The sequence below is a fragment of the Drosophila santomea genome, chromosome 3R (genome assembly GCF_016746245.2).
Source record: "Drosophila santomea strain STO CAGO 1482 chromosome 3R, Prin_Dsan_1.1, whole genome shotgun sequence".
Classification (NCBI taxonomy): domain Eukaryota; kingdom Metazoa; phylum Arthropoda; class Insecta; order Diptera; family Drosophilidae; genus Drosophila; species Drosophila santomea.
The window spans coordinates 2,064,625-2,186,520 of NC_053019.2; the positions used below are offsets into that span (position 1 = coordinate 2,064,625).

At 41.9% G+C, this 121,896-nt stretch overlaps 11 protein-coding genes across 22 annotated transcripts in view; 2 read left to right on the plus strand and 9 right to left on the minus strand.

Annotated features, from left to right (window-relative positions):
* The window catches only part of LOC120454256 (glutamate [NMDA] receptor subunit 1), a 16,573-nt gene extending 11,153 nt beyond the window's left edge, over positions 1 to 5,420 (minus strand). Inside the window, exon 1 of one of the 3 annotated variants that reach the window (XM_039639386.2) lies at positions 5,302 to 5,420. The gene's annotated coding sequence lies outside the window, so the exon portion shown is untranslated. Of the gene's footprint in view, positions 1 to 679; positions 926 to 4,926; positions 5,046 to 5,301 lie in introns of those variants that run through there. The other 2 variants (XM_039639385.2, XM_039639387.2) reach the window with 2 other exon arrangements.
* Positions 4,452 to 5,070, minus strand: LOC120454258. Of its 4 annotated transcripts, none has more exons than XM_039639393.2 (2): positions 4,930 to 5,070; positions 4,452 to 4,867 (listed from the first exon to the last, which is right to left on the minus strand). In XM_039639393.2, exons 1-2 carry the CDS (start codon positions 4,940 to 4,942, stop codon positions 4,620 to 4,622), a joined length of 261 nt encoding a protein of 86 aa, XP_039495327.1. In that variant the 5' UTR covers positions 4,943 to 5,070; the 3' UTR covers positions 4,452 to 4,619. The 4 variants fall into 4 exon arrangements, with proteins under 4 accessions (XP_039495327.1, XP_039495324.1, XP_039495323.1 ...); XM_039639390.2 differs by having other exon boundaries at positions 4,927 to 5,065; XM_039639389.2 differs by having other exon boundaries at positions 4,452 to 4,870; positions 4,927 to 5,062.
* Positions 5,421 to 9,704: 4,284 nt separating the features above from the next.
* LOC120454255 (inositol 1,4,5-trisphosphate receptor) lies at positions 9,705 to 21,689 on the plus strand. Of its 3 annotated transcripts, XM_039639382.2 has the most exons (19): positions 9,705 to 9,840; positions 9,916 to 9,986; positions 10,047 to 10,162; positions 10,231 to 11,029; positions 11,091 to 12,310; positions 12,471 to 12,640; positions 12,696 to 12,851; positions 12,907 to 13,060; positions 13,121 to 13,262; positions 13,333 to 13,359; positions 13,607 to 14,253; positions 14,827 to 15,318; positions 16,130 to 18,895; positions 18,954 to 19,146; positions 19,214 to 19,336; positions 19,396 to 19,568; positions 19,629 to 19,793; positions 19,854 to 20,279; positions 20,331 to 21,689. In XM_039639382.2, exons 1-19 carry the CDS (start codon positions 9,740 to 9,742, stop codon positions 20,895 to 20,897), a joined length of 8,508 nt encoding a protein of 2,835 aa, XP_039495316.1. In that variant the 5' UTR covers positions 9,705 to 9,739; the 3' UTR covers positions 20,898 to 21,689. The 3 variants fall into 3 exon arrangements, with proteins under 3 accessions (XP_039495316.1, XP_039495317.1, XP_039495318.1); XM_039639383.2 differs by lacking the exon at positions 13,333 to 13,359; XM_039639384.2 differs by lacking the exons at positions 9,705 to 9,840; positions 9,916 to 9,986; positions 10,047 to 10,162; ... (1 more) ...; positions 11,091 to 12,310; positions 12,471 to 12,640 and having other exon boundaries at positions 12,713 to 12,851; positions 13,110 to 13,262.
* A 201-nt stretch (positions 21,690 to 21,890) lies between these two features.
* Positions 21,891 to 30,126, minus strand: LOC120451544. Of its 2 annotated transcripts, XM_039635326.2 has the most exons (13): positions 29,978 to 30,126; positions 28,623 to 28,934; positions 28,360 to 28,567; positions 27,847 to 27,918; positions 26,945 to 27,266; positions 25,575 to 26,784; positions 25,154 to 25,513; positions 24,639 to 25,096; positions 24,489 to 24,587; positions 24,118 to 24,428; positions 23,781 to 24,063; positions 23,553 to 23,717; positions 21,891 to 23,464 (listed from the first exon to the last, which is right to left on the minus strand). In XM_039635326.2, the coding sequence occupies exons 2-13, from the start codon at positions 28,858 to 28,860 to the stop codon at positions 23,258 to 23,260; spliced, it is 3,933 nt and encodes a 1,310-aa protein (XP_039491260.2). In that variant the 5' UTR covers positions 28,861 to 28,934; positions 29,978 to 30,126; the 3' UTR covers positions 21,891 to 23,257. The 2 variants fall into 2 exon arrangements, with proteins under 2 accessions (XP_039491260.2, XP_043862246.1); XM_044006311.1 differs by lacking the exon at positions 27,847 to 27,918.
* A 453-nt stretch (positions 30,127 to 30,579) lies between these two features.
* LOC120452337 lies at positions 30,580 to 31,315 on the minus strand. Its single transcript, XM_039636501.2, has 2 exons — positions 31,212 to 31,315; positions 30,580 to 31,148 (listed from the first exon to the last, which is right to left on the minus strand). The coding sequence occupies exon 2, from the start codon at positions 31,053 to 31,055 to the stop codon at positions 30,681 to 30,683; it is 375 nt and encodes a 124-aa protein (XP_039492435.1). The 5' UTR covers positions 31,056 to 31,148; positions 31,212 to 31,315; the 3' UTR covers positions 30,580 to 30,680.
* A 9,299-nt stretch (positions 31,316 to 40,614) lies between these two features.
* LOC120453365 (peroxidase) lies at positions 40,615 to 61,604 on the plus strand. Its single transcript, XM_039638039.1, has 10 exons — positions 40,615 to 41,054; positions 50,848 to 51,006; positions 55,929 to 56,011; positions 56,303 to 56,393; positions 58,908 to 59,296; positions 59,443 to 59,616; positions 59,722 to 60,652; positions 60,707 to 60,985; positions 61,055 to 61,151; positions 61,223 to 61,604. The coding sequence occupies exons 1-10, from the start codon at positions 41,044 to 41,046 to the stop codon at positions 61,268 to 61,270; spliced, it is 2,262 nt and encodes a 753-aa protein (XP_039493973.1). The 5' UTR covers positions 40,615 to 41,043; the 3' UTR covers positions 61,271 to 61,604.
* Positions 48,964 to 49,324, minus strand: LOC120453310. Its single transcript, XM_039637966.1, has 2 exons — positions 49,111 to 49,324; positions 48,964 to 49,043 (listed from the first exon to the last, which is right to left on the minus strand). Exons 1-2 carry the CDS (start codon positions 49,322 to 49,324, stop codon positions 48,964 to 48,966), a joined length of 294 nt encoding a protein of 97 aa, XP_039493900.1.
* On the minus strand, positions 53,826 to 55,907 carry LOC120453366. The gene is made up of 5 exons (XM_039638040.2): positions 55,482 to 55,907; positions 55,196 to 55,387; positions 54,823 to 55,134; positions 54,264 to 54,393; positions 53,826 to 54,203 (listed from the first exon to the last, which is right to left on the minus strand). Exons 1-5 carry the CDS (start codon positions 55,698 to 55,700, stop codon positions 54,118 to 54,120), a joined length of 939 nt encoding a protein of 312 aa, XP_039493974.1. The 5' UTR covers positions 55,701 to 55,907; the 3' UTR covers positions 53,826 to 54,117.
* Positions 61,605 to 61,845: 241 nt separating the features above from the next.
* LOC120451874 (eclosion hormone) lies at positions 61,846 to 63,992 on the minus strand. Its single transcript, XM_039635881.1, has 4 exons — positions 63,918 to 63,992; positions 62,493 to 62,672; positions 62,388 to 62,416; positions 61,846 to 62,227 (listed from the first exon to the last, which is right to left on the minus strand). Exons 2-4 carry the CDS (start codon positions 62,599 to 62,601, stop codon positions 62,072 to 62,074), a joined length of 294 nt encoding a protein of 97 aa, XP_039491815.1. The 5' UTR covers positions 62,602 to 62,672; positions 63,918 to 63,992; the 3' UTR covers positions 61,846 to 62,071.
* Positions 63,993 to 71,015: 7,023 nt separating this feature from the next.
* On the minus strand, positions 71,016 to 71,932 carry LOC120451875. The gene is made up of 2 exons (XM_039635882.2): positions 71,371 to 71,932; positions 71,016 to 71,304 (listed from the first exon to the last, which is right to left on the minus strand). Exon 1 carries the CDS (start codon positions 71,856 to 71,858, stop codon positions 71,571 to 71,573), a length of 288 nt encoding a protein of 95 aa, XP_039491816.1. The 5' UTR covers positions 71,859 to 71,932; the 3' UTR covers positions 71,016 to 71,304; positions 71,371 to 71,570.
* A 17,468-nt stretch (positions 71,933 to 89,400) lies between these two features.
* Positions 89,401 to 121,579, minus strand: LOC120452852 (Down syndrome cell adhesion molecule-like protein Dscam2). 4 transcript variants are annotated; one of them, XM_039637292.2, is made up of 35 exons: positions 121,518 to 121,579; positions 119,989 to 120,140; positions 114,282 to 114,566; positions 113,410 to 113,629; positions 110,106 to 110,248; positions 108,405 to 108,566; positions 107,992 to 108,141; positions 107,674 to 107,794; positions 106,035 to 106,152; positions 105,309 to 105,532; positions 103,605 to 103,732; positions 103,403 to 103,503; positions 102,833 to 103,037; positions 100,797 to 100,928; positions 100,575 to 100,724; positions 100,335 to 100,480; positions 99,775 to 99,910; positions 99,333 to 99,452; positions 98,787 to 98,939; positions 98,199 to 98,721; positions 97,639 to 97,849; positions 97,229 to 97,484; positions 96,996 to 97,139; positions 95,981 to 96,289; positions 95,749 to 95,904; positions 95,230 to 95,409; positions 94,570 to 94,944; positions 94,114 to 94,239; positions 93,107 to 93,422; positions 92,469 to 92,632; positions 92,005 to 92,253; positions 91,594 to 91,821; positions 91,194 to 91,461; positions 90,618 to 90,881; positions 89,401 to 90,460 (listed from the first exon to the last, which is right to left on the minus strand). In XM_039637292.2, the coding sequence occupies exons 3-35, from the start codon at positions 114,319 to 114,321 to the stop codon at positions 90,409 to 90,411; spliced, it is 6,270 nt and encodes a 2,089-aa protein (XP_039493226.2). In that variant the 5' UTR covers positions 114,322 to 114,566; positions 119,989 to 120,140; positions 121,518 to 121,579; the 3' UTR covers positions 89,401 to 90,408. The 4 variants fall into 4 exon arrangements, with proteins under 4 accessions (XP_039493226.2, XP_043862298.1, XP_043862299.1 ...); XM_044006363.1 differs by having other exon boundaries at positions 89,401 to 90,543; XM_044006364.1 differs by lacking the exon at positions 89,401 to 90,460 and having other exon boundaries at positions 90,749 to 90,881; positions 91,185 to 91,461; positions 100,575 to 100,928.
* Between the last annotated feature and the right edge of the window lie 317 nt (positions 121,580 to 121,896).

The window sequence follows — 121,896 nt, forward strand, 5'->3', positions numbered from 1 at the left end:
TAATCCATCGTTGTTTTATTGCAATTTAAAGTTCTATACCTCTAAAAAAAACACCCTATATTAATTTTCGGCAGAAAAAGTGGTAAATTTTCCCACAGTGCACTGGATATGCTTTTCAAAATAGCATACTTACAGAACTGTATTTTGGGATTCACATTTGTACATGTTACTTAGCCAAGCTAAATAAATCCCTAACTAAATCCGTCATAACTACCCAAGTTCCAATGTTGATTTCAACTAAAACATTTCTATATACCTAATGCTTAAAAAATTGTTTTGTGGTGATTAGGGTTGCTTGTTGTTATACGAAAACTGTTTAAATGAATTTATTTAAGAAATATATAGACAATGACTAAGCAATATAGTCATACTTTTAATTTGCATTTGTTCATAGTAATATCACTGTTTTATACCCGTCACTCGGTGGTAAAGAGTGGTATACCGGAGTCGTTGCAAAATATGTAACAGGCAGAAGGAAACGTTTTATATAGGGTTTTGAAGGTTTTTTTTAGTTTGGTTTGGCAATACACGATCAATAGGTCAACAGCTGAGCAGCGATACCAAATAGTTGAATTTTATTTCGAAAATCAGAAGTAATCAGAAGTAGAATCGCAAATATTTGGGTCTCAAGCCATACAAAATTCAGCTTTATGCTTGAAAAAGTGGTCGAAAAACTCACGTGGTGGTCGTTTGCCCGAAGTTATATTCAAACATTAATGCCATCGAATTATCTTTGTAACAAAAAAATCTGCTCTCTACCGTAACCTGTGAATTTTTTTTTCAATTTTAAAACATAAAGCTCCGAAAAAAAAAGAGAGAATGCGACTAGAGCATTACGCTATGAGTAACGGGTATAAACACCCTGTATATTCTTGATCAAGCCGTTAACGTGTTCGTTCCTCTGGACGTCCATATGAATGTCAAGATTTCAGGAATTATAAAAGCTAGAAAGTTACGATTCTAGTGACTGATTATGATGTGCGTGTTTGATTCATAAACACTTAGATTTTAGATTTTTTTTTTAATTACTCAATTTTTATACCCGCAGATTAAAAGGGTATACTAGATTCGTTGACAGGTATGTAACAGACAGAAAGAAGCGTTTCCGACCATATAATGTATATTCTTGATCAGGATCAAAGCTGAGTCGATCTGGCCATGTCCGTCAGTCCGTCCGGCCAAAACTGCCGCGCCCACACTTTTGAAAATTATTTGATATTTTTCACTTTTTGCCACGCCTACTTTAACGCCCATAAACCGCCAAAAACTGTAAGGGCTGAATTCTCTCCTACGCACTTCCACTAGCTTAGTAACGGGTATCAGATAGTCGGGGAACAACAGCGTTCTCTCTTGTTTTCAGTTTCTATAGATATGCGAACAACATTTTAAAATTTCTCTCTCTTAGTCCACTAGCTGAGTGTATCTGCATTAGAGGAATCGACCTAGCGTCGATATTTCCTCTCAGTGCACACATCATGCTTGCAGCCAGAGAAAGATAGAGAGGGAGAGAACAAAAGATGCTGACTGGACGGCGAGTGTTTCATTAAGCGCCACATTGTTGTTTGTGTTGACTGGACATGTGCCGGTCGATAGAGTGAGACGCAAGACGGGGGTTCCAAGTGGAGGGTCAACAAATTGGACATGTTGAGCATGCTGCATAGGTTGATTTTCATTTAACTGCCTGGGTTAAAAATATTGCCTTATATGGCAAAAGTGCTATTTGGCCACATATTTTTTTTGGAATTGGCACTTGGGTTCTTCTGGGTTTTCATGTAATCATGATTGGGTTAATGGTTAAATTATTTTCACAGTATATATATATAATATATGCATTGTCCAACAAATTACTAAAAACTTTCTTATAAAAGTGGAGGGACAAATAGGTAGTAAGTTTCGTTTATTAAAGATAACTAGTCAATTAAGAAGTAATTTGCAAGTTGTTTGATCAACAGGCTAGAAAATCTACATATTCCCATTTTGAAACGCTAGTGCGCAACAGTATTTAATTATTGTTTATTTTTTTGGGCAGTTATTAAATAAGAAAGTTGGCACTTAGCTATATCCTCTTTAATAACAAGCACCTAAAATGAAATCAATCATTATTTGAAAACCTAAAAAATGTGCAGAATGATTTTGTTATTCATATGAAGTTGAAACCCCTGTTTTAACTCACTTTAAACAAAATATGCAAAGCCAACTTGGCTGCAATTAAAAAGAGTGTTTGTGTTCGGATGCAGAGGTCGGGTGTTATCAATGAAGCGGACTGAATGAGGAGCAGAGTGCTGTCATCAGCGCCAGTCGAGTGTCAGTGTGTGCCTGTGTATCTGTGTGCTGCAGGTTTTTTTCTGCCCAGGTGAGCCGAGGTCTCTTAGCTTTTCAATTGCTTTGAGCCACCAGACAGGGCCCAGACCTTTAATGAAAGGCCGAATTGCTGAAAAGGACGTTCAGCACGTGTGCCCTGCTCCTCATTACTCATGATAAATGATTCTTAAAGGATTCTTACTTTACCCCCACCCCACTTCCCCGTTCGTCTGCTCTCATATTCTATTAATCCCCATAAATAGTTTATTAGACCTCCACAGTTTCAAAGCTTCCAGCATCCATATGGCTGAACAGCGCACCAAATTTCCCAAAGGAAATGTGCTGCTCTCTGTTTTGTTGAAGCTAACACAATTCCCAAATGAAACATTTAATATATACTATCAGCTACGTGTAAAATAAATCGTATATATCTCATCAGACACGGGTTATACTTTCGACAAGGTTTCTTATGAATTTCACACTTCGATTTGCTTGCCATTCGAATTTTTGCACGTCCATTGATACAGCAGGTATAAGGGTATTTGCGATGTAACGTCGCCATTTTAAATGTAATTGAATTTAGTATTTGCTTTATAAATTAACGATTAGAATTAAAACATTAGTTGTTACATATACAAGGAACGTGAAAACTAGCGAAAGGTTCTCAACTTATGTAAATCGAAATATTTAGCAATATAACCAGGCAGATTACTGGTTCTGTGGGATTTATAGGTTAAGTATTGCATGTTTATTGCAGTTACATGCAGAAACTATAACACCTTACGATTTGAAAGGGCATTCTAACTTCTGCAGAGCCTCAGTGAGAATTTCCCTCGTGAGAATTTTCCATGTAAGATTTTCCATCGTTTGTTCAACTATTTAACATAGCGAACGTGCTACGGCCGGCATTTTATTCAATTTTCGTGTTGGTGCAGCGTGTGCGGGGATTGCAGATTGCGGGCTGGTGTGGTGCTGGTGCATAGGGATTTGTGTGAGGAGGAGGACGGAGCATTTGGGGGAACCGGGGGCGGGGGCGGTGGCTTCACCAGCTCCAGTGTAATTCGAACTGGCAAGCTCGGCGGCGGCTCGCATTTGATCATGCCTCGTTGAAATACTTGCAGTGGTTATCGAACTTGGGATCCAGCGACACGCAGGTAGCGGTTCCAAGCAGCAAAAGTTACCAATGAACATGCAACCACAATAGGGGTTCAGATTGTTTGACTCCGCCGTAAAGCGGTTAGAGCTCAATTGGGACTATATTGATCGGTTCGCCGAGCGAATGGCCGAGTAATTTCTCCCGCTGGCCAATTCAAGATAATTTAATTTGCCCTCCGTAGACGGGAATTGTTTTATGTGCGATCCGACAGGCAGAAAAACTCTCCAAGGACTCGACCGCAGACAAAAGCTTCGATAAAAAGGTCCAAAACTTTGAACCAAACTCTGTCGCCCTTAGCCCTTCGCCCGATTCGTTCGCATTCACGCCCTGTTTCTATGACCTTTATCCCTTTAGCTCCTGCCCATGCCAATTCAGTCCTGCCACTTTCCCATTTAACGGGAAACCCATCTGAGCCAATAAGCAAGTCATAGAAGTCCCTTCTCCGCCTGGCAGCTCCGACATTCGTGGCCCATTGTGTGCGATTCCCATTTTATATTTTGTGTACTTTGCAGCATTTCTTCGTAGGCAATTTTCGGGGGCATTTTTCACACACGAATTGCCAAACAGATGTACGAATTCCACCCTGCTCTACTGGGTCCCAATCCGTCGAAAAGATGACAGTCCGGAATTGGGGAGAGGTGGGGGCAAAGCGTGATTGGACCTTTCAATGCACGATTTCAAGCATTGCACATTGATGTTGCTCACTACCCCGAATTTCCCATTCGGGTAATCGTTGGTAAGGTGCCTAATGCCCAACAATTCGATGGGCTTGAAAAACTATTTCGATTTAGGACAAAGGAAAGGATTCAAGAAATATTCTTATTTGCTCAACGGACTTTCGAGTTCTTTGGGAGTATTTATATCTCGCTTATAAGGATGAGGTTTAGATGTAAGATGTATCCTATCAAATACCCCTTATATTAATAAGATACTTAAGCAATTTTTCAAGAAATAACTTTGTTCAATATACATTTACCGTATATATTATATTAGATTATCTTACGGTAACGAATTACCATACTAGGTAGGTGTCATTTATATATTTATAACTAATTGACAAAAATAGGATAATTATAATGAGTACAAAGTCAATTATTAGAGTGAATATCTTGAAATCTTTAATCAAAAATTAAACAAGTATAGGGAAAGTTTTCTCTCCACCTCAACTATAGTCGTAATCGTAAATGGGGTCCCTCTCTGTGGTGGTCACATTAGTCTCTATAAGACGGAGCTGCACCTTATCCATAAGGGGGGCAAAAGCATACACACTTAAGATGAATATGAGGAACCCCGTGATGATGAGCAGGACGCAAACGACGACGGAACACACGATACACTGGGCTGTCTGGACGGAATCCATGACAAAATGGCGCGACCACGCCTCAATTGGCAGTGCCGCCACACTAAAAACTACTTGGGGTCGTATGTTGACTTTAGGTCTTGTCCTAATACACATTGCTTTAATTTACCACCGTGGATGTTCATCCCGCATATCCATTTCTTCAGTCCTTGCCTTTGTTGAGGCAAGTAGTTAATGGGTGGCTATGGCGAGTTAAGTTATGCAAACACTTTGTGTGCCACTCCTTCGGGATGCTTTGCTTTCTCTATTCTTTTTGCGCGCACACACACTCACACAAAGAGGAAACTTTTATCACACGCACACGGTACGAACTTTTATCTCTTTCTTTCGCTCTTTTCACTGGCAATTTTCGGTTGTGTTAAACTGGGTAGAACTAGCGTTAATTCCGTTATTTCTGTTAATTTCGATTCTCTGACAATTTTCGCCCAGGCTGAGCTTTCCGTATCGGATTTCACTGGCCCAGCATCAAATTTCGCGTACGTACCGTGGCACCAGACAGCAAGAGCTGTGTTGCCTACTTTTCGACGCTCGCTCAATGCTTCGCGTGGCTTTTTCGCTTTTCCTTCCTAGCTTTTCCGGGACTGCAAAGGACAACGTGGCGCTTTGCGCGCTGCTCGACTACTGAAAAGACGCCTAGGCTCCCCCAAAAATCCTTAACTTTTGGGCTTTAAGCTCCCCGAGTGAGCTTTCCAAGCTGGTGCAAAGCTGAGCCACGCCTGCGCAGTCTCATGTAAACAAACACTCTGCCAGGAGAGCGGCTCTCTGCCTCTGTCTCCCTCTGTCTCGCAGCTGTTTGGCGCCGATTGCGGTCAGCTGACTGCCACCGCCCGCTGCGCCGCTGCTACGAAACCAGCACCGACATCGACGTCTGCATCTGTTTGCATGCCAACCACTTGTGGCTGTTTGCCGCGTTGTTTGGCTTTTCCCACGCATGTGACTGAGTCCAAGCTTTTCCTATTTGTTTGACCGTTAGACGCTGATTTACGCACCGGTTAGTCGGTTAACTGATGGCTTTTAGAGCCGTTTGCAATCGTCTGACTGGCTTAAATCGCCCAAAATGACAGGCCGATAGCGAACAATCCTCGTAAGACAATAAATGTGACTACGAAAGTGAGCTAGGTCAGTCCGTTGGCAATAAAATTATAATGGGCAAACTGAAAAAAAAACAAGAGAGAACGCTATAGTCGAGTTCCCCGACTATCTGATACCCGTTACTCAGCTAGTGGAAGTGCGAAGGAGTGTCTTCAACTCTGACAGTTTTTGGCGGTTTGTGGGCGTTGGAGTGGGCGTGGAAAAATTTTTTTTGGCAAATCGATAGAAATTTACAAGACTAATACAAAAATGAAAAAATATCAAAACATTTTTCAAAAGTGTGGGCGTGGCAGATTTGTGCGTTTTGTGGGCGTTAGAGTGGGCGTGGCAAAAAGTGTTTTTGCAAATCGATAGAAATTTACAAGACTAATACAAAAATGAAAAAATATCAAAACATTTTTCAAAAGTGTGGGCGTGGCAGATTTGTGCGTTTTGTGGGCGTTAGAGTGGGCGTGGCAAAAAGTGTTTTTGCAAATCGATAGAAATTTACAAGACCAATATAAAAATGAAAAAATATCAAAACATTTTTCAAAAGTGTGGGCGTGGCAGTTTTGGGCGGTTTGTGGGCGTTAGAGTGGGCGTGGCAACATGAATTGACAAACTTGCGCTGCGTCTATGTCTTTGGAGTCTGTATGCCTAATCTAAACTTTCTAGCTTTTGTAGTTCCTGAGATCTCAGCGTTCATACGGACGGACAGACAGACAGACGGACGGACAGACGGACAGACGGACGGACAGACGGACATGGCCAGATCGACTAGACTATTGATCCTGATCAAGAATATATATACTTTATATGGTCGGAAACGCTTCCTTCTGCCTGTTACATACTTTTTAACGAATCTAGTATACAATTTTACTCTACGAGTAACGGGTATAAAAAATTAATGTCATTACATGAGGTGTAAGGATAAGTTATTTTTACGCAGCAGCTTAGACTTATAGATAATACACGATATTTGGTCGGGCATTATACTCGTAAACTTGTGTGGTTATAAGTGGTATTTAATCTGAAGAAAACATAATAACCTAAAACTAACTTAGCAGGCTCACTTTTATTTTGTGTTAATAACCAACGCATTAGCTTTGGCAGACCGAATCCCTTTACTGCCAGGCCAAACTCATCTAAATAAAACAAATTTTAAGAAATGCTCGCATAGCTACCCAAACGATGTATTGTTGGAGCCCAGTTTTCGTTGGAGCTGAAAGCGAAAGCCGCACCGACGACCTTAACCTGGTGGAGAAATCGCAATAATGCGCTTTTCCAAAAAGGGAAATCAAATCTGCACATGCCAAAGCCAAATATGCACAACCCATGTTAAGCAGATGCACTCAAGTGGAGGCACAAAGAAGGGTTTATCAAATGTCCCACTACTAACCCAGCTAATTCGCAGCGCTGATGCGTAAAGCATGTCGAAAGGGCGCGGAAGGGGTTGGCCTAAGGAGAAGCCATAGCCATGAATGAAAAGAAAAGTTGAGCGAAAGTGAACCGGATTCCACTTGAAATGAGAGCGGAAAAGAGGAAAAGCGGAAAAGCTTCTGCAAGCTCAGGGCCAGCTTTTTGGTCTGATTGCGGCGAGCTTGGGCCAACATTTTCGCTCCAGCGCTCGGTGTTCGCAGACCGTTTTCGTTTCTCAAAGAATCGCACCCAGAATCCCCAAAATTAATCATCCCAGCTTGCTATTTATTAAAGCTCCACGTTTTCTTTTGTTTACAAGATGTCCGTCCAAACATTAAAAAGAGAGTGTAAGTGCTTGTTGGCCACTTGGTGATTGGTGAGGATGAAAATGTGCACCTGGAAAAACAAAACTCACGGAAACCTGGCTGTCCCAGCTTCCGCAAATATAAAAAGAAAACGAAAAATAGGCAAAATACCTCGCACATACTGAGGGCCCTGTGTGTGTATCCACATTTTGAGTGTGATTTTGTTTAATTTGATTAAAGCGCTTGTTGTCCTATAAGTTTCGAGTAAATTCGATTTAATTGCCGAGCACCCGTGGTCAATGGCGGGCCACGGATTTGGTTTATTGTGATTAAAACGTAATTGCTTTGTTGGCAAACAGATTATGGCGTCATCCGTAGAATGTGAAAATCCTCCGCTCCCCAAGAATCAATTCATTGAAATGGCTGACGAGGTGGCACAGCCGCCTCCCTTTCATCCGAATTCCATGGTCCTTGTCGTAAAAGGTGGAGGTTCTTGTTTCCTGCCTTCGCTCAGCTGCTTCCTTCCATCACTACTAACGAGATCATATTTGAGCAGATGGGTGTGCCACGCTGTTCTGACAGCCGGATAACGTTGAAGTTATAAATTTCTCATTTCCTCAGGATAAGTAGTGTTTTTGGCAGAATTCTCGAGGTTGTAATCCCTGTCTTAACTGAAGCTTGGGACGGAATTTCGGTAATTGTTATGTCAATCAATCTAATAACCTGGGACCACACAGCAATCAAATGGGTTCTTCCCTCAAGCATGTGTTCTGCTCATTAGTATGCTCATAAAGTTTCCACATAAACCGATCGAATCACCAGAGACCAATATATTGAAACAATAACAGCTGAGGAATAAATAACTCAGTAGTTGCAATATTCCAGAAAGAAGATAGGCGGCCCAGAAATAAACAAATAAATAAACTTCAATCGGCATTTAAATCATCTTAAATTAAAAGATTAAATAATCAGTATAACAATTTTTATTTAACATATACATATATGTCATATATATGACGAGTTTGACTATTGATCCTGATTAATAATAGCATATAGCTTTATATAGTCGAATACGGTTCCTTCTGTCTGTTACAAACTTTTCAACAAATCTAGTATACCCTTTTACTCTACGAGTAACGGGTATAAATATCTTAATTTCTCAAATGTTTTCTAAGCTCAAAGTTATATGCTTTGCTTCCATGTAACTTGTCAAACAATGAAAGCATTTTTTTCATTTAATATTCAAAAGTACATTCGTATTTGTTGCTCCCATTCGCGGTACAACCATTATAGAAAGACAGCAAAGAGGAAATAATAAATAAAATCGTCAAATGTGACAAATTTCGTGGGTACACCCAGAACCTTCAGGAGTAATGTTTATTGGAAGTATTAGGCAGTCGACTTGATATCTCGGCGAGTGAAAATATTGCCCATAGGGTGGGCAGGGTGTCCCACAATATACAGTAATCTCAGGTGATTTACCGACTTTTTATACATTTTCCCTATAAACTATTAGTTCCTGTAACTTTGTTTCACTTTTTATATTTTCATTTTCCCGTCACTTCTTTCATTTTAAATTCAAAGTAGTTAAAAATGGCTAATAATTGGTCTAATTAATGATCTACTGGAATTGGATTATTTTTGAAAATACTTATGAACTCTACTTGGATTCCTCTCTGACAGCACGGTGCGTGTCGTCAGTACGTAAACCAATAGGCATCGCTTTCTAATTCCCATATAGACCTTAAATGACTAATTGGCAAATAAATTACGTAATCTAATTTTATAAACTATAACTATTTTTACATTACATATGTTTTATCTTTAGAGCGCTCTTTATTTTCTCCCTAAATGAAAACGAACTCACGTTGATTTTTTCCTTTGCCAAACCCCGCAGGACCTAACGAGGTCGACAAATCTTTGCAATTAACTTGCGTAACCGACTACGCCCCCAAACAATAAAAACAGCTCCGAGCTCAAAACAGGTACATCAGTAGAAACAGCAACAGGCGCAGGCACGTGGAGAGCGTCGGGTTGAGGCCCTTTGTTGCGCCACCTGGCGAAGGCTACTGTACACACTTGGATCCAATTCCCTTCTCGAGCCCCAACCCACAGAGGGCTTCAGCCATGGGCGACAATATAATTGGCTCGGCGAGTTTCCTACACTTGGGGGACATTGTGTCCCTGTATGCGGAGGGCAGCGTTTGCGGTTTCTTGAGCACACTCGGGTAAGTACCATTGAAGGATCTCCTGGGGACACCTGTTGTCGAGTCCTGCACTAAACATCTGATTTCTTTTACCAGCCTGGTCGATGATCGCACAGTGGTGTGTCCCGAGGCCGGAGACCTCAGCTGTCCACCTAAAAAGTTCAGGGGTAAGTTGCAATATTTAATACTCGTAGTTGATATTCACTATCTTTGTGATACATTTTTAGACTGCCTCATTAAAATATGTCCCATGAACCGCTATTCCGCCCAAAAACAATTTTGGAAAGCAGCTAAACAATCGGCCAGCTCCAATACGGATCCCAATCTCCTCAAGCGGTTGCATGTAAGCTCGAGAATATATATAAGATAGTTAACACTTAATTTTTATATAATATATATGGTATTTCTCAGCACGCGGCGGAGATCGAAAAGAAACAAAACGAGACGGAGAACAAGAAGCTACTGGGGACCTCAATTCAATATGGCCGGGCTGTGGTGCAGCTACTTCATCTGAAATCAAACAAATATTTGACAGTAAACAAGCGTCTGCCGTCGCTGCTTGAGAAGAATGCTATGCGCGTTTATCTGGACGCCAATGGGAACGAGGGCTCATGGTTCTACATAAAGCCCTTCTATAAGCTTCGCTCCATCGGCGACTACGTGGTGGTGGGAGACAAGGTAATTTTAAGTCCGGTGAACGCCGATCAGCAGAACCTCCATGTGGCAGCCAATTACGAACTGCCCGACAATCCCGGATGTAAGGAGGTCAACGTCTTGAACTCATCGACCTCCTGGAAGATCTCACTATTCATGGAGCACAAGGAGAATCAGGAGCACATCCTCAAGGGCGGCGACGTTGTGCGTCTATTCCACGCCGAGCAAGAGAAGTTCCTCACCATGGACGAATACAAAAAGCAGTACCACGTATTTCTGCGCACCACGGGGCGCACCAGCGCCACGGCTGCCACCAGCAGCAAGGCGCTCTGGGAGATCGAGGTGGTCCAACACGACTCCTGCCGTGGCGGCGCCGGCGACTGGAATTCTCTCTACCGTTTCAAGCACCTAGCTACAGGACACTATCTGGCGGCCGAAGCGGAAATCGATGCTTCGGCGATTTCCGCCGCTTCGACATCAGGTCACGAGCTGCATTTGGGGGATTGTAGCAAAGACTCTGGCCTTAGCTGCTCCACCATGAACTCCACCATTAATGGTATGTGGTATTGAACTTTATTAACATGTTACTTTTACTATTAATTATAAATCCAATTTAGACAAACCCAAGGGAAAGCAATACCGCCTCGTGTCCGTTCCGTATTCTGCGGATATTGCCTCGGTGTTTGTTCTGGACGCCACTACAATGGCTCGCCCCGACAGCCTGGTCCCACAGTCCAGTTATGTGCGCCTACAACACATTTGCTCCAACACGTGGGTCCATGCCACTTCGGTACCCATCGATGCCGACGACGACAAACCGGTGATGTCGATGGTCTGCTGCTCACCCATCAAGGAGGACAAGGAGGCCTTTGCGCTGATTCCTGTCTCCCCGGTGGAAGTTCGCGACCTGGACTTTGCCAATGACGCCTGTAAAGTGCTGGCCACGGTTACTAGCAAGCTGGATAATGGCAGCATCTCCATTAACGAGCGACGGGCACTGATCTCGCTGCTGCAGGACATAGTGTATTTTATAGCCGGAATGGAGAATGAGCAGAACAAGACAAAGGCTCTAGAATTCACCATAAAGAATCCTATCAGGGATCGGCAGAAACTGCTGCGCGAACAGTACATCCTTAAGCAGCTGTTCAAGATCTTACAGGGTCCTTTTCAGGAGCACACAGCCGGAGACGGTCCATTTCTACGGTTGGATGAGCTCAGTGATCCGAAGAACAGTCCTTACAAGAACATCTTTCGTCTGTGCTACCGTATCCTGAGGTTGTCGCAACAGGATTACCGGAAGAATCAGGAGTATATAGCCAAGCACTTTGGCCTAATGCAAAAGCAGATTGGATACGATATTCTGGCAGAGGACACAATCACGGCCTTGTTGCATAACAATCGAAAGCTACTGGAGAAACACATAACAGCCGCAGAAATTGAAACATTCGTCGGTCTGGTGCGTAAGAACATGCACAACTGGGACTCGCGGTTTCTCGACTACCTCTCAGACTTGTGCGTGTCCAATCGCAAAGCTATCGCGGTCACCCAGGAGTTGATTTGCAAGAGCGTGTTAAGCGACAAAAACAAGGACATACTGATCGAGACACAGGTAAAGGCACTGCGGAGCGGATCCGGACCGGCGCGCTGCTACAAAGGCACCTCCGAAGACGTGTGCCTGGCCACGCTCGCCGAGGACGCCGGCGACGATGATGATCGCTCGGATGTGCAGTCCACGTCCACCACAACCACCTGGGACAGTGTCAGCCTGAACGAGGACTGTGGCAGCCCATCTACAGGGGATAAATACGAAATCCACCTCAAGTGGACGGGACAACCGGTGGGTGGCGTACTTAATCAAGTACTTTTACATGTTTCTTATCAGTTGATTTAAGTGTGTGATTTGTAAGATGAAACCCGAAGAAGATATCCTAATATATAGCGCTTTTATCGCAGGCTAAAAGTGTATAGAAATAATCATAAAAATCGTTGACTTGCAGACATCCCGGTCTATGGCTGATTTGGCCAGTTGCGATGGCGGCGAGCTGGAGGCGGCTATTCTGAACTACTATCGCCACCAGTTGAATCTGTTCTCCAACATGTGCCTCAACCGTCAGTACTTGGCTCTAAATGAGCTTTCACCTCGCCTCGATATTGATTTAATCCTGAAGTAAGTCTGGGAACAGGTGAAGCGACTGAAATTACTAACCATATCCTTTTTGCAGATGCATGTCGGATGAAACCATGCCATACGAGCTTAGAGCTTCTTTCTGCCGATTGATGTTGCACCTTCACGTGGATCGCGATCCCCAGGAACCAGTGACACCTGTGAAGTACGCCCGCCTTTGGAGCGAGATACCCTCAAAGATGTCCATAATGGAGTAAGTCAAAATGAAAGTTCGCTTGATTAGAGGTGCTATTTACTTCCTCATCCAGCTACGATGGCAAAAACCAGCAGCCAAATCAAAACAAGCAAGCCTGTCGGGCTAAGTTCAACACAACCATCGCCTTCGTGGAGAACTATTTATGCAATGTGGCCACCAAGGTGTGGCTCTTTACAGATCAAGAACAAAACAAACTCACCTTCGAGGTAAGTCTGCCCTTAGGCGTGAAGTATTAATTAGAACTGTTCATTAAAGTGAATTTTCAGGTTGTTAAACTGGCAAGGGATCTGATCTATTTCGGGTTCTACAGCTTTAGCGATCTTCTAAGACTCACAAAGACGCTTCTGTCAATTCTGGACTGCGTATCCGATAATTCATCAGGTGCTTTCGCCAGCACGGATACTGATTGTAAGTCCTGTATATTCTTAAAAAGATGATATCTTTAGAGTTTTAAGCTCCATCGTTTTCTCTTAACAAGCTGTCGAAGAAGAGACTAACACGGAGGGTAAGACGTTTTTATAGTATGAAATTTTTTAAAAAATGGTAAATTCTTTATATTTAAAGAATTTTACGAAACATTGACAATATTCTTGCTTAGAATAAGAGCAGTTTTAAAGTGTCAGCCATCTGTATTTATGACTTGCTTATGAAGATTAACTTTATAGATAATGTAATTAAAACATACTCTTATTTATATTATTTCCACTTTGATTACTTATACTTACACACTTGTTAAATTCCATAACTTGCAGCCGAAGGTGGAGTTCTACGCTCGATTGGGGATATAAACACAGTTATGACATCTTTGGCCCTGGGATCAGTTGGCCAGGCCATAGCTGCGCCCACGATCTCCCTGCAGCAGCGGAAGTCCGTCTCCCAGTTAATGAAGGAGTATCCATTGGTGATGGACACCAAACTAAAGATAATCGAAATACTGCAGTTTATTTTGGACGTTCGTCTAGACTACCGGATCAGCTGCCTGCTCTCCATATTCAAGCGGGAGTTTGACGAGTCCGAGGTGGCCGCTTCGGCTGCTAACAATGAGGCGAGTCAGCAGCAAACCCAACAGCAGGCACCGCTGACGCCTGGCAGTGCCAATGAAACTGACCCCCTGGATAATTCCGAGTCCATGGCAGCCGGCGCTGCGGCAGCCGCCGCTACTGCAGCCCGCCAGAAGAACATCGATCTGGAGTCCATCGGCGTGCAGGCGGAAGGAATCTTCGACTGCGAGCGGAGCGACGCAGCTAATCTGGATTTGGATGGCCAGGGCGGACGTACTTTTCTGCGTGTCCTACTCCACCTGATTATGCACGACTACGCGCCCTTGGTCTCGGGTGCCCTGCACCTTCTCTTCCGGCACTTCAGTCAGCGCCAGGAGGTCCTCCAGGCTTTTCGACAGGTACGTTGAATGTGATAGGAAGCAGAGTGGTTATATTCATATAATTATATCATGAAATATTTGCGGTTCTGGTTAGATTATTATCTAACTTATCTTTAAGTTATAATAATCAAAAAGTAATTCTAGGTATATACTTAATTATAACTGACATTTATTCGAATATTCATTGAAGCTCGCTTTATTTAATTATTTAGATTAGTTATACCCTTTACACGTAGGTCTCAAAAAAAAAATTTCTTTCACAAAATATTTATTACTAAAATAAGTAGAATAATTTGCTACTAACTCACTGAATGATCTAATGCTCATCTTCTCTCTTGTGTTTGCATGCGCTAACTCTCTATCTCTTTTTTAAATCGAGACTCGACCTTACTAATCCGATACCATATAATCGTATAATTACGCAATTGAACTCATGATCTAGTTTAAAAAAACACAACTAACAAAGTGGACTTACACCGCATACCGTACCGACCGATCTTTTGATTTTGTATGTACCCATGATTTTGAAAAGCTTCGATTAACCAGGCAGTTCAAGATTAACCAAGATATGTCCTCTGCCTCCGCTTTCAGGTGCAACTACTGGTCTCGGACAGTGACGTGGAGTCCTATAAGCAAATCAAGTCCGATCTGGACATCCTTCGCCAGAGCGTGGAAAAGTCGGAGCTGTGGGTGTACAAGGCGAAGGCCACGGATGAACTAGGGGCCACCGACGCCGGAGGAGATGCTGTCAGCCTGGAGTACAATGCCGCCCTGTCCCAGGAGCAGAGAAACGAGTACCGCAAGGTCAAGGAGATTCTCATCCGCATGAACAAATTTTGCGTAACTGCCTCCGGTCCAGGCTCTGTAGTCAAGCCACGCAAGCATGAGCAACGACTGCTCCGCAATGTTGGTGTCCACACCGTCGTTCTCGATCTTCTCCAGAATCCGTACGACGAGAAGGACGACGAGTTGATGAAGGAGCTCATGTGTCTGGCCCATGAGTTCCTGCAGAACTTCTGTCTGGGCAATCAGCAGAACCAGGTCTTGCTGCACAACCACCTCGATCTGTTCCTGAATCCGGGCGTAAGTTTCCTATTAATTCCCAAATATAACAAACTCGCAAAGATTTATGTATACTAGATTTGATAAAAAATATGTTACACGCAGAAGGAAGTGTTTCCTAACATACAAAGTATATATATTCTTGTCAGGATCACTAGCCGTGTCGATCTGTCCATGTCCGTTTGTCTATCCGTCTGTATGAATGTCGAAATCTCAGGATCTATAAATTAAAACCCGGTCTGGCAAGATCTTCAGGGAATAAATTCTTGCACTGGAAACTGCCATTCTGGATATTAAAGCTACAAAATGTTTAAATGAACTGAGGAGACTGTAGAGTCTAATGAAGCATTTTGATAAGTGGTCCAGCGTCTTTTATCTCGGATTCTAATACAATCATAAAAATCGGATTGTGGAACGCTCGGCGACTAGCGAGAAACTCTGATGAGATACGAGTCTTCCTAAATGTGCGTAATATATGTAGATATCATGCTTGTAACCAACGGTTACGTCATAAGAAGGTTCAATATCCGAACTCTTCATGAGCTCTCGTCGCATTCACTTTTAACATAATTGAATCGAGTCTAGTATACCCTTTTAGTCTACGAATAACGGGTATGTTAAAAACCGTTCACTGGTTCTTTTAATATTATTATATATAATATAAATATTAATATATAATTATTGGCACTTGTAAATTGATCTTTTGTGGATCTTTTACAATATTATAAGCATTTATTAATTGAAAATACAAGTGCCAATGTACCTATGCCCTCATCTAAATTGCTCGTGCTTTCTTTTATTGATGTCCAAAAAATACTTATTGGTCTTACAGATACTGGAGGCGAAGACTGTGTGCGCTATCTTCAAGGACAACTTGGCACTGTGCAACGAGGTGACGGACAAAGTGGTACAGCACTTCGTACACTGCATCGAGATTCATGGCCGTCACGTAGCCTACTTGCAATTCCTGCAGACCATAGTGCGTGCGGAGAACCAGTTCATCCGACGCTGCCAGGACATGGTGATGCAGGAGCTCATTAACTCCGGCGAGGATGTGCTGGTCTTCTACAATGACAAGGGTTCTTTCAACCACTTTGTTCAAATGATGCAGCAGCAAATGCTGCGCATGGAAAAGCTCAGCGACGACAGTGCCTTGAAATACCACGTCGAGCTGGTGAAGCTCCTGGCTTGTTGCACCATGGGCAAGAACGTCTACACGGAGATTAAGTGCAACAACTTGCTCTCTCTGGACGACATAGTGACAATCATCTGCCACCCGCTGTGCATGCCGGAGGTTAAAGAAGCCTACGTGGACTTTCTCAACCACTGCTACATCGATACGGAGGTCGAAATGAAGGAGATCTACTCCTCCGGGCACATGTGGAGCCTATTTGAGAAGAGTTTTTTGGTGGACATCAACCAGCTCATTACGAACCCCGCTGCCGCCAGCAACAAGACGCTCCAGGCGTACGTCCTAAATGGGGTAACCAATCTTTTGGGTAGCTTCTTCGCCAGTCCGTTCTCGGATCAGAGTGCTATAGTGCAGTCCCGTCAGTTGATCTTTGTACAGCTACTACAGGCTGCACACAGAATCACCCAGTGCCGTTGGATGTCGCTAGGAGATCGTTTCAACGTGGAAAACTGCATCCGCACGCTCACAGAGTCGGCCAAAATGCGTAGCATTGCCCTGCCCCCCGAGCTGGAGCAGCAGGTGGCAACAATGTCCAGCAAGACGGCTATGCTGACCCGACAGACTACAAAATGGCTGCTCGCATCCAAACAGCCCAAGTACGAGGCTCAGCAGGCAGCTAGTCTGATGCGCTGGGATCGCTCAATCATCGAGGGCTTGCAGGACATAGTGTCCCTCTTGGAGGATCAACTGAAGCCGGTGGTGGAGGCGGAACTATCGCTTCTAGTGGATATTCTGTACCGCTCAGAGCTGCTCTTTCCCGCCGGAACAGAGGCTCGAAAGCGCTGCGAAAGCGGTGGTTTCATCCGAAAGCTGATAAAGCACACCGAAAAGCTGCTAGAGGAGAAGGAGGAGCGCATGTGTGTAAAGGTTCTTCGTACGCTGCGTGAAATGATGGCCATTGATGTGAACTACGGCGAGAAGGGCGATGCACTGCGACAGACACTTTTGCTGCGCTACTTCCATAGCAAAAACACGTCAAGGGTACCGGACGATGAGGTTCCTCTGTTGGCCGCTCCTTTGATGGATCCTACAAAGCAAAACCACCTAGTGACCCACGGACCTGGGGCTAAGTACCTGCAGCGAGCGGGCAAAACGCTTCACGAGATGCAGAATCACTTGGATAAAGAAGGTGCCTCAGATCTTGTGGTCGAGCTGGTTATCAAGTCCGTACATTCCCCAAATATTTTTGTGGAAGCTGTGGAGTTGGGCATTGCACTTCTTGAAGGCGGCAACCCCATTATACAGAAGGGTATGTTTCAGAAGTTCCTCAGCGACGACCTGAACCAGGCCTTCTTTAAAGTCTTTTTTGAGAAGATGAAGGATGCACAGCAGGAGATCAAGTCTACCGTCACTGTAAACACCACCGACATTGCGGCTAAAGCCCACGAGCACAAACAGGATACCAATCTGGAACTAGACAAGATCGCTCGCAAGCATGGCCTCAAGAGCAACGGAGTGGTAATCACAGAAGAACTAAAGCGGGAACTGCACAATGCCGGACTGGCAACTGCCCGTGCCTACGGAAATGCCCGAAACATCCACTCCGGCGAGGAAAGCTCCGCTATCAGTGTTAACAGTCCGCTTGAGGATATACTGGCCGAAAAGCTGGAAAAGCACAAGGACAGTCGCGATCAGCGCAACCAATTGTCCAACAAGGTGCTGGTCATGCAACCTATATTACGGTTCCTTCAGCTGCTCTGCGAAAACCACAATCCGGACATGCAGAACCTGCTGAGGAACCAGAACAACAAGACGAACAACAACCTGGTATCGGAGACGCTTATGTTCCTGGACTGCATTTGTGGATCTACGACAGGCGGTTTGGGATTACTAGGCCTGTACATAAACGAGCACAATGTGGCCTTGATCAATCAGACGTTGGAGGCCCTCACAGAATACTGCCAAGGACCGTGTCACGAGAACCAGAATTGCATAGCCACCCACGAATCAAATGGGTTAGACATCATCACGGCGCTTATTCTGAACAATATCAATCCGCTTGGCGAGAACCGCATGGATCTGGTCTTGGAGCTGAAGAACAATGCCTCCAAGCTGCTCCTGGCCATTATGGAGAGTAGGGGGGACAGCGAAAACGCGGAACGCATTCTGTACAACATGAATCCCAAGCAACTGGTAGAGGTGGCCTGTAAGGCATACCACCAGGAAGAGCTGATCGACGAGCAGGATGATGGGGATGAGCCGGACGCAGGGTCGGACGATGACGATGCCACTGTGAGTCCGCGGGAGGTGGGCCACAACATATACATACTGTGCCACCAGCTGGCTCAGCACAATAAGGAGTTGGCCAGCCTGCTGAAAGCCTCCGAGGATCCACAGTCCGCCAGCTTCGACGCCAAAACAAGTCAGGCCTTGATGTACTACGCCACGCACACTGCCCAGATAGAGGTGAGATACGGCATGTAATAATCCCTATACTCTACGTATAAGTCCAATATGTATTCAGATTGTTAGAAACGATCGCACTCTGGAGCAGATAGTCTTTCCCATTCCCGAGATCTGTGAATACCTGACCACGGACACCAAAACTAAAATCCTCAACACCGCAGAACGGGACGACCAAGGATCTAAAGTGGCGGACTTCTTCGATAAAGCAGAGGAAATGTTTAACGAGATGAAATGGCAAAAGAAGCTAAGAAGTATGAAACCCTTTATATTGACGGAACTAATAAGTAAAATAATCGTTCATTTTTTGTAAATGCATAGGTCAACCTTTACTATTTTGGATAAGCAGTTACATGTCTCTTTGGAGCAATATCCTCTTTAACTGTGTGGTTGTTATCAATATGATTGTTGCCTTCTTCTATCCTTTTGATAATAGTGTGCCAGGTGAGACTATTGGAAAGACATCAAAACCATTTTATAACAATCTTTGTCATATGTTTCAGAGCTCAGTTCACATATCTCCTTGTTGTTCTGGATTATAACGATATTCTCACTTGTCATTGTGTTAACGCTACCCCGCGAGTCTGGAATTAGAACCTTTATAGGCTCCGTCATTCTTCGATTTATATTTTTACTGGGGCCGGAGTCTACCCTCTGCTTGCTGGGAGTCGTAACGGTATTTAAAATTTACTATATATGCCTAGGAATCTCGCTTATTTTTATACTTTCAAAATAGGTGACCCTCAAAAGCGTTCACATAGTGAGCATTATGGGCAATAAAGGCACTCTGGAAAAGCAGCTAATTAAAATTATAACTGACTTTCAGTTACTTTACCATTGCATTTATATAGCATTTTGCTTTTGCGGTCTGATATTTCATCCCTTTTTCTACTCGTTGCTGGTAAGGTGGATCTATTTTATACAGAAGGAACTTTTTTTTATTTTTTTGTTTTGTTCACAGCTCTTTGATGTGGTCTATCGGGAGGAGACCCTGGTCAATGTTATTCGATCCGTAACCCGCAATGGTCGCTCTATCGTGTTGACAGCTGTCCTGGCTCTGATTCTGGTCTACCTGTTCTCGATCATTGGGTACATGTTCTTCAAGGATGACTTTCTGGTCAGCGTGGACTTTGAGGAGCAAGACAATGGGACTCCTCCGTCAGTTCCTTTGACTCTATCTATGCCGGTATTAGGAGAAACCTGTTCTGCTTCAGATAATGTGGAAAACTGCCAGGCAGCCAAGGATGTGACACCACCGATTGTAGGGGGCGGTGAATTGAAAGAGCGCTCGTGCGACTCGCTGGTCATGTGCATAGTAACCACTCTTAACCAGGGCTTGCGAAATGGCGGCGGCATTGGTGACATACTCAGGGCACCTTCAAGCAAGGTAAATTTCATCCGTAGATCTCAAAGAATTTTACTAATTGTATATTTTTAGGAGGGCTTGTTTGTGGCACGTGTAATTTACGACCTGCTTTTTTTCTTCATTGTGATTATTATTGTCTTAAACCTGATATTTGGTGTCATCATCGATACATTCGCCGACCTGAGATCGGAAAAGCAGCAAAAAGAGGCCATCCTAAAGACAACCTGTTTTATCTGCTCACTCAATAGATCCGCCTTCGATAATAAAACCGTTAGCTTTGAAGAGCATATCAAGAGCGAGCACAACATGTGGCACTATCTGTACTTCATCGTCCTTGTAAAAGTGAAGGACCCCACTGAGTTCACAGGTCCCGAAAGCTATGTATATGCGATGGTCAAGGCCGGAATCTTGGAGTGGTTCCCTCGCCTTCGCGCCATGTCTCTAGCGGCTGTGGATGCCGATGGAGAGCAAATCGAGTTGCGCAGCATGCAGGCACAGCTTTTGGACACCCAGCTTCTCATTAAGAACCTGTCCACCCAATTACACGAACTAAAGGACCATATGACGGAGCAGCGAAAGCAGAAGCAGCGGTTGGGGTTGCTCAACACAACGGCTAACAGCCTCCTACCGTTTCAGTGAGTCTGTAAGAATTAGAACTGAATACCAGTTTCGGTACATCATTTTGATAAACATTCTTTGTGCACGCGCAAAAATGTGAACCCAAAAGTATTGGCTCCCCTCGCCACATGTATCCCATTCGAAACTCATTCTCAATATATTCAATGAGAAATGAACAAGATTGTAGGTATTCAAAAAATGAAATCTCCAAGAATAGTTGAATACCACCAATAAATACCAAAAATCGTTCTGTTTTAAATTGGAATTCCAAAACCCACACTTATATTTTCTCAAATATCCTGATCGATAGAATTCTACATTTTGAAAGGAGTACATTATTATGTAGGAAACTCACTCAGAGAATCTAGGGCTGTTAACATGTTAATAACGCATTTTTCAAAACCTTAAAATCTTAACCTTAACTCTCCTCGATGACTTCATAATACCTGAAACTAGAACCTCGACCTATGTCATTAACTTAAAAAGGTTCGCAGAGCGACCTCAATTTTAAAGCATGTTCTATCTTGTATTAAATTAAATATATTATTTAATTGTCAATACGGTATGAATAAAATTTCATAATTTCCTAATATAAGCATACTTGAAAAATCTAAATATTGTGATTACCTTATAATATTCCGTTTTTAATTTCTGAATGATTTACTTATTCGATACGAGTTGTGTTGGTTAAATTAGTTTTAAGCTAACAGTTAGAGTATACATCTTAAGCGCAACTACACTATTGTCAAGTGAATCTTAATATCTTTACATGTAAAATGGTATATATGTTTAAAATAAATACTATCAAAATAACTTTTTGTACTTACATTTATCTTGATTCTTTGATTTTCGTATATGAGTAATCATCCAAATAAATAAAAACAGTAAGCACATAATTTTTAGCCAACATTTTTATTATTACATATTATACTATTATTGTGCTTGCAACTCTATAAATGTCGCTAGAACACTTTTTGTATTCGAAATTCCCGCATCTAAACATTGCTTATAAAGTTGCGAGCACACATTCATTCATAATTTATTGATACATTTTTCATTAATATTAAGAAACATTTTACATAAAATTGTTGAATGCATTTTCATGAGATTTACCGTTTTTGGGGTTTCCATCGTTTAATTTGTATAACTACATATGTATGTAAATGTTTGTATATTTGTATGTAGAGATTCATTCCATTGCTGGTGCTTGCACTTTGACATTTAAATTATATAAAGATTACAAAATCAGTTGAATGGCTTGAACATAACACTGGAAGCGACCGAAGACATAAAATGCTGAACTGATTGTGAGCAGTGCGTGGATTGAAGAAGTAATACCTGGATTTGTGGCAGTTGAAAAAATTTTTTTCATAATTCTGTATGAGAAATACTTGGAGGGCATGTTGCTCTGGGGATGGAGTCAATTTGGTATTTAGCATGTTACGCCAGGTTAGAAAATGTTCGATACAAATGCATTAATAGTTTTATTTTACGATTATGTGATCTAAATACATGTATGTATAAATGTAAAAATGTTTTATACATGGTCTATTATATTTTTATAAAAGTTCTTTACGCTGAAATTTTTTGAATTCTGTTATCTATGCTTTCGATTGCTGTGTTCTTGCAACACTGCAGTTCTATTGCATTGCTCTACGCATTTTTATTAATATTTTGCGTTTCGTCTTTTGGAAGAATAAGTATTGGAGACTATAAATTAGTATTCTTTTAGGTTGCGTTTATATAAATAAATTAGTTATTAATCAACAATATTTGTTTAACTGCTCGTGGTACAAATCGTGGCCTTAAGTGTGTTATTGGTTAGGTACAAAGAAAAATCTCATGGCTTATGTTGTACACCTAATCAATAAGTATTTTTCTGTATTTTCTTTTATAACGATTATCGCAATAAACTAAACTCGGGTGGAAAATGGTCATGAAGCTTCGATTAGTATATGCCCATAGTTGCATAAGAAAACGAATTAGATTGCTGCATAAAATTTGCTTGCGACTAGATTGAATTTTTTGCTTTTCGACTTGCCATTCGGTGTAGATTACCGAATTAAATATGTATATCTTAAACCGTAAATATACTTAGATAAATTTGTTCTTATTACACTTTAGCTAGCGGGGCTACCCTGGATTTTATATTGAGAAGAGGATAACATTTTAAGTATTTACGATTGTTCCCTGGAATTTGTTCACAAGTGCTGAAGTTCGAATTGTGAACAATCGGATCCCTTTTTAAAACATCGCATACTAAGACCATATTCGAAATTTCATTCGATAAAACGGGTTAGCAATTTGTATCTTAACAGCGAGCAGCCACCCAAAATCGACATGGTTTATATATTCTTGTGTGCCCAAACAAATGAAGTCTGTTAGACAGTTGTGCCGTACGCGTTATTAAAAACGGCACGGGAACTATCCGTATCCAAGGATATATCTTCGGGACTGGCCAAGTCCACGCGCACATTCGAGTTGGTTCGGCGTCGTGCCGTTTGCGCAGCGCCCCAATTGCTTAGAGTCCAATGGAAACCAGAAGAGCTTGCAGCTGGTTCGTTATCTACCTTAACCTGGGTGCATACCTGCGGATCCAGTAAATACAAACCAAATAATTAATCTTTGAAGAAATATTTCGTCCACATATGCAATAAGGTTTTAAATCAAAACTACCTCACGGTTGCCGCATGGTAAAGTTTCTGTGCCGTTGCCCAATGCAGAGCCCGAAACTGAACCTGAGCCAGAGTCGCGAGTACTGCCAATGCTGCTGCTGCTATTTAGGGAATCATTGCTCGATTCAATGACCGCTCCTCGATACCGCGCCCCAACCTGGACAGCCTGAAAAGAATAAAGAAAAGAATGTATGAATCATAATAATTTTGCCAGTTAACAAAAACATACCATGGCATCGCCGCCTTGGCAGTCTTCTATGGATTTTAGGATTTCCCAAACCAACTCCGAGTCCAAGGGGATAGGCTGTTCGGTGTCGCGATTGTAAATGGCAATAGCAATGTGAACGGGATGGGGCACTGGCAACGGAATGAGCAGCTTTTCCGTAACGCTATTCTCCCCGCATTGCTGCTTCCACGGTCGCCATGACTTCTGAGCATCTTGTAAAGTCTTCGGCACATGCTGGGCACGGTGGGCACGCACCCTCGGGGTGGTCAATCCCACAGACATATCCCTGTTAAGAATTTCACTATCATCAGTTAATCTAACAAGTATATATATGTTTTACCTTTTTTCGGGCTTGCGGAAAGTGAGCGTTATGCGGGAGCGTGGATTGAATGCAGTCACTTCTAGGAAGGGCAGATGCACCTGTACATTGCCACGCGGCGCATATACATTGCCGAGCAGATCTAGGCCCTTCGAACCAATTACATCGTTTGCATTCTTCACCATCTCAGTATATCGCATCAGGTCGAGCGAGGCATGTGGTTCTAGTTTAAAATGTGTATCATGTTCAGTCAATGGCGTTAAAAAATCTAGACTAAATATATCGGTGTATATAAGACCAGCTAGTCCCGGCCAGTCGTTTACCGTGAGACCCTGGAAATTAGTAATCGAATTTATCAGTGTAGTTCAATAATTTTGTTAACATCTCCATACTTTATTATCCCAGAATTCCTCTTCGCTAATGGACAGTCTGCCGATGACATGAGACGGATAATATTTCTCTAAAATATGGGCGGCCAGTTGTATAGCAATCTTAAGGAAAACAAATTAATTAGATGTAAAAAACTAATTCTTAGCACAAACCTTCAATTCTTTGGTATTTAACTTTATGCGCGATTTGACTTGTGTAGTCAATGCGGTCTGCAACTCTCTTCGTCGCTTCTCTAATTTCTCGTGTAGCGTACTCATCAGATCTTGGGCTTCGCGATCCAGCGATAAGTATGGACCAGTTTTACTGATCTGCGCTGAAAAAGGCCCAAAGCAAGCCTCAACAAACTGGAGGAAATCCTGCTGTGGCTGCAGAACCACTCGCTCCGTGGCATGCTGGTAGGCCTGCAACTCGTCCAGTTCCATTTTAGCCTCCAGTGCGGCCAAAGCCTGCTCTGGTCTGATTATAAAATAATAGTCTAATGCCAGTCCAGGTCCAGCAATTCGTTTTACAGCAATGCTATCTGAGGCCGGTACACGTCCACACTTCTTGATAAACAGATGGTAGGTAAGAGAGTCCCACACCAATCGTAGGGAATATCGAATGACTCCAACTAAGTTATTTTGAAAGTGTTTAGACATTTAAAATTCTATATGAAAAGGCTACCCACCTATTAAAACGACTCCTGCTGCCAATGGACAGATCACCGTGGCCATTAGAACCGCCGCCACCGGCTGCAGCAACCCCTGTATGAGAAGATTCCAAACTATGGCTTCCAATAGGATGCAGTATCGATTCTTCATATTATCAGGCGCATCTAAATCATATATGAGGATCATGTAGATGTGGAGTAGTAGTACAAACAGCGGAATCCATAGAGGCGTAGTCACAGCCAGAATAATGCTCAGCAAACTAGCGGCCAAACATAGAAGGGGAAAGGCGAATAAAATGACCATCGTTCCCAAGAATCCTTTTACAAAATAGTTCCAAGTTCGATTCAGATTTCTTGTCAGTCCCTTTCCAATAAAGCCTTTAAAGAGTTATATAACATCAAGTTTTATGAAGTATGATCTAAGAAAGTGAAACCTTACCCGTGTCAGGTTCTGTCTCGAAGTGCGTTCGTGATTTTGATATATGACGCCACAATTCGATTAGACGTGACGCCAGAGTCTGAGTTATGCTCGTCTTCCTTGGGAACAGTGTGCCGTTGATCTGCGATAGCTCAAGGTCGGGCATAAAAGGCTTCACACAGCACAGGGCGCGCAATCCGAGTGGACTGCACCACGGAACTAGTATGCCAAGCAGGAACATCATATTCCAAGACCAGCACCATATACGCTGTATCATGTTTAGCAGGCGCCAGAAAGGCCAGCGTGTGCTCGTTGTGCGCAGTATCTCCTTTTCCACCAGAAACACCGGCTGGCTAGGATCCGAGCGGGGAGTAACAATGCTTGTGGCATGTTGGCTAATCACAGTGGGAATCACGTCAGACTGGCCCTGGAAATTGCGACGGATGATCCACGACTGCGGCGACCAAATGCGACACGCCCATTGAAAGCTGCGTGTGGGAGTCTTGGCGTTCTTCAGCTCTTTAAGGAGTACTGGCTCGCGTTCCTTCATGAAGATTAGGTCACGGGACAGGAAGTATGCTGTTTGGTGCAGGCTATGTTGGGTGCACATTTTCAGCGCTTCCTCGTGGGCCGACCAGGCGCTCTTGTGGAGCCGATTCTCTTCAGCGTGGCGTAGCTTGGAGCGCAACCAGGGGGCAACCCGCGACAGTACGGAATGGTCATTGGCCAGACACTTCTTATGGTCCTCACGAATACGCTTGATATTCTGTTCTACCTTGTCTACAGCCTTGTACATAATTACCACCGACTGGGCCTGTTGCACGAGAAGTTCCGGCACTCCGTCGCCCAGCTCCGCCAGCTTTGCATTGGAGACGATGGAGCTATAGACGCGTTGTAGATACTCCTTCATAACAGCTTCGTTCACCTCTTCTTCGATCTCCTTGTCGTTTAACTTCTTGGCACGCAGCTCGGCAATCAAACGCTCGCGGAAATGCAGGAACCAGCCTCGCGTCTCTCTCTCCAGAATGCCAATTAGAATTGGAAGTGCCTTGCGCATAATGTCGCGGCAGAAAAGGCGCAAGTCGATCTCCTGTCCTTTGGGCGTAAGGAATAGGTACGGCACAGGTTGGCTGACCTCGCAGCTGTTAAAGTCGAATTTTTCCATCGTAGCGCGACGCAGCATCTTCCGGACATAGGAGCACAGACCGTGTAAACAGTCCTCGTACTCGGGCTAAAAATCAATAATTCGAGAGTTTACATATTTATATTTTAATATTAAGCAAACATAAAGGATAAACGAATTCGAGAATTTCAGTGCTGCCAGTAAAATTTGTAAAAATTCCCAGGATCTTACTACAGTAAAATATCAAAACCAGTTAAAAATTTCTTACCCGACAAACCAACTCGGCTATGAGAAATCGGCAGCGCTCCTCCTTAATCTTATAGTCCAGGTTGTGGGCCAAAAGAGCCGGTACACCAATGAACATGTCTGCAAGTCTGGTGAACGCTTCCAACAAGCCGTGCATCGCCTGTTCTACGGAAAAGAAATGGGAGAAAATGCGAGCTCGGGCAGTTACCACCACGAACCGGGCAGCCAGGGCTAGATCGCTCAGAAAGGAGTCTTGTGCCCGTAACTTGCCCTTTTGAAGTAGTTGGGAAAGACGCCATTTGTGCACCTGACCAGGAAAATGAAGACTGGGCACATCGAACTCGCTGTGGAGGAGCAGGAAAACGAATTAGCTATTGATATTCGCCACGAATGGAAGATCACAACAACATAAAACACTTAAATGATATAGATTTTAGATTAATGACAAATTGTCGGCATGCACAAGCGTGTACCAGATTCAGAATTATGGTTTGCCCGATTCTAGGTGAATATGTTTAAATGTTTGCGTGCGAAAATGAGGCAAGGATGTTTGTTCTTGCAAAGAACTTGTTTTGAAGAATAGTTATAGTTATCAGCTCTTCGGAGAATTTTAAGATTTTTTTTTTTAGAAAATCCGTCTCAAATGTGCAACTATTATACTTTTCTCGGATTGTCTTCATTTCCCCTAAATATTTTGTGTATTTCTGAACATGCAGACTCGCTTATGGGCTTAAGTTTCATTTTAACGAGCATGCTAATTTTTTAGAGCGTCTTTATAATAATGATAAGATAATGGTTTAACATCTAGACAATCAACATCGATTATAAAAGAAAAATGTATGTACAAATAGAAAAACACCGACTAAACAGATTTGAATGCAATGGCAGGCTATTTTATATGCCTTCTTGACAGTGTTTATTTACCCATTTTTACGTATGGTTTCCAATTGTTCCAAAGTTAATTTCTTCGGCTTTCCATATTTATCCTTTTGCAAGCTTTACAAAAATATGTCACACAAATTTTTGTTTACCGTTTCATGTTTCATTGGCAAGTAATACACCGAAATAAAAACAATTGTAGTGGGGCATGCGTTTAGTTTGGTTAGAAAACAAATAAACAGACCACGATAGCTAGTATCGTATTAATTTTGAGATAGATTTGGAGCATGCCTTAATTTGATTTTTGCGTTTGCTGTGTGCTAAGTGTCGCGGAATGATTGGCAATAGTTATGGAATTCAAAAAAACGAAAGAAATCACTATCAGGTGCGGTTATGTGACCAAAGCGCGGTTAATCAGCAAGTTGTTAATTGCTAGCTGCACAATTGACCTTTTTGCATATTTAGCTAGCAATTTCACATCTCTCAATCCAACATCCGTCATCCATCAATCTATCCATCATCGAAATGAACGGCGCTGTCTCGTGACCGGAAACTCACCCAGTTTCCCGCAGAGTCTTCAGCTGGGCGCTCGTCAGCCGGCGGGGCTCTCCACTCCCGTCAGAAGCCACGGCGTCCAGCTCGTCAAAGGGAGGCGCTATAAAGAGGTCGCGCAGATTAAATGGACGCGTATTGCGACTGCTCACGCTATTAGTCGCGTTCTTCGCCGTCAAATTCAGACCACTGCTGGCCAGCGCCTGAGGCAAAACTGAAATAGAACTCGGTTAGTATAGTTGATCACCGCAACATTTAAGGAAACTCACCAATGGGAAAGCTCTTCCAATGGTAGAGGAACTGCTCGGCCACGCTCTTGATCTGTTCCACCAGCTGCTCCACTTCGGGAGGAGCTCCCACCAGGTTGATGTTAAACTCGATAGGCTCCCGCTCGGGGCCAGCCAGAGTCTGAGGGCGCAGCATCTGAGTGTCGGATGCACTAACCGACAAAGTGGCAGGCACAGCAGCCGTGGCTGGAACCGAGGAGGCTTGCAGTGACATGGGCATGGTAGTCGGAATCCGTCTTTCACTCTAGTATTGCTTCCATTTTTGATACTAATGAAAATAGTCTACAAAGCGGACTGGTATAGCGAAATAAATAGTTAAAATGTGATCACTAATATACGAATTACTAATATATTTGGTTACTATAATTTTGGATATACAGATGTAGGGATACACATTTATTACCATTCAGCACAAAACAAGCCTTTCTAAGAGAGACTTTTGTGTTCAAAAGAATTTAATATCCCATTTGTTACAAAATATTTCAATAGTTAAGATGTATTAAGAATTTCAATTAAAATAAAAAAAAGACTAGATGTTTAAATTCCATATTAATCCATTTATATAAGAAATGTAATTCTTTTTTTGAGATTATTTAATTATTCATTTCTTACTTTTAATTGCACCCGTTTGACAAAGTACTACTTCCAAGTCTGGTGTTAGTTTTCTTAACGCTGATTCTTTACGCTGATAAACTTTGATTCTTTTAAAGAAAAAAAAGTATTGCTAGAATCAGCTAGTACCAAGTGCGGATACTTTGATGGCTGACCAAGCTAATTGAAATCACACAAGCGCGCGCAATATTAAAATTAATGATCTAATTGAAAGTTCACTGGCGCATGTGTAATAGTGAGAATAGTTTAGATTCCAAGCAAGTCGGAGAGGACGGTCCAGATGTAAACAAAAGTACACTGCGTGGAATTCCGCAGCTTCACGCACTTAGCATCTGCCCGTACATACAACAACGAACTTTTCGAGTTACCAATTACCAATTAGCTATAGCTGCAGAGGGTCGAAACGAGTTCCGCCTGGAATCTCGAGTTTCACCTGCAGGAGAGGAACCTGCCCACCTCAGCCACCTACCACGACCTGCGCCCAGTTGCGCGCTTCGCTTGCGTTGGTGGGGTCTCCAAGTGTGCCTTTCCACGCCCATCAGTAGACACTGTACTGGAGTGCCCCTGTCAGTAAGCCAGCCCCATGCCGCTGTCCCAAAGATTCTTATTGTTTAATTGCCGCACACACACACTAGCACGAGCGACGAGACGCACACGCACACCTACAAGCATTGCGCACTCATGGCGTTCTGTGTTGTCGGTTTTGAGTTACAACTGCCTTTTACCTCGCTACTGATATCAAATTCCTGGAGCCTCGCACTCTGTATGCATCGTAGAAGCGGTTCGCTAGATCGCAGAGCGTTTTTCCGTTCCTCGACTTTATTGAGCGACCAGACAAACAATACACATACGCTCTTTTCAATGCACCCCTGGGGCACACTTTTCTGGGGATGAGAAGGCAGGCTATCGATGTCTCGTGACTATCGATGGCTCGTCCGCATCGATGGTACGATTGACCAGGGCTAAGATCGCAAGTGAATTAAAATTAAAATATACACCTTTTGTAAGAGATACGATTTTTGTAACCTATATATGTATGTCATTAGGTTAGGAGGCTATAGCGTGCTCTCATGGTTTTAACTTTAAAATGTCTGTAAATCGAATTCACATTCCTAGCTTAACTGGCTACTCGCTTTTCGGAAACTATTCAAGAAATGTTTAAATCATTAAGTGAAGCCGATTGGGTGCTTGACTTGTCGCTATAGTTTAATTGGCACATTGACCAGTTTAATTGATTAGTTTAATCTCAAGATTAAATTAATAGAATATTCCCCAATATACAACATCCTCACCATTTTAAAATAATCAAGTAAAATTTGTTTATAACATTTGTTATTACTTGCAATAAAGAAAGGTGTAAAAAAGATTAGAAATGGATTAAGAAGGATGTAGATATATGTTTGGTCAATTGCTTATGAGTGCTGTTTCCTAATAGGGCTTTTGGCTGCGATGGCCATTCTGGTAAGCATTTCCATGGGCAGCTGCACCGGCATTTGGGCGACCATTAGCGCCAGCAGACGGACGACGAACAGCTCCACCATGAGTACGAGATCCCGCCACTCCCACTGCGGCAACTTGACGGGATCCTCCAACAGAACCAGAGAGGGATCCATGTCCAGAGATGGGACGATGGGGCTGTGGAGCAGCGGAATGGCCACGGGTTATTCCACCAGCCGGAGCTCCAGATGAAATAACTCCAGAGTGATGCACTCCCACTCCAGTTTCCGGATTCACCGACGACAAATACGATCCTTGGGCGAGGACGAGCAGTACACTGATCACCAAAATATAATAGAGTGCCATTTTAATATTGGATCTTTAATTAGGTGCTTGATTGTAGAATGGGAAACAACTGTTGCTTAGCTTTCAAAAAGTGAATCCTTTTATAGCAGAAACCTGGGTAGTTAAATGAATATATTTTATAAAAAAATAAAATAATTATATGACAATTTTGATTACGATGTAATGGAGGAAGGTAAGATTTTATCTTGAATAAACTCCGATGATCCAGTTTTGTAATTCCGGTTATTACCTGATGATAAATTAGAATGATGAAGTTCAACAACCAGTCTGCTATTATTCATATAAAAACAAGAGAGAACGCTATAGTCGAGTTCCCCGACTATGTGATACCCGTTACTCAGCTAGTGGAAGAGAGAAGGAGAGTCTTAAACGCAGTTTTTGGCGGTTTGTAGGCGTTATAGTGGGCGTGGCAGAAAGTTTTTTGGCAAATCGATAGAAATTTACAAGACCAATATAAAAATGACAAAATATCAAAACATTTTTCAAAAGTGTGGGCGTAGCAGCTTTGGGCGGTTTGTGGGCGTTAGAGTGGGCGTGGCAACATGAATCGACAAACTTGCGCTGCTTCTATGTCCCTGGAGTCTGTATGCTTAATCTCAACTTTCTAGCTTTTGTAGTTCCTGAGATCTCGACGTTCATACGGACGGACAGACGGACGGACAGACGGACATGGCCCGATCGACTCTGCTATTGATCCTGATCAAGAATATATATACTTTATATGGTCGGAAACGCTTCCTTCTGCCTGTTACATACTTTTCAACGAATCTAGTAGACCCTTTTACTCTACGAGTAACGGGTATAAATATGAATTAGTAAATATGAATTTAAGTTAGGACATACGTTAGCAAGCGTTGAAAAATATAACTGAACACAGAAATTCAAAGAAATAACCAAAGATTTATCCTACATGCGCATTTTCAACTCCTAAAGAAATTTATGCATAAAACATGACTAGCATGACTCAGAAGGCTATTTTTCACAAAATTATGGACTAACTAACATTACTAGCAGCTATCGATTTAATTGGCATATAGAAGACTTGATTAAGCCGTCCATTTGGTAAGCCAAAAAAGAAAACCCCATCATTGCGGTTGCCAGGAAGTCAGGAATTAGGAAAAATAGTTTTTGAAAATTAGGCTCAAGTGCTAGGGACCCAAAATAATGGTTAACCTTGCCATATATAGCTCAGGGTCTGCTTAATATCCATAACAATGAAAGCAAATTAGGCTTACGATTGTCTAAGAAATGGCAAACCCAATTGAGGTTTGATAGGTGGGCAATAATAATGAAAAAATGGTAAAAAATTAAATGTCATGGTGGCAACATTGAATGAAGTTACGTAAAAATCATTTTGCAATTTAGAAAGTAAAGACAATGTGTGTGAACCATTTTTGTGTGTATTGCTCATATGTACAAGTATACTTTCAATAACAAATATATATTTATGTGGGGTTTTATTTATTAATATTGATGTTTTATTATTATGATAAGTATAGTTTTAATTAATAACATCTATTTTAATATTAGATAATAGTCTTCACGTCGTTTAAGTCTTCTCTCGTCGAATACTTCCGTCTTCTCTCGGCTCTCATCACAAACTGCCCCTGTCGTCTGCGTTCCCGCCGCTTATATTGGGATCAGTCGCTTCCTTCTGAGAATCGTTGATATACGTCGTAGTTTCCTTTTGGTTCAACTTCTCTTTTTCCGCGTATTGCGATCGTCGACGTTGACTTCTATTTTCCTTGAATTATTGTCTTTGCGTTTTCGTTGTCCAGAGCGTCGTCAATGTTCATATTCGAATATGTGGAAATATCTCTCCCACATTCGGCCATCCTGACAAACATTCGTCTCGAATGTTTCGTCGTCATCTTATTCGTCGTCGTTTTCATCGCTTGGTTGTCTTCTTCATAGGTTTTCTCTCTAGTATTCGTCGTCGTCGTTTTTACATCTTTATCGTCTTTATTTTTCGGCACAGGGCTCTGCCAATCGTCGTTAATTTGTTTGCCCTCATCTATACATCGTTTCGTCTTTATTTTTCGTCTTTTTTTTGGTGATTTTATCCTCTTTTTCACCGTCTTTACATCTTTCGTCTTTATTCGTTATTTCATTCTCATATTCGCCGTATTTTCTTGTCGTTTCGCCATCTTTATTCGTTATGTCGTTCTCGTCGAGTTTTTACATCGTTTCGGACTCGTTTTCATCATTTACATCATGAATGGGCCATGACTTCATATATTCAGCACAAGTTGATGAATTTTTTGGGCCGTCCGAATTTCCAATTTTTTGAACATCGTACGCATTGTTGTGCTTTACTTTGGTGATTTCATACGGGCCCAGATATTTTGGTTTTAATTTGAGTCCGCCGCCAAACTGTGTACGTTTAATGGCTACTAGGTCGCCAACGTTGTACATTCGTGCAGGTTTACGTCGTAAGTTATACGTCTTTTTGTTTTCGGCTTGCAATTTCAAAATCTGTGTTTTAGCTTTAAGGCGAAGGTCGTTGCGATTGTCGATAAACAGGCTTATTGATTCCTTGCTGATTAAGTCGTGAAGTTGCTTATCATCTTTGCTTCTCATTTTTACACCGATAAGAAGTTCAAAGGGTGTTGTGTTGATACTTCTCGCGAAAGTTGAGTTAATGGCTTGTTGAACTCGATCAACGTGTCTATACCATTTCGTTGGATCATCTACACTTAACTTGGAAAGAACTGGTATAATAATTGCGTTAATCCTTTCCACCTGTCCGTTTACACGCGGTAAACCTGTCGTTGATTTTACTACTTTTATGTCTTCTTCCTCGCAGTATTGTAAAAAATCTTGGGATGTAAATGCTGATCCTCTGTCTGAGATTATACAGACGGGGTTGCCAAAAACGTTACTTTGTCCTCGTAATTTTGCTATGACTTCAGTAGCAGTTGTTGACTTTGTTGGGTAAAGCCAGCAGAACTTCGTAAAAGCATCTACAACAGCTAGAATGTGCTTGTAATTTTTGTTTGTCGATTCTAATGGGCCTAAAAAGTCAATATGGTAAGTGTGCAATGGAAAATCTTCTTTTTGTAATGGATGTAGTAAGCCCTCCTGCTTGCCTTGTTTGCGGTTGCTTAAAATGCACGGTATGCAGCAGTCAATATATTTTTGAATTTTTTCGTCAATGTTGTCGATAAAATATTCCTTATTTATCAGCTCCTTTGTTTTCTTGACAGCAAAATGGCCTCTGTCGTGAGCTCTACTAATTATCTGCCTCTGCATGTCTTTGGGCACGACGATTAACTCTAAGTCTTTGACTAATTTGTAAAGAACTCCAGCTTTCAAAAAATAGTCCTGGTATGCAACCTTCGAGTCCTCGATGATTTTGCGGATCGCCTTCAAATGTTCGTCTTTGGATTGAGCTTGTCGAAAACTAACAGCGATTGAGTCATCAACTATTGTCATGATTGGGTATCTAGATAAAGCATCGACGTGTTTCATGCGTGAGCCTGAACGGTGCTCTACCTTGTAGTCGTACTCCTGCAGCAAAAGTACCCATCGTGCCACTCTGGTGCATAGGCTTTGCTTGTCTAATGTTTTAGAAAACGCGTCGCAATCTGTAACAATTTTGAATGAAATTCCAAGGAGATAAACTCGAAACTTGGTTATGGCTTCGATAATGGCAAGCACCTCTAACTCATAGCTAGAATATTTACGCTGCGCGTCTGTGGTTTTTCTGCTCATGTAGTAAACCGGGTGGAATTGGCCGTCATCTGGTGATTTTTGTAGGAGCACGGCTCCAAACCCATCTATAGAGGCGTCGGTGTGTACCTCAGTTTCATAATTCGGATTATAAATAGCCAAAACTGGGGTCGACGTCAAGTACTTTTTTAATGCGTCGATTGCGTTTTCTTCTTTGGGGCCAATTATGAATTTAGCGTCGTTTTTTGTGAGATCAGTTAAGGGTTTAGAAATTAGAGCATAATTAAATACAAATTTTCTGAAGTATCCTGTCAGACCTAGGAAACTTTCGAGCTGTTTTAAGTTGTTAGGAATCTTAAATTTGGCTACAGCTTCTATCTTCTGAGGCGTTGGTGATATGGTTCCATTCTCGATTATATGCCCGAGAAACTGAATACGGGTCTGCAAGAAATGACATTTCTTCATATTAAGCTCAAGTCCATATTCGCTGCAAATTCCTATAACCTCTTTGAGATTTAATACAGCCTCGCGCTCGTCCTTTGCCGGTATAATTATGTCGTCAACATAAGGAAGAGCGATTCCTCTTCGGGTCAGAGCTCGGAAAATAGCATTTATGTGTCTTTGAAACACTCCAGGCGAGTTGGACAGACCAAAAGGAACTCTACGGAATTGGTACTGGCCACTTTGTGTTACAAATGATGTATATTTCTTGCTGGCTTCGGCTACTGGCACATGGAAAAAGCCGTTCTTCAGGTCAATCGTGCTAAATACCATAGCTTCTTGCAGGCGATCGAGCTGGTCATCGATTAGCGGCAGTGGAAAATGGTCTTTTATTATTACCTTATTTATACGCCTGAAGTCTACGCAGAGTCGTTGCGAACCGTCACTTTTCTTCGCGAGCACAACAGGGCTTGTAAATTCGGAGTCTGATTCTTCAATTATTCCACTCGTTAGCCACTGTTCGATTTGTTCTTCAATAACACGAGTTTCAGCGAAAGCAAATCTTCGCGGACGCGAAAATATTGGCGATTCGTCTTTCAGAATTATATTCATTTCAATGTTTGTTGATTGCGATTTTCGTGGAATATAATTTATTAAAAGTTCACGCACTTCGTTTTTTGCATCCTCACTGGCTGATTCATTAATGTCAAATTCATCGTTGTTGATTACTGCGTCAATTTTCATCAAATTTGTTTCCGGCTGTTCATCCTCAAAACTGCACAGTTTTCGTACGCGCAACCCGTTCGGTCCAAAAGAAATTTCAGCATGCAAGCATAATTGCTCCCCGATAATCATTTGCGTGTCCATACAGTAGAGTGGAACTATAAGAAAATTTAAATCGTAATCATTGTTATCGATCCATATTCTTTGATTACACTGTCCGATCGGCTTGATTTTATTCGAATCGCGATCTTTTCCAAATCCAATCAAATAAATACTGCACTCCTCTAACTTTGGTAAACACAATTTGTTGAATAAGTCTTCCCGCAAAATATTAAATTTGCTGCCAGTATCAAACAACGCGATGCAATGTTGGTTTTTAATCGAAACGATCTTGCTCGTTAAACCACTGTTTTCTTTCAAAACTCGAGTGTTTGGTTCATGTTCTTTGACACTTTTTTCGTCTTGTGAACAATTCTTCGAAATATGTCCAAATTTGTGGCACTTGAAACACTTTCTTCCTTTCTCTTTATTGTTACAGCTATTAGCAAGATGTCCCTTTTCACCGCAGTTGTAACAAGCAATCTCTTTTTTGTCACTCTTTGCATCACTGAACATTGGCTGCCATTTCTTCCCTTTCACACTTCCGTCGGAGAATTTTGATTTGATATTTATTATTTGGTAATCTTTTAGCTTTCTTTTAAAGTCAGATAAATTTCTTGCACCATACAAAACGGATTTGTTTAGAGAAAGTTCGTCAATACCGTCGATCACGTATTGAATAAGTGCTTCTTCTTCGACTTTTCCTCGTGATGCAATGTCTTTCATCCGGTACAAATATTCTTGTGCGTTCTCGTTCGCACGTCGCTTGCTTTCTCCGAGTTGTTTGTGTATCTGCTTGCTGCTCACTGTCGACTTGAATTCACTCAAAAGGGACTTTTTCAACGCATTCCACGAATTTAGCCGTTTCTCACTTAAAACAAAGAGTTTTGCGACACCCTTTAACGACTTTTTAGCAAAAATTAATTTTTGGAGTTCGTTCCATCCCATAAGCAAGGCTTGATCTTCAAAGTCGCTTATCCACACCTCTATTGGAGTTTCATCACCGCCATCGAATTGTTTTATTGATTCCTCTATGTCCCGAAAACTAATGGCAAAACGGGGTGTCTCATCTTGTGTATTCCTCCGGTCTCTGCCTATCCCATGAGCACTGTTTCCTTCGTCGATTTGGTTTTCTTCTTCTGATTTGTTGTCTTCGTCGTTCTCGCTCTCCTCGTCTGATTCATCGTTTTGTCCATTTTCGTCGTAGGCGAGAAGGTTGCCGTATTGCAAATTCCGAAATATGTGTTCTGGTGCGTTTTCTACATCATGACTTATTCCGAGAACTACGCATATTGATGTAAGATCCCTCTCGTTTAAATGTTCATCAATGTACGTGCATTTGCGTATGTAGGCTGCGGCATTTTCGTCGTATTTGAAACCAGTAAATTCTCGCAGACGCTTGCGATTATTCCTGTCTCCCTCTTCTTCGAAAACGAACTTATGTAATGTGCAAATAGCTGCTTTCGAAGCGTTTTTTATATTATTAGCTATTAAGTCTTTTAAACACGCCATTTTTCGTTGAATTTATAAACAAAATTTTATATTTTTTCGTCGTTCACTTTTCTACACGTTTTCACTGTTTTTTGGTTTTATCCCGGACGAGCCCCCAAAAATGTGGGGTTTTATTTATTAATATTGATGTTTTATTATTATGATAAGTATAGTTTTAATTAATAACATCTATTTTAATATTAGATAATAGTCTTCACGTCGTTTAAGTCTTCTCTCGTCGAATACTTCCGTCTTCTCTCGGCTCTCATCACAAACTGCCCCTGTCGTCTGCGTTCCCGCCGCTTATATTGGGATCAGTCGCTTCCTTCTGAGAATCGTTGATATACGTCGTAGTTTCCTTTTGGTTCAACTTCTCTTTTTCCGCGTATTGCGATCGTCGACGTTGACTCTATTTTCCTTGAATTATTGTCTTTGCGTTTTCGTTGTCCAGAGCGTCGTCAATGTTCATATTCGAATATGTGGAAATATCTCTCCCACATTTATGATTATTCGGTAAATCAGTTTATTTGGTTTTATTAGTATCTAACATTGGGCACTTAATTTGCAACTAATGCAAACTCTACTCCAGTGCAACATGAGTCATTCGCACCGTTGTCACACCAGATGTGCGATCTAGGTGTTAACAATTTTTATTTACATATTTTTCGTTTGTCAATCTGACATGCAAGCGTTGGGGGTTTCCAGTTCTCGTTTTAATTTTAATTACATTTTTCGTATACAATTAGCTAACAAATCAATGAGAAACCGTTAGACAAAAAGAACAGACAGAAAAATTGTATATCAACAATTGCTCAATCGATCCGATCAAATAACAAATAACTTTGTGCCGAATATTGACATTTCGTAAGCATTTGAAAAGTGAACGCGACAACAACAAACCTAAATGCAGTGCGTTGGTAAAAATCTTGAAAACGTTAAGAATGTTGGCAAGGTTGTCTGCCACGGCAGCTGCTACTTTGTGATTTTGTGGGCCTCCATCTGAGTCTCGATCCTCCGACTGCGTCTCAATCCGAGAGTCGAACTTAATTAAATTGGATTTTATGTGCCGGATTGGATCGGCCATTTGGGGCCCCGACGACCATGACGAGGTGAGGCTAATCAAATGGCCAAATTGTAGGCGCGTTTGCCATGCAGCCACCAGTCAGCCAAAGTAATGAGCTTTTTGTCGGCTACACGACTCTATTATGATGAACATAGCAATCGTCCAGCGATAAATATCAATTAAGACACCGTCAAATGGCTCAATGGCAGCAAGAAAATTGGTAAACTAATACCGCCGAGATGCTAATGTTTTGCTCTACATTGAGGCTGTGCGTAAACAAAAATGTCACACGCCATTAAAAATTAATAGCATGTTTAAATAGCAAAAAGCCAGGTAATAAAAACAAAACATATAGTATTAAATAGAGAAAAAGCAGTCAGCCGGACTCGAGGCAGTCAAACCGGGCCGGTAATACAAAATTTCGGCATTAAATGCTCATACAACAACGTCAACCCCGAGCAAAAATTGAGTAAAATAAAAGAAAAAATCGTGGCACGAACAACTTTTCTAAAAATGCGTGGTACATTGTTAATACTGATCATGTTTTTTGCTGCTGCTCTGGTCCAAAAATGTTGCACAATTTTCGTGCGTTCATGCAAAGCAATTGTCAAACCCAACACAGCCCAAAGCCAAAGGCCAACCAAATCGATACGGACTCTACTGTTTGGCACAGCCAAAATTTATCACAGGAAAACTTCATTCGGCGGTGTTTGTGGCGAAATTAATATCAATTGCCCCCCGTTCTGACGTTTTCTGGACGACGCTCTTTATTTTCAGCCTCCTTTGCATTGCTTTATTGTACTGTGCTAACATCGAGTTCTGACTTTCGATGAAGGCTCGTCAGATTTTTATATGCGGTTTGATAAATTAAATTAATTGGCTCGTACTGATATACCGCTGATTTGACGAGGCTCGAAAAAGTTTGTCTGTCGAAGGTGCAGCTCGGTTTAGCAAATTGAATAGCTACGTGTAAAAAAAAGAAACGACTGCAAATAGAGATTTTATTTTTACATGGGCATTGAAGATCACAGATATCGGAGTAGGAGTTGTGGGGCTCAGCTGTTACTAAATAATTACCGAGTGGTTAGCTGTTGAAAGTGAAATGTGTTTTATTGTGGGGGTGTATATGGTTTCACAGGCTTTAATAGCTTTAGATTAAGATATCACTAAATTAACCAATTTCGTATTAGTTAATTTAACTTTTGTCGTTTTTTTGTAAATTCATGTACTATTTGTTTTATCACGACTCTATTTCGTAAAAAGTAATTATTAAGAAAATATACGAATGTAGATTACTTATAAGCGCAACGGGATTTTTTTGAAAAGTGGTTAGGCCTTATAAATAAATTGTATTCTAATGCAATGTAATATAATACAAGCCTTGAACTTTTTGCAAAATATTGCCGTCGGCCATAAATTGTATTTTGCTTATTTTATTGCATTTTAAGGTACTTAAATAATAATTTATTTGCCTACCAATAGCAATTTTAAATGCCATTCAATAGACTCCGGGTCAATTTTTTAAAGACAACAAAAATATTTCGTGTATGTTAATGTGCTCACTAATGATAGATTCACATTAATATTGTGTCATATTATATTGGGTTTTTATCACCGCTTAAAGATTTTAAAATGTCTATACTATACACAATATACCTTAGTTGTATAAAAAATAAAATTTCATAAAATTACTTATTTTTATAAACTGGAATTTCAATTTTCTAATATTTTTGTCATTAAAAATCTTTTTTATCTAACACTAAAATCTAAAGACTTAAGACACAAACTACGCGCCATAAAACCCACCACTGAAATATTCACCTCACAACAAAGCACACGCAGCGAGACTTGACTCCACTCAAACTTTCACTCAAAAACGAGTCGCGTTCGGGGCGTCTGAATATATTTTGCTTTTTGCCGCTGCAGCCGCCGGCACTTGGCAGCTGATAACCAAAGTTGTTGACTGCTATCGCTGCTCCGCTGACGCCAACGTCGACGGCGGGCCGGCTGCTTTTGCTAGCTTCTTTTTGGCTTTTCTGTGGCAGCATCGGCTGGCGGAGCTCAGTTAATTGTTGGACACACTCCGTGGTGGTTGTGCAGGCGGAAAAAAGAAAAAGAAATCGGGGCCCTTTCGTGTGAGTGAGTGAGCAGGCAGGAAACAAAGTGCATTGGAAATGAAGTTGAAGTTAGTGAGACAAAAGGGTGAAATTCGATAGTAAAAGTTACCCGCAGCCGCGACAAGTGTTCGTTACTTGGTAAATTCTGGCACCAAACAAAAGACTCAGGCAACGAACTCTTTCGTGAACTCCCCGCGCCTCGTCCGTTATTAATTGAGGCCAACTAAGCGTGGGTCATCGTCTGCTATAATTGGATTAATTCACAGCTTTAAGTATTCGCTAACCAAACATAAGCCACTAGCTACCCATATACCCAACGCATTTTGAGACTTCATTAACAACGGCGGCTAACGGCCAAGTGGGAACGTGCAACGTCAACAAAATGATCTTAAGGTATGTACGCTGGCTATTTTTTAATGAGCCGCATTTTCAGATTAGGAACACATTTTTCCAGTTAATTTCCTGTGTGTGGCAAGTGAGCGTTTGGGCGTCTCGGAAATGTCTGGACCAAGTCGGTGACTGGTTCTAGCCATGTTTCTGCTCATTTTTATGTAATTTCTACGTGTCTGCTGCTGGTTCTTGACAACTTTCTGTAAACATTTCTCCGGCATTCTCGTTCTGTTTTGTCTTTTTCATTCTTTCCGTGTATGTGTCAGCTGGAAAGTTCTGAGTCGTTGGCACAGAAAGCTTTCGTTCAGCTTGTGCGGGGAATTCTTGTGATTTTTGATGAGTAATTAAATGGCATTGCGCCATATATGTGTTTTGATTATTTCATTTATATTCAGGCCAACAGCTTCAGCGAGTTAACCGACTTAGTTTTTGCTTGTCTAACAACTGCCCATGCTAATGGCTTCCTGCCACTTTCTATCTGACCATCCACGAGCCATTCCTCGTAAGCCAGCTCGTAATGATGAACAAATCAGCGCCTGGAGCAACGGAATTAATGAGCGTATAGGTCACGCTCTTGGCCATCTCAGCTTCCGACGAAAACCTCCAAGTCACACCTCCAATGCGGGCTTAAAATAGAGCTTAGCGGGAGATTTCGGTTTCAATTTAAAAAGCAATTATGTTTGGGGCAAAAGATAAGGCTTTAAGCGCCAGGCAATTTTCGAATGCAACACACAACTGTTTATTTATAGATAATTATAAATAGTTTAAAATAATTAAAAAGAAACATATGCTCGGGGATATCTTTGCAGTTCAAATGAAATTTTCTGATCGCTTTCTTGTAAGGGTACGAAGGGCTGTCCTTTCAGATAATCATAAAAACAATATTAATGATAAAAACAATTATTTATTGAAAGAATTGGAGCATGTTTTTTTTGGCAACAAAATAAATATTTCTAACTGTTGCTCATTAAATTCTATTTACAAAGCAAATGTGAGATTATACGTTTTATTCTCCTAACTTAAACTATTGTGAATAATGAATGAAAGTAAACACAAAATCGACCACCTTAGTTTTATATATTAGTCTCGATTTATTGTGAAAATGTATTGAACTCGTATACAGATAGTTAATGAATTAGTTACATCATGTATTTATTTATCTCACTTGGTTACTACATTTTGGAGGATTCAACTTATTATTAAAAATCCGTAAGTAGGCTTACGAGTACGTAGCATATTTGCTTTTCTATACTTAGTACAAGGCGATCGAGCCGTAGTTTATCCGCTTTAAACCAAGGCTAAGCTGAAGCTGGCCCTCGTTTTAATCGGCCTTAGTCGAGACGGGCGTGTCCAGCTGATTTGTCATGTACCTGGGAACATGGTCATAACTTCCCGGCGAGTTCTATTGGCTAACGGTAGTTGGCCGGCAGCTGCTCACACCTCGATTACCTGGCCAACGTGGCACACTGCAATGAACATAAAATCCGGCTGGGTGGAACTTAGCGAGTGCCTGCTAATTGTCCGTTGTGTGCTGGGTCGCCTCGTTCGCTGATTTGTTTTTCCGAGTCCCCATAAAACATAGTTATGACCAAGAACCGAACAGCTTACCTCTTTTTTCCGTTTTGGTCTTTTGCTGTTAGCTGTTGTCTGTTGGCCAAACGGGGTCATTAACATTTGATGCGAAGTTCAAAGCGAGTTGCACAATGCCTCTGGATGGATGTTGAACTTCACGTCCAACCAGTTGCCAGCTGAAATCGATCAGGCAGCGATTTACTTTCTCCTTTAATGTAGAAGACCAGAAACGGATCAACCTGTTGATTTCCTGGCTTTCCCGCCTCGCAGGCCACATCTGCCTCGTGACTTGCCACCAATCCGGTCCTGAGCTCTGCGCAAACTGTTATAAAATTAATACATAATTGCGGCACAGGAGAGGTAAGAGGTGGACAAAAGGGGGCGGACGGCGGTAATTTGCGCTCTCCTGGGTAAATTTGTGTCAAGGCTGCCGGCACCTTTTGACTCGACTAAATGCACTCCAGCCATTCCATTTGCATGCTCGCATATAAATCAGACAATCGTGGCAGGGCGTTGGTGCCAATTGGGAAAGCGGCATGCGAAGTGCATTTAAAGATCCCAATCGAAATCGAACTCAAATCGAACGAAGTCGAGATCGGGACCGAACGATAAGGAGTCGCATTAATGAGGGCCAAAGTCAAAATCCGTCACAGTCAAGCTTTCCTAAGTTGAACGGCACTCAAAATTCAATACTAAGTATAGGACAAAAATGTAGCTTATGTGCCTAACGGGGAGTTGGAACTCTAAGAGACATTGTAAGGAGCTGGACGTAAAGGCATAGGTCATTAAAATTATTGTAACCAGTTCGAGATGCCAGAAATGCAACGTGGGGTGTTCACTTTATAGAAATTTTAACGTGCTCATATCGCTCAGTGTTTTTGGGCCTTTGCTCGTGGCAATATCTTTGGCGCTGGATTTGTTACATAAACCGCCTTACAAGGTTCACAAGACAAGAGGCAGCAAAAGCCATGACTTGTGGCAGCATATTGCCGTTGTTTTCCCCATATTTGGGCAAAATGTCTGTCTGATGTGTTTGCCACAATTACTCGCACAGCTCATGAAATCCCTTGCCCCAGAGAAGAGCGGTGGCAGCATTGAAACAAATCATTTGGAGGCCTTACAATGATGGATATACATATATACATATGTGTGTATCGGTGGGTACACAACATTTTGCAACTGCTCGATTTCTTAGAGTGAGCGCTGGTCAACATTCACTTTTGACTCGAAGACCTCCTTCTTTTCGGATGCTGCTGATGATGCGCCATTAATGCGCTACATTAACGGAAATTACTCAAAATCATTTCACTTTCAAATTACGAATTAACGTCATGCCTGCCCGCAACGATCACCTCTTGAATGGGTTTTCTATCTTCGGTATATTTTTGTAAATTAGACATTTTTGCGCCCTGCACGTTGATGTTGCTTTGATTTCGCGAACATTGCTGATTGATGTTATAACAAAAGAAAGTCGAACGAGCAGGGATCATGGATCATGAAGAGGACGGTGGCGATGGCTTGATTGAGTGGACGAGTGCTCAAACGTGCTGCTCTTTATGAATGGACGCCTCCGGTGGGCCGCCAACTTACGATGATTTGAAGATACAACTACGTGCCTCATCGCGATCTTTAAGCCCCTGAAAAGTGATCGAGTTCGGTCTGCTGCTCGGGTGAAAATAGTTTATTTATTTATTTATGTGCCGACTCACAGGTCGAGAAAGTGTAGCGAATGGGTACGACAAAATGGTACATTGTGGGACAACGAAGCTTTCTAAAAGATATGTTCTGTGTCTAAATGGAAAGGTTTCTTATTATTTTAAGGAATTTGTAGTATATTTTATGACAAGGGAAAACTACAAGAGGTTAATAAGCACAAATAAAAAGGTGTAAAAAAAATAAAATTAATATTTCTTATGAAAAGTTAGCTATGATTCGAAAAGGCGTTCAAAGACGCATACATTTTTCTCAGTGCTCCTTTTAATTAACCCACCCACCAGCGTGAGAACCGAAAGTGAACAGCTGCGATCGGGGCGGCGCTGTCCGCTTATCAGAGAACCCACCACAGATTGCTAATTGAAATGCAGGGGCTGTCGACGCAATTCGCAGCAGATCTCTGGTTGGATCTCGAATGGGATCGTGAGAGCCCTGGTAACCCAAATCGCGTGCTGCCTTTGATTTGTATGTGCACTCGTCAGAAATTATGTGGCAACTGGCGGCAAAGCTGCGAGGCAGCGGTGCAAATTGAACAGTAACAGATGCAACCGCCAGTTACATATTTTGTGTCTGAGCACATACATAGATATTTTTCGGAAAACTATTTAAGTAAAGCACAAGTATGCTGCATGTCGGTATGCTGGGCAACGCAACATTCAAATACAAACCGAATCCGAATATTCACTTGGCTCATTTTTTTGGCAGCCCAAGTGGAGTGCTCATGGGTTTCCATGTTTTTTGGTTTCCTATTTTCGTATATATTCTGAGCTTGCAACATTCGCACTCAAATTGATGATGATGACGATGATCAAGCTGATGTGCCAATTGGCAAGCATTGCCGAGCTATTGAATGCCTTCGCCGGCCGCACTAAAACGAAGTATGAGCTCAACATTTGGTAATTGTTGCAGCTATTTCGGGCAACCTGGTGGTGGACCCAGGCAGGTGAAAGGCGTCTGCTCACGTGGCCCACTCGCAATTCCCTGTCATTTGCTTTTGAGGATGCTCAGACGCCGCGGTGAAGTGCACTTCAGACTCGGCTAAGAAAGTCAAGGCGGTCGGGTTGTCGCCGAAAGCCAACGCACACAGCAGAGTTTACTGAGAAAAAATGATATATATAAAAGTGGGAGATTTATAAACAAATAATAGAAAGAAATACTGCTCCTTATCAAGAATAATTAGGTTATATGATTTGGTTGCACAAAATATATAGTTTGAGTTCATATGGTTATTTCAAAGTCAAATTAACTAGAAGTCAAACAGCACTTTGATCTTAATTATGTACAATTTTTCTCTGCGTGCAAAATTAATGTCAGACGCAAAAGTTGTTTTTGTTTGATTTATGCACAATCAATGGCAGGCTGCAGCCAGTTTTGCATCGAGCGTTTTCGTTTTCGGTCAATAAGCATTGGCATTGAATTTGCCGCTGACTTCGTCTAGCTGATGTGGCTTAGCCACTGCAATTTGTTTGCAATTAGCCGCGAGTTGGCCAGGTATAAATCTGCAAGGGGCGGCCGCCCAATTAATAAGCTGTTAAAGGCGTCAGATTGCCGGCTTCGGTTATCAGTCACTTGATGTGGAGATCAAAGCCGACTTTATTTGGTTTTTCGACACGCTGGCCAGCTGTAGGTCGTTTACATTCTATTCGAATCTATTCATGCAGTCCATAAACTGCACGTTAGCCGTGTCCGATGCTATCGCGATTGCGTGCCGTTTGGGTGATATATCAAAACCCTTCACATGCCAAAAATGCTGCACAGAAAATAAGTAAATTGTAGGTCTAATAATTCCAAAACTATGCCTTGCAATACATATACGTCTTATATTATTTTATATTACATATGTATATTGGTAAAGCATATTTTTTGGGCAATTAAAGCAGTGTCTAGTGAACGACTATTACCCCAGATCGTTGGAATAGTTTTCAATTAGGTTTGTAATTTATTATTAATTATTATTTTTCCCGTGTAGCTTCGCGAACCCAAATAGATTTTCTCGCAGCGATAGGATCGTGAACGTTTTGTGGGTCAGAGAGCGAATTAAGGCAGCTATGGCCCGCTTATCGTTCCGAGTACTGTTTGCCATCTAATCTGCATTGCCAATTTATGGTACAATAAAATATCGGAGGCGACACTAATGCCACATAAATGTGCGTCATGTTGCAATTGCTCTGCCGTTAATCAAGTATGCGCCATGTGTGCTCCATCGATTCGATATGTTTCGCACAGTTTTTTCCCAGCTGCCTGCGAAATGCCAGGCGGATATGAAGACATTGGACATTAACGCTACCTGTCCGGCCAGAATCAATTAGGCAATTGGCCAGAGCACAGAGTTGAGCAAAGCTAAGTGCAACAATTAAAGCAGCATGCTCTGGCATTAGCAATCTGGCCCAGAAACGAGATCCACTCAGCATGGGCTAAGAGAGTGGCTAGAAGTGCAATAGTACACAAACGCGATATTTGCACATCGTCAATTATCGGCACTCGGGCTCGTGGCGGTCGAGTGGCTTTTACTTGAATATATTTAAATGCGGTTGGTTTATAGGTTGTAGTAAGTCAAATGATAAATGATCTCTAAATAGCGGTTTGGAATTGGAGACTTGGCGCTCTTAAAAATAACAAAGGTGAAGTTGAGGCAAGCAGAAATATATATAGATAGGACAATATTCTGGAGAATAATACATTCAATGTATAAGAAGTCTTTGACAGCCATGTGTTTCTAGCTGTTTTTAAACAAATATTACTCTGAGTCATAATTCCCACATTAAATTCCACTCAGCTATCGCAATGTCATACATAATATCTGAGTTAAAGCAGAGACCTTCCCACAAACCTTTATTGGCATGTTAAAAACTCTATCAACACACTTTTGAAAAATGTATAAGCCGCAGTATGCTAACTTTCCTATTTCCACCTAAATACACATAATCACCATCAACGTCACATATTAAAACAAGTAGACAACTTTAAGATAAGCTTTAGAGATCTTTTCGGACTTCTGTCATAATTTCTTTTCACAATACTTTTTCATTTTTAACGAAAACGCAGCAAAGATAAATTATAAATTTCTCTGTGCATTACAAAAGTCATTTCCACACATTTTCATGACATTAAATACTAAGTAAGAAGTAAGACGGGGCAATTTACATACGAGCCAGACCTCAACAATATGAGTGATGTGGCAAGCTGCAAACAAAGAAAGATTTGAACAAAAAGTCCTATGCTCTTGGCACGCCCCTTTTCGGGGGCTCAGAGTTGGGCCCTGCTCCCAGCTTCAAGATGACATAAGTGGCATCAGATACCAGATACCATTGGCAGAGCTATCCACATACAAAGTCAAACAATGCACCGGGCCATTAACGTGGCGCTGCCTGTGGAAAAACATATTATTAGCAAATGTCAACTATTGGATGCGCTCTAAAATATGCACAGATATGGCAGGGATCGTCCTATATGGCGACTATAATTGGCAACTGTGCCCGTGCTTTGTTAGCGCTGTACACACTTTTCGTGTGTATTTTTATTTATGTTTTTACGAATAAATATGTGTAATACATTCGTGTTCTACATTCTTGCATAATTTTGATTCAATGTATGTGGACTTGCATTTCCCGGCATTCGAGTTGTGTGTCATCCGAAAAAAATGTGGTGGTGTGGCCAAGTGCCTTAGATAAGCCAGTGGTGCGATTTATGTAAAAGTCGTTTGGCCAGCCATCGACGAACCGAAATTAATTGACTCTTGCGGGCAGGTGTAAAGATTGCATATGCATATATGCAGTGTGCATAAATTGCAGATACGTACATATACCTGTTGTGTGGATATTGCCAGGTTGGCCAGAAGGACGTTGCGTGCTGGCCTTTCACAAAAGCTGTCGCCCCAAAGGCGAGCAACAATTAATTGACTTTACGCAGTGGCCTGCAGCTCTGATCTGCATCTGGGGCCCGGCAATTAAATCTGCAAAAAGCCCACTGCCCCTTGTGGCACGCGTGTTTGTTCGGGCGTGGCACGATGTCGGCCATCTGTGTGGGCGAGTGCGTTTTGTTTGCATTCTAATTGCCCTGTCATGATGGCTAATGAACTAGGCACTCCGAAAGCGATCATAAACACGAAATACTTTAGGGCAGCCTTGAACCAAATTCACTCTTGTGCGAAAACCGAAATGAAAGCAACTCGCTGGTAACCAGATTTAATATTCATTTAACTCAGTTAACGCGAGGAGCGTAAAGAGTTGCAAATCGTGTTAGCCGTAAACCCAAAATTATGACTGCACATTGGCCAAGAGTCAGCAAGTCTTCTGTTGACTTATTGAGCCAGTGATTAATCAAAGTCGAATGTTATATGAGCGGATAAAGGTAAGGGTTATTCCATGTAAAAATGTCTTTAAGGCATTTCAATGTTAAGCCAATCCACGCAACCTATCACAGTTGTGACGTAAAAAAGGGACTCTTCTCTCTTAACTGATGACAATCCAATCTATTTAGCTTACTTTGATATCTTCGCCATTATGTTCGGCTACATACTTTCAAAAGTACTGCATTTCAAAAAACAAGAAGCACCAGGTGATAAAAAGATGCTTTTAGATAAGCTCAGGATTAATCTTTATTGTATGAACAGATGTTTTCAAGAGATTTACTGCGACGCTTTTCGCAGCTCATCGCAATCCGTAGTTTCACTCCTGCATTTACGTCTCTCGTCGACGACAACCCATTCTATTGTTAAATGTTGTATAGTTCGTTTGTTATATAATATTAAACTATAGAAAGAAATAACACTTACTTCTATTGGTTCTGCATATTTGGTTGCTAAGAACGCATTTAGTGGGGAAAGTGCACCGACTGATTATGGGACGTACTATGCCCCTACGCCATTCGGCGCACACTGGACTATATTCCCTTGTGCAAGCCTGAGGACACCTCACTAAATCTGAATCGGCCTCAGCCAAAGCCAGAAAGCTCAAGGAAACGATCAATATTGCAGACGCAATCTTCATGTTGTACAATATTAGGTTCTGGGATTTCGAATGATTTTAGAACGTACAGAGTAACCTTTTTATAAGCGAGAACGAAACTTTAGAGCTATTATCTAAAAAACATATGTTTATTTCACTACAATAAAAATGGAAGCAGGTGAGCTGAGGAGTTCAATAAACCTTTGTAATGGGATACATTTAAAAGGTATCTCACTTGACTTGGTCAGCGAAAAGAAAACCAAACTGTCAAACGAAAAGTGAAAGGACTTAAGTGCGTTATTGTTTCCCCTGGCGATTGTATAAGCAACTGTGCCCTTCATTATAATGAAACCCTTGATAGGAAGCGGATAGCAAAATACTTTCACCATTGACTGCTGAGTGTAAAGTCATAATTTTGCCACGTTATAGAGCCTATCTCATTGTAGAAAACTTTAATTTAAAAAAATATCCAAATAATTTAGCGTGTTAAACCATACATTCTAAGCATTTTTGGAACAATCGCCACTAAAAAACATTGGGCTTAAGTGAAAGAGCATCCAGTATTAATTTCGAATTAACCGCCAATAATTCGCATTAAATATATGTATACATTTGCTTTGGGAGTATCATTTTCGGCTTACATAAAAACTTTCTCAATCTCAATCTAGCATCACTTAATTAATTCTGCGCTGTGTGGTTGAACGAGTTAGTCAGATATGTGCAATAAACAAAGTAATTAATTGTTTTCAAAAATTTCAATTAATTCCAGTTCGATGCCAATGTGTTAAAGGGTATTTGAGCTGAACCTTGTTTTCGATTACATAAGAAAAGGGGCATGGCACACCTATACTTTACTTTCACAGTTAGCCGGAGGCGGCAACAACAATGGCAATCAATATCAATACTTATCAAAAGCCGTTAACAATTGCCCGAAAATATGGGGTTTTTTGTTTTTGGCTTTCGCTTTGTGTGTGGCGACAAAAGCTAACAAGCGATTAACACGCGCTGCAAGTCATAAATCAGATCGCATTAAAGCCGCGAAATAAAAGCAAGGTTGCCAGTTGTCAGATGTCGAATTCCCCAACCGCCCCAACAGCAAAAGCTGACAGAAATAGAAACGCCCGAAACAATGGGGAGCCAAAAAGGTTACATGCAACTGGGGATATGGCATGCGGCATGAGGCATATGGGCTCCGTCGACTGCCGATCGACCGACAGCTGCCACTTACAGTTGGAATCAAAGGAGTTAAATTTGCATATAGAAAAGTGCATATATAGAATTTGACTTTATTGCGCTAGTCACTATTACTCTGGATTGGCATTAGATCCTTTAGTTCTACAATACCTCCACTATAATATTAAAATAAAATAATATATTTTCCAACTTGTTACACGGCTGACTTTTTTCTCAGTGCCTTACTATCTTACTATTCATAGTAGCTGACTGACTGATTAATGCCTTCGGCTGCAGGCGTGTTGCCATTTGTCAAAGGGGCGTGACTGTTTCCCGCATGTTTGCCTGCATAACGTGTTAATTTACCTACTTTTGCCTGCGTTTCTTTGCAGAATACTTCTACTGTCTCTGGCGGCGGTGGCGCATGCGCAGTACCATCAGTTTGGTGAGCAACTCCAGACGGCCCACGGATCCGACTGTGCACTTCTGTTGGCCGGACCAGGTCGCTCCTCCGTTTACGACTACAATGTGAATCTATTCCGCGGCACCTTGTGAGTACAAATAGAAACTAAGTGCCTTGTCTGCTGTGGCTGAAAAAGTGGCTTGGCGGCATTCTGGGTTATGTTTGAGGCTCAAATATTTGAACGTTGACACCGAAACGTTGTGCAGAGAATAAAAAACTGAAGTCATAACTACAGACCAGCTGATACAATCCTAATAAACTTACTAAACAACATGTAAGTGATTATATGTAAAGCTAAAAATGAGTAGCGAAGGCCTGAAAAGTTGCATTGCATCTTGTAATTCTGTATTACTCCCCCATTTTGTTTGCAGTTGGTCGCATTTTGTTCGCAGTGTAGGACTGCCCGAGTGACACCCATAAATCTTGGTTTCTGCTGTTTCAGCTTGTTTGAGCGGTGGAAACATGGCTCTACACCTACGACAACACGGCACACGAGCTTTGAGCCAATCATTAGTAGCACAAACAGCAGTGGAAATCATTCGGCAACCAGCTTTTGACGTTGACGTCTACAAGTTGCAATGCCTAGGGATAGATATTCCCATACTATCCTAACAAATATATATATTTCTTGGTCGGAGGCCCGCTGAGCGAACTGATTGCATCTGTTGCCGCACACGGGTAACTGAGTTAGTGGTAGCTCTTGACAGTCAACATCATCATTAAATGCGAATTTCTAACTATAAATATTTCTTAGTTTTTAGAAACGGAAATTATTTTCTTTTCTTTTTTCTTAACAGATCCTTGTTCTTCATCCGTTTCTAATTCCCCTTGTCTGCTGCGTCAGCGCTGCAATAATTGGCAGATTTACCACCGATTCGAAAGCACAAACTTTTTTCATTTCTATGTCCTCCTTAGTTGAACTCCAATCAGTGGTAGAATTACCAGAGATCTGCACTTCAATATGAGTTCCGGCAATTTTCCGCGTTATATACTCCATTGAGGGTGTCAAAAAACATACTTATGGAAAAACATATGCCTCGGAAAATGGGTTCTCAAGTGTGATGATGGCTTCTTATGTTTCACTCGCTGTCACGGCGGCTCGTTAATGGCAATCAGCAAATGGTTTTTGGCCTCGAATCGACGACGACAGCCTTTTGGCTTTTCAGAGTCATGCGATGCAGACGAACGCATCATGAAGTCACCTGACAGACCGGCGCGATTTATTAGTAAACGAAAAAAATCAAAAACCGCACGACAAAAAGCCGCAAACAAAAATAGCAAGGCAACAGCGGCAACCCAAAACAAATGGCATTGCAACACTTGCAGATGCCAAAGGAAAAATAAAATAAAAACACCTGAGCTGCCGTGGGGCTGCAGCAGCCATTGATGGCAAACTTTTGTATCGAGATGATTTCGAAAAGTGACTTTGAAACGCTGTCAGCACATGGAGCCTTCCGAACTGAACTTCAGTCTGCACAGGAAAAAAAGAAATAAACTGTGACCACGTTGCTATAATTTCTGAAGAATAATGTTATTACAACATTTTTTCGGCTCAACCTAATTTTTCCGCTTTCTGAAGATCCTCCAAATATAAAATGGTCCAGATTTTTTGCCGTGCAGCACTTATGACATCATATAGAGATACATACATATTTTAAATGTCACACGATCCAGATTGAGATTGCAAATTGTTCAATTGCCGATTGTCTTTGAGTGCTGGGGGTCACAGTGAAGTGAAGCTAATTTTTGGGGTCAATCGGGCCAAGTCGTTATCGCTGACTTTGGCCTGGCTATTGAACCTGGCTGTCCAGAGTCAGTTGAGAAAAATGCAAGCAAAAGCAACAAAATTGGTCGCTGCAACCTACTTAAAAGTTAAATACAGGTTTTGCCTGGGGCCACTTTCGTTGTGGCCTCTGCTCTGTCTGCTAAAAGTCTGCAATAGTATCTGTAACTGAATCTGCATCTGAATCTGTTTTCTGCATCACTGTCTGCGTAAGCGAAGTAGCTCCCCATAGTCTCTAGAGAAATATAACCGAAAAAAGATTGTAAAAGGCCGCATAGATAAATGATATTTGAATATTTCACTGCGAATTTACGACACGCTTTTGCAATTATTCACAATATTACGCATACGCCGCGTGTACCAGACCGCTGCAACTCAATACCGATCAGGAAGTGTTGGCGTTTCGGGGCTCGCAACGCACCTGCGATCCCCAGCCCGGGACTCATAACATTAGTTTTTACTTTACAATCAGGATAACAAGTACAAGTCCGTGTCGGGACGAGCCGCATCGAAAGGAGTGGACTGGACCCAAAGTGGCTTGCAGCAAGAGACGCAGTGCGTGCCGCATGCAAGCCACTTTCTAGTTGGCATAAAACTCTGGCTATGCGCACATTGAACTTAACCGGGTCTCGTAAATTTTGTGCGAGAGTGCCTCGACTGGCTTTTTGGTACAAAATTAACGGGCGCACCAGTTAAGTGCCAGACATTGCCATTTTCGATTTCAATTTGACAAATTTGCCCAAGAAATATGCACGAAATTTGCTACTTAGGCTAGGCGATAGCTAAATGCCCTGCTTAAACAAAAAATAAATAAAATCGCAATACGGAATATATCAGTTAGGAACAAACTTTAGTGCTAGATATCTGTTCAGATAAGTTGACACAAAAACCTTAAAAGGAAACTGAAAGGCGGAGGAAAATTACCCAGTGACAGGGTAAAATGACTGCAAGTTCGTGAAAAATGTTGCTTTTAGCCGAAATGGTTTTGGGTTGCGTGAGTTCGCAATGCTGCTGCAGATTTTGTGGGCAGATTTTCGGAATATGCTGCTGCTGCGCCTGCTGCTGCAGTTGCTGCAGTTGTTGTTGTAATTACTTAATACTTACGCATTGTTAACACGCATCGTGGTCGCCTGACACGCGTTTTACATGTCGCACCATTCGAGGAAGTGGCAGTGGCCCCCCAATTTGGTTAGATTTTCCCGGGCTGCTAAGTCGCAGCTGCTCGACATAAGAAATTTGCGTGTTTTTGGAGTTTAATTAAAACCGGCTGGCAAAAGCAGAGTAATATGGCAATGTTAAAGTTAAGTTTGTTACTGTAACAGTAACAGTTGGCCATATTTTCGTCCGACTCCGAATGGAGATGTTTGGGGCAGCCGTTTCCCGTCACGAGGAAAAACCGCATGCAGCCGGTTAACTCTAGTCGTACTCAGCTCCAATCGTCAGACTGATGGCTCCCGGCTGCACAAAGGTCTGGTGGTACCATTTGTTCGTGTCCAACACAACTGGGAAAGATGGTTATAAGTAGAGGGTGCACTTTAAGTACAATTCGAGTGGCTTCTTACTTATGTCGCCCTGCTGGACCACCACGTCGAATCTCCGGCACTGCAGGTAGCACTCGGGAGGTGGAACCAGTAGCCACCGCTTGCTGCCCGCCAGCTGAGCCTGCCACGATGGCAATCTCACGTTGTCTATCTGCAAACCACATTTGACATACATCAAAACGAAAACGATATTACACTTCTACATTTATGTAAAATAACATTATAAGTGGCGTTTCAAAATAAAAGTGTCAGAAAATACACGCAAATCTGTCGGGTATGTGATGTGGCCTGAAGGGAAATAAATTTATTTGATTGTTATTAGACTGCAGTAAAAATTTTTACGTGAATTTAAGCACGGATAACAAATTGATAGTTTTAAAATGGTGGTTAGATTTAAAAAGTTGCGTTCGCTATCCAGAAAGGAAAATATGGGGATAATAAAAATAACCCGAAAAGGGAAATTTTAATTAAATGCTATTATTAAGTCCTAATAACGAAATCCGTCTCACTAAACATCCCATACTCATTTCATCCATTTCCTTGTATAAAATGTCACCTGACGGTAATATTCGGAACTCACATGCATTTGAGCCCCCAAGCCGGATGAGCCAATGAAAAACCAATCGACTGCATTGTTTTCCGAGCCTTCGGGCAGAAAATATGGTCTCCCATAGTGCCTACGGAACTCTTCGGCGGTTTCCGCATGACAGTTGCTCCAGCCGAAGTACCAGGGCTGTTCGTCTGGTTTGAGTTTCACCCGATCCTCGGGCATATCCAAGGCGTCAAAGATATCAAAAAATCCGGTTTTATATGGCAGGAACTGGCATTCCCTGATGTGCTGCTTTTGCTTGGCCTTGGTATAAACATCGCGAAAATACCAGTAGTTAAATAACTGCAATATGCATATACTATTAATTGAAGGTGTTTTTTTATAAGACTCCATGGATAGTTACCGAAACTGCTGTCCAATTTTTGGTGGCATCACTTATTATAACTGGCGCTGCACTGTAGGCGAATCTTTTCTCAAACTCCTGGGGGCTAATATTTTGAAGACGCGGCACATTTTTAATATTCGCACAGAAATTACAATTTTCTGGCGGTCGGAAGGCGTAACGCAAGTTGCGTGGCAAAGACAGAGCGCAATTCTAACAAACGCAATGAAATTGAAAATGACCGAATTATTAGGTTGTCTTTAACACATTATATTTAGGTCAAATAATATCATTACGACTTTCATACCTTTCCCTGCACTTCCTCATAGTAGTATTTCACTACTAACGAAATAAGAGTGCCCAGTAAAACTATTTTGAACCACTTAGCAAATTTATCGCTTAACAGGGAACTTTTACAGCAATTGGGCAAAAGCTCTTGAAAAGTACAATCCAGATAGTTTGGACTGTGGATATTAAGTATTTGTCCTAGTTTTCTGCGCGTCTGTTCCACTTTTCCCTGCTTCATTCTGACGATGTTACTTGGACCAAGTTATATGGTATACTGAGCAAGAACTTGGCTGTTTCCTTCCGACGCGGCTTTTTAAACCACTGGACTGGCAATAATTTCATTATCTGTCAGTGCGCAGGCACAGTCATAGAAGGACTGAATGGGGTTTGTGTGGTTAGCATGTGATAAGCGACAAATTGCCCGTTATTGCCAATCTAAATCGCTTTCTCTTCAATTTACTTGCAGAAATCCGTACCACAATGGACCGGGCACTTGCATCACCTACGATGCCATCAACGCGGCCTACTTGGATGCACGCAAGCGTATACGTGAGTGAATCCTAAATTCAATACAGTACTTTCTTAGGAGAACAAAGTTGAAATATATTTTTTGAAAATTTAAACCGTGTTTAAAATATACACAAAATAATTAAAGCTAATAGAAAATAATTACCTACTTGATTCACATAATATACCATTGTTTTTGAATTGAAACATAGGACGATTTATTTTGGAACTACAAATTGCGGCTTAAAGCCAAACTTACCTAAGACTCTACTCATGGAGATTCGATGGTAGACTTAAATTACCGACTATAACGCACTTTGCACTTCATTGCAGATGTGGCCCAGCCAAAGTCAGACTGGAAGCCGGAGGAACTGGCCACCGTGGGCGAACTGCTGCTCGACATTTCCATTCAATTGGCCCGAACGTAAGTAATCAGCGCTAAACGCATTTGAAAGTTGCCCTGGCACGCCCACGATCTCCTACTCCCTCGGCGCTAATAACGATTGCCAAATCACGCATGACAAGGCAGTTAAGTCGTGCACCACCGCACCAGCGCACCACGGCACCACCGCACTACTGCACCACTGCTCCACCAATAATTGCACCACTGAACCACAGAAACGACCCCCTGCAGTCGTCAAATATTCATGAGTCTTTTCTTGCCTCCAAGGTTCTATGCTCGCCACGAATCGGAACCTAAACTCGAATTCGTCAGCACAGAAACAAAATAGTACAATTTGTGGGTAAAGGATTTGGTGAACCAAAAACTATTTTCAAAGCAAATGAAAATATTTTAATTTAAAATGTCTTCAATTAGTTTTATTACTTTAAATGTATTCATGAGTGCAATTTCCTGCCACAAATTTTTAATCACAAGTCCCCACTCGTTTACATAAATATTTCCACCAAATGGCGAAAAGTCTTCATATTAAACGATTTTTTCACTTAATCCGATACTTTTTTATGTGTGTGCGACAGTTCTTTTTGAAAGTTCGCCACATGCAAATGCTAATTGTCTGGCGTTTTTGACTGATGGCCAGTGGCTGACAGCCGAAGAAGTGCATTCGAGAGCCATTCGAAGCCTTCTTCCCAACTGGCGCAACCGCATTTTTGCCAAGCAAAAAGTATCTGCAGCTATTTGCGCAGCTCGCATCGCAGATGTAAACAAACGGAGATTATGCAATGGACCGCTTAGCAAACAGCCAGTGAGCAGTAAGCAGTAAGCAGTAAGCAGCGGGTAGTGAGTAGTGAGTTGTGAGTAGTGAGCCAGTAAGCCAGTGAGAGTGCGCGTGACTGTCTTGCCCCTCGAAAAGAAGCTGCGGAAGATGCCGCACTGCATTTCCAGTTTGGGTTTTCCTTTTCTGCCATGCGATCGGTTGGCCAACTATTGGCCCCTGCAGCGGATTCGACCGCTGCACAGGGGGAAATATATACAAACAAATTATATTTTTTGAACTTAATCCAGACATTTAAGGAAATACAGCTATTTGGCATTGAAATAATTGCTAATTATATTAACAATGTAATATAATAAATATCATATAAATATTAAACCCTTCAGTCAGTTTATAAGAGCACATGGTAGGGTTACAAGTTTATTTTGTACTACCTCTCAATAAGATTTAAAAAAATATTTTTCATTTCCTCAATTACCACTACTAAAAAAACATTCCCTTGTTTAGAAAAATAAAATACATATCATGTTTTATTTTAATACAAAGTATTCAAACAGTATCTTATAAGACATCGTAAATGCAATTTATTGGCAATTTAGTTTTATTTTTTGTGTGCTTTTCGGGGAGTGGAATCTGGGTAAGCGGGTTGGCGAGTCAGTTGGCCACAAATTGGGAGTCTCGCCGAGTCTGTGTGTCCTAAAGCTCAGCATCATCACCTCCCCATGTGCGACTTTCACTCAGCCCGACGTCTATGCTGATTTTCGGACCAGGGGGGGCAGCTTCTTCATCTGTTGCACCTGCAGCATCTGAATTGCCGTTGTATAATCTCTTGATTATGGCTAATAACATGTTGTAAACGGCCAGTCTGGCAGCCGCCTGGCTTTATGGCATTCTATGAAGACAATGAGACGACTTAAATCAGCAAATGGCTCATGTAAATCAATGATGGACGACTGAAAGATATCGCATTTCAAGATCTCCCTTCTTCACTTTTCTGGTACTTTCACGTGCTGCAACCCTGCAACCTCGGCGAGTAAAATGCCGACCCAATTGACTGTGAAGCCTCACAGTTTTCCACTTCCCATCTTCACACAATGGCCAGCCGGACGCAGTTTCCCTTTGGCTTTCCTCGCTTTTCGCGCTTTCTCATGCATCGAGGTAGAGTTAATTTCGGTCCCTTTGGCGATTTATGTGCCGGCACACACAACTTCCTCTGACAGCAAATACCAGTTTGCCAGCACTGAAGTCTTAGACCGAAATACAAAATTGTATTGAAAAGCAATTGAAAGTATATGAGACTGTCAACGCCAGACAACATAAATATCTGTCTGCGAACTTAGACGCGTTAATTGCGGTACTAACTAGGCTAATACGATAATTTTGCAATTTTCCAATAAAAATCTTACGAGCACATTGGCAAAAAAGCAAGACCTTAGATAATTAGATTCGGATTAATAGCAGTACTTGGCACTTTGATTATGATTTTTATTAAAAACTTACATACATAATAATTTTTATATATTTAATAAACTTAATTTCCACTAAATCTGAACTGGGTTGTTTTGTGATTACTTTGTGTTTTTATATTTATTGCCTCGTTATTTTTATTACTGTTAGTTTAACTGAGGTGTTAATTTTTTATGTGTAAATGAGTTGTTTGACTGCCCGAAAAGTTGGCGGCAGGAAATAGCCAAGTTTAGCGATATTCGCGGTTGCTATTAGATGAAGTGTCGGCTAAATTACATTCGTAATTATGTTTTCAGATATGGCTTATCGTATGAAGAAATCGAAAAAGGACTGCCTACGATCGACACCTCGAAGACCCTGATCCGTGAGGTGTGTCCACCCTTCTTCGCCGGAGTTGAGTGTCGTCCTGGAAAATACCGGCGATTCGATGGCCTCTGCAACAACATCGAGCACCCGACTTGGGGGGCAGCTAATGCTCCATTCCAGCGCCTGATCGGTCCCCTTTACTCGGACGGAATCAACGCTCCCAGAATTTCGGTGACTGGTCGGGATTTGCCCTTCTCTAGAGTGGTTTCACGCACCATGCATCCCGACGACGGTTTCCACGATCACGCAGGCACCGTTATGGTCATCGCCTGGGGTCAGTTCATGGATCACGACTTCACGTTGACGGGAACACCGTTGGGTAGGTTTAATAATAATACTTTGTAATTGGCAAGACAAATTTGATTACAAAATGTTTCAAAATTGTTCCTGCATTTCTTAAGTAAGAAGTACAATAAGTTTTTCTTAGAAATTCTAATAAAATCCTTTAATATAACTTGATTTCAGATCCCATTAACCGAAACGATCCCGAGGAGTGCTGCAAACGACCATTGCATCTGAAGCATCCGTACTGCAATGAGATTCGCATTCCCGATGACGATTACTTCTACCGCCTGTTTAATGTCAAGTGCATCGATTTCGTGCGTGGATTCCCCTCCCCTCGTCCAGGATGCAAATTAGGTAAGTAAATGTGTATTTTTAAAAAAATATTTAAAAAAAAAAACTGTTTTCCTTTTAGTAATATATATTTAATGGTTCTTAAATGCTTTTATCTCTCTTACTTAGGATCCCGTCAGCAGTTCAACACCTTGACTGGCGTCATCGATGCTAATACCGTTTACGGAGTAAAGGAATCATTCGCCCGCAAACTGAGAACCGGCTACGGAGGCCTGATGCGCATGAATCCCGTGTTCCAGGAGTACGGTCTGAAGGATCTGCTGCCCCTGAAGCTGGATATCCCCGATGAGGGATGCACGCGTCCCAACAAGAGCATGTACTGCTTCGAGGGTGGCGAGATTCGCGTTAATGAGCAGCTGGTGCTCACCTGCATGCACACCTTGATGGCGCGGGAACACAATCGATTGGCCACTGGGTTGGCGCAGATCAATAAGCACTGGGATGATGAGACCCTGTTCCAGGAGGCCAGACGCATCAATATCGCCATAGTTCAGCACGTCACCTTCAACGAATTTCTGCCCATTTTACTGGGCAAGGAAGTGATGGAGAAGTTCGGCTTGGTTCTCCAGAAAGATGGCTACTGGGATGGCTACGATTCAACAGTGAATCCCGGCATCATTGACTCATTTGCGGGAGCTGCCTTCCGATTTGGCCACTCCCTGCTGCCAACTGCCGTGGAACGTTGGTCTAAGGCCCACAAGTTTATTGCCTCAAAACGTCTGTCGGATTTGATCAGGAGACCCTATGATCTGTACCGGGCTGGAGTGCTGGATGAGTACTTCATGGGTCTGATGAACCAGGTGGCCCAGGCAATGGACGACTCGATAACCCAGGAGGTCACCAATCATCTGTTCAAGAAGGAGGGCGCCCGGTTTGGAATGGATCTGGTGTCCTTTAACATGCAGCGCGGTCGGGAGTTTGGTATTCCCGGTTACATGGAGTTCCGGAAATTCTGCGGTCTGCCCACCTCAAACACTTGGGATGAGATGTATGGATCCATGCCCAACGAGACTGTTTTGCGATATGGCAGCATATTCGAGTACGTTTCAGGAGGGGATCCTTTGACTTATTATATTAATCAAATATTTTTTAGGCACCCTGCTGATATTGATCTTTGGTCTGGAGGAGTTTCTGAAAAATCACTTCCTGGTTCCATGTTGGGACCGACTTTTGCCTGTGTAATCGCCACCCAGATGAGTTACTTGCGTCGTGGAGATCGCTTTTGGTATGAATTGCCCAACCAGCCGTCATCATTTTCTCCCGAGCAACTGCAGGAGATTCGCAAGGCGAAGCTATCCCGATTGATCTGCGACAACACCGACTTGATTGATACTGTTCAGATTTACCCCATGGTCTTGCCGGATCATGAAATGTAAGTATAAGTATACGCCGCCTCAAAAGCCTTTATAAATATTTTATGATTATTTTGTAATATTATTAGCAACCCTCGAGTGCCCTGCAAGAGTGGTATCATACCATCAATTGATCTGACTAAATGGGCGGACTTTGGAGGTCATGGCGTAGATCCTTCCCTCTATGTAAGTAAACCATTGTGGGATTAATATAATAATATCTTAAAATAAGTATTAACGCATCTTATGATTTTTAGAACTACATCAATGAAATACCCGATACGCTGCTGAACTTTAGGAAGTAAATGCCATTTGTGTTTCTCACGATTTGTTTAACAATCTCGATTCATTTTGTTTGACTCCATATCCTGTACCTTCTGTCTTCTATAGTTCAAAATCTATTCCCTTCTCACTGCTTAGTCCCTCAACTAGTCTTTGCTCACCATCCGCATTTCTATAGTGAGTCAGTAGTTTTGACACTGCCATTTCTTCAGAGCTCTTTCCAGCATTTCCGTGCATGAACCATACATTCTGTATATATTAATATTAAATAGCAGAAATAGAGCCTTTAAGTTAAAGCATATCGAAGCAATCAAAAAAGAAAACATAAATAATTTGAAAAATATATCTCGATGTAAGTTTTTGTATATGCAAGTATTTTTTAAATAAATCTAAAATCAATATTAGTTTATTTTTATGGATGATTAAGGTGAGTATTATATAAAAATATAATGCTGTACACATGGTGAACAAAAAGAAACACAGATCAATAAAGTTTGCAAGAGTTAAATGATTTAACAACCCCGTCGATGCACAAAACCCCCTTTAGTAACACAACAACAAACATTTTTCTAAAGTATTTGTTTATTCACTACACAATTACAAGTTAATAGGAACTCTTTGGTTTCGCGCTGGAAAGTCAGTTGTTTAGCAAAAGTCATGTCATCATCGTTGTGGTCGGCATCTGCAGCCAAGATCGCCAAGACTTGATCATCGTGTTGAGCATCACATTGACCCAAATCCACACCTGAGTCACAGGCCGTAAAAGCACACACCACCACACACACCACACACCGCACACCGCACAAGAGGCGCCTCTTATCGCTTTATTCGAGCGCATTCAGAAACGGGGCTATGGAGGCTATATCCTCGCAATCCGGGATGGCTTTGCCCTTGAACTTGAGGCAGGAAAGGGCACAGGTCTGTCCCTGGAAGTAGTCTCCCAGCATGGTCTTGCACTGGACGCAGTTGTTGAGGCACACCTGTGTGAAAAATAAATGTATTTTACACTATTGTCAAAATAATAGAATAGCTTTTAAGAATAAAGGCAACGTTCCTTTCTACGTGATTTTAATAAAATTCAGAGGGTAGTAGCTTAATATTTATTATTTAAAATCAATAAAGCTTATATTGCCAACCCACCTGAACGAAATCAATGCCACCCATGGAGTCTGCAAGAAATAAAAAAAATGAAATGCTATTTTAGTACATTGGCACATATGACGGAAGGGAATTTATATAGCTTACCAAATCGTTTGTGCGTATAATGGCTGATTGCGGGCAATGCATTTCCAAAATGCACCAGGCACATTGCAACTGCCACAAAGGTGCACAAAATCAAGGGCTTGCAGTTCATGGTGATGGTTTTGGTACTTTGATTTCAATCGATTTGTTTGGGGAGCTGACTAGCTAGCGACCGTTTTCTGTCTAGAGCGGATTGGAAATAATTATTATCGCTCGTTTGTCTTCTTATTTTATATACATATGCTCTCGGCCCAAACGCAGATGCGAAAGCTTAACAGAGTAAAGAAGCCCGATACGGCAGCAAAAAATAAAAAAGCAACTATTGAAGCCGGTCGCAGATGCGAGACAAGTCGACACGACAAGGCAGCCCCAGTGGCGCTAAAATACGTCAGATCTTTGAGTCAATCGAAATCGATACGAACCCAATCAAATATCCATTTTATTTTGTAAGCGTATGCAAAATAGCGGGCGCTACGCAAATTTACGCACATTTAATGTGTTTCTCCTTACAAAAAGGTTTGTTCCATTTTGCATAATTATCTGAACAGATTTTATTACACTTTTAAATGGGCGATGAATGGATGATATTTATTAAATGGAATTATTGGAATGTCAAAAGATGAGCTTCATTAATGTACGACAAAAAAATTTGTTAATTAATTTTTAGAAAAAATATAGATTTTCTCTTAGATTTTTTTGTTAGTCATAAGGGCAAATAAAGTGCTCATACATATTCCAAAATAAAATTTAAAATAAAACGTAAAGCCTTAAAATAAATACCAAAAGTCCAGAATGGCAAATCCCCAAGACACATTACTTCAAAAAAATTTCCCCGACTTTCAAGAGCACATTAAAAAATTCACCGGACTTCGGAAAGAAAGTAGCTATGGCGAAAAGCTCTTTTGAAAAACTGCTATAGTATCAGGAAGTGTCAAGCGAACGGACACAGCCGAATCGAACTGAAATCGTAATGAATGCAAATCGTATGCGACTGGCGAGCCCATTAATTAATGGCGCTGTAAATGCAGTAAAAATATGGTTAAAATGTAAAGCGTAGAACGGATCCAAGACCAGATGCCGCCCCAGTAAAATGTAAATAAAATAAGAATTCTTTTGTCCTGCCTCCAACCGGACACGCTGCCAACTGGTTTTTATATATGTATAATTATATTCCAGCGAATCTCACAAATTAAAACATGAAAAAAAAACAAACAAAAAAATCAACTTTATCGTGGGAAATTTTGTAGTTATGTTAATTTTATGCGGCACAAATTGCATGTTTCCTAACTAATTGGCAACACGCGCCACATATGAGTAATGAGTAAAGCCAAGTGGCGTATACGTCATATAAACGGAAATATGTGGGCGTGACACTTTCGAGACAGACTTAAGATTTTTGGGCCAGTGACGTAGGAGCTCGAAACTTACCGGTAGTTGATTGTTTGGCAGCAAAGGTGCGGGCGTTTTGGATTATTCGCCAAGTACTTGGCAACACGTTTGTTTGCTGGAAACTGGTTCTAGATTGCAGAGTTCTTGTTGTATTTATACGTTGGATTGTTTGATTTGCACAAGCAAATTAATCAATTTATCTCGCCAGCAAGTCCAGCTAATTGAATATGTGCAAAATGGCAAAATGTCACTTCCGCTGGCTGGCTTTCTTGAGTGCCGTTCACAGCGGTGTTCTGAGTAGTGGATGTTACTTAGCCAGTTTAATTGCGTTTCTTTGGGCTCTGGTTTCGGGCTGGTCAGCAGGTTGTAGCCCAAAACAGGAAATGTACTGCCGAAAGGAGTTGTTCTTCCTACAGCACGCCTTGTGGGGTTAGATTTACTTCTCAGTTGCTAGCATTAACAAACTAATAAATACGTTTAGCCAGCACAGTCAGTAAATCAGGAAATCGTGAAAGGGTGGGAAAAACAAACATTTGTTTTGGAATAACTTTAAAAAAGGCTGTTCATTTATTTTTATATGTGCTTTGTGGTTATTGCAAATATGTATGTTAAAGACGTAGGAAGCATTGGACTTAATTAAATTAAATTAATTAAATTATTTTAAAAGCAACATAAGTCAATATTAACACTTGATGTGTAAGGATTATTACTATTTATCCTATGGCATATCTACGAAAATGTACTTAGTTTTTATATTATATTATTATCAATTTGTAAACTCCTTTTTTACATGTACTTCCGTTTAAACGAAAGTCAAAAACTTGTTATTTTGGACCCTTACGTTAAAGCAGTGCATACGCATACCGACGTAAAGCAGTTCATTTATTTTACCGCTAGGTGTCGCCTTAAATTTATATGTAGAGAAACGGTGTAAAATATGTTGTCTGTGAGCCAACGGCAGGTGGCGACACATGCAGAAGATGTCAAAATTAAAATTTAGGGTTATAAATTACTTAGCTGATAAGAGTGAAGCAAAAAATTATTTTATAAAATTATAAATTTTACATAGCTTATGTAAGTTAAAAAATTCGTTTTTCTATGAATTACACGTATTTTCAAACTTAAAAAGGAATATACGTTTATCAAAAGTTTCCTCTGCGCGAAACATTTCGTTTTAACGTTGCGAACTTGAAAGATATTGCGAGCGTTTCAGGAGCTCTTTGCATTTCCGCCCCTAGTCTTTAGGTTTATGATGACACTAAAAGAATTGGCTCTAGGAGAACCTGATCAACGAGATGTTTATTGGGCCATTTATTGACTCCCTTGAAGGCAATCAATTTTGTTCAATATAAATCTCATTATTAAAGTGCAGGGCGGATTGAGCTCTTCTTTTTGTGTTGTGGCCCCTGGACGTGCGTTGAAATTGCTGAAAAGCCACAACAGCAAACATTTCAACCGATGGCTAGGAAGCGAGAGTGTGTTGGCGGGCGTGGCACACCACCGAACGCGCCGTCGAAGAGCAAAAACTTTTATTAGTTGCAGCGTTTTTCCTTCCCAGTTCGCACTTTTCCCCTGTTTACCACTGAACAGCAGAGCGAGTAAATCAGTAAGCGATTTTCTTTATAGTGCTGCATTTTCGAAAGCAATTTCTCCACTCTTTTCCGGCGACGGCAAGAAACTTTTATTTTAAACCAAGCCAAAAGTCGAGATTTTCGGACGCTTTATTTATGAACTCTGCCCGCAGAGTCGATGCGCCTCACATACGAGTATCCCTTTCATACATTGCAATCGCATCCTTTGTGCCTCGGTAGATATTTCAGGCACGTAAGCATTAAATTTTTTAGCCACACAATATGCTCATTGTGCCACTGATTTTAGCTCCAAGATATTCGACTATATATGTTGCCAGCTTCTGCCGGGCATGACAAAAGAGCAATGAAGCCTATTTTGTAGCTGCAAAGTTTGCCAGGTCGAACAAAAAACTTTATTTAAATATATACCTACAGTGGTGATGGAAATAATAGCAATGATGGATCTGGCGGTTTTCCTTCAACAAACAATTTGATGAAAACCGCTTATTAATAAGTATTACTATTGCTTATGTTTCTTAAATATAAAAACTTGCTTTAGTACTTCTTAATTCATTTAAAGTTAAGAAATGCTATTGTAAGTAGTAAAGTTGTGTAGCTTGTTATGCTTGTGAATCTGTTCAGTCGAAAGTCCTGCTTAATAGAGGCTATCAGCATTTAATATACTCTCACTTGTTAATAATAAACTTTAAAGTATTTTTAGCCATGTCCCCGAAAATAAAGGCTAGCCATGAGTATAATTAGTGTAGTAAGCCTTTTCACACGGCTCGCTGCACACGGGGACAAACTAAAGAACTAAAGGCTTCCCCGCCCGGCATCGTGTCGTATGCGTAATGGAGCTTGGGTTCCTGAAGTTCCCGTTGCTCCCTCCTTTTCGCCACCGGCATGTGAAAAACGTGTTAATCCACGAACTAATTTGATGTTAATGTGCAGGGCTGGTGGGTCGACAGGTCGGTAGATTGTGGGACTGGGCTTCTGTGGGTGGGCTTCTGAGCTGACTTAATTGTTTTTCAGCTCACTTTACACTCAACCGTCGTCTTTGTGGGGCTTTAAGAGCCATTCCAAGTGGCCGGGTCATTAGAGCGTAAACAAATTATTGTTGTACAGAGACAAATATAAAGACGTTGGTTTCACTGTTGGAATAGTAAATACTATAAAAATCAGTTGCGAATTTTTTATACAGAAGATGGTATTTTAAAAGATAGCACGCTTTAGACTAAGACCATCAGAAATTGTTAGCTATGAATCTGAATTTAAACAATATTTTACTAATGCAACATGCTTAACAATTGAAAAGCAAAACAAAACTTAAAATCTACTACAGAATATTTAGAAATTATTTTAGTCATACATTCATATATATATATTACTGTTTCTCACAAGTAACACTTTAATTGGTTTCATTTGGATGTCTGATAAATTTCTTTATCTCGAAAAATGTACGTAATTCTCGCAGTGCGACGCCAAGACAACAGCCTGGACAGAATTAACCGAGCTGCGAATTAGTTGCGTCCCAAGATCCTCCGTTCTGCATATACAGCAGGTTCGAATGGCGTCGGGATTACGGAGTGACTTTCTCCAGAGTTTCTTATTTTTCCGGCCGGCAAGGCGACCGCCCGTCGCGCTCGAAGTGCTCAAAATGAAATCAGTGAAATGGTGGAAATTAAAAAATAACGAGATAATTAAAAGCTACCCCCGCAGTTATTTGCGTGTGTGTCTCTTGGCTCACGTAGCGCTGCTTAAGTGGCGGCATTGAGACTGGATCCTCGGTGGGTGGTTCGGTGGCTCCTTGGTTGGGGAGTGGTCATGGAAACCCACACGAGCACATAAATATACATCCACACACGACAGGGGACAGAATGAGCCGTTTTAATCCTGCATTTACTTTGTGCCACAATGCTCGTTCATGTTTAATGTCCTTTCATTTTGTGTTTGACTCGAAGCTGCTTTTGTTTTTTCGATTTCCTGTTTTCGTTTTTGTTCGGAATTGTGTGTCCTGCTGTGCTTTGCTTTATTTGATAATTGCTTGTTGAGGTTTTTGTCAAGTTTGTTGGCAGGTCTTCTGAAATACAAACTAATTAGGCGCGAGATAAGATTTTAAAATAAAATTTTAAACAATATTGGAACATATCTCACTTTGATTTTAAGCCAAGTAGAATTGCCTAATTTGAGTTCGACTCATAATCCACATAGATTAATAGGTTACTGCTTTAGTATCTAAACACGCGAATTAGTACTGAATTTCGATTTCACAAATTCAACAGCAAACTGATTAATTAGAGCAAATATATATTAATTAAATGAATTAGTGCTGATAAGGACTCACCAACATCACACTCAAAAAAACTGTTATAAACGAAATAAGATTAAAAGTTAGGAAAAAGCATAAACAAAATTTAGTGACTTCTACGTAGATGACTTAATAGATTATCACATTTTTAAAAAATCATCTTAGAAAACAATATATAAATACCTACCTTACCTAATGAGCAATAATTAATTTGTATAATAAATGCAATAATGCAATAATAGAGTGTAATTTAGTTTTACACTTATCCAGCTTGATATCAGGAGAGGGAAACGACAGCCCGGTAATTTACAACCAGTAGTTATTGCACTAAAAGTGCATAATTTATATTGATGTGAATTTAAACGCTTTAACTTGTATGATTTTTGCTGCGAGCTTCCGGCAGAAAACTGCCTTTCCACGGCTAAAACGATGATATAATTTTAAAATAATTAAACTCCCTTCATTGTGTTATTCAACTACTGCCGCTCAAAGGCTTGTAATAAATTTTGAAATTTAAATCAGCTCGCATTACTACAAAGCGGCAATAACCTGCGGGCTCACAAAGAATAACCTTCTACAGCCATGAAATCATTGAGCTGCGGCATTATTAAATGTAATAATTTTTAAACTTTACACACTTTACTAAACAATTTTTTATATGAAAAGTACCTAATGTAAACTGTTTAAATAGAGCATTTTACCGCTGCTGATAAAGTGGACTATGCGTGTCACTTCATTACGTCGCGGTGTAATTAGTCAGTTTGGACCACAAAAAACCGCCACTGGCCGGCAATGAGACCAAGCGTTTGTTAATTAGCAAACGCAAATATACACGTGCGTTTGCCAGGATGTGTGACATAAATCGAACTGACGGATGGCTCAACTGGGCCGTGAAAAGTGGGCGGACGACGAGGTGGGCGTGGCTACGTTGGAAGCCCAGCCCTGACATGCACATGGCCAAAATGCACAGCTCGACAAAATGTCAGCTAGCCAAGCATCCTTCTTCCCTCCCCTTCCCTTCCCCCTCCCCTACTCATCCTTTCTCTAGGTACGGAAATGTGTTGAACTCTGCCGTGTTGCGATACGAGGAAAATTGGGTCGCATTTCAAAAATTGTTCGACTCCTGCTGTCCGCTGAAATGCAGGTCGACAGTGCTGAACGCAGGTTGGCAAAAAAGCCCATTAAGTCGGCAAAAACAAAGTTTAAAAAGAATACGAAAATGAGAGTGGGTCAAAGTATCGTTTGAATTTGCTAAACTTATTTTTCTTGTATTGGATATTAAAGGTGTATTTTTAAATACCAAATAAAATGTTAATTTGAAAGTGTAGATCCTTTTTCTCCTATTTGATATACTTCAGACGGCGAATTTATTCTACAAAGTCGCATTTTCAAGGCTCCCCTTGTTTTCCACGTTAAATAAAAACCGCGATTTTGTAAAAATATTTTCTGTTATTTTAGGCCGAAATATCGCTGTGATGTCCAAAAAAATGACAACACAATCACGGTAGTCGGAAAAGTGCACAATTCGCATATTGCTCGATGAATGTGTGTGTCAGAGTATGTGTATCTGTGTGACTTTGCGTTGACATTTCAACTTTGCTCCGAAAGGCTAATGCAATGAAAACTTCCAGTTTGCCATAGTTTTTAGCTCTTTTCCGTTGCTCTTTGGGATTTTTCCCGGTGCCTTTAAGTCGAGACAAACCAGATGAAGCCGAAATTGCAATTAGACGTACAGAGTTTCATAATCGGAGTTCGACAAACTGTGGTCCAGCAAATCGACCAAACGGATGGCTATAAATGTCAAGCTGCCAGCCATTTGCAATCAAAATTTATGCTGACTTCAAAGAGCTGATGTCGCAAAAATAAATCCTTGCATAGCCTAAGGCGCAACGTTAATGCTTCAAAGGCCCACAACAAACGGCTGCAAATGCCCCCATTATATTGCAGAAATCCTTCTTATTTTTCGATCAAAATAAAACGTGTATGCGGTAGCTAAAAAAGCGTTTAGCAGTTCACAAGATCCGTCGAGTTAGTCACTTAGCATGTATTACTCCAAAAAACCAATGTATGCCTGTAATGCCTAAAAAATTCTATTTTTTCAATTTTGTTATTAAAATTTTAATCATTATTATTCTTATAGGCACTCAATTTTTTTACATTTTACCCCATTCTTTTTATTCCATTAATGAATTACTATTAGTTCGGATTGTTCTTAGTAATAAATCATTTTAAAAACTTTTTTTAATTCTTTTGTCAGCTGATTAGTCGATTTACTGTGCGGAAATTACCTTTAAAATCTGGAAACCGTTGCTTCACTGAATCTGAGAAAGCTTGAAGTTTTCCAATGCCCAAAAACAGCCCGACCTCGAGTTCCTTCGCATTGTAAAAGTTTGCTCCTTTTTTTGGACTGCCCTGCCATTTTTATTTGAGTTTTCACTTACCTGGCCCTTAAGTGTTTCTTCTACCAGGCCATTTGCCATTTGTTTCGTCGATGTGAAAAGTTTTTGCGAGAGACTTGTGTGCGGGCTACTTTTATGATTATTGCCAGCCTCCTGCTAGCTCAACCTTGGCGAGAAAGTATCTGTTCTGTGAAGTATCTCGTATCTCGTGCCTCGTATCTGTGCGCAGTGGGTCCACGGCATACTTAAGCCTTAATGTTAATTTTAAGCAGCTTGCCCATAAGCTTTTGATTTAAGGCAGCCACAAGGACGCCTATACTCGCTTTTTTTCTCGATTGAGCTCCAGATTCCTTGGCGTGCTGCCATACCACCAAGTACACACCCGACATGGACATGGACGTGGACATGGCAGAACAGTTGCCATTGCCATTGCCACTGCAGCTGGAATTGCAATTGCAATTGCACCCCCAATTCCAGTCCCGATCTCCATCCCTATCCCAACCACCAGCCCATGTGCAGCTGCTGCCCGTGTGGAAGTGCACTTCACTTTGTCTAATTGTAAAATAAATAAATGAGATAAAAACGCAAAGTGGCAGGGGCGCGTAAAAAATGCAGAGGGAAATGAAAAACTGCGCTCTGGTTGCGTTCTTCCCAGAAACTGGATTCACTGAGAAAAAAATATGCTTCATATGTTGATGTTTTAAATTTGGAAACCTTTTGCAACTTATAAAAATCATTAAAAAAACGTGCGATTTTATTTAAAAAAAAATCGTATGTTTTTTTTTTTGCTTATTGTTTTGTTTATGTTTGAATACGAATCCAAATAGTAAATAAAAATGTACACAGCATGAACAAGAAATTTTGAAGGGGAAATTATAAATTTTAATGATTTTTAAAAAATAAAATTTTTTGTTGCTGCTTAGACTCACAAGTCCTGTGAGCGGAGTTCCGTGGGGAGGGCTGTCGAAAATAATAAATCAAAGTGACACATTGAGAATGCAAAGGGCCGGGCCCAGGCCCCCCATTCTATTCCATCTTCGCCCCACCTGGCCAAAAGATAAAGCGAGCGGAGCTTTCAATTTCAACGCTCCACACCGCCAAGACTGACGTTTGGCAGACACAAGACGTTGCAGCAACAAGGAGTGCACCTTTGGAACAAATGTAAAAAGAATGGAAAAGGGGAAAATTATGTGGACTGGGTGCAGACACTTTACTTTGCGGGTAGGGCTGGCATTCACATCAACCCTTTCGTCATTGTCAGACGAAGGCGGATAGAATAGCTTGCTGTCGCAATTTAGATAAATTTTAATTTTAATAAAGTGTTTGCTCTGCTCTTCTCGGCCACTAGAGCGGATACTCTCGGCATTATGAATTAATTATGGCAACAGTCATTCCCCGTCTTTGGTTGCGCTGTTTAGCATTTCCGACGTCTGGCTGTCGTACGAGGCGCTTTTGGTGGTTTTGGTGGTTTTGGCGGTATCTCGTAGAAGAGTCCACCCACTTGGCGAATGGTCTTGCAGGCCATGGCTTCCTCGAGGGCCTCTGTGATAACCTTAAAGCAGACTTCGCCCGGAAATCCCGTCTTGCGCGTCACAAAGGTGGACAGATCGCGCAGGGAGGTACCTGTGCTGGAGTCCTTCAATCCCGCCAGGATGAGCTCCTCCGGCGAGTTAATCGTGCGATCAAAGTAAATGAGAGGCATGTTCGACTAGGGGGAAATGTAAATTTTGAGCTCTCTCTAAATACAGTTACTTGTCAAAACTCCAAATATAATATCTAAAATTCTGAAACAATTATTCCCAAAATAGAAAAGCAAACTGTTAATTTAAGAAAGGTACTATTTTAACAAGCTGTGCGTATAAAGTTTAAGTGAGCTGTATACGTTTTTAACTTAACTCTGGTATATATACCTTGTTAGGTATATTCAAATGTACCGCAAATGAGCTTTTAATTATCTTTCCTAGTGACTCGAAGCTATAATATCTCCCTGCCGTTTTCCAATTTCAGCGAATTGAATCGCAGGCTTTTCTTTTTTTTGGCCAACGGCGACAACTCTTAACCCCTTGACGCCCCACACTTTCGCTATTTTTCCACACATGCCTCTGCACCCAGACGTTGCCTGTCAAATTAACGCCGCATTTTATGCGCCCCGTGGCGCTCCGACTTAGCTTTTTCGGTTTTCGTTTATTTCACTGCCTTCAGTGAAATTGAAATTAAAGCAGCAGGCTATAGTTCGGCTTAACTGGCTACAAGCCTGGCGATTTACAGACTCAATAATACAACGGTGGCGAGTGCCAAAAGGTTCAAAAGGCGACCAAAACTTTTGCACTTCTTTCTCTACTTCCCTCGGCGAACAATTTGAATGAAGCGCGCAAATTGAATAAAAGGCCATTGCCACAGTTCAAGCTGAAAAACTGCTGGCTGTGATAAAATCATCAGTTTTCATCCTGGCTCCCCGTCTTCATTTTTCACTGCTGAAGCTTTTTACGGTTCAGTCTAGGTGGAATGAGCCGGATTGGGTATGCTGGTAATACATTTTTATTGCCTGAACGAAATCAATGAAACGAGCCAAGGAGGTAGAATTGAGCTAGAGATGAAATCGCCCGGGCTTTTGTGCTTCTTAATTAAATAATTTTTTGCCTTGTATGGATTTGAAATATGTATTCTTTAATAGAGGCATTGCAAATTTAGAAATTTCACAGCCAGTGCATTCTAGGCCCACATGGATATTCACTTATTGTAGCAATTTTTAATTGGAAAGGCAACCCACTCTATACGCTTAAGCTTTTTAATTAAAATATATAAATGTTTTCGTCTAGAAGGACCATGTGCTCCTCATTATTGGCGTTTGATTCAAGCTCATAGCAGAAATAGCCGAATTGAAAACCAATATTTCCATTTCCAAATTAAAAGTTGAAACGCTTTTATTGAAGCTGGCATATTTTTATCAATTTGTCGACACATTAGTAAAACATTCGTACAGCTTAGAAAAGCGCTTTGCCGTTGATTACCGACAATTATCCAATCAGGCACGTCTGAGTTCGATTTGCATAACCCGATCTCACCGAAGCATTCATATCGATAGGCAGCCAGTAATAAATGCCATTTATGCAAATTTCTGCCATCATTTGCTCTAAGCTAAAAATAGTCACTGCATTGGAAGGGGATTGGCCGCGTTGGGAATTACATTAAATCAAAATTGAATGCATTCGGAAAACTCAAAAAGGATGGGCGAGTGTGTCTATGTGAATTGAATTTAATTTTATGCATTTGCCGTATCAACGCATAAATTATGATAAAAGGCTGGGTTGTGAGTGAGCCAGAACGGAAGTACGAGTAAATTATGCTGATGGCGGAGAGCGGAAATGCGAGAAATAGATTTGAATAAAAGCTATCTGTGGGATAGCCTTCCCTCATTCCCAATTTATGCCATAGTACGTACATATGTATGCAGCGCCATGTCAAAGATCCGCTCGACACAGATGCTCACTGAACTAGCCAGCGCAAATATTTATGACCATCCCAAAGGCAGTAATGGCACGAACACTTTACGTAAATGTTTGCCAGCCACCTGTTCGCAGTTGTCAGCGCCCCTAAAATGCAGCAAAAAGGTGAAAAAACAGAGCAGTTGCAGATTGTAGCAAAAAGCAGCTAATCCGACTGAGCGCCAATTTGGGGCACATGTAGACGGTTTGTGCAGTTGGCAGTTGCTAGTTGGCAGTTGCCAGTTGCCAGTTGCCAGTTGCTGGCATTCCACTCCCCGTTTACCTTTGAAACTCATTTGGCGCAAAGCTGACAAGTCCTGGAAGGATTGGATAGTCCGACGCTCGTCGTTCAATTAGCAGACGGTCGCAGGACATTCCCATGGTCGTCTGTCTTTTATTAATATGTCCCGGGCCTTTTTGCCCTCTGCACAAATAAAAGCGGAAGTAACCAAGCATACAGACTATTAGATACCGTGTCCCTTCTAGTAGTAAGCCCCCAACAAACCTATAATAGAGACTGTGGGGCCTCTCCATAATAAAATGATATGCATAAGTTTAACTCTGTAGAAAACTATAGCTCTCTTTACTATTGTATTGCTATGTTGATTTTCCAACTACTTAATAAGACACGAACCTCTTTGCATACAATTTTATTCAACCTTTTTACCGTCAAATACCGGGCATAAAAGGAAGACCGCTGCAAGAAACCAAGAAGTGAAGGAAACGACAAGCGAAATGCAAACTAATTGAAAACACTTCAAAGGACATCAATATCAAAAGCATAGACGTTGACAGAGGGCAGACAAGAGATAGTCAACCCGTTCTTCAGTCATCCGGCAAATGTCAGCTGAACAAAGCGAGAAATTGTCTCCAGCCCGCAGAATGTACAAAAAAATGGACAGGACATTCTCAGGACGAACAGCAAGACTCGCCTCGACCAGACACAATCAAATCAGAGCTATGCCAAAATTAAAAATATTTCAACACAGGTGATCAGTCATTCATGCAACCTTCGGACCGCCTTTCTTCGACCCAAATTTGTAATGTAATATATAAACAGCTGAAGTCATAAAGATATCAGCTTCCTTGTAAATTAAAAGTATAATGGCTAAGTTATTAAGCATGGATAAAAATTAACTTAGACTCTTATTCGAATTTTTAGTGAAGTTACAACATATTAAGAAAACAAGTGAAATAACGTCATTCCTATTCCCCAATCATACGACTGTGACCACAGCTGTACTCACGAAGTTGGGCAGTTGTGCAAACGAACTTGTGTAGTTTTCATTTCAGGTGGTGGCCAGGCACGACCCCTGGCAACAATAAGTGGATAAAATCCTTTTCATTTTCCCTCAGTGTGTCCGGCTTTGCTACAAAATCAATTTACAACGGAAGCTTACTTACATAACCCCCCGAGACACATAATCCTGTTTATACGAGTGTGCCTGTGTGTCTAGATGGTAACCGCCCACCCAATCTCCAATCTCCAATCTCCAATCGCCCAATGGCCAATGCATATTGGGGCTGTCTCGGTTTGGTCCTGTGTTTTCCTTTGGAATTTCACAAAATATCATAGGTAACTGTCTCTGGACAATGTCAGCACATCCTTTCGTTCAAACTTGCCGCTGCTGTGGTCGGAACTTTTGCATATCGGTCACATTGTCCTCGGGGCGGCACGTGTCCTGCCCTCTCTGCGAATCTTATTTTCCCTGAGTCCTGTAACATCTCTTCATTCTCTCCCATCACCCTTTGTATGTATGCGTAAGGGATTCGATTGCAGTTCATAATACGGCTGTGCCTGCAAGCATTTATTTGCCTTAGTTAGATTTTGTTTGTTGTGAAAATTCCATAAATATTTACGTGCTGTCAGCTGCAGTTTCACTTATTGTTTATGGCCCCTTTAATACCTAACTGAATAAAAATCCCATTCGTGTGTGACGTGTGCAAATGTGCGCTGAAACTAGATTTCACTGTGCATTAGGGCACTTAATTACAACTCCCTGCTGGGGCAACATTGCGTATACGCAGCATATACAATCATCTCGTCATGTGACTTGCGTGATATTGAGGCCAAAAGGATTAATGAATATCGACAGATGTCCGAAGGGAATTATTTTCATTTCGAAAAAGCTGCTTAAAAGCGTCTTTCATTTATTTATATTTCGAAATACAATTTGTTTAACTCTGTGCACTTACTTAAGCTGCAAAAGAAAATGGCAAGGTTTGCTTTTCCCATCTTGATTATTATACCCGTTACTCGTATGTAGAGTAAAAGGGTATACTAGATTCGTTGAAAAGTATGTAACAGGCAGAAGGAAGCGTTTCCGACAATATAAAGTATATATATTCTTGATCAGGATCAATAGCCGAGTCGATCTGGCCATGTCCGTCCGTCTGTCCGTCCGTCTGTCTGTCCGTATGAACGTCGAGATCTCAGGAACTACAAAAGCTAGAAAGTTGAGATTAAGCACACAGACTCTAAAGACATAGACGCAGCGCAAGTTTGTCGATTCATGTTGCCACGCCCACTCTAACGCCCACAAACCGCCCAAAACTGCCACGCCCACACTTTTGATAAATGTTTTGATATTTTTTCATTTTTGTATTAGTCTTGTAAATTTCTAACTATTTAACAAAATACTTTTTCCCACGTCCACTCTAACGCCAACAAACCCCCGAAAACTGTCAGTGTTGAAGACTCTCCTTCGCACTTCCACTAGCTGAGTAACGGGTATCAGATAGTCGGGGAACTCGACTATTGCGTTCTCTCTTGTTTTTCTTTATTAAACAAATATTTGTAGTCAGCCTGGTGAAAAATTACTTAGTCCTTTATCCTAATGTTCCAAGTTATTTTGTTTAACTAAACGCATCTATTGCTTTGTTTAAACTTATCTTTTGTTTTAAAAGTACAGTACTGCAATCCTAATTACTTCTCAATAAATTGAAAATAAATTTTTAATTTGGGTCTTAGATGTCAGCAGATGAGACTAAAAGCTTGATACAAATTGGGGATTATATACAGAAAAGAACACTGGCGAATGTGCTCTTAGAAGGTAAAAGCATATTACAAATTTGGCGACTTAGAGGCTAGCAAATTTAAACCTTTCAAAAGCCAAAAAGACTGCCCAACTTTTATGGCTTAACGGAACTTAAGTGTTGGCCAAAAGGGGGAAAATCAAATTGTTAAATCAAATGAGAGCCAGCAAAATGCATTTCAAATGCAAATAGAACATCGAGCAACTTTGATTTGAGTTTCAATGTAAACCAAGGCCCATAAGTTTCAGCCCGTTGAATATGCCGAATGATTATGTCTGTCTGCCTGAACTGAAGTAGATTAAAGTCACCCAAAAGCCACTCGAAGCCAACTGGAGGGCTTGGGCGAGCTGAGTGAGTGAATAAAGTCGGATGGGCACTAGAAAAGTTTTTAAAGTTTGTGCGCAACAATGAGATCCTTGTGCTGCAGCTGCTTTGCTCCTTTTCCTGCTGCTGCACCTTTTATCCTGATTTTGCAGTCAAAGTAGCTTGGCAACATTGCGCCAATTCAATTGATTTGCTCTTCGAGCGCAGTGCGTTTTTAAGCGCAGTGCAAATAAAACTAATGCAATGTGCGCACTGAATAGTTGAATGGTTACAGAGTAATCCAGGCCTTAATTAAACTGATTGGATTTTGGTTTTTCATTAGACTAATAGTTGGGTTTTGCACCAAATTTAATCCAGACTTAGTATTTTATAAATCATTTTTGAATACACTACATGTCAGTTAAAGAATACAAAATGTTTTCGACTAAAAACCAAATACCTATTGATTTATCTGGAAAATTTTATAAGATGAAAACAAAGTTATCTGCCGTCTTAAATCGCATTTTTTCTCTTTTTCTTGGACAAGTGTAATTCCTCCTTGAAATCGCCGCCAAAAAACTGCCAGTTGTGTTAGGCAATCGTGGGTGTAGGTCAATAATTTATTAGCCTCTGTTTTTCGCAACGCTTTTTTATTGGCATTTTCAGTTTGCGTAACAAGTTTGGCTAATTTATTACACCCGACGACTCGTAAATTGTGCGGAGAAGTCTCTCGATTCCCCATCCATTATTTCCGCTGCCAAAATCCATGATACTCGTATTCCTGGCTTGTGTCCGGCAGCCATTCGCTGAGCAATGAGCCTGTTAATGCTGGAATTTACGCTCGGCAAACAACTCACGAATTTCATTTATTTTCGAGCAGAGCGTTTTCAACGAGCCGGCTGCATAATCCCGCTTAATTAGCTTCAATTGTCGCTGTCATAAAGCGCATCCTCCCAGGACACTTAAGTGCCCAATTTGCAAATAAGTCAGTCTGTTTCGCAGGTGTCCTGGTCCGTCTTGCCTCCTTGGCATAACCTAAAGATCATTGGCAAATTAATTAGCTGTCAATTTGCTGGAAAGTTTACTTCGGTTCCCTCGCTTGGCCCAAGTTTAATTGCGTTTTTGTGCTTGAAGTGTTGGGACCTGGGCGCCTCATTATGACCAACTTTGAGGAGTTTTATTTGCACTGACAGCGAGAGCGGAATGCGAATTCTCCCATCGAACAGACGCCACATGAATCAAACCATTAAACTAACAAGACCCGAAAAACACACGCAACCCACGACATTTGCTAACGAGAAACCAGGAAAACCTTCGGTGGCAGAGAGGCATTTGGGTTTATTGAACCGTTATGAAATCTTGAAAGGCGGAAAATGTTATTTGTCTTCCAGGATGAGCTACAACAAGGGCAACAACCACGATTACAAGCGACATGCTTCTTGCGTGAAGGTGTCGGGTTTTACAAATCGGTGCGATATGGGATATGGGAATAGGCATCTGTTTTCATGCGGGTTACAAGGATATACACCACTGGGAGTGGAGAAGTAACCCAGGGACTTGAACATCAATAAAACCAAATTTATGCTGAAATGTTCCCACACAATTTGTACTTTTATTTTTAAAAAGACCCCTAGGGCCTTTAAGCAAAGTTTGTGAAATACTATGAGTATCAACCACTATAGTTAGAAAGAAAGAAAAATATGTATTTCACATGGTTAATTTTAACTCAACAAAATTTAGAGTATCGAAACAGCTCCACTTTAAATGTTATATATGTTTCGATTAAATAAAAATAAGGTAATACCTAAATACTCGCAGTGGGAGAACTTCCTTTGATCAGAGTAAATGTTTGCTTAATAAGGACTCAATCGAATCCTTTCGGAACACAAACTTTTACCATCACTTGCTCTACGTGCATTTGAACGATGTTTTTCAATTAAACTTTGGCCCAGAACGTGTCACATATTCGCCTGGAAACTGAACCGATTTAAGTGCTGTGGCCCACATAAATATGCACATACTAATGCTCGTTTTTGTTTGGTATATAAACGTATTTACGACACGTGCTAACTTTGATTGTCTTTGCAGCAAACACTCGTACTTCTTCGTAGATTCTGTCAATGCCGAGTGGCAAGTATCTCACGTTTTGTTCGTAGACGATAAATCAGACGTCCTTGCAGTCCGACTTTCCTGCCGTTTTCTTCTAGTCAACTTAAGTAACGCAATCAGCGTGAGTGCTTTTTCCAATTTTCCTCGGGTGCCTTTGGGTGGCACTTGGTCCTTAGTAGCTCCTCTCCAGCTCGCCTTTCAGTATTGCATTTAAATAAAATACAAATCCAATTCATTGACCAGCTCTAAAAGCAAATTGAGTTATTTCATTTGCTTGGCAATTACTAAACAATGGTCTGCAATTTGTTGCGTTGCACAGCGCTTTCATTCCATTGTAACAATAATTCATATCCACCATTGTTGCAGCTAATGCGATTTTGTTCATTAGGAGGCAGTGATGAGAAAAAATGTATCTACGCCTGATGTCTTTTGTAGGCATTTTTAAAGAGTGCACTAAAATGTTATTTAAGCAGTAAGTTATGCACAATTAATGCTGATTGCTGCTGTTAGTTCACTTTTTTAAATATTTACAAAAAGCTCTTTATAGACCAGAATGGCCTTTACTCCCCCAATCCGCTATAAATAGACGAAAGTTAGTTGGGCCAAATGCCCCGCTGCACAATTCGCGTTGCATAAATAATGGCAACGAATTTCGCCGACTCCCAGCCACTTCCACTGCCACTGACACACCCACATCCACATCCACTTCCGCTGCTCCAGCGACAGCTTCCGCTGCAGAATCGCAAGTGTGCATTTCCGTTTGTTGCTTATTGCTAAAAGCATATCACTCCTCGATTGACAATAAGAAATGAAATTTGCTGACAGCACACTGGCACACAAGCTCCGGCACAAAGCTCCATTTGCAATGCCATCAAAAATGTATGAATTTGTTGATTTGACGGAAGCAGATATTTGGCAAGCGGATGTGTGTCGTGCTGGATCGTCCTGCTCCTTTTGGCCAGGAGCATCTGGAAAATGTATTTCATTTAGCCCGGCAAGACGCAAGAATTCCGCATGCATAAAGCAATCGACTGCCAGCCCTTTGGCTCTTATTGATCGTCGGCCAAATGCCCATTTATCCAACCTCGCATGCAATTAGTTTGCACTGCCAGCAAAATGTATTGGCCTCTCTAAGCCCTGTATACATAAGTGTAAATCTATTTTTCGTAAATATATCTAAGCGTTATCGCCGCCGGCGGTCGTGGCCAAAAAATATTTAAACGCATATGCATAGTTGGATGATTTTGCCATCCTCAACGAAATGCAATTTGCGGCGCAGCGCGTGCCCAATCTTTAATGTGGCATATTCCAATCGAACATTCAACCCATATGCTCGCTGAGAGCTGACAAAACGAAAACTCTAAATAAAATACCAAAAGGATCGAAACGAGCGGAGGAGACGTTACATTGAGAGACTGTGTCCTTGTAGTTTCATGCGATGGTGACCCCGATGCATTCCTCTAATGAGGCTAATGTAGCGTCGTGTTTGTGCGTTTCTTAGAAATGGGTAGCCTTGGGGATATGTGTATAAGATCTGCAACGAGTCCCTTTTCATGTTCTCAAAAAATATATGAAACTCGGATCGGATGCTACTAGGAACTCTATTTAATGTTGTACCATGATCATAAATTTTATAGAATTTATTTAATAACTTAAAATTTGCAATCTCGGATTCTATTCTAAGTCTGGGTATCTGTTCGTCGTGTTGCCCTCCACCAACTCCACCGTGCGACTCGCACGCACACACTCTAAAAATGGCTGCTGCACACTGCTCAACTAAGCATATCGACGTCAATAAATCATCCAATAATGCGCTGATGCTGATGCAGTGCATGGCGCAAATGGCGCTGGAAACTCTCTGCTGTCTGCGGGATAGAAAAATGGGTGACATGCAGTGGGGAGTTTTCGGTTACGAGGTTGGGCAAGGGCGCCCAGATGCCGATCCCGATGCCGAATGCTGGGACTATGTCTTTGGCCATTTCCGTAGTAGTTACATACGAGATGCTCCTGCCCGCGTTGAGTGCTTTTTAACTTCATGGTACAACTGATGCTGATGCTGATGCTGGTGCTGCTGCTGCTGCTGATGCTAAGGCTGAAGCGACTGGCTGGCTGTGCTGCACTTATGTTTGCAGATTGTCAGCAGAAAATGCGAGAGCGCAGAGCATTCCACAGATTGAATTTTATTCGGTTGCGGTTATTGCAGCCATTACGACTGCTCCCTACGCACAGAGAAAAACTACGACATCTTAGAGACAAGCTTAGAGAATCTGTATATAATTCAATTCTTTGAAGTCATTTAAAAATAATGCTATGTTTCGTTTTCAGTACACAAAGAACATTAAGCACTATAAATAAAAACTTGTTATCTTATTAATATTAATTGGGGAATACATTGTATGAGAGAAGTCTACCTTTTTGATGGTACGTGCGAGTATGTGAAATTCATCGTTCTTTTTATAGAACCTCAGATATGTTGTCAATTTGGTTTACTTTACTCGCAGTATTCTTATTTTTTTATGTTGATCCTTGCTTAGTGTGTACGCGTGCTCTGTGCTTTCGAAACTCGCTGGTGGGTCGAGTTCTTGCATCAATTTACTGGATGGAGCTTATGTGCTGCCACTGCAAAGTGCCTGCCATTTGTTCGGATGAATTTCGCTGGCGTCAATTTTGTTTAGCCAGCAGCCACAACCCAGCCACTCAGCCCCAAACCCAATCCAACCCAACCCTAACACCACCCCAACCGAACAACCGCCCACCCTCCGCCAAAGTTCATTAAGTTTCATTTGTTTTTTTCTGTGCAAACGCCCAGCTGCTTAACAACTTGTCTTCTCCAACGACCCACATTGATGGCTGCGAAAGGGTGGTTGGCTGGGTGTTTAGGTGGTTGGGTGGCAGGGGAATTCGCTGGTTAAGTGGTCGGGTGGTGCTGTGGGGCGGTGAGGTGCTGCGGCAGCTAATCATTTTATCGTTAACGCCCCACTGCATCGACTTGGCCCCATTGGGTTAGTCGCGTGAAAAATAGTTGCGTTATGGCAGACTGACTGACAATCTTCGCAGATTTGCTGGCGCCATTAATGCGATTTTAATGCTGCGATTTGATTGAGGCCAATTGACAGTTTGTTCCTTGAATCCTGCTTCCTGGTTGGGAAATCCAATGGAATAAATAAGTGGCAATCGTAAGCTGTCTTAAAGCAGTTTGCTATACATGATTAGCTCAGGTAGGCACACCTCAAAATGGGTCATTAGCTTTAAGTTATTAGCTTGAGCTGAAAGGGTGCTGAAAATGGTGGAATTTTAACCAGAATTAAAAGAATGCGTACAAAGCCTTGCCTAACTATTCTTTATAATTTAGAGAAGTATAAACAAGTATAAAATTTTTGCACATCTACCTACGAACATCGCTCATTGTTGAAGAACGGAGTAAATTGTAAATGCATAACAGTATGCTTATGGCCTGCACAAGTGGATTTGAAGCATTGACCGACTCCTGCTGCATCCTCAATTAAGACGTGCACCCAATATTTTCCAGTTGCATGCGCATTCCGCACAGCTTTGCACCTTCGGCCGTGCACTTGCTGACCGCAGCATCTCGACCAGGTGGGTCGAACGTTTAATTAGACTAATTAAAGCCCGGCAGGGGAAGCTGCATTAATCAGCTGCACTCTGCAGCTGAACCGGCCAACCGCATTGACCTGCAAATCTCCGCTCGACGGAGCCAGGACGGTTATGCAAATCAAGACAACGTCTCTGGATCTGAATGACAGTGTGTGGCAGTGACTGTGACTGTGGCCAGCGCCTTCCGGTTGCAGCCAGAAATTGTCAATTTGAGATGCGCAATTCAGGGAGAGCTTTGGCAATTAACGGAATAATTGTCCTCCGGCTTTTGCATCCCACTTAAGCGTTTTTGTACAGCCCGACTTGGCATGCGAATAATGCTTGAGTAATTGCATGCATATTTCATGCATATTATTAGCATGTAATGAAATGAGGGCTCTTCAGAACGTTGGGGATAATCGGAGCCTGCAGCAGGCGCAGTCCCTTGAAGAACATTTTATACAAAGGCCTTCTGCATTTAGCTTTTTCAGCTTTTAAAAACATTGCGACTCGTTCTCAATTTCTTGGAATTTGCATTTCTGCCTTTGACAACACTTTTTTTTCACTTTTGCCTCCGTTGTATTTCTTTGGCAGTCGCTATCTATTGACATGGGACTTTGTCCCTCCATCGCTATTTCCCTCCGTCCGTCCGTCTGAGTGACCGACCTTCCCTAGGTCCACTCGTCCGGCGGAGTAAGTAGCCGGAGTCCTGGGCCCGGCTGTGAATTTCCGTTTCCGGTGGCCTGCGACACGCTTTGCAACAGCACTCAAGCGCAAAAAGTGCCTTTCAAGTTATTTTCCTGTTTCCACTGCGCCATCTTTATTCGATGGCCTTCTTTGGGGATCTCCTCTTTTCCCTCGGAGTGAGTGAGTGTCCCTTTGTTTCGCATTTTTTTCTGATTAGATTTTTATTCCCATGAATTTTCATTTCCGTTCGTGAATTTTTTATACGGACATACGTCCATCGCTTTATCTGCTTTTGGTAAATTCGTTCACAGCAAAAAACAGCGACTATCTTGTTGATTTTTGATTTGTGATCTATATATTAGCAGGAAAGCATTATCATCTATGTTACATTAGGAACAGCGTAATTAAATTCTAGTATTCAAATTGTAATCTCATATAAATGTTTAGGTAAACGTCCTTTGTCCTTAAAAACGAAGGAAAAGTTTTTCTGAGTGCCATAATTCCTGTTGATAAAAACAAGATGTGCTAGGTCAAGAAAATAAATAAGAAACGTTCGCTGGAAAGTGTATCTGGCGGATATCATTCTTATCGATAACTGACTACGTATTTGTATCTGTTACTGCGTGTGTATCTGTATCTTTAACTGCATTCAGTCGCTCCGTTTGCTTTATTCCCTGCCGTCCGACTTAATGCACATTTCAAATTACCGGGCAGTTGTTGACCTGATTACAAAGCCGTTCCCTCAGGCGCCACTTACTTCTGACATTTTGCTGCTGCTGCTGCTGCAACCGTCTATTAATTTAGTGCCCCTTTAACTAAAAAGGTTCAATTTGTTTCTATAATGATTTTGTGGGCAATATTATAATAACATTGATTGCAAAAGCGCCGCAGGATAAGGTCGATATGGAAGGGGCAAGCTAACGTTTACAAAACATTCCACCTATTGTGCACCTTGTTTATCGAACCGAAATTAATTAGGGATTTTAAAGGGCAAGGTAAAAGCATAGTTCGCCAGACCGTTCATGAAATTTAAGTTAATGGAGTGGATAGGAGGATAAAAGGGCCCCGCATGGGACTCTTGACAAGAGTTCTTATTTTTGGAATCTCTCTTTAAACGTTTGGTTAAATTTACCTAAAGTAATCCAAGCCTTTTTTCCTTTTCTAGTAAACTTGGAGTATTGTGAACAATTCTTGGGGATAACTAAACCCATAGTCATTCATGAAGCGTTTTTAAGCTGCTGTCATATGTTTTCAAGTTGAATTAGCCGCTGTACAGTCAATTGGCTTTACTCCCAGTTGAATCGATTTCCATGCGCCACATGCAATAGAGACGACTACCAGATGCGGCATCATCGGTGACAACTGCACACAAGACGAACCCACATTGAACTGGAAACTTGGAACCGATCAACGTTCAAATGAGCAAGAACAATCGCCTCAGTACAGGGGTGAAGTGCAGGATATCAAAAAGTTCAGGGACGAAAAAAATCTGGAACAAATTATCAATTCTAAGTTTGACAATAGTGTTCCATCTCATGATATTTGGTCATGATGTACGCACAAACTTTGATGCACTCCAAAACAGTTTCACTCCGAACGCCCCTGGATCGCATACCCATTTTTTCTGTGCCATTTGCCACAGTTTAATTCCATTGAATGCTTAAACGAGGACCAAACCAGTGCGACAAAGACTTTTGTGTTAAATGTGAACGGTGCCAGGAATTATAATGAATCCAACACCACACATGTTGCTCGCTGTGGGTGGATAAACCTGTGATAATTCAAATAATCAGGGAGCGGCAGCATCCGGCATTCCCATTCGCATTCGCTTTTGCCTCGCATTCGTATCCGCATCCGCATCCCGACAGCCAGTCAGGCAGTCGCCAGTCGGCAGGCAATGCAAAAGCACTTTATTTAAGTGAGTCCCACATGAATTGCACTTGGCTGTGCGTCCCTCTAACCGCCGTCTGTATGTTTGTCTGGCCGTCTGGCTCCCCTGACTGTTTGTATTTGTAACACTTCTTTGCATTTTTTATGCCCTGTCTTTGTAAAGGATGCACACAGGCAGTCAACTCTTTGGTTCGTGGTGCTCCATCTCCAGCTCCACCAGCAGCACCATTGCCATCCCATATCCCCAGAATGCACCATCAAGTGCCTTTGGCAGCAGCTGTTTGGCATTTCTGTGGCGGCGGTTGTGGCGGTCTCTGTGGCGGGAGCTTCTGATTCTGATTCTGAATCCGAATCCGGCTCCGATTCTCATTTCGCACCATGTCCCGATCCCATGGTCCACGCCAGCTCATTGCGTTGGTTTAGCTTTGGTTCGACTGGGCGCTGCTTGCTGCCTTAAAAGGGACTCACTTGCTGTCCAGCGAATTGAAATGCATTCAACAATGGTTCAGCAACAAAGTAAACAGTAACAATAATAACAGATTTAAGGGTCCAAAATTAACTTATACAACTCCAGCAAATGCTACCATTCAAATCGCTAGGGAATTCGTACTACTACGGTGTTACTATTGCAATTAAAAAAACACTATGTGGCCCTTTCCGATTACTACATTCAAATAGTTTTTTGCACTAAACATGCTTAAATTCATTATGCAATTACAATGAAATGCGTTTGAATGCATGCATTTGCTCTGAGTGAATTCCATTTCGAGGGCTGGGGGGCACATTGAATATGTTCGAAGCTCGAATAATATTTATGGTTAGTCAGCAGACAGTCAGTGCTGTCGTATGGCTAAGTATTTTGCAATTTCTTTCGGGCATAAATCAACAGGATGTCGTCGGCCAGCCACATGCTAGGAAATGCCCTGTCATTTCGTATTTAAACAGTTGCAGCAATTTATGACAAGACGTGCACTAGGTTTACCTTTAGTAATTTGAGAATTTTAATTAAAGGCACTGGTCAACAGCGGGCTGCATTTCAATCTACGCACTCGATGGGGAGTGGGGATTAAAGGAGCGATGGTAGGGATCACACAGTTGGGCGTCATGTGCAAATGCATCAAAGGACATTTGCATTTGCCCGGCATTTGTAGATAATGCCATGCGTCCAGAAGGACAGCCGAACTGGACTATCTCGGGCATACACACAACAAAAAAGCACACCTACTTTGTGTGAACTTACACATTTATGAAAACTGCTAATGAGCTTCATTTTTAAAGTGCTCAAGTAGATTTTCAATTTATATTACTTCGATTATCGAAAATCCTGTCCAAAACAATACTCCCGTGTTCTCAGAGTGCCAAGGACCGAAGGCCGGGCTATCGAGGTCATTATTAAATGCAAGTGCATCAGGAGTACGGTTGCCTAGCATCCTGATTTTGTGTGCCCTGCATGGGTCCTGTACACTGAACAAAAACAGAAGATGATTTGAATGCGCTGAAGAAAGCAGTTCAAAAGTTTTAGATACACAAAACTAATAACTGCAGGAGATGTAAGCCTTTTTTAAAGTCGGAAATAATGTTTTAAGTTAATTCGTTGTGGATTGGTTATGGAAGTGTTTCTCCAAGTGCATGTCTATCCTGCGAGTGTGTTGCAGTGTGGTGGCTTCCTGTGTGCATTACAACTACATGGGAGCAAGTGGGCCGCTTGTACTACTAACCTCTTGCAATTTTCGGTTTTGAATTTGCTTAAATTGCATTATTGTCCTTGTTGTTGCTGCTACTGGTGTATCTGCTCTGTGTGCTATCGTTGTTGTTGTGGTCTTGTGGGTTGATGATGGTGGCGCCCCCACAATCTGATTGCCTTCCATTGTGTTTGCTGCTCAAATTTATCCCCTTGCAATTTTGTGCTTATTTGTTGTAGACTTGCCAGGCTTGCAGCTTTAACTAATTGAAATCGATTTTGGCCAAGTCCTTAGCCAGCGACGCATAAGTACACGGCCAGAAGGTTTCCGAGTTCGCTCGACGGGAATCGAGAATCATGTCAGCGTTAAGCCTAAATACGACAAACGCAAAGTGACTCTCAGGATTGCGGTTGCAAAATCGATTTTTGGGGATTTTCGCATTCGGTTGCAAATGAAGCAAGAGCGTAATAAAACTTGCATGTGCCTTAAGTGCACTTCAACTTTCAACTACCAGAGTGGAGTGCCGCTCTACACGTAGAACAAAATCGAGCTCGATTTTAATAAAGTACTGCATTTAATAGAAAACATCAGGTTATGGAAAAGGTTCCTAATTTAAAAATTTCCTAACTAGGGACGTTGAATAATTGTCCAAAATGCAACTTCTAGTGCTTGCACAAGAATATGGATTTTTGGAAATATTATAGTCTTTGGAATATTTAAAAGTTATAAAAATGTGCGTTTATTTTATTGCACTTTCTTATGCTGTAATCAAATTTAAAATGTCAAACAACCAATTTATAGAAACTAGAATATTCTAGATTGCACTTGGAGTGTACTCTTTATTGCAGAGCCGTGTGTTTTCATGCGTAATTAGATGGCAATCGAAGCCACAGAGCGAAGGGCCTTGCCATAATTAATAGCAACAGAGCAGAAAAGCAGGATTGCACAATGGCCAAACATGCACTCCATTTCTGCTTTGATTACGAAAGTTCTTGTAAGGCATGGGGAGCTCCGAAAACTTTGCCTATCCAAATACACACGCCTCCAAAATGTGTGGATTCTATAGCCAGTTCGATACGTGAACTGAAAGCTTTGTGATGGCCGTATGCTAATTAGCATAAGTTTTGCGCTTGGCTTAGACTTAACAATCTAGGCATCGAGTTAATTGGTTGGATTTCGTTGGGGAACAAATATCACTGGCATGAATCGAACTGTTCCTATTAAACTTAGTTTTCCGATAACTTCAGCAATGTTGCATTTGCCTGGCAACACATTCTTGAATGCTATTAAAGCTTATTTTTTTACAAATTATTCAGTTTGCATTGTTTCTTAAGCTGTATTAATTAATTGCCTTAATACATTTCACAGATTTTAAATTTGTACTACTATATAAGAGGAGTGTTATATTTCAGGTAAACCGATACTTAGCTAAGCCCAGACCTTTCCCTAATTCAATTTGAATGGCGTGCGCCTGCAAGTCTGGTTTTCATTGTTAAGTGGTCACCGATGCGTATACGCAACATCCGATGCAAGCATTGATGTTTCACCTCTGTATCATGTGCCCCGAACTATCTCGAATTTCCATGTCACACACACACACATCTTGGATGTTACCTTACTGACATGGCTTCAAAAAAGTTTAAAAACAGTTGTGAAAATTGACAAAGTTTCAAGTCGGCAACAAACAGATGGTAAACAGTGCAGCAGCCTGCCATGCATGTTTAATATCACTCTGAGTGAGTTTGTGCACTGTAAAAAATGAGCCACACCTCTTGTCGATTATTAGTTTTAAAAGTTTAGAAATTATTGTATCATATATATTCTTAACTTTAAAAAATCGAAATCTATCTTTCGTACTTACTTTATTTCGGAACAGCAATAGACAGTTTTCATTAACAGCGCACTTTTCTTATGGTTTTCTTTTGTTTGTGATGTAAGAACAGCTTGATTATCTTTTATTCGAGCGTTTTTTCAGTGTATCTGTGTGCGCGGTGTTCGGTATTGGTGTCTGTGTGTATCTGTGTGTCAAAGGCATCTTGTGGTTGAGTTTACCTAGTGAAATTGAAGCCACATTGCGGCGGCCAGCGCCAACTCCAACTTCCACTGATTGCCTAAATGACGTGCGTTCTCCCTTGCCAGCCGTGTATATTGCATCTCCCAGTGGGGCTTGGGGCGGGGTGGAATAGAATGGAATAGAATGGATTGGAATGGATTGGAATGGCGGAGTTTGTCTGGATGGCGACCACTGGCTTGTGGTTGGACTGCACTGTATTTGATTGATTTGGTTGGCTCTCATTTGCTTGCATAAATATTTGCACAGCTCTGAACCAGGGAGAGGAAATAGAATACTGACCAGATAAGTGGAACATTTTTGCCCAACAGCCGGCTGGCATTGGGCAAATTTGGTTTTTAATGAAATTACCACAGTTTGATTTTGTTTATTTTTACACTTCTTTTATTTAATTAATTTGCGTATTGGTTTTCGCTCTCTGCCGCACTTCCTCTCCGCATGTATATTAATTTAGGTGTATTTCGTATGTATATATTTTACCTATGGTAGCAATACAATTTAATTGTTGATTATCTACTTTTAATTAAATTCCATAATTATTACTTTTCCAATAAATGCAGTATTAGAGTTTTGTCAATTGTACAAATGAATGAAAAGGTCTCTCGAAAAAACCAAACGACATCGATTAAATAGCCGGCATTTATGAGTGCTGCGAAAGTGTAAATCAAGTTATGCAGTTCATTAACCTGACATGTTTTTTGCATCAACGCGTACTTCAGAACAATTTAATTTATCACAACAAATTGAATTAAATATATGCGTGTGTATATATGTATATTGGTACTTTTACTAGCTAGCAGATACAGTTCAACTCGTCTCGCAACGATTATCAGTTTTAATATCAATAGAAATCGCTGGCAACATCAGTTGGGAGCATCAGTAATCAATAGTCAGTTAGATAGATCTCTATAGATATAGTCTCTAGATATAGTCTTTAATTTGCTCGATCGAGTGTGCGAGAACTTGGATGCCATCTTACAGACTAAATTATTCTATTTATACACCACGTTTATGCGCTTGACCTTTTTGCATGAAATTGATTTACTCATGCGTTCTCCATTATAGACACGATTTTGTGTGCCTATAAATTAGTTGTGACCTTTTTTATGGCAATTCTAATTTGGCAACAAATCATTAATATTACATAAATATATATAAAACTTGCTGGTATTTAAAGAACAATAAAGTGGGTCAAACCTACTGGTTAAAACGCTTTGTATAACTACAACTGTTTATTAACTATTTACAGTTTCATGCCAGCCTCATAAACGTGGTAATAGTGTACACTTATTGAACAACGCTTAAGATCTGAGCTAAATGCATTTAAATGCCACATTTCGTATGTCATCGGGTGTGTATTTTTCTGAGTGGCACTGCCATGTACAGTGAAAACTATTATACGTGTATCGTGTATTCTTGGCGCTCCTGCTCCTTCTTCTCGTGATACCTAGAGGTTCGCAGTACTGGTTAGTATTGGCTCAAGTTCAAGATCAAGAACAAGTTCAAGTTCAAGTTCGGGGAAGGTAGACGCTACAGGCATGCAACACAAGCTACGGTCAAGCACTTTTGGGCGACATTATAAATTCAAAGCGTCTATACGTTACCTTGCCAACAGTGAGGTCAACTCCTCGCGGTCCATCTTGGCCAGCTGAGCGTCCCCGGTGCTCTCCATCACGCGCTGCACCTCCAAGTCCAGCGCCCGCTGTTCCCGCTCGCAATCGCTGTGGTCGCCCGGCTCCCGGCCATCGTGGAATCCTGCGGGCGGGCGAAATCCACCGGAAAGGTCGGCCCCCGCCCCCGACCCCGCCATCGCGGCTATGGAGGCTGCCAAAGAGGCGGCGGTCTCCGCATCGACCTCACTGTCTAAACTACAGATGGTCGAAGAATGTGGGTTTTTTAAGTCTAGGATCGAGTGAGCTTCTTGTTTGCTATTCTAATCTTCAGCAGGCAAGACATTTACTTGAAGCCCAATCATGATTGTAAATATAAATTTAATATGGAGCGAAGAGAATTTTGCAACCACAATGCTTGGCTGGAATAATTTAATTATAAAAAAAATTGCATTGCATTTATTGGATGCCCAAGTAAATATCTTGCCTTACTTAACAACTAAACATTTCGATTGTTTTTCATTTCGCTAGTTTAATTTGGATTGGTTAGGGTTTAGGTACCTGAACTACCTGTTGCTACTACCAGGGCACTTTCTTCGCTCCAACGTTTGGTTGCTGGGCTGTTGTGCGCCGCTTCCGTGCTTCCGGCTGCGCTGTCCGGCACTCCGCTTCTCGGCCGGACCGCTGCCTCCACCAACGCCCCCTCCACCTCCGCCACCACCCAAGCCCATGGCCATGCCCATCCCAAGGACGTGGCGCGGGGTGTTGTGGCGACGCTCGGGCGCCGGCGAGCCCTGATCATTGTTGGACTCGGTGCTGGAATCGGGTCGGAACATATCTACAAAGTTATAGGGAAAATATAAAATATATAAAAATACTATATTAACTATGATAAGCATCATAGCTGTTTAATTGGTCAAATAATGGTAGTGGTGAATACGTATGTATGTTCAAGATTACGTATACGCACCCACGACCGCTCGTCCGTCACTGCTGCGCGATGACTTGCAGGGCACTCGGTAGGTGGGCATGTTGGAGAACTCGGTGCTGGGACTGATGCTCGTGTCCGACTCCGATCCGGCCACCACGCCGCTGCAGGCAGCGCTGCTCTTGGCGCTCCGTCCTCCGTTGGATTTCTTTGAGTGTCCTGCCTGCGAACCGGCCACTATGGTCATCGATTTGCTCAGCGTAGATTCATCTTAAATTTAGAAGAAAGCGCAACAAAGTTTATGCATTGACTACATTTCTAGTTAAATGGCTTCCTAATATTTGCCGAGTCTCTAATCTGCATTATAAACAGCTGATCCTACTTGGTAGTGATGTCGTGTAGTCAATTAAAGTGGTAGAAATCAAATGATTTCAGTTTTCCGATTTTACTCACCTTCCGTGTTGTAATAGCGCTGTTTGTGCCAGCTGGACTTGCTCTTCACGTGGCCGAATCCCGAGCTGGGCAAAAGCGGGTAGGCGGTGGCGTTCAAGTTCTCCCCCTCCGGGTGCCCGAAGGTTTTGAATTGCATGGTGTAATCGAGGGGCGTTTGGGCCGCGACGGCACGTGTGGGCGTCTTGGCAGGAGCTCCTGTCCGTCCGCCATTCACGCTGAACGTGGCGTAGGGTGAAATCTCGTACATTTCTAGGTGAGACACGCAAGCAAATAAGAGTTTATAGTGCACTCAGAGAAGATGGATTACTTTGAAAACATACAGTAATTTACTGCCTTAAGAGACGATTTCGCATTTTAGTTTATTTTTATAGCAGGTTAATGTGTAGCAGGTGGTTTAATTGCCATCTTTAAATACAAAACCCGTTTCGCACCTGTAGATAGGTTTCCTGACTCAATCGACTTACCCGACTCGTTTCCCTTGTCTACGGTTTTAACAGGCGAGGCACTGTAAACCTGCTGATTCCGCCGATTTTCGTGGTCCTCCTTGTAGTCGCCAGGCAAAGTCCTGGATTCGTAGCCCTCGGCGATGGGTCCGCAAAGAGTGCGTCGATGTTTGATGGTCAGAGCTCTGAAAGGAGTAAGAAGGAGAAATTTGACTCCATTGCGACCCTAATTGAAAGATGGGGATTCCCTTCTCTTATCCGGTTTCGCTGCTTATAGCTCAGAATAAATTGGTTAACTAAATGATAAAATCGTAGATTTATTTGAAACCTATTGAACTAGTTTTATATTTTACAGACTAACTATAAGCTGCGCGAGTATCCATTAAAATCCTTTTGTGAAAATTCCTGATTCAATTCACAAGGGGATTAAGGGGCATCGCTTTATAATGCCTGGAGAGCTCACGCTCGTTACTCTTTTATTCGCCTGCCAGAGAGTTAATAAATCCTTAATTAACATTCGCAAGCCATTACGACAAACGACTTCGTCCTGCACAGGCCTGAATTCCCAATTCAATTCTCTCTCTCTCCTCGGAAAATTCCTGGATCCAGACCCACCCAGCCCAACCTCACCCATTAGTTCAAGGGCCGGACGCACTTACATCGTTATGATGGAAACCGTGATGATGACGACGACAATTAGCGTTGCGAACCAATCACCGCTGGTCGGATTTGTTGAGTTTATCAGATTGTTCATCAAATCGTTTTCCGAGGGGAAAACCGATGGCGGCGGAATGGTGATGCCATCGATGTTCGTCGTGCTGAAATGATAATGCTCCGTCGTTTTTCCAGCATCGTTGGTGGCAGAGATACGCAGCTGATACCACTTGGCTGGCAGAAAGTCGCAGAAGATTAAATTTTCACGGTTTTCCTCGGCATTCGAAATATCCGAAGTGACAACTGTCCACCGTATGTCGCCTAGGGGCAATGTCCGTTGGAAAACACACGCAAAGTACACACGAACACGTTCCGGAAAAAGAGAGACGGAAAAAAGGAAATTATGCATCATACGCCACGTTGCACGCGGCGCGGGCTACGGAATAAATTTGATAAATATTTATAAATACAAATGGCTGTAGATTGGTCAGTTAATTGAAAACAAAAATAATTATATTAACTGTATTTAATTTAAAGCCAATTAAACGACAGCAACTGAGCGACACAAGGCCATTTGGATACTCTTAATTAGGCAAATGAAAATTATAATTAAAAGCTTGTCGCAGCCGCATTTCTTGAAAAATAGGTGTTGTAAAATAGGTGTAAAAGATTAATGAAAGTTACTTTCATGAGGCAATGTCAAGTTTTGCGAATTTGCAAATAATATAAAATTTTAATAATCAAAATACCACCGTTTGTATTCCCCTTGATTATTAGAATATCTCATGACATTTTAAATGAAATATCAAATTCCTTTTCGAAAATTGGTAAAGAGTTTGGTTATGTCTGTCCATCTTACGTATTGGCTTTATGGTTATGGTTTATGGTTATTAAAATGTTGCTGTCTGCGTCTTCGGTAATAATATTCGTGGCTTGTGCATCAGTTTTCAAGAACTTGGGGTGCCCACTTCAGAAATGGCCACCCATGCATTCAATGCTAATTTGGACTCACCCAGCGGTCTGTGCTCGATGGAGAAATGATGAATGCTGCAGCCACCATTTTGCCATGATGACAGCTTCAAATTCACGCACGTCGCATTTGTGGCAATTAGTTCGTTGGCGTTTGGAGCTTGAGAGGCTGTGAATGGGAATCGATAATTTTAATGTAATGAATGAAGTAAAATGGCCATGTTGGAAGTACTACCATAGTCAGAATATTAAAGCTATAATAAAATAATGGCAATAATAATAATAATAATGTCCCTGACTTGAGTTTTTTGGATCTCTTGATAAAATAATTTAATGCTTAATAAATATTCTCTAATATATTCCAACAAAAATTTCCAAACTGTTTGTTTATTTTGCCCATTTCCACTGATGCCCCCTAACACATTGCCATTTGCGGTCAACAGACGAAATTTGAATTCAGGACAGGACAACTGGGGATTGCCATCCAGATCCGACTCACCTTTACCCTTGGTCCAGACGTTAATTTCCTCACTGGCCACCCCGGAGCCCACCATGTTGTGTGCGGACATTTTTATAATGTACTGATTTCCGCACTTCAATCCCGAGATCGTAAAGGCATTATTCTCGGGCAGCAGCTCCGTGATGGACCAGCTCTCTCCGGCCGTGTGGTACGATATGGTGTATCCCTGCAGCGGAGCTCCACCATCGTCGGGGGCATCCCAGCTGATGCGAATGCTGTCGGCGGAAGCGTACTGCACGATGATTTGCGGTGCGCTCGGTGGCTTCATCGCAATCACCTGGTACTGGATCTCATCACTGCCGAACAGATTGTTCGCCGTGCATGTATAATTTCCGGAGAGGCTGCCTTCGACGCCTGCAAAGGGTAACGAGGAAATGGAAAAATCAGTGGCACATGTTCAGAACGGAAAAACCAACCTGTTTTAACTTTTAGTAAAACTAATTTAAGCAGATTTGAATAAACTTTGTCTTAACACTTTAACTTATAATTCGAAAACGTATTATTATGGCCATATAAATGTTACCAACATTTGAAATTTCAGGATATAGCATATTGAATTGCAAATTTCGTTATCAAGTACCAGAAAACGTTTTGAAAATGTTTCAAAATATTTGCATAATAACTTGCGGTATCACTTACGGTGAATCTTCAGGTTGCCCTCGTTGGTCACCTCGTAAAAAGGACTGAAGGTGACTGGACGATCGCGGGTTAACCATCGGGCGCGGGGCGTGGGATTGCCCACCGCCAGGCACTCCAACACCAGTCCAGTGCCCACAGCCTTGCGCACCACCTGACCAAAGGAGGCGATTCTGGCGGGAGCTGAAACAGGGAAAACGCCGAGGAAAAACACAAAATGAACAACAGAAAGGCAGGACATTTAGTTAGGTGAGCGAAATTAAAATGTTGCGGCCGATGCGGCTTTCCGCCAGCACGCTGAATAAATGTCAATTTTTAATTAAAGCGACATTTACCGGCTCATTTATTTACGTACACTCGGAAAAAGTGTTTATTTCTTTTGCTAATAGTTTGCTTGAACATATAAAAATAATATTTTATGCACATAGTTCCATTGAAATCGAACTTGTCCGGTTCTCCGTTCTCCGAGTGCATGCGTGCAAATATTTGTACGTATATAGTATTTATCTGGCTGCAACATACCTCGCGTATTGGTGGCCTGGGCAATCACAGATGTGGGCTCCCCTTCGCCCACGGATGTCGACGCCGAAACCCAGAATTCGTACATTTGATTCTCGGCCAGGCTGCGTGACTCGAATGTCACCGGATACCCGTTCTCGTCGACACGCACCATGTGAGCTGGACCGGGCGAAAAAATTAAATGACCGTATGCATTTCAGCGCCCCGCGTTGGGCGCCATTTCTTTGAAACTTACTCTTAGCCTGGCCTTTGCGACCCGCCTCCCTGGAATAAACCGTGTAGTGCGAAATGATCCCATTGCGATTTTTCGGCGTGAGCCAGGAAATCAAAATCGAATCTGCCGTTAGGGCTGCTGCCTTAATGGCCGCCGGTGCATCGGGCACGTCGTCATCCGTCTGGCAGAAGAGCGGATGACTGGCCAGGCCATCGCCAGTGGCCGTGTAGGCCAGGACTCGGATCGAGTAGTTGCTGGCCTTGTGTAGTGTATGCAGGTACGTCTCCAGGTTCGATGTGCGCTTGATCTCCAGCTTGGCGGGAAAATCAACTGGCAGAATATAATAACAATTAAAGACAACATGTTGCAATAAAGGTACTGTTCCTAACGATTTTCTTGAATAAATTTAGTATGCTACCCAAATTCTATAGTCAAAAGTGCTTTGTTTAAGCACTATATCATCTAATCCTCTGCATATCAGAACTGTCTCTGCAACTTTCCTAGTTTCAACGCACACTCCAATGCCATGCATCGCCAGTTGGCGTTATTGATTTGATGAGATTTGAAAAATCAGTGCCAAAATCAACAACTTGCAGTGTCATCAATGGGCCCCAGCGCCAACCCATTGAACCCTACGCCAAACCCAATAAAGTTGAGCAACTCTCTTCACCCTTTCGCCTCCCTCGACCACTTCATCCTGGCACATCTTGCTGCCTGGATATCGTATCATATCTATAGCTGTTTGCACAGCGCTCTCAGGCTCTGGCAATATCAACAAAATCAGCGTCATAAAGTGCCAACTGCAAACTGACGCAGCTGTAGTAAGTGGAGGTATACAGCAGTGGCTGAAATAGTAGCAGCCAGAAGTAAAATTGGAATTTTTCCCTGGGCTATTTTTTATAAATTTTATACACGACTTCGTAAGGTTGTCTGTCTCTTTGGATGATTTAACTTCTTTTGTTACTTTTAAAGGTATCTCATTTAATAGTGTAAGCCTATAATTATGACCACAGTTGTGCTTGCCACATATACTCACTTTGATGCACAATCGGGCGATATAAAATTTTATATCCCTGTATAATGCCGCCGTGGAACTGCAGCGGTGGCTCCAGCCACGAAATCTTCAGACTCTGCGATGACAGGGCGGTGCAGTTGACGTTCTGTGGCGCTGCCTCGGGAACTAGAAAGATATTGAGATACACATGCCGCGTTTTGCAATACATGTATGCGTAGTGTCTGCGCATCGGTCTTATTAGCCACTCAACCCACCTCCCTCTGCCGTCGTTCCGAAGATGGCTGCACTCCAAGGACCGGAACCAAAACTGTTCATTGCTCGAATGGTGACCGCATAGCGGGTGTACTTCCGGAGACCCCTCAAAGTCGCCTTAGTTGTCGCCCATCCGCTGACAATCGTAGACTTCAGCGAGCTGTTCACCACGCTGATGAAGTTGATGTTCTGCTTTTCTTCGCTGCAGTTCACTGTGTAGCCGATGAGCTCGCCGTTCCAGGATTCCCGCGGTGGGATCTGCAATTATAACACCCAGATACAGATACAAATTACAATAGGAGATAATGGTATAAGTAAGCTTATCGTAGCTAACACATTACGTTCCTAGATACAAATCCTCGATTCCAAATCGACCTTTTCCCATAAGTACATCAATGCACACGACACTCACCTGCCAGGTGACAATCAGCTCGCTCTCCCCACCCGTCTGCACCTGCACATTGGAGGGGGCCTCGGTGGGCGCCTCCTCCTGGGTCTTGAGGACAATGGCCTCGGTGTAAGCGCTCCGCTCGATCTCGTTGATGGCCTGCATGCGAATCAGAAAGGTGGTTGCTGGGGTCAGACCTGCCACAATAGCGCTCTCCCGCAGGTCGCTGTCATAGCTGTCCCAAAGGGCAAACAAAAGGGCGATGCAGAGAAAAACGTCAGCTTAAGTGCCATAATATTTCGATTTTATTTTTTGTGAAAATGTTTTCGATAAAATACGAGTATGTGTCAACATGTAATAATTAACTTAAACGGACGACTACTGACTTTCACTTATTGTGATTGTCGAACGAAGTCAAAATCATAAACATTTTTATTAAATGATATGATTTTATTAAATAATAGTTTAGTATTAAGGGCGAGAAGCGAACATAGCAATGAAATAATTTTCATTGGCAATATGGTGCCTATTTTTAAAGTGTAGGAAACTGTGATGCCAAAAATATTTCTAGCGTGAACACATACCTGCGACTAATGCTCGTCGACGGCAGACTGACGTTGATGACGTTCTGCCCATTCCAATCCCCTCCTGCGGCGGCCAGGGAACCATGTGACTGTAGGTACTTCAGAGCCTGGTACTGCACTAGATAGCTGAGCACAGGCGAGTTTCCATCGAAGGGTCGACGCCAGCTAAGCTTCACTGTGCGCGAACCCACTTCGAAGATCTCCAGATGGGAGGGCACATCTGGTCGCTCCTGAACGGCGAGGAAGATAATCTGCTCCGCCCTTCCGTAGGGATTCTCCGCTATGCATCGATAGACTCCGGAGTCGTGGCGATCCGAGTGACCAATGGTCAGCTGAGAGTCCACGCCCTTTTCCGTTTTCATCTCCGCTATGCTAAGCCGGAAGTTATTCAGGTCGATGCGTCCATTATTCTGCGTCCAGCCAATTGTGATAGGTTCGTCGCCCTTGGCATGACAGTCCAAGGTCACGGGATCGTTGCGACGAGAGCTTATATTCCGAGCAGATTGCTCGAATCGGGCGGGTTCTACATGGGCGGATTTAATTATTAAGCCATTACTGCTCGCACTGAAATTTTGTATCTTTCATTACCATTCACATTTATTCGAATGGTCTTTTTAAGACCAGCTCCGATTTCATTGGTGGCCTGACACATATAGTAACCCTCATCATTGTCCGTCGCCAGATTTAATAGCAGTGAGTGATTACGCATACTCAGTGGCTTAAAATCCTTTGACCCTTTGCCTACACAGATGAAAATGTTGTTTCGTATTTAATTACAAGCTGGATGAAATAATAAATAGTTCATAATTGTACAAAAAATTATCAAACTATGTTATGTGAATAAGTATTTAATCATTGCCAAAAATGAGAAAATAATTATTTAACATTTTTTGGAATGTCCGAATGACATTTTAGACGCATGAATTAAATAATTGATTTTTGGTTAGCTAACGCGTTACAAATCCTTTACATTTTTTCTTTTCGTATACATCTGTCAGCAAGTCTCGAAATTTTAATTGATTGGACCGAGTGGGCGGTTTCTGGAGGAAAGCATCCACTTGGCCTCCTTGAACCCATTTAATGAACTGTATATCGAAGTCCCAAGCCAGCTGGGACTGCGATTGGCAAACTTACCCTGCCCTTTGAACCAGGTAATAGTCGGAATCGGATATCCTTCCGCCTCACAATTTATCGATATTGTGTTGCCCAGCATAATGGCCGTGTCCATGGGCTCGTAGCTCCAGCGAGGCGCCACTGAAACGTGACCGGGCCACAGAGCGAATGCGTAACGAAGGGAATGGAATGGAATGGAATAGAGAACAACAAAAACGGCAACAAAATTAACAACTCTCGACCCGTGTGCATGTGTATCTTTGTTTTGGTGGCCCAAAAAAGGGGCAAACTTGGCAGCCAACGGCGCACAAATCCTGTGTGATTTATTTAGAAACAGCAGCGCATCGCTTCAATGGACCCAGGCACACACACATCCAGCATCGCATTCCACCCATCTGAAATCCGGAATCCCGAGTCCTGAATCCTGAATCCTGAATCCTCTCCAGGCTCCCCGCCCACTCACCTCGCACCTGCAGCTCAGCCGTGTAGTTCACCTTGGCAGCAGCGTTACTGGCATAGCAGGTGTACTTGCCACTGTGCCTCGCACTGATATCCTTGAAGACCAGCAGCGAGTAGAACTCCTCCTTCTTCTCGGTAATCTTGTAAATTGAAAGAAACACAAGTAAGTTGGGCGCTTTGGAGCTTACAGACTATGGGATACCCAGTTGTTAAAGAGTTCATGAGAAATACATTTAAAATATATAGCTTTGTAAAAATAAGTTCAATACGTTACCAATTTAAAGCCATTGAATCAAAAAAGAATATTAAAATAAAAACTAACTGCTAAGCAAAGTTTTCAATAAGTTTAACAGCAGAAAATAAAACCAAATAACCAAAAAGATAAAAGCTAAATGAGAACAGAAAAGCAGCAGCTAATGAAAAGTGGCATTCAAATGCTGCAATCGTAAGCCCTTTTAAAAATCGAAATACAGGCTGGGACAAAATCAACCAGGTATTTCCGGAGAAGCAAGGACAAAAATATACAGGAAACTTTTTCGTTGCACTTCGGAGTGACAGGCTTACCTGCAAACTGCTCGGGATGGAGCTGTCGTCCTTCTTCCAGCTGAAGTAGATGGGCATGTCGCCGGAGGAGACCGCACAGGTGATTTGGGCCCGTCCACCCTCCTGCAGATTCTTGGGGAACTTGAAGGCCTCGATGACGGGCGGACCTTGATGAGCGATTAGCCGCCAGACATTAATGTCGCTCGAAAGGAGCAAAATAAAAGGGACATCGCCAAGGAGCTGACAGTCCCCTCTACTTACTGTTCACATTCAGCTGCATGTCCCGGCGCGCCTCCTCTCCCGCCCGACTCCTTACGATGCACGTGTATATGCCCTGATCCCGACCCGGCTCCACATTTTTGATGACCAGCTGCCCTCCGTCGGCTACCGAAGCCAGTTCGTAGTGGTTGCCTGGTTGTGCGGTTGGACAATAATGTGTTAGACCCTCAGGACTCTGCACTCTCCCCCTGCCATTTGTCTTACTCGTTGTCAATTCCTGGTGCGCCTTCTCCCATCTAATTTGCTCCACGGGATAACCAGCAAACGGACAGTGCACAATTATATCCTCGCCCGCAACGGCTTTAATCGGTCCAATGGCTCTCACATACGGAGGTCCTGCAAGTATGCAGTGGAAAAATTTGATTATGCACTTGTTCAAGTCTATTTCAATAAAACTATATAAATGAATACATATTTGATTCAAAATGTGTATTAATATCGTTAGTATCGACTTATTTTTAGCTAATTTATTATCCATCCAAAGATTCCGATAGCCAGATAAGTAATATGCTATTAGTTTGTTCCTTAATTTAAATAAATTATTACATTGGTTCCTCTACTCTTAATTGGTGTATATTGCAGATAGTTTGTAGTCATCTAGTTTGCTTATTATTTTCGGTGTGTGTGCTGATTTAGGGGCATTGTGAAATTTATTAAATTAGTTACAAAACGCAATTAGGCAGGAATACGCTACGAATGCTGAATAATTCCAATTATATTCGTTTGCCGCACATGCGACGTTAGTACATAAAGTGCAGATGCGGCGCACAATGTGTGTGCGTGTGTGTGAGCCTGTGCATTTTTAGTGCTGCTAATGCAACTCGTTGCATGGGTGAATGCGTTGCATAAATTGCAATATTCATAATTAAACAGGCGAGCCGAAGCCTGTGGCTTCATCAATCCTCAACAGGCCGAAGTGAGTGTGAGAGTGAGCTGGGCGTTGTGGGCTGTGGGCGTGGAAGGAGTGTATCAGCTTGTGGCTTGAATGTTCATAATCGAAATCATTTTATCATTATTACCCGGCAAAAATCGCGTATAGAAGGATGAGTTAAGCCACCAGCGCCAAAAGTACTACTGAGTGTCCACTATAGAGGATTAAATTTCAATATTGAATTCAATGACCAACCCATTGACCGTCTTATGTACTCCATCACATATTCATCACCATCTTCAACCCCTGGCCGTAGGTACCTAATTTGATTTTCAATTTGATTCTGGTGAAATCTCCTGGCTGCAGGCCAGCATTCAAAACATCATCATTTATCATCAATACGCACGCCCACTTAAATATCAAGTATACGCACACTGAGACTCAAGCTGCCTTTGCTGCATCATCAATCATTCGGCATATAGGGCGTATGATTTATATCTGTCCCACATCCACTTCCTTGTCCATTATTAACACATTAAGATTACGCTCTCTGAACTGCTTACAATACGCAAAAGCTCAGCAGTCATGTGACGTTAAATCTTTCAGACGTCGAGGCAAAAGTGGAGGACACTCTTATCGCCTGATACTCGTATATTTGTGCAGTTTATACACCGATGCGGCAGTGATTATCCTGCGAGATCCTCAGGCATTTGCCAGGCAATTCGCACTCCTAAACTTGCTAGCAATGCCTTCAGTTCACTCAGAGAATTGGTAAAATTGGATTTTAGGTTGGTATCAATATAAAATTCTTTTTAAATGGCCATACAAGGCAAAATATTTGATGCAGGGAAAGTAATTTTGATTAAAAGTGTCGCTTACTTGCCATAAAATTTACGACAAGAATAGCAATTTAAATTTAGGGATTTTTCTTGGTGTACCCATGTGCTCCATATCTTGCGAATTGATTGGACTGAAAGCAACATCGTCATCGGGTTTCTTGTTGCTTTTGCCAATGTCTCTGCCCCAGGAGATTTTCTTTGAGGCGCAGCCAAGCATTTTCCCCATGAATAGCGGAGTTATTTTCCCCATATCCTGCACTCCTTTTCCGCGATGTTTTTGTTTCGTTGCCTTGGCATTATTTCCAATCAGCTGCCGTTTCGATTGCCGATTTTGTAGCTTCTTGGATGGCAAAGTTCGCGGCCCAGAGACTCGTCGTCTTTTGTGATTTGCATTGTTTGGCCAGCGCACAAAAGAACGCCTTTCGGCGGCTTTTGCGATAACAAAACGGACGCAGAAACCCATTTTGTGGGCCACAATTAAGGCGGCCCGGTGTGGGTAATTGATTTTCCGAGCCAATTTATCAACTCACCGTAAACATTCAACCTGGCCGAGTGCTGTACGCTGCCCATCGAGTTGCTGGCCACGCACTTGTATAGACCCCCGTCGTCGGGTCGCACGTGCGAGATATTTAAATGGCTTATCACATCGCCAGACATATCGACGAATTGCCCGATCGCGAACCGATGATGCAGCGATACGTCCATGATGGGCTGCGAGTCCAGCAGCCATGCGAACTGCAATGAAATGGAGGTGGAGATGGTGATGGACACCGCAAAAATCAATAGCAGCGCGAAGAGTTGCTCCTGCTGGAGGGCAATAATTTTCGGGCTTAACCAGGGTATCAGTTTATGTAAGCAGCCGGAGAAATACATACTCAAATAAATAAATAAAAAAAAAAATAACATATAGAACAAATGTGATTCTTTGGCTCACAGTATGTCTTCGTAATATCTTTTTCATATTCTCTTTATAAAACAAATAAAGTTCTAAAAAACAATTGCAGTATCATATTATGAATGCATTTCTCTCAGTGCTTGCTTGTGCGTTACAATGATGCATAATAAGGCCAATAAAGCATTCGAGAGTGTGCTCTACTCACTTGCGGTGGCGGCGAGCCGCTGGCGGAGCACTTAAGCGATATTAATGGCCCGGGACGAACGTTCTGCTCAATGAAGGTGTAAATCAATTCCGGCACAGTGTCTGCGAAATAACGTAGAAAAGAGAGGGGCGGAGGGTGAAACGAAGCCTTGATAAATGCCAAAACTCCGGCTCATAAACTATGCACTGCCTTGTCAACTTACCGCCCAACTTTAGCTCAGCCATCGCCTGGGCACTGGCACGTTGGTTTTCCACGAGGCACTGATAGACACCGCGGTCCCTTCGTCCGACATTTTGCACCAGGAGCGAGCTCTTCGACAGGAAGCGTATGCTGCCGGCGACAACAGGGGTTAAGGTTAGCACAGGGGTTAAGGGGTCGCAGGAGTAAGAGTGTTAAAAATGTCGACTGCTAAACTGCTGAAAACTGACAACGTTGCAAAATGGACAGCGGGCTCCACAATTTGCCATAAACTCACTCCAAACAGGCACAGGAGTGCACTGACAGAAAAACATGGCACGATACTTTACCCCCTCCTAAAAAGGCCTAAATTTCTGTAAGTTTGTTAAAGCTAGTTGACTTGAAAGGATAGAATACCCATCAATCTATAATGCATTTTCTACCCAAAACATCTCTATTGACGTTAATTTGCTGCCCTTGACGAATGAATATCCTTGGTTTTCTTTGAGTGCAAAGCATGCTTGTGTGCTTTTGTGTTGGATCGTTCAGGCGAAATTTGTTATTTATTTTATTAGCATAAGCATAAAAATTTCTGCTTGATTTGTAATGCTGATTCGCTTGGTCTCCCATTACCCATTCTCGAATCGCATGCTTATCCTTTGGGCGGTTTCCTTGGCCAACAGCTGGGCAAGCTGATATATTTACATATGTAGATATGGCTATATATACGATGTTAGGTACGCATGTATATAGAGATGTACATATGTACATGCGAATGGAGCATGCGATGTTTGTTTTTGCTGGCCGAATTGTTTGCCAGCTGCTGCTGTACAAATTTTGCGTGCGAATTTAGTTTGCCTTCGGTTTTGCTTTGGCCCAGGCCCCTGCCATCGTATTATGCTGATTTCATGTAATTTGCATTAAATTATCAAGATGTGTCCAGGCCATTCGGGCGAAAATATGCACAAAGCAAAGGATTTCCCAGAGGCCTAGGTAAGCAATGCCAGGATTTGCATAAATTAGTCAGAAAGGGTGAATGTAGGGGGCGGAAAGCTTGATTAAAAATAATATAATATGTATCTCCACAGCTGTGAGGTATGCTGCAAACTAATTGCAAAACCAATCGACGCAAAACTGTGCACAAATATTTTAAATAATATATTACCAGCGCCAACAATCAAAATCTTTTGAGCACTGACCTCATACAGACTTTTTGTATGTTCTCGGTTTCCCAACCAAACAGCGCAAAGCTTTTAAACAATAAACTGAGCTGAACTGTTCAGTACAGAGCTGAACTGAACTGGACTGAACTGAACTGAAATCTGAACTGCGATTAAGGGGGTGCAGTAAAAATACAGAGCTCCACGCTCGCCGCCTCCCACGTTCATCAATAGTAATAATAATAACAGTAACAATAAAACATTTTCGCCCGTCGAAATGCCCCAACAACGGAGGAGTGTAATCTATGGATTTTTCCACGCTCCTGTTTGTTTTCCATTTTTTATTTCATATTTTCGGTTGGGTCGGAAGGCTTTTCGCAACTGGCGAAAAACTGATATAAATCGAAATAGGCAATACAGCGTGGCATGTCCGTCCGTTTTTCTGAAAGTCTGACTGTCTGCCTACCCCGTTGTTCCTATTTCACACAATCCCCAGCGGAGCTCGTCCGTAAAAGCCCCAATACCCAATTCCAGATGTATGTATATTTTCGGGCTCCGGCTATACTTACTTATCCCTGCCGGTGGTGAGTGCATTATTCGCCTGCAGCGGCTTGCCGTTGTGCAGCCAGTCGATGGCATCGATCGCTGAACCCGTTGTCGTACAATTGAAATTCGCCGTTCCCCCCGAATTGACAATTTGAACTTGCGGCAATATATGCACCGACACATACGAATTGACACTGAGTCGGATCTCGATGCGCTGCTCCCCAAACTGATTGGAGGCCTGGCAAATCTGCAAAGGGGCGCGGGTATTTAGATGCATTTAGGGGAAAGTCCCGGGAAAGTAGGGGGAATACAGTCGCACCTCTAAGTCAAGTAATATCTAGGGATGTGGCAGTTGCTTCATTTTTATATTTACGGAAATAACACATTTAAAAGTGCATATATAGTAATATTTAGAGAATAATTAAAATAGAACTTTCAATTCGCCGGAATAGGTGTGTCCAATTGAAGACATCTCCGATTACAATGTTTCTACTCTTGACACATAGAAAACACACTAAGTGAAATACTATAGAAATAGGAATTCCAAGGAATTATCAGTTGCACTTCTCAAAAATGAATACAAGCTGTGTGGATGGGGAATCAGTATGCCTAATCTGTAGGCTTAAACATTTAAAGAACGTGCTTTTTAGTATTAAGGCAAATGCTAGCCATTGGCTTAGCGAGGCTCGACTGTATTCAGCACCCCGAGTTGAGGATTGTCAGCGGTTGACAGTTGGACGGTTACTTACCCACTTGCCCGCATCGCGCTCGTCAGCATTTTTGATGAGCAGCAGTGTGCGCGAAAGTATCACTCGCTGTGACGAGGGTATGGGATAGAGGGCTGCCGAGTCGGAAACGCGATACCAGCTATAAATCAGAGTGAGTATATATATGTATATGCAAAGCTGTCTGGCAAAGCCTCTACGAAGGCACAAGCGCTTTATTGATTTAAGTTTGGGCTTGCTGCTCGTCGAGCGGTATCTGCAAACAGTATCTGTCTCAAATGCTGGCTAGCTCAAATCAGTACACTTGATTTTATTTGCTCAGAAGCACTGCAATTCAATACTTTCCTCAGGTATGCTTACACTAACGTGGCCTAATTGTAGACAGATACTAACAGCTTTCGAATTGAAAATAATAAACATTTTGATTAAATTTTCCGAATGCAGTGTTATAAAAAAAATAATAAATAAAAAAAAAAAAAAAAAAAAAAAAAAAAAAAAAAAAAAAAAAAAAAAATTTTCATCTTTTTGATTATAATCGAAATGCCTAGTGTATATAATAACCTGATCTAATAGGGAACCAAACCAATATCGTTATTTTTTTTTTTTTTTTTTTTTTTTTTTTTTTTTTTTTTAACTATCTAAAGGGAATCCAATCCAAACGTTAAATATGTTTCTGATTACCTAAGGAGAAAGATAAGCTACAGAAACTCTTTATTTGCCCGAAACTCCGTTTCTCTACGCAAACACAGGCTGGAAACTCAATCAGTTACAGAATCACACACGAAATCAATAAAACCAAGGAGCCTAGTTTGTTATTCCAGCCACGCCTGAACTTATGCTGAAAACAAAATTATCGCCCTTATTCTGCGATTATAGTAATCAGCTGGAAATTTCCTCCCCTTTTCCCTTGGGAAGTATTTCAGCCACTTTTCCCGTCTGGCTCAGCATTTATGTGTTATGTGCTCGCTTGTTTGTCTTGTGTATTTTGATTTTCGAGCTGTCTGCGTCCTTGCTGCGAAAATGTCCTTACATCCCACACATACATACGAGTATGTATGCATTTACTTACATATATTCGTGAGGGGCTCATTAAGGGTTTAGAACTGCGTGAAATTTTAATAAGCCTCGCTAAGTGAAACAGACTGTTAAGTTATGCTACCCTATTGAGGTCCGTGCAAACTGTTTTATTTTGCTAATTATCTGTGAGGAGTTCTCAAGTCAGGGGTTACTTGATGTGTTATTGGCCCAACTTCCGTGGACCGAAATAGCTTTTTATTGTTCGGCCAACAAAGTGTTGTCCTTTAAGTTGGTTCCTCTAGGTCAATCCATTGTGAGTGGGTAAACAAGAAGATCAAGTTACTTGATTACTAAGTTAGTGTCCGGATTGGCTTTCCAGTCTGTGCCGTTTTTTGCCTGCTATTAGCACATGGCCTCGTTTCATCCATGAAGTCACCTAATTAGCACTAAAACATCAGTCCCTAATATGCAATAAAACCAGCATCCCCAGGCAAACATTCAAATGCACTTAAGGGCTGTCTATAATCTCCAAGCCGGAACCTCGTGATGTTATTTTATTGTCAGCTGCGTAGATACTCGGATACAGATACTTCCACCCCACAGAAAGCACAAGAGCCCATTTTGGCCTGGAAATCAGTTGACTTACGTAAATATGGGAAATGGGTTGCCCTGGATGTTGCACGGCAGATGAACGTCGTTTCCACGCTCCACGTGAATCTCCATCACCGGTTTCTGGGTGGTCCGGGGAGCCAGATTCTTGCTTAGCTCTGTGGAATGTTACGGCATGAATAAGGCAAAGAATTATCACTCACGATTCGGCTCGAAAAGATGTTGTTACTTCTAACAAGTATACAATTATTGCTGAAGTATTATATAATTTGATTTTATTCATGTAATTAAACAGGCCATATATAGAGGCCAGGATCCTATTTAAGCTCATGAGCAAATACTTTTTAAAACTCACCTTTGACCTGCAGCATCACCGCATCGCTGCGCTGTCGCTCGCCGTTCAGTGTATTTGTCACCAGACAGCTGAACTTCATCAGTCCGTCCTCCGAACGCACGGAGCGCACATAGAGATCCCCGGAGGCGGCCAGGACCACATAGCGACCCGCTGTTCGGAAATCATACACTCAGGTCACATAGATGACAATAGCAAGGAGAAATCAAAGCTCGCCGCCCGGCACCCGCTGCGTATACGCAACATTCGCCAATAAATGTCATCCGCCCCGTTGCCGCCACCCGCCACCCACCAGCCGTGAATGCTGCAGCAAAAAGTGCAGTTTCATTGCTGGCAAGCAACAAGACCGAATCGTTGGCACATAAATTTCAGCTGCCAATAAACTCCCCCGCCCTTTAAAATGTGGCAACACTCACCGACATCCGACAGATCCGGCAGGAGTATCTCCTCGCCGCGATGCCAACTGGCCACGCGCACATAAGGCCGCACATACTCCGGAATGGCGCACTTAATCAACGCCGAATTTCCCAAATAGACTTCAGTGTTTTCCACGTGCACATGGAATTGACGACGCACCACTGGAAGAGCGAAGCAAAAAGAAATCGCAACAGTTACAGGACTGGACGGGACTGCAGTTGTCAAAATAGAGATAGCTTTCGATTCATTTTTGAAAAGAAGAATATTCAATGAATTAACTTGACATAATTTCATGAGCATTTAATTTCAAGAATATGCTCCCAGATTCCGAAGTTATTGAAAGCTGTAAATATTTGTTACATCGTTTTATTTGGTTAGCTCCGAAGGCCTTCAATATCTATCCTGTCTATTATTTCGCTGCTATTCTGTTGACCACAGCTGTTCGTGCTGGATTGGGAAACTAAAGTCAACAAACGGCAGGACTGCTGTCTGCTCTCCGGCGCAAACTGCGCATACAGATGAGCGCATAAAACGCTTTCGGGCAGCAGAATCCATGGCTGGCAGCCCCGATGGAACTGGGCCCAATAAACGGGAAACAATGCAGAATGGCTGCCGTTTAAATGAATGAAATTGCTTGAAATTACATGCAAAGCGGAAGTTTAAGAGCAGCCAAAATACTCGAAGGAAAAGCGACGGGACTGGCAGAGTGAAAAGCGGAGCGACACAGATGATACACATGGAAAATGCAAAGTGTAAATATTGAATGAGATTTTAAGCGACTATCATGCAGCGTTGGTTTTTTCTGTGGGCCCGCGGGGTATTGGGCTGGATTGCCGGGACGGGAATTGTGTTTACTTAAGGCCAGGCTGCGCAAATTCGACCGACGTGCTGCGTTTTCGAGGTCAAGCATTAAGAGGCAGCGCAAACAGCGAGTGCATAAAATAATTAAGTTAATTTTCAGAGCCTCGAGAAAGTTGCAGCTGGCCAAGTTTGTCGCATCGATCACTGCTCAGGAGCTGGCAGGACTCTCACAGGATATTAATGTACATGAAGTGGAAGGGAAGGGTGGAGAAAAATGGCGCACAGGTGACATCCCAAGGGCTGCCAGAAAGCAGAGCCGTAAAGAATTCCAGCACAGCGAACGTGAGTAGTTTTAAAATGTTGTCAACACAATGCACACTATCTAACTGTCATTTAGTTTTGTCAATTTGGCTGTTTTCCAGCCAGAACGTATTCTTTAGAATTATAAAACTAACTAGTATACCCTTTTACTCTACGAGTAACGGGTATAAAAACTACACCACTTTCAGCAGCTGAACGTGTATTTGACAAAACATAATATGATGAAACAAATAAAAGGAAATCTTAATAAGAATTGTTCTCTTTTTCCCCAGATGTTTCCAGAGGCGTATAATAAAATGTCGACCTGGCATGTGGCCGGTACCCAAAACCGAAATAGTTGTTTGGACTTTAATGCAATGTGTATTTGGGTTTATATGTATTTAACAGTAGTTTTAACAGTTCTTTGTATAATCCATAGCTGGAAGCACGGCTCTCCTCAGCTCGATGCTCCGATGTGAGTAATGTAACTGATGGCAGCATTCCGCACTCCACGCCAATGGGCGTTTAGCCACTTGGCGCTCCGCCCGCTCCCAAGCCAGGATCCATTCCATGGCTCCACTAAAGTACATTACACTCACCTGCATGCACCTGAACATTTCGACTGAGGACGGTGCCCGCCTCGTTGCTCGCCCGGCATCTGTAGGTGGCCTCGTGAACATCCGTGCGATAATATTGGGCCAGGAATGGGGGGAAGTGCAGGGTGCCGTTCCCTGATATTTTCCTGCAAGTACAAAAGCATCGCCGGCGAACGGCGAACGGCGAAATGCAATATTTTAGTGGGCACATTCTTTCGAGGTTTTCTTCTACATATTTATTTATTTATTTGCATTTGGGAATGGCGAACGTGGCGCACAAATTTGCTCCACAAAAGCGACAGCAAAGTGGCTGCCATTTGCTTGCTTGTATTTTTATAGCAAAAAGTACGAGGGGCGCAAAGTGTAAATTTACATAAAAATGCAATAAGCTTAATGCTGGATGTGTGCATGTTGATCTCAAATGATGCGAAACGGTCTAAGCATTGCACCTGCATTCCTGGAAATCCCTTCATAGTTCAAATAGTTTTTAAATGTAGAAGAAGTTGCTAAACAAAACTTGTTTAAAAGGTTCTTACTAAAATTAAAAGGTTCTTACTTGCTGTTGAAACAAAATAATTAACAATGCTATAAGAAATTTCCACCTTACCTCAAACTAACGTCAAGAAATTGTTGCTAAAATCTGTTTAAGTTGTTTGCAAATTACGTTCTGTCAGAAATTTCTGACATAACTCGGTTGCTGTGCTGTCATCCAGTTGCCAGTGCATTGCGGCTTGCTTCTGACTCCGAATGCTGCCTAACATCATTTTCGAAATCAAACTTTAAGACCCCGCAGGGCTTAAATGCATTTGATTAGCTCTCTGGCTTTGGATCAGCCCAAAACACATCAACCTCCCATCACACAAGTCAGGAAAGTCGCCGCAGAAACTCCTCACCCCTACACTGCTCTGTACTCCGAATGCAGATGCAGTCTCAGTACCGCTAATCATCTCAACTGAAGCTGCATACGGGCTAACAAGCTACGATGAGTGCACATAAAGAAACTCCATTTCAAATTCCTTCAAATTAATTTTACCTATATTACTTATGTAAATGAGCATTCCTAAAAGTATGCAACAGCTTATTTTAATCCAAGTAGGGCAAAGATCTGTTTCGATGCATCATTTTTCGCACCTTTGTTGTCATCTGTTTCTTTTCTATATTTTTCATGATTCCAAATATTTAAAACCAAAGTTTATCGCAGTGAATACGAATAATGTTTACACCGTTCAGCATAGATCATCATAAACTAACACAATTTTTCCTGGTGCAGCTGGATGGGATTCTGGCTGCGCTTGTCCTGGTGTGGCATACTGAATGCTGATGCGAAGGACAACGAGCAAACCAACATCAACCGAAAAAGGGAAAACTTCATCAAGCGCTGTTTTCAAAAATGTTTAAGTGCCAGCAATTTGTTTACGTCTATTGCGTTTGCATGGAGCACACTGAAAAAGAGCCAGATAACTCCGAGCTCTATGCTCTATACACCGGCTCCATGTTCCCTGTGCTGTCCGCTTTCCATTTTCCGGAGCCAGTCCATCCATCCAACCGTCGGTGCAGTAGATAAGTACACGTCCTATATTCTCGTCACTTGAACTCAGCCGTGCTCTTTAGTAGCTTAAAATAAATTTTGTTTCATTTCTATGCACTGCCATCACAACTCAGTTTTGTCTACTTTTTGGCTTTTTCGGGTTTGCCAGACTGACAGTCGTTGTCGACTATACAAATATACATATATATCGTATGGTTGTGTGGAATCCCCGGCTTTCGGACGCGGGTATGTGTGCGAGATCACGTATTTGAAATGACATTTCATTTTGCGAAACATAAAAATTCTTTTAGTAAATTTGTTGCCATATGCGAGCGGTGAGTTTATACATCTTTATCTCCGTATTTATTTTTGGTTCGTGCGCTATTTTTTCGATTTATCTGCTTTATGTGTTTGTCTGTTATTTTCACATATTTGATTATTATTTTCTCTCGTTGTGCAATAATCTGTTTAAGAGCCCGTTCAATGGATCAGCGCCAATTTGTTAAAAGAGCTCTAAACCAAACAAATAGTTCCCATATATTCATTTGAGCAAAAACCCGTAGTCCACGGGCAAAGTGCGTTAATTTTTTTGCCTCGACTAATGGATTTCAACAAAATAACCACAAATTATGGCCTTACTTGTGTGAGAAACTAATGTACTCTCCGTGATTAATGCTAAACGCGTGTGTACTTTCCCATTCAACTTGTCATCTACGAACGTCTGCGTTTTTAATATTTTAAATGCTAGCGCACATGTCACTAGCAGACGCAGTATATAGAAAAAGTCACAAAAGGGATAAACACCCAAGGACAAAATAATAGCTCTCATAAATAGACCTCGTATATCTATTATCCTTAAACTATGGTATTTTATATATATTTTTATATGCGTAAATATTTTTATATGCGTAAACAATAAAGATACAAAGTAAATATTTTCAATGAGTAAAACTACGTCAAACTTTACCTAATACAAGATAATTTGCAAAACAAATATTGAGTGCTAATTACTTAGCCCCGCCTGTGTGTACATGAGTATTGCTCTGTCGGCAACTTGCTTGCATTACTTTTGTGTAATTCCTTGGCTTTTTCAGGCAGCAAAACCAAAAGTGCATCTTTTGTCTGGTACCACGCAGTGCTGTTCTTGTTTCCTTTTAAGCATTTTCATTGAAAATGTTCCCACCAAATGGGATGAGGTCCGTGGAGGAGGAGCAGGGGGAGACGAATGTCTCTTAACATTGATTTTCACAGCTTTTCGCGACGGCGTCTTTGCGCAATGTCAATTAAAACGAAGCAATTCGGAAAATATAACATTAAGACAACCCGCAAAACTGAAGCCGCAGGAGTGTGACTTTCAAAACCGCCGCCAGGAAGCCAAACGACACATACTTGTAACCGCCAACTCGCAGCAATATCGGGTACACACAAAGAAATTACTTAAATATGTTCGGAAAGTTACTAAGATGCAGGCAAATATTATTAGTTGATAAAAATAATAAGCCCTTAAACAAAAAATGTAGTCCTAAGTTGGTAAAGAACTCATTAGATACTTTAAACTATTTTCTATATATGTACATTGTATATTGTATTTGAACTTTGATATGAAATTCTAAAGAAACTTTCTGTTAATTCAGTACACTATAATTCCTGGTTTAAAGTGCTAATTTTGTTACACCAAAGCGAGCATTAAAATGGAGAGCCACACGTTTTCCCTCAGTGGAGGCTCGCATCCGCTTATTACTTGACAAGTGCATTGTTGGGGAGACCGCAGGAACTTACCTGAGGCCCGGCACCTGGGTGGCCAGGGATCCGTCGCGGAGGACCCACGTGACGAGGGGCGGCGGGCTGCCGTGGGCGGTGCAGGTTACCTGGGCGCCCGTGTCGTTGCCGAAGAGCAGCCGGGGTGCGGGCTCCAGCAGGAATGTGGGCACCCGTAAGCCGCTTGTGGCCAGAAGTGGTGTGGCAAGGACGGCCAGCAGCAACGCTCCCAAAAGCAGCGCTAGAAAGAGTGAAAGGTTAATTACCAACATTGTGGCTGCATAGCTTGTTTAAAACTTTAATGTCGCCGCAGCTGCCGGCACTGCACCACATCTATATGTATGTATATATTGTGTGTGTGCGTGTGTTGTAGTGCAGCTCGAGTGCATCTCATAAATGCGGTTAATTTGGATTCGGTTTCATTTACCCGCCGCCAGCGAGCCCTTGATTCTGATTCGGATTCAGACTCACATTTGGGCGCCACTTGACTGCTGAGCCGAGCCACTTGGAAAGCGGTTTAGCGGCTGCAACCTGCAGCAAAGTTTTTGATAAACACACGCAGTCTCTGCTGTTTGCTCTTATGGCTGGTTGGAGATGCAGCTGGAGCAGAAACAATACTAATGGCGCTGTAATGTGGGACACAAAGAGCATATTCGGCTAATAGTCAACCACTGCTTTCATTAATAGCTCTTAAGTTTGTTTCTCACATTTAACATAGCTTTTTTTATCCATCTCATACATCAAGAGGATGTACACAGTTAGGATATATGTATTTATTTTGCTAATGAGCTCACACATTTTCTTTAGGTATTTAAAGGTACAGTGTAACCATGCATATTACTTTTGTTGGCATAAGTGACCTCAGTGTGAGGTGTGCTTGCTTTGAAACTTACCCTTTTCCAGGACTAGACAAGGAGGCTCTAATAGACCCATTTCGTTGCATGAAAATTCAATGTGTGGGTGGTAGAAAATTAAATTTAGTTTCGTTTCGTTCAGTTTAGTTTTGCAGCAGCTTCTTCTTGCTTCCGGGCTTGTTTGTTTATCCAATATGAACGTACACTGCTCTTTCTACGTGGCTTTGCCTATATTTGGCCTTTGTTTAAGCCCTTGCTGCTGTTATTATTATTTCTGTTTCTATTTGGAAATTTTCAGTTCAGCTTCTGATGTTGTTCAGCCACCTGAAATACATGGAAGATGAAAGCCAACAGTTTAATTTACATATGCATTATGAAAATGTTATCCTTTTCATTGTTTTGCTGCCGAAAATGTAAAAGCTTGCATTTTTAAAGCAAAGTAAGTTAGTTTAGGAATTATATGTTGCATAAGTCTGGATGGACTTCCAACTTGGAGTCAAATTAAAATAAATGCGCTCAAAAGGATTTCGTTACGTCGATTTTCGTTACGTGTGTGTTGAAGTTGTTAGGAACTTTCAACAATAAAAGATGATGTCTACAATAGAATACAATTAATTTTATAATTAATTGCACATTGGAATCCAGATCGCAGTTTTAACTGCAATTCAAATTACAAATTTAAGGCCGTCAGACATTGTCAAAATCTAATTTACATTTGCATGTCAAGTTCAAATGATTTTCGCTGCAGAGGTTCGCCCTTCAGCGATTCCCCACTAAAGCTTCGTAAACAATGCAAAGGACAATTACAACAATTCGACGTACAGCATACACAAAGTGCTATATAAATATGTCGAAAGTGGAAAACACATGACGACAGAGGCGAGAAATCAACATGAGTCCTGTGAATTGGGGAGCTCCTATCCTCGTAATGCCCCCAACAGAGGCAACCTTCGCATACAGAAAACATACACAAATCCGAAATACACATACATGGAGGGAAATCCTGCGTTTGCATTGCTGTAGAGCTCTTGGCAAATACATTTAACGTGTATTTATGAGCGAGCATACGAAATGAATGACTTTGCCATCATTAAATTTTATTTCGAATGGCACGGCCCAAGTTTTCCCCTCGCAGGAGCTGCCGACTACAATGAAGAAGACATAAACATGTTTTGAGGTCGAGAAGCAGGGGTTCAACAGCCGAGCGAAAAGCGCCCAGCTGAATCCTTTGCCGCCCATCTCGATTTTCCTGTTTCCTTAGCCAGTCGGGCACTTAGCCCAGCGACTAAATAAACATCATCATGACACCCATTACACACAATCGACAGGCATTGGGTTTTACAGTGCGAGAAATTGATGTAATAGGACAGGATTTAAGTTCATTTTCGGGTAAAACAAATGTGTCTATCGAGCTTGACTAAAAGAATTCAGTTTACAAAGTAATGCTTGGCCACTAATAGGTTAGTCTAGATTCAATGATCTGTTGGTCCTATTAACAAAAATCAAGTGCAGTACCCGAAATTTATGGATTTATGTAAAATTAATGAGCTAAGTAATGGCAATCCGTATTTTTCTGTGCATTGGATGGAGCGCGTCTGGGGCAGCAGAGGGGCGGGAAAGTAGGCGTGAGGGTCATACTGAAGAGTTCTGTGAATGTTTGCAACTTGACACCTTTTTAGCCGGCACATATGGGCGGAGGCAGTTCTGTTTGCATTTAATTGAGAATTTGAAATGATTTGTTTATTCTGGCAGCGTCTTTTGTTGAGCGATTTGCCACGAGCAATTCGTTTCTTTGCTCAGCACTTGGACGGCATCCTTCTCCGAGTCCTTCCAAAGCACACACACACAGAACGGGGAAAAGACTGTGTGTGCTGGTGTTAGCTCTTTATTTTTAATGAGTTTTTATTTTCCACGCCTTTGTGCCGTCCAACTGTCTGACTTCGCGATCCTTTTGCCGGCGGAGGTGGACCAGCTTCAGATGACAGGATACAAGCCGCATCCGCCCCACATCCTGCACCCTTCGTCCTACGTCCTTCATCCTTCATCCAGCGCCCTCGCAAAGCGATTACTTTGGCTTGTGTGTCGGGTGTCATAACTGCTAACTGTCAGCAAATTTGACACTAAATATGTGGACGGCGCTTTAGTTGTGTCACTCTGGATTATATAAGCTTTTTGTAACTGGGTGTTGCCGCTTGGCGCAGTTGAGCTCTTGTTTATTTTACTTCGGTGTGATGTGTGGCATTATTATAAACCTGTTTAATTGTTTTGATAATCCAGTTATGGGAATTCAGCGGTTGTGCAGTTGCGAGCTGGTTGCTACCAACATTTGGCTAATTGGCAATGAATAAAACATTTCGAATCTAACTTTTAAGCTTATCAGTTTGCCTATTTCGCGATTTTTCGGCTAACATAAAACTGCTAAAAAATAAATTGCTTAAAATTAAATGATTTAATTACATGTTCCCGTTTCAGAAACATAATACGTGAAGCTTAGTTACTAATACAAGAAGTTAAAGTACATAGAAACTGAATGTAAGCACATATATTTAAAAGTGCGTCATATTTGTCATATTTTAACCTAATAATAATAAAGTGCCCAAAAACATTTTCCCTTACCCTCCCCAATTACGTTATTCCCCTCGCATTGAACTTATCCATTAGGAACATTAGGTTCATCTCCGTCAACGTGGAAACAATTCGTAGCAGGCAATCAATCCTTCACAATGGAATCCCCGAAAACAGGGCACTTCCCATTGCTGCAGCTCGCCAATGCAACGGATACTCCTTGGGAGTCCTTTGCTCAGCATGCACCTTGAGCTCACGAGTGGATGTTTTCATTTTTACTTCACACCTCCAGTTTCCCACTCCAGGATTTGGGTGGCGTGAAAGGCTTTAAGTGCGGAACGCCACAACAAACAACAAAAGCAATAGCAATAGCAATAGCGACGGCAACAATTGAAACGCACCATGGCCATGCCTTCATGTGTTGCCGAGGCAGTCGAGCGAAAATCACCCCCTGATCCCAAAAACACTGAAGGAAATCAGTGCACATATGGGCAGTGTATTTAATTCAAATCCGAACTGTAACCGGGCTTCTATATTTCTTAATTTAGGTCCGATGGACCCAGGTATGTAATCAACTACATTGCATTTTTTACAGTGAACCTCTCATGTCCTGGCTGAGGTTAAACGTTGTTGCATCCGCCACTGCCACGCCCTTATCCGGTAAGAGGAGTGGGAGTTGGTCCTTGCAACTGGAAAGTGGGGGAAAGTGGTGGGCCGATGGGTGCCAGTGGTGCCGGTGGTGCAGGCGTTAAGCAATATAATTTTTCTTGCTTTGAGACGGAGCTGTTGAATCGTTTTAATGCTCGTCACCTGCAGTGTTTGCTTTCTTTTTGTTCTTGCATGCAAAAGGTGTTGCATATACGGTCATGTATAAGTAGAGTACATATTCGCAGCACTTTGGGGCGGATGTGTTTGCATTTAGCGCTGGTTGACAGCTTGGCAATTTATATGCCCGACTTCCTGCCAGCCGGGGATTAAAGGTGATTTAAAGGCGTGCCCCTCCTTGCTGCGCCTGCAATTTCCTGCTGCCAGCACCCACGGCTGGATCCCCGTGCTCCGGCCTAATGCGAAATGCCCGGAACAATGGATCCATTTGCACTCGCCGAGACTGAAGTGCAACTCTTTGGTTATAGCCAACAAAGGCTCTTGGCCGCAAGTCAAAGAGCATCCGTCGCGGACCACGGCACAAGTAAATGGCCGGGCTATAGCTCCTAGTACGGCTGCGAAACAAAACGGACTCTGGAACAACGTGCTCCCAACCTGGACACTAGTTCAGGATGAACTGAAACGAGGCTAAGACTACACTTGAAGCAAAATAGCAGACTGATACGAGCTATCCCACTGACTGATTTGAAATCTTCAACACAAAATGGATAGGACACCGAATGGAATTCAATGAAAAACTTACATATTATATAGATTGTGTACAGCACTTTTTATTAAGCTTATTCAATTATCAGCTATGGTAAATTAAAAAATAACTTTTAATTAGCTTCTGAGAATATTTAATTGCATTGATAAACAACAACGAAATACAATTTAGAGCCCCGTTTTTGTACTATTTAATTACAATTTTTTTCTATGTGCTTTCGGACGGGCCACCGGAAATGCAAAGGCGACGAGCCACCTAATAACATTGCGCCCTGCCCGGCCCATTGAAAACGCCCCCGCTTCGTCCCCCTTCCGTCCACGATATCGCGTGCCCCTACAAATGTTTGGCCACCTTTTATATAACATCAATTCGGGCACAACAGCGGTTGTCTAGAAGGCCAACAAGAAAAATGAGGCACGGCAACAAAATGTAATGGGCGCGCATATTTTTCCTGCCATGGCAACTTTCTATTGTTCGCCGTCTGGCGCTGCAACCGTCCCCTTGGGATCCGGATTCTACAGATACCCGTACGTATATCTGCGATGCGATGGTTCCAACGGCTCCAGCGGTTCAGCGATGCTGCATTGTCACATTGACAAACCCCCGAGCTTTCTGGGCTGTGTCCCTCTATCTTTGTTCTTGGCCCTCTGGCGTTTTTGAGTGCCTTTGTTTAGTCGCTGTTGGATGCACTGTACAAATTCAGGCATTCTTGACAACATTGAAATTTGCATACGACAAGCCTCTTTAACATTTAAGTGTAAAGCATTAGAAAGAAAAAAACTTATCCTGGTCCGCTATTAGTTCTAGTAAAATTACCTAAATTGTTGAGAGTTTTGGTTGCTACTCTTTTTTTTCAGTGCACTCGGGCTACTGTCGTGCAGCACGGGGTACTTGTTGTTATTATGAATAAAGTTGACTTGAGTGTATTGCGAGGACGTTGGCCATGGCGGTGACATCGCTGGCTCGTCTGACAAATAAATTTAATTGGTACAAGCGCTGCCAGCAAACTCTGCTCACAACTCTTTAAAATTTTCCGCTTGATAGCAAGTGGAGGTGTCAAATGAGGAAGTAATTTAGCGTGAATGTGGAAGACATAAAGACGTAATGAGACCGCTAAATGCAGCTGTAATGACAGCGACGATTATGTCTTCTAGGAAGTTCAATGGACTGGATGAAAAGTGAAAATGTCACTCCTCTGAATCCTCGGAGACATGCCTTTCCAAAATATGCAAATATGTATCCGCTTTCAGCACTGCAGACTTTAATAAATGCTAGAATGCTAGAAACCCAACTGGCATCAAACAGAATTGCAGAATGCAGTAGCACTCGGGAGAATGGGAAAAAGGTGTGGTTTTTTTGTGAAACTCAACCGAATCGAATAGAATTTCCAATAAAATGTAAATTTTTTCCTTGACCACATTCCTTTTCCTTTGTGCACCCGCTATTCCAGATAACTCTTCAAGATTGGCTACACAGTCGCACCCGCTGCATACAAATGTTTTCCGAGATTAAAATTTAATGGACACCCCACCGACAAAGCCACAGCCGCAGCCAAGGTCTCTGATGGCCGGTCGAACTAAAATTGGCAGCCTTGTGCAACATTTCCAGCTTATCTCCGGGCAATGCATAATTCAACAGCTTGCGGATCCCAGAAGCAGAAAGCAAAAACCAAAACCCAAAAACCGGAAAATGCGAGAAAGCATGCCCGAAAAAGCAAACCAATTTTTGTTGTCCAAGCGAGCAGCTCAATTTGCTTAGACTAAGCAACAAAACAAACGGCGAATACTGCGAATCATTCAGTGAAATTACCTCGTTATCTTGCAGTTCTGAAATCCTTCGTCCTGGCTACAGTACGGCAGGATCCCTCGCTCATATGAAGTCGTCTGACATAGGATGGTGATTTTATTATTTTTGGCAGCTTGCCCGGAACACTAACACATATGTCTGGCAGCTTACACATGCTAGACGGCGGAAAAAAACATCATGGCAGATTTTGCGGCTGCATTCAACAATTGCCAAAAGGTGGTCCTCAAAAAAAGGAAGGCATTCGCTGGAGAAAAGAGAACGAATCGCGGCCATAAATTATGCGCAGTGCATAGACGGTAAATTTTTATGGACTTGTGACTGGGTAGCGATTCTGGACTCGTTTCTCCATTTCCCTTCCCATTTCGAGCGTTTTTCCGCCTCTCCTTTCTGCCATTGTTGCCGCACTTTTATCACACTTTGATAATCGCAAGGCACATGCTTCACGGCACGTCATCGCTGGCAGCTCAGTGGACATTCGATTCAATTTGCCGCTCCATAAATTTCCTCAAAAAGTCACCGCCACATTTGCATTTTTCCCGACGAAAATACTCTCCGGTGTTTTCCCGGTCTTCTTTTTTATCGGAGTTTACTTGGCCAACCTTTTTCACACTTTTCCATTAGCCAGCATTCGGCCTGCTTAGCGCTCAAATTATTTCACCTTTTATTCAATTTACTTTATCCACGTGCTCGGGGGTCCCTTTCGGGTTCGGGCTTGGGTGTAAGTGTATGCACCAGCAGCTTCCGTTTCCGGTTCCGGCTGGGATGTTAGAAGTCCGCGTGCACACAAAAGCGTAAGCGTTTCAGCCGGCCCAGTGAAAATCCACTTTTGTTACATTTTTTATGAACACATTCGTGCGGACAAATAACCCGTGAAGTCAGTAAAATCTACGATAAAACCAAACACCACTCACACCAATACACGCACGTATAGAAGCAAACAAACAGAATGTCAGCTTCAAAATTGCGCTGCACAGTTTTAGGCAGCGCCACACATACACATCAAAATCTCTAGTTGCCGAAGCATTGACGTATGCACTGAGAGAATTTGTAGGGTATAAATAATCCATTTGCGCATTGGTCAACATTAATTTGCCAAATTAGATTATGTGGAAAATGGAATTTAAATGCCCGTATTTGACTGATTCCTTTTTATAACGATATATTTTATATTACTTTATTTGAATTCTGAATACAGTATCTTTCACTGGTTTAAATGCGGTTTTTATTTTGCATACATTTTTAAAGTCATATTTGCTTGACTTCAACTCTTCAAACTGGTTTAAAGATTTTACTCAATGCTTTCTTTCTGTGTACTTATCCCTTTATGCCCACACATACTCGCCCCCACACACTCGTGCACTGGCCACTATCACCGTTGGCACTATAGTCATTCCCCGAGGCAGCATCCATTAATGCTTTTTCCATTAAATCCCCAAATAGTGCCTAACACACACGCACACCCGCTGGATAGGTTATCCTGGTGTTTGTGACCGTGTGTGTGAGCCGATGCTTAACCAATACTAAAACACTACCGCTGGCAACTATTGGCAATTTCCCGATTTCATCCGCTTGACACGTCCAAACTGTTCGAAACGCCGGCAATGACTGAATCCTGAAATCGTCCTTCGCTGACGACGTCGCTGCGGCGTCGCAGCGCTGCCCTCATCCTGTCGCTTGGGCTTATCTCTGTCAGCGTAATCGCTTCACACACACACCGCCCCCCCTCTCCCCCCCCCCCTTTATTGCACGAGCAGCCACCCAACCTCCCAGCGCCTCCCACTTTTGGGGCCGTTACTGCAACTGTTGCCACTCTTGGCCCACAATCGAACGACGCCGACTGCGACGCCGGCTGAGCAGTCGACACTGCGCCGGCGTCAGCGCATCCTTCGGCATTTCTCTTCTCTCGCAGGA

What these genes read in the sequence shown, in the direction of transcription:
- LOC120451874 (XM_039635881.1), bottom strand. Translation starts at nt 62,601, where the DNA reads ATGAACTGCAAGCCCTTGATTTTGTGCACCTTTGTGGCAGTTGCAATG. An exon ending in TTATACGCACAAACGATTTG is followed by an intron (nt 62,417 to 62,492) that starts GTAAGCTATATA and finishes TATTTCTTGCAG; the next exon opens with ACTCCATGGGTGGCATTGAT. An exon ending in GTGGCATTGATTTCGTTCAG is followed by an intron (nt 62,228 to 62,387) that starts GTGGGTTGGCAA and finishes TTTTTCACACAG; the next exon opens with GTGTGCCTCAACAACTGCGT.
- LOC120453366 (XM_039638040.2), bottom strand. Translation starts at nt 55,700, where the DNA reads ATGAAGCAGGGAAAAGTGGAACAGACGCGCAGAAAACTAGGACAAATA. An exon ending in ATGAGGAAGTGCAGGGAAAG is followed by an intron (nt 55,388 to 55,481) that starts GTATGAAAGTCG and finishes TGCGTTTGTTAG; the next exon opens with AATTGCGCTCTGTCTTTGCC. An exon ending in AAAATTGGACAGCAGTTTCG is followed by an intron (nt 55,135 to 55,195) that starts GTAACTATCCAT and finishes TGCATATTGCAG; the next exon opens with TTATTTAACTACTGGTATTT.
- LOC120452337 (XM_039636501.2), bottom strand. Translation starts at nt 31,055, where the DNA reads ATGGCACTCTATTATATTTTGGTGATCAGTGTACTGCTCGTCCTCGCC.
- LOC120452852 (XM_039637292.2), bottom strand. Translation starts at nt 114,321, where the DNA reads ATGGGTCTATTAGAGCCTCCTTGTCTAGTCCTGGAAAAGG. An exon ending in CCATCCCGAGCAGTTTGCAG is followed by an intron (nt 99,911 to 100,334) that starts GTAAGCCTGTCA and finishes TCAATTTACAAG; the next exon opens with ATTACCGAGAAGAAGGAGGA. An exon ending in GCGCTATTACAACACGGAAG is followed by an intron (nt 91,822 to 92,004) that starts GTGAGTAAAATC and finishes TCTAAATTTAAG; the next exon opens with ATGAATCTACGCTGAGCAAA.
- LOC120454255 (XM_039639382.2), top strand. Translation starts at nt 9,740, where the DNA reads ATGGGCGACAATATAATTGGCTCGGCGAGTTTCCTACACTTGGGGGAC. An exon ending in TCCACCTAAAAAGTTCAGGG is followed by an intron (nt 9,987 to 10,046) that starts GTAAGTTGCAAT and finishes ATACATTTTTAG; the next exon opens with ACTGCCTCATTAAAATATGT. An exon ending in ATCTGTTCCTGAATCCGGGC is followed by an intron (nt 15,319 to 16,129) that starts GTAAGTTTCCTA and finishes TTGGTCTTACAG; the next exon opens with ATACTGGAGGCGAAGACTGT.
- LOC120451875 (XM_039635882.2), bottom strand. Translation starts at nt 71,858, where the DNA reads ATGCCTCTCATTTACTTTGATCGCACGATTAACTCGCCGGAGGAGCTC.
- LOC120453365 (XM_039638039.1), top strand. An exon ending in GTTGACGGGAACACCGTTGG is followed by an intron (nt 59,297 to 59,442) that starts GTAGGTTTAATA and finishes ACTTGATTTCAG; the next exon opens with ATCCCATTAACCGAAACGAT. An exon ending in GCGTAGATCCTTCCCTCTAT is followed by an intron (nt 61,152 to 61,222) that starts GTAAGTAAACCA and finishes TATGATTTTTAG; the next exon opens with AACTACATCAATGAAATACC.
- LOC120453310 (XM_039637966.1), bottom strand. Translation starts at nt 49,324, where the DNA reads ATGAAGATTGCGTCTGCAATATTGATCGTTTCCTTGAGCTTTCTGGCT. An exon ending in AATATGCAGAACCAATAGAA is followed by an intron (nt 49,044 to 49,110) that starts GTAAGTGTTATT and finishes ATTTAACAATAG; the next exon opens with AATGGGTTGTCGTCGACGAG.
- LOC120451544 (XM_039635326.2), bottom strand. Translation starts at nt 28,860, where the DNA reads ATGCCCATGTCACTGCAAGCCTCCTCGGTTCCAGCCACGGCTGCTGTG. An exon ending in GAAACCATACGTAAAAATGG is followed by an intron (nt 27,267 to 27,846) that starts GTAAATAAACAC and finishes GCTCCTCCACAG; the next exon opens with CGAGTTCGATGTGCCCAGTC. An exon ending in TACCATGCGGCAACCGTGAG is followed by an intron (nt 23,465 to 23,552) that starts GTAGTTTTGATT and finishes CTGGATCCGCAG; the next exon opens with GTATGCACCCAGGTTAAGGT.